The sequence below is a fragment of the Acipenser ruthenus genome, chromosome 22 (genome assembly GCF_902713425.1).
Source record: "Acipenser ruthenus chromosome 22, fAciRut3.2 maternal haplotype, whole genome shotgun sequence".
Lineage (NCBI taxonomy): Eukaryota > Metazoa > Chordata > Actinopteri > Acipenseriformes > Acipenseridae > Acipenser > Acipenser ruthenus.
The window spans coordinates 17,909,042-18,040,016 of NC_081210.1; the positions used below are offsets into that span (position 1 = coordinate 17,909,042).

The 130,975-nt window shown below is 39.0% G+C and overlaps 3 protein-coding genes and 1 long non-coding RNA gene across 7 annotated transcripts; 3 read left to right on the forward strand and 1 right to left on the reverse strand.

Annotated features, from left to right (window-relative positions):
• The first annotated feature begins 15,335 nt into the window (after positions 1 to 15,335).
• On the forward strand, positions 15,336 to 32,153 carry LOC117431248 (glutamine--fructose-6-phosphate aminotransferase [isomerizing] 2-like). Of its 2 annotated transcripts, XM_034052003.3 has the most exons (20): positions 15,336 to 15,480; positions 17,243 to 17,350; positions 17,735 to 17,833; positions 18,000 to 18,125; positions 18,677 to 18,735; positions 18,826 to 18,960; positions 19,660 to 19,721; positions 22,124 to 22,203; positions 22,385 to 22,465; positions 23,449 to 23,572; positions 25,566 to 25,729; positions 26,004 to 26,099; positions 26,427 to 26,524; positions 26,631 to 26,751; positions 26,980 to 27,137; positions 28,104 to 28,218; positions 28,979 to 29,106; positions 29,443 to 29,610; positions 30,601 to 30,762; positions 31,288 to 32,153. In XM_034052003.3, exons 1-20 carry the CDS (start codon positions 15,474 to 15,476, stop codon positions 31,330 to 31,332), a joined length of 2,136 nt encoding a protein of 711 aa, XP_033907894.1. In that variant the 5' UTR covers positions 15,336 to 15,473; the 3' UTR covers positions 31,333 to 32,153. The 2 variants fall into 2 exon arrangements, with proteins under 2 accessions (XP_033907894.1, XP_033907895.1); XM_034052004.3 differs by lacking the exon at positions 22,385 to 22,465.
• Positions 32,154 to 38,173: 6,020 nt separating this feature from the next.
• On the forward strand, positions 38,174 to 77,421 carry LOC117431535 (mitogen-activated protein kinase 9-like). 3 transcript variants are annotated; one of them, XM_058996046.1, is made up of 12 exons: positions 38,174 to 38,479; positions 48,635 to 48,794; positions 65,037 to 65,166; positions 65,267 to 65,325; positions 65,884 to 66,022; positions 68,113 to 68,278; positions 68,396 to 68,467; positions 72,368 to 72,550; positions 72,759 to 72,883; positions 73,560 to 73,623; positions 74,606 to 74,677; positions 75,697 to 77,421. In XM_058996046.1, the coding sequence occupies exons 2-12, from the start codon at positions 48,679 to 48,681 to the stop codon at positions 75,840 to 75,842; spliced, it is 1,272 nt and encodes a 423-aa protein (XP_058852029.1). In that variant the 5' UTR covers positions 38,174 to 38,479; positions 48,635 to 48,678; the 3' UTR covers positions 75,843 to 77,421. The 3 variants fall into 3 exon arrangements, with proteins under 3 accessions (XP_058852029.1, XP_033908425.1, XP_033908422.1); XM_034052534.3 differs by lacking the exon at positions 68,396 to 68,467 and adding an exon at positions 71,109 to 71,180 and having other exon boundaries at positions 38,175 to 38,479; positions 73,572 to 73,623; XM_034052531.3 differs by lacking the exon at positions 68,396 to 68,467 and adding an exon at positions 71,109 to 71,180 and having other exon boundaries at positions 38,176 to 38,479.
• A 4,136-nt stretch (positions 77,422 to 81,557) lies between these two features.
• Positions 81,558 to 102,605, reverse strand: LOC131696825 (rho GTPase-activating protein 24-like). Its single transcript, XM_058996044.1, has 7 exons — positions 101,489 to 102,605; positions 97,971 to 98,178; positions 95,801 to 95,933; positions 95,241 to 95,314; positions 93,000 to 93,121; positions 90,184 to 91,180; positions 81,558 to 87,782 (listed from the first exon to the last, which is right to left on the reverse strand). Exons 1-7 carry the CDS (start codon positions 101,583 to 101,585, stop codon positions 87,545 to 87,547), a joined length of 1,869 nt encoding a protein of 622 aa, XP_058852027.1. The 5' UTR covers positions 101,586 to 102,605; the 3' UTR covers positions 81,558 to 87,544.
• Positions 90,393 to 95,922, forward strand: LOC131699418 (uncharacterized). The gene is made up of 3 exons (XR_009308120.1): positions 90,393 to 90,503; positions 95,208 to 95,354; positions 95,794 to 95,922. It is a non-coding gene; the product is annotated as an uncharacterized LOC131699418 (long non-coding RNA).
• Positions 102,606 to 130,975: the final 28,370 nt, after the last annotated feature.

The window sequence follows — 130,975 nt, forward strand, 5'->3', positions numbered from 1 at the left end:
ATGAAGCTGGGAAATTTATTTCCAGTAAAGCTGTAAATATATACTTAATGCCTTCTAATGCTCTACACTCTCTACTAAATGGCTGCCCTGTCAGTCATGTATAATGGATTACGTGTATGTGGGTTCATTACTGTTACTGCAGTAACAGCAGCTACTATAGAGAACACATTTACTGGGAAATCAATCAAATGATCTATCCATGCTTCAGATTTATAGGACCCAAGCATTAAAAAAACAACTCAAGCACAAGAACTTTCTCATGTTTTACATTGTTTGATCTAGGTACCTCTACCATGTATGGATATGATATTCTTATGAAACAAAGTAGTTTTTTTAATATACAGATTCAAAAGTTTTCAAAAGTTTAAAAAGTAAATATTAGATGCTATTCTGTATCGGGGATTCATAAAACAGTAATGAAAAACTGCTCTCATTTTTATATTCCACCAGAACCCCCCCCCATGGAATTATAGCATTATAATACACCACCTGTCATATATATATATATATATATATATATATATATATATATATATATATATACTGTATATCAGGAGAATGGGACCTTAAACTTGTCCTCTGACCCAAAATGGCTGCCATATTTGCTGTTTCTTTTTATTGTGACTCCCAGGATTGATTCGGGAATTTACAAACCATATCTATGGTGCTATTCCCTTGTCACTCATTTAGCATAACAAACAGTTCCAGGAATGGATTCAACTTCCACAGGGTTCTACATGTGAAAGACGGGAACAGAGTTAGTTTGGTATTTGATACCAAGATAAATATGCAAAGCATTGTGCCTCTTTTTGTAGCACAACAATAGAAAATAGGAGAAATGAATTTGCATAAACCTGAGGAAAACTAAGGTTTTCCACTTCACCTCACACATGTTTTCTTTTAGACATCTGACTCTAACTAAAATGAGTCCAGCCTGGAAATGACCCAATAGGCCTCAGGCTATTCCCCAAGGATGATGCGCACAGCAATCTGTGAAACTCCAGCAGCTTCACTCACCACATGCGGGTACATGTTTGCTGTTAGCATGTGCTGTATGAGCTGTTTTAACAACATATTAACCCGTAACTACTATCCACCAAAAAATGCTAATTAAGTACTATTGACGTGTCTGGTGGATCCATTATTTATTTGGTCTAAGAAACATACAAATGAAATCCATTTAACAAAGATAACACTTTAGCAAAAGAAAACAACACTGTATTTCAGAGCAGTTGAATTGCTTAGATGCAAGTTGGACACATGGGATGGGCACATTGAAGACAGATGGGATTTTTGCACAAGGCACAGGAGACGTTTACCTTTTGGTCCTTTGATGATTGACAGATGGAGCACATTTTCCTTTTGGATTTGGGAATATCATCTGCAGGGATTGGGTCAGCAAATCAAGATGAAACATCCAAACAACATGAAACATCCAAACAACATGAAACATCCAAACAACATGAAACATCCAAACAACATGAAACATCCAAATCAACATGAAACATCCAAACAACATGAAACATCCAAACAACATGAAACTTCCAAATCAACATGAAACTTCCAAATCAACATGAAACATCCAAATCAACATGAAACATCCAAATCAACATGAAACTTCCAAATCAACATGAAACTTCCAAATCAACATGAAACATCCAAATCAACATGAAACTTCCAAATCAACATGAAACATCCAAACAACATGAAACATCCAAACAACATGAAACATCCAAATCAACATGAAACATCCAAACAACATGAAACATCCAAACAACATGAAACATCCAAATCAACATGAAACATCCAAACAACATGAAACATCCAAACAACATGAAACATCCAAATCAACATGAAACATCCAAACAACATGAAACTTCCAAATCAACATGAAACTTCCAAATCAACATGAAACATCCAAATCAACATGAAACATCCAAACAACATGAAACATCCAAATCAACATGAAACATCCAAACAACATGAAACATCCAAATCAACATGAAACATCCAAATCAACATGAAACTTCCAAATCAACATGAAACATCCAAACAACATGAAACATCCAAATCAACATGAAACTTCCAAATCAACATGAAACTTCCAAATCAACATGAAACATCCAAATCAACATGAAACTTCCAAATCAACATGAAACATCCAAACAACATGAAACATCCAAACAACATGAAACTTCCAAATCAACATGAAACATCCAAACAACATGAAACATCCAAATCAACATGAAACATCCAAACAACATGAAACATCCAAACAACATGAAACTTCCAAATCAACATGAAACATCCAAACAACATGAAACATCCAAACAACATGAAACATCCAAATCAACATGAAACATCCGAACAACAGCAAAAAAAGAAAAAAAAAGATAATTGGTTAACAAGTCTGACAAACTGATGTCCACAAAACAAAAGATAAATGGCGTAGCTGTGGGTATAGCACTTAATAACACTGAATAGAAAGGGCGCTATCAACAATTTAGAAATACTAAAACAAACTACTAGAAGACATTGATGGGAAAAAGGCAGCACTCAAAACAGAGCAGGGATTGAAAAAGACTTTTTTCAATCCCTGGTTGAAATATCTTTCACTGAACTTGAGTTTCTTTTGCTATTTCTTAATTCAGCACTATTGAGTGTTTAATAGTTATGTCTGCAGTATCAGGGCAAATATTCTTGAAATATTATGGACCAGTTGGATGAAATATAAATAATTGGTTTGTGAGTTAGTAAGTTGTGTGGCAGGTCAGAATGCAGGACTGGATGCAGGACTCCTTGTATCCTTCTCATGGTAAAGCACAGTTAAACAATGTTATTGTTTAAAAGCCCAAGGGATCATTTCAATGAGAGAAATGATTAAACAGGGAAGTTTGATTGAAAGTGTGGTTGCGCAGTGCCACTTTTAGAATAGTGATAATGTCAGTGAATCCTACATTGATAGCCTTGCACACAGTGCAGAAGATTTGTTTTGTTGTTTCCTGGAATTTCAGACCACAGAACAGCTAGGGGCAGGGCCTGCATCGTACCATTCATCAGTGCTGAACTGACATTTCTCCCAGTTTTAGTGCCAGAAAGTTTCAGATTTCCATGGGCCTCTGTGGACCACAGAGTTGGGAGGGAGAATCAGATGGGGTTGGTTTGTTTTACTGTGCTACATCAGTCTTCAGACTGATCCCTTTCCTCCAGGTTTCAGTGGAGCTGCTGGTTTTGTTCTTGCCATCAACACATGCTCAGCATGATTGCTTAGGGAAGCTGTCGTTTGAATAAGCAGCCACGAATTACACCCATCTCAAAACTTTGACCCAAGTTTATACAACTTATACAGGGGGATATATTTGGTTTGTTTAACAGTTAATTAATGAACCACAATACGTAGATAATAAATATCAATCCCAATTGTGCTGAAAAGATATTGTGGGAATAGGTGCAGGAGAAAGCAACGGTAGGAGTTTGTTATTCACACGATGCAGTGTTCAACTCTAAGAGCAGCACTTATGAGATGTTATTCACTGCAGAACATTATAGGAACACGCTGCCAAAGGAGTCATATTCTGCTTTAAATGCCAAGATTTTCTAGGAGGCCTAACCAGCCCCGGAACCCCCTGGCTTGCAATGATCTACTTCCTCCGAATATTGTAAAAGCCTCTCCCAAATACTTTAACAAAAGACACATGTGAATGTTAGATCACAAGTTACTGCAGTGATTGCAATGAAGGGTAAAAACATAGTGACTCCACACCACACAGTCTGTCTCTGTCTCTGTGTCTGTCACACCAACATACTGTACTCATGGGTTTAGGATTAGGTTTGCGGGCGGGTGGGGGGGAGGCTGAAGTACGAAACAGATTAAATAAAATCTGTTTGTAATTTTATTTAAATATAGATGCTCAGAAATAGACTAACAAATAGCAAGAAATACAGAGTGACATTATTTCATCTAATTAGTAATAAGGTGCCTTACTGTGAGTTCTTTAACAGTGTGTGTTCGTCTTGGCCGCTCCCGAGTCAGCGCAGGGGTGGTAGCGGTGAGCTGAGCCTACATCATCACCTGAATAGATGACTCCTCTGTACCACTGTGTACCATGAACTGAGAGAGTTAAGATAGGGCTAAGGAAAGGGTTTAAAATGTTCTCACAATTTATTATTTAAGATGTGTAAAGTAAATTACTAACAATTAATTAAGATTGGGTCATTTTATGTGCATTCTGAGTCCAAAAAAGGTCAAAGGTCAAATTACAGGCTAATGCATTTTAACAAGACCAGTATCTATTTACATATTTGTTCTTACCCAATTTTTTTGTCTGAAGAAGATGACTGTACATTGAATTTTGTTTTGTGACCTTTAGCAAAGACATACCTCATTGGTTTTTGCATAAAAATCTTTGAAAAAACTTTTTTTTTTGTTTAAATATATAAATTTGTCTGCTTTCTTTAGCCTTCTATGGCATACAGAAAAAAAGTAATATGATTACCTTTAAATTTTATAGCTTTAAAACCATTTTACATCTACTCTTTGAAACAAAACAAAAAAAATGTGTCTTCTTGCAAAATATTAAGATATAATGAATTATATGCAGTAAAAAGCACTAATGAGTAGGGGCTCTTGAGTGGCGCAGAACTGCTGTACAAACTTTTTAAAGGGATATGAGAAGAAAACTCAGATTCAGCTGATTCAGCTCATTCAGCTGAGTGTCTTGATTACGAGAGAGCAATGAAATAGCGTGCCATTTTTTATGAGTTGAGATTATGGTCTCATATCTTCACATGCATGGTATTAGCGGAGTTTCACATATAAATTTGATCAAAGTCCATGTTAATGCATTACTAACCCAGTGATAGCTGAGCCATCTCTCTTATCTATATACTTATAGAATTAATCTTTATAAATAGATACCCTTGGAATCATGGAATCAAATCTAGGGGTGCGTCGTGTCCTTCCTGCACGCACTCTCTAAAACGAAGCAGTCTGCCAAGTTCATCAATCAGCCTTACCAAGTTCAGCTGTAGTGTAGCAGTGCATTACATAATCTGGCCACCCACCCTACATTTTTTTGTGTGCATACCAGCACCTTTTTCAAACCACTTTAACACTGCAGAACACTCGCACACTCAAACAGAACACGCAGTCCAATGGGCACACCCCCGTGCTCACGCCACAGTTCTGACTGAGAGAGCTCTCAGCTGTCAGTGTCACGCACAGCAACACAACACACGCTCAACGTTAAAATATCTTGTCTTTAAGTAATCCAGGATTTGCACATCACAGGAGAATAGAAGTGAGTAAACTCTGTATCACTTATATGAGAAGTTGGTAAACGCTATATTGCCCAAATTCAAAGTGGGTTAATTCCGTTTACTTGCGTATACCCCCGACTACACCACTGTTCCAACCCATGCACTTATCTCAGTACAATTTTATGGGTTCGGATCACATTAGCCTCATCACTCATTTTATCATTTTAAATTCCACTTTAGAAGCATGTGTCAATAACACAGGTTGTCTCGGTGCAGTGCTGCAGATTTTTTGGCCTCAGGCTTTGAATAACAACAGCTTTTAAATCGGGGTGCCATTTGATCTGAGCATTCCTTGTTGAAACGTTTTTATTGTTCTCTGAACATTGTACCACAACAGACATTGAGCTTGTCATTTGGGGCAGGACTTGGTTTCTGTACTTCTAGAATCTTTTTTGAGCTGGAGGTGATTTCTGCTGAAAGTAGCATCATGAGCATGCCTTGATTGGCTCAGAGACAAGCAGGTTTCCAGGGGGAGAAGCTTGTGTGCCTCTCCCTACAGATACAACATCAGGATGAAGATGTTCATATTCAAACGCCTTGTACTTTACACATTTGAAATCATTGTCATTTCACAAGGAGAAAGTACAGAGATAGCCTGATGGTGTCAATTCTTTCCTTTCATTATTATAACAGCACAAACCAATGAATTCCATTGGAATGTCATTTCAGGTGATGTGGTCTGAGCTCAGCTGATGTTTCTGACTAGGTTTCTTCTGTTATACTGTGTTATTCCAATATTATTTTGTTCACTGTTTATAAGCACTTAAGATGTGTAATTTTCATTTCAGTCCAGAAAGTTCATACAGAACTTGATATTAGAGCTTGACATATTAAACTCCTGAGATTACAAAATAACTTTATGCCTGTACTTTTATTATTATTTATTTCTTAACAGACACCCTTATCCAGGGCGACTTACAATTGTTACAAGATATAACATTATTTTTACAATACAATTATGTTATTTTTTATACATTATTTTTACATACAATTACCCATTTATACAGTTGAGTTTTTTACTGGAGCAATCTATGTAAAGTACCTTGCACAAGGGTACAGCAGCAGTGTCCCCTACCTGGGATTGAACCTATGACCCTCCGGTCAAAAGTCCAGAGCCCTAACCACTACTCCACACTGCTGCCTCTGTTTTTTTAAAGATGTGAAACACAAGATTTGAAATCTATCTACCAACATTGTCAAAGGACACCTTTATTTGCTTGTTCATTTATTGTTTATACTTGAAATATTGAAAAATCTGATCTATAATGATGGCATATTTCTGCTGCTTCCTGGTGCCTTATCACTTCGTGAACTGTAGGTCAATTTAAATCAGACCATGTGACCAACAGTACAGGAAATAATTATGTACTAGAAAGTAACAAAAGTAGGCAAAAAAGCTCACTAAAAAGAAGTGTTAATTACTAAAGAAATACTTTTTTTTAATGAAACATAAAGTGAGAACATTGTTTGTACTCTGAGGGATTTTTGAAGAGATTACAGTTCATCATGGGAAATGAATTGTAAAGGGATTTAATGAGATGGGTGAATGTTTGAGCGTCAGCCATCCACCTGTAATTAAACATAATTGAGGAAAAACTAGACTGTGTCATGGAATGGGATAGAGCCTTGTGACTTGGCAGGACTTCATATAGCAAGCAATTCCTTTAAATCTCTAGAAGCTGGAGAGGATTCATTTGGACAGGACATGCCTTGACTCCATGTTAACTTGTTCCAGTGTTGGATCATAGAAGGGCTTATTAACGCTCATGAAATAGGTAGCTCTCCAGCTATTCTCAGTGGTGATGCAGTGTGGATATACTCAGTAGTCCATTCATATCTTGTTACAGAATGCCTACATTTTGGAATAAAAGGAAAAAATGTATTTTAGTTTTGTAACAGGGCGAGGTGACCTGTACATTGTTTTGTTTTATTTTATTTTAGATCGGGGTCTCCCCCTCTGCCCCTGTGCAGTGTATTTTGTATTTGTTTTGTATTATGATTTATTTATTGTAATTTGTGACGGCGTACCGCTGTGTTATTGTTTTGTTTATTTTTTTAAAAAACGTGTCCTGGCAGAGGCGAGATCGGTGCTCGTCCTCTGCCAGGAGTAATGAAAAAAAAACTTGTGCAGAAGGTGGCCATCTCCCGAATTAAGTGATTAATTTTGTTGCTAATCGGGAGATGGTCACCTGAATATAAAAAGCCTGCAGCTCTCCAGCTCGGGGTGGGTGTTTGGAGCAAGAGGAGAGAACAAGAGGAGAGAAACAAAAAGAAAGAAAAAAGAAAGAAAAAAGATAACAGATCAGTGAAGGCTGTTGCCCAGCCTGACCGTATTGATTTTGTGTTCGAGATTTGTTTCTGTTTAACCTTTTTATTTTGCTCTGCCAGCACAGTGTTTGTGTTTAAAATATTTATTTTATTTTTGGATTATTTAATTAAAACGGCGCCAGCCTTTTGAACTGCAGTACTTCCCCGGTGTCAGTTTTATTTTCCCTTCCTGCTTCTGCCGTGACGTCAGACCATCGTCCACCCTGTCACAAGTTTGTTAAAACAGTTGTGGTAGGGTTGGACCGAAGTGGTCTTGGCATCAAGTCTTCTAGGTCTAAGTAAACCAGAACAAAAGTCAAGTTGGCCCCTGTGAAACCAAATGGAACACTTTTTTATGGTCTTGTTTCAGATAAAAGGGAATTGAAAAAGAAACAGCTGTACGATATTGCATAGGTTTCGGATTGCTGTATAACTCAGCAGATAAGATGTACACTCTTCTTTAAATAAGTGATTAGGATTATTACTTTATTGCAGCTGTTTCCAATTAGTGTGCAGTTGCGTGTGACAAGTCATTCTAAAACCCTAAAACAAAGGGTTTCACTTTTATTATTATTATTATTATTATTATTATTATTTATTTCTTAGCAGACACCCTTATCCAGGGCGACTTACAATCGGCTTACTTTTAACAGAGTTTATCAGTAATAAATAACAGGGCCCTGTATATACAGGAATCTGGCGTTTCTTATTTCATGTTGTGGTGTACAGTGCTGTATATGTAAAGTATGGTACAGCGATGGAACTCATTATCAGTTTATTTGAAATATCACGAAGGATATAACAATGTCAATTTTGCTACACCTCCATTGATGGCAAATCATTTCCACAGAGTGGAAGCTGCTATAGACTGGAAAATGCTGGCAGATGTTGGTCAACGGCTTATTTTTCCACCTGAGATTGCCACCACTAACCTTCGACCAGACATTGTCTTGTGGTCTGGATCAGCATGCCTTGTTCACCTGGTAGAGTTAACAGTGCCATGGAAGGATGCTGTAGATGAGGCGTATGGGAGGAAGAAACTGTGGTATGCTCAACTAGCCACTGAAGCGGACAGCGAGAATGGAGAGTCCGGGTTTACCCAGTGGAGGTGGGTTGTCGAGGATTTGTGGCACACTCTACAATTCGGTTTCTCAGAGACGTCGGATTCAGTGGCCAAGAGTTGCGTCGCACAGTGAAGAACTTATCGGAAGCAGCAGAGAGGAGCAGCAACTGGCTGTGGTTGAGACGGAAAGATTCTGGCTGGGGATCTCAAGTACAATAGAAAGAAAGAAAGAAACGCTGATGTACAGGTAAGTAAGCTGGGCTGAGTTGAGTGGGGGACGGAGGGGGGTGATGCTGGGACACCAGAATCACCGTCGAGCCCTCTTGAGGTGTCGTGGGCTAGTCGACGAAACACCGAGGATGAAAGGTGCCCACTTGAAGACCCCAGAGATGTACCCTACTTAGCTCAATCCAGACAGTTGTCATGCTGATGCGCTGGGGAGACCACACTGTGGTTGATCCCCGGAGCCAGCATCGCAGTCGTTGTGTGTGCTGATGCGCTAGGGAGGCAATAAGCGGATCCCTGGAGCCTGCATTACACTTCAGCCATCAACACCAGACAGAAGGATATCTGCATCAGCATATGGAAAGAAGCGCAAATGGATGGAGACACAGATGGATCACATTAGTTTACTGTAAAGCTACGTCTTAGTTGGTGCTTATCTTGGCGAGAGCCGAGTTCAAATCAGCATGAAGTTTTAACATCTACTCTCGTGTAATGGAAATCAGTTTAAGAATATCTTTGTCAGAAGTAATTTTTAATTGAAAATGAGCAGCATTTCAAACTTGATTTGAGTATTTCAAGGGAGTGTTCTTACTCAGTGAAGTGAACAAATACATTCCAGCATCTGAACAGCTCTGACAGTCTGGACTTCAGTCAAAAATGTTCACATGCCACCACCTGGCATCATTAGAAACCATGGTTTCCAAACCAACCACAACAACAATGTTATCATCTGAGCAGCCAGTGGACTAATGATCAAATGTGAAGTCTAAACGGGGGTACCTGTCACCATTTACTGAAGAGCATGTAAAAGGACTACCTGGTGAATTACTATGACAGGGTAGCACCACGGCCAAGCTGTTACCTGCATGAAGAGAGACTCAGAGACAAGAACGCTGCAGTGAAGCGCTATCGCGCACGTTTAATTAACAAAGACAGTACACGAAACAAAACACATTAACAAATAAAAAGACACAAGGGCCAAAACCAAAGGTCTATACAAAAATCCACGGACATAAACAGAACAGCAACACACAGCAACACCGACATTCACCTCTCTAACACCCGTGATTCCCCTTCTATACACCTGTTGTCAGCTGTATTGACAGATTTTTTCCAGCTGTACGTTTGTGCAATTAACAGAGCACACGTTTAAATGTTATAGTTAGGATTAATTAACACTTGTCTGAGGAAATGCTAATTGACTTTAAATAAACATTGATCCAAACACAGTCCATTATAATTCAGATGAATCGGCCTAGACAGACCATACAAGGGGTTGCAAAAAGTGATCTCTCTGCCTTAGAGATTTAACACAGGAAGCATCTGAGCCAACACCTTCTTAAAAAGGTAGAACATTTCTTTTTTAATGGCATCCTTGTGGACAAAAGTGCATTTGCAAGCCATTAACATATAAGTGACATTTTAGATCATTTACAAATAGTTTAAAAAAATTCCAAGCAGTTTAAAAATACAGTGCACAAACAGTTACAAAATATTTACAAATAGATCACCAGACTAGACCTATTTAACTATTTATAACTGGACAATTTTATTTTACTCCCTCAGTACAGAAAGCCACTGACCATGTTATGTGGTGATTTTGTTATGTGGACTATATTTAACCTAGAAAAAAAGAAGAAATAGTGGGGACATGCATCAAGTCTTTAAAATCTTAAAGGAGTTGACAAAGTTACCTGAACCAATACTTTAAGCTCAGCACAGAAATCAGGACACAGTTGGAAATTAACTTAGATAGACTTAGGACAGGGTGGAAGGAGACCATTCTTCACACAGAGAGAGGTGAGGGTATGGTATGGATTACCTAGTCATTCTGTTGAGGCAGAATCACTGGGATCCTTTAAGACCCAACTTGACCACATTTTGAGATCAGTCAGTTATGAGGAATCGGACGAGCTTAGACGGGTCGAATGGCCTCCTCTCATTCGTAACCATTCTTATGTTCTTATGTAAATTCATTCAAAAATCACACAATTCTGTCATTTCAGAGTGTCAGTTGGGTGTAGTATACAGACGATGGCTGGAGTTCTTCAGTCGACCAGTTCACATGCTGTCTTTGTTTCAGATGCATTGTGTTGCCATTGCTGGTAATGCTGATCTTGCTAATAATTCTAATTAACTTAATTCAGAGTAACACATTGGTATTAAAAAGGTATCCCATAATCATTTTTTTTATATCAGAATATCAGAAATTGGATTGTTGATATCATTTATAGAAACATATGTTGCTTTAAAGAATATATAGCAAAATTATTCTTGTTGTCATCAGCTGTGGATTAAATTGTTCAAATCTGCAACTAAAGTAGTTTAATGTTTTGTTTTTTTCACCATGTGCTATTTACTAAGCTGTTTTTGTACAAACATGCTTTAGATGAATGTGTTCTTCATTTGAAACAATTGATTACTGGTTATTAATCTGGAGGGATCTTCTTTGAAACACACATCTGCAGCTCACATAAACACTGATACTCATTTCTTTGAAACATAAATCTGCAGCTCACATAAACACTGATACTCATTTCTTTGAAACATGCCTCTGCAGCTCACATAAACACTGATACTCATTTCTTTGAAACATGCCTCTGCAGCTCACATAAACACTGATACTCATTTCTTTGAAACATGCCTCTGCAGCTCACATAAACACTGATACTCATTTCTTTGAAACATGCCTCTGCAGCTCTGTGGCAGGATGGCTTGCAGTGGTGAGGTGTGGTGACGTCACGGACCAGGAAGTAACAGAACCAAAACAATGGATGGGCGGGTGAAACTGAAGGCAACGCCGTTCAGCTGAATTTATTAAATAAATAAACAAAGCAAAAGATTTAAATCATCAACAAACCAAAAAGGCACAAGGGCCAAACAAATAAACAAATACGATTTAGCAGTCGTTTTTAAATGTGTCTCCTCTCTTCTTGCTCTCTCCGCTCCCCGTACTCTCCTCTGTACACTCCACCTCGCAGCACGGACAGCTGCAGGTTCTTATACTCTGGCCGAGGGGTTAACTAGCTGTTAATTATCTTATTACCCCTCGGCCACAGTCTGCACGCATTTAGTAAGAATGCGTGGCTGTCAGCTAGTTAAATAATCAGTAGCTGATCAGCCACACATCCTCACGAGGTTTTAAATTATAAAAACAATAACAAATACGCAGCGCTTTTATCTGCGCCGCAAACAAAAATACAAATAATAATAAATAAATATATAGGGGCGGGACACTCCGCCACAAGCTTACATAAACACTTGATACTCAGTTCTTTGAAACTTACATCTGCAGCTCACATAAACACTTGATACTCAGTTCTTTGAAACTTACATCTGCAGCTCACATAAACACTGGTACTCAGTTCTTTGAAACTTACATCTGCAGCTCACATAAACACTGGTACTCAGTTCTTTGAAACTTACATCTGCAGCTCACATAAACACTGGTACTCAGTTCTTTGAAACATACATCTGCAGCTCATATAAACACTGATACTCAGTTCTTTGAAACATACCTCTGCAGCTCACATAAACACTGGTACTCAGTTCTTTGAAACATAAATCTGCAGCTCACATAAACACTGATACTCAGTTCTTTGAAACATAAATCTGCAGCTCACATAAACACTGATACTCAGTTCTTTGAAACATACCTCTGCAGCTCACATAAACACTGATCAGTGGTTTCTCCTGTTGCCGGTCTGTGTTTAAACGCACTCCAAGCGGCAACAGCTTGTAAATGAGCATGACTCGTGGCATGTTTGTGAAATAATGCGACAAGGAAAACAAAAGCAGGTATCTTTTGTTATGGAATACTCAAGACAGGGACGCGTTTTAAACCAGCTTGCGTTAAAGCTTCTCTCTCGCTGACCAAACATACCTCGGCATGGATAGGATTTTAAAACAGGCTGGCTAGGAGCATCTCTATTAAGGATTTTAAAACAGTCTGGCTAGGAGTATCTCTAGTAAGATTGTCAGCTGTTGCACTAGAAGAACAAGAAGCAATGGCAGACTATCTTACTTTCCTCCATTGAACTTTTATTATCAGTGCTACTAGTAGTAGTGTGAGGCACAGGTTCTTTATTTTGGTGAATAAGAAACTGATCCATTGTGATGCAGCAGGACTATGGTAAGGAGGCCCAGAAGTAAATAAAACTAACTTAATGTACTCAAATAATAACTAAATAAAAATGAATGGATGGCAAAAAAAAAAAAAATCAATTTCCTTGGCAGTCAAACTTTGATACTTTAAACTGAATCACTAATCTAAATTGACTAACCTTTTTATAATCTCTACATTAACTTTTCTTAACTATCTACAGTACTTTCCTCTCTCTCTCACACACACGCTCTCTTCATTTTAGTAGCTTCTTAAACCCGATGTGAGCTTAAACTGAGTGGGCGGAGATTGTTTTAAACCCCCCACTAGCGCTGACATTCTGCATTTAAAGAATGTATAGTGACCACAACCAGTAGAAACTCTGCCAGCAGTAGCCTTTTTGTGGTTTCTTATTACCAGGACAAATTCTAATGCCAGTAAGAAACACCAAAGGACTGCTGACAGTAGTTTAGTGCTGAAGAAGGAGAAATAGTTCACTTCTATCTGCCTTAACTTTAGAGAAAAGGAAACAGGCATATTAAGAATTTGTTTTGCCCTGCCAGCAGAAAAACAACATCTGCCTAATGACGTTTTTTTGGTGGTAGTTCTTTAAACTTTGGAATGTTCACACTGGCTTTGGTTCCTATGAAAATGTTTTGAAGCAAAGATACCACTTTGGATTCAATTATTAATGTGGGATAACCAAATACAAGGCACATTGGATAAGGGCGTCGGCTAATAAATAAATAATAATAATAATAATAATAATAATAATAATAATAATAATAATAATAATAATAATAATAATAATAATTGGCTTACACACATTTGTGATATTTTAAAAGGGCAACATGAAGGGATGTTAACCTGATATAATTTGTAACACAATTCTATATATTAATCTGACAACACAGCCACTTTAACAACATAATATAGGACCTTATTTTTTTCTTTTTTGCAGGACTGGACATGAAAAGTGAACTAAATGTGCTCACAATAGGTGTCTCCTTTGTCATCGCTGTGTATCAATAGGTTTAAACAAAATGTTTTAAAAACGCAATTACATCAGTGCTGTTTGGATGTACATTCTTAGTAGTAGTAGTAATTTTACCAATGTTACCATTACTATTATTGTAAAAAATAATGTAATTATATGTAAAAATAATCTGATATCATGTAACAATTGTAAGTCGCCCTGGATAAGGGCGTCTGCTAAGAAATTAATAATAATAATAACAATAATAATAATAATAATAATAATAATAATAATAATAATAATAATAATAATAATAATAATAATACAAAATACAATACAATTCAATAAATTAAAAAAAAAACAGGCAAAATGGAACAAAGCTAATTTGTAAGCACACACCCACAATAAAAGATGATGTCTAAATTAAGAGGTCTGATGTCACTCATTCCTGAGTAAACTGGGACAAGCTCCACACGCTCACAGGTACACATAAACAGTATTCGAATAGGAGGCAGGTGATGCAGCCTCCGGCAGAACCACAGCAGCAGGAGTGCCACACACAGTATGACACAACATTCTTTGCACTTTATACTTCAAGGTTTGTCACAAGTTTGTGCGCATTAGCGATTAGATTATGGAAATACTTATAGGGAAAAAATACTTTATTGCTGACAGTTATTTCAGCAATGAAATTATAATATTGCATGTGTGTCACCGATATGAAATCTGACTTGGTCAATATTACCATGTAATAGCATTCACAGTGCCATTGCTTTCCATAGAAGGCCAGTGCCATGCTTCCATTAGTCCTATGCTTAATACCTTGCTGTGCTTGGGTCAGGGGATGTCATGGTAAATATGTAAGCATCTGTGAGGCTTTCTAGTAGAGGGAGCCCTCTTCACAATTCTGTGGGGCTGATGTTTGCTATGCTGCTGAAAAGATTCAACAGTAAATAGAAGATCACGATTAAGCAAGATCACGATTAAGCAAGAATTTCAATAAAATGTAATTGCTGTAAAATCACTATATATTGTGGCATTGCAGTAAGAAATGTAATAGAATGCAGTGTTCTTTAATATTTTGGACAGTGAATAAAGCTTGAAAGCACAGCTGATAATTAAATTGTCTGTAGTGAGGTACACAAGTTCACCTAACTAGACTAACAAGCAATACCAGTTAGGGTGCTTCCAGAATAGTGTACTGTGCAGCCAAAGTTGATTTTCAAGTTTGTGCAACAGACTCCAGCGGTACACTCCCTAGAATATTCAAAACGTCTGGGCGGATCAATCGTTGTCCTGGAAACTTTATCTGTGGAACAGAGTGGGAGGGGAGAACAGCTGGCACAAGCGCTATATAACCACCTCCGCGCGAGTTACGATGTCAAAAGTGGTTGCAACTGGACTACAGCTGGAAGACTTTCTGACAAGAAAATATTTATTTTTCCAGGATCATTACTCAGTAAACAAGGACCGTCTGAACAATGTGCGGTAAGTCAAATAAACATCCTTGTTGCTGGCGTGATTAAGCACAGACAAATATATACAGAAATGCTTTACTATGAGAGGATCCAAAGCTCAGACCAGTGCTTTAAGTGTATGGCTAGCTGGAAATGGGCCGTTAAATTTCGTTTTGAATTTTAAGGAGATGATTGTAAATACACTATAGGCTATAGGGGCAATATATCCTTAAAATACATGTAATCCAAAACATTGGTGACGTGTCATTTTCTTGGGATTATGCTAAAATTCTGCTCTTTAATGTTATTAAATAAATAAATAAATAAATAAATAAAATAGGCTACTTATCAGCCGCAAATAATAATTAAGAGTTAATTGTAACAAGCCTGTCAGCATCTATTAGCATCCAAACGGCAAGTAATGTACGAGTATAATAAGATAGCCCTTTGTGATAAGTAAATGCAGTTTAATTATTTGAAAACACTAGGAAATAACGGTGTTGCAGTAAAGTTGGTGTATAGGCTGAACCCTCAAGTTACACTACGGGCGCACATCTGCAGTTCAGCGGGTTCTGGTCCCGAAACAGTGGCGAGGGGAGCAGCAACTGAGCCAAGAGGCTCATAATGAACAATTGGAATACTTGCGTTCATTATAGTGAATACAGTCCCAATAATAACTTTGTACATATGACGCACTTACTGCAAAGAGTGCCAGTATATGCTAAAATATCGACGGATTTCACAGAATTTTGCAATGGTGACTTTTTAATTTTCTTATATAGTCCCAGTTACCTTGCTTGTTGTGTGCATAGAGTAAGATCTATGTTTATTTCAGGTAAATCAATTTACTGCTTTCATGTCCACAACATTTAATCCCGCACAACCCGATTTATCTGAATGGTAGAATGTACCGGATTGTACCTCAAATCTCAGTCGACAATCTCTGTTTATTATTCAAGTCGTTCAAGTTTTAAAATAACCTTATTTAAATAACTAATTGCATCAAACACATATCATTGCCAATTCAATGGCATATACAACAGTCCAGAACTGCGAATCTCAAAACCTCTTCAAAATAATAGAATGGAGTGATTTTGACTTATCGTGTAAACAGTCTCAGTGAAAACTTCTAGTTGCCATAGGGCTTCAAACGATTTTAGTAGTTCTATGAGACTCACTTCGTATTGTAACAGCTGTGTTGTTCTGCAGTCGAGGTTATTTCCTAATTTTTACCTTGGCAGAACATTCCACCACTGGCAATGTCACTGGAACTGGCGTCAGAACACGCAGCTTAGTTTACCTGTGCGGAACACTGCAAGCACTGTATCCTATTCTCAATGGTCAGCTGTGCTAGCAGCAGCCCCATTTCACTGATACATTGAAAAGTTAGAGGACCTAGGAACTTTTATAAGTGGCGTTCAAACAATCCTAACATGTAATTAGTGGAAGATTGGTAGTTTTGTAATGTAAGCATTTAATTTTTTCAATGCTAAATGTTCAGGTACAATGCTGATTACAGACAGTATCATATGAGCCAACTGTAGACCCCCGTCGAACTAAACACTGCCTAGAATCACTGTAACTAGCTGTACTCACAAAGCTGAGACCAATTCGGTATTCAGCTTTTACACTTTTTATTAGTCAAACCTGATGGACTATGCTAACGCAGAAGTCTGTAGAAATGTTTGCAACAGGCAGTTGAAATGTAGTAATCTGTGTAAGCCTATATTGGCTGTTAAACGCATGTGAATATGGATATGTCTTTAATATTTCTTGTCTGTCTTTTTGTAAAGGAATTTTTGCATACCTGAACTACAGAGTTCCCCGTACCAGGAAGGAGATTTTTGAGACGCTGGTGAAAGGGCTCCAGAGACTAGAGTACAGAGGCTATGATTCGGCAGGTATGTATTGGTTTATAAATGAATATGCAGGACAGAAGCACCACAAGAGCATCCCCAACAGATTCCTTCATCCTGACTATTCACGTGGGCCTTGAGGTTTGTGTTGACTGCTAGCTCGTTTTACTTGTAAAGCTGGATTCAAACTCAGGCCTTCAGAGGTTAAAGGCAGGATATTGAATTACCACCCCCAGCAGGGACACTGTCAGCGTTTGTATCTACTGTCTTTCTAAAACATTACTGTGCTAACAGCATAGGGAAAGCATGGTCAATTCAGAGTATAAAAATAGGACACTGCAAGCTTTATTAAAAGGATACTTCACATCTGCCTGTATTAAGTGGTAAGCAAGTAGCTTAAACTCTTGTGTTTCTTGTTGGCATTATCAGGAGTTGCTGTTGATGGACCCAACAGTAATGAGAAGAATAGCAGTATCTGTCTGGTCAAGAAGAGAGGCAAGGTGAAGGCGCTGGATGAAGAGCTTTACAGTGAGTTCAACTCTATTACCTCTGCGTTTTTAGTCTGAAGTTACACATAGGAGCAGATGTTATCTTTTGACCTTTTGAAACAATAGTTAAAACCGGAAAGGTGCAAACACAGATTTGCTTCATGTCCTGAGTCCTAGTGTTGTAATGTACAGTGATCTGTTTTCAGAACAAGATAGCATGGACCTGGAGGCAGAACTGGACACACATTTTGGAATCGCACATACCCGCTGGGCAACACATGGAGTGCCAAGCGCAGTCAACAGCCATCCACACCGCTCCGACAAAAACAATGGTATCTATCTCATAATTAGCTTGTGCATAGTTATTCACCAGTAATCATTTACTTAGTTCAGCTCATTGGATGTATTTACCAGGGTAAGACCCATTGAGATAGTCGTCTTATTGTCAGAGATCCTAGCAAGATGGCAGAAGTTACAACACACAGTCATGCTGCAATTAGTGTCATAAAAATGGGATGACATCAATGGTAAACTTGCTGTTGATTTAAAAGCAAAGGCACATTTTCTGCAATAAATGATATAAAACTAGCAACAAACAACGTATTTGCGGAAAGGTGAAAACATTGATTTGAGTAGTGCATGAACAGGACCTGTGACTTTATTTTCCCATTGGTAATCTCTTAGGCCAACAAAATGTTGGTTTACACATGAGCCCAGACTGAATGTGATTATGCTTTTTGTCTTGCATTGCACCATGCACAGTATACGTTTATGTTTTGAAATCACCAAAATAGAACAATCACAGATTCAAAAGTCTTATACAGATCATGTATGCTAAGATAATCCACAGACTTTAATTCTTTGCTTTTTGTTCTTCTTCAAGAATTTGTTGTGATTCACAATGGCATCATCACCAACTACAAGGAGCTGAAAAAGTATCTGGTAAGTCTAATGGCACTGTAACCTGGTCCCCTGGAGGAACATCCTGCTGTAATAACCTGTGGCCTGAATCTGTGCTGTTCTCTATTGCAGCAGACAAAGGGATACGAGTTTGAATCTGAAACAGACACAGAGGTCATTCCCAAACTGATCAAGTATGTGTTTGACAACTGGGAGGGCGAGTACGTCAGCTTCTCTTCCCTTGTGGAGAGAGTTATTCAGCAGCTGGTGAGTACACCTTTGTCATGTGTGTAAACAAAGCTGTTTGACACACATTGCATGTTGTTTTGAAAGGAGTAGTATTGCTTTTAGGGTTGTCAGTACTCACTGTAACAGAAAACGTGACTTGTCAAATAAATAAGTCATATATAAAAATAACCAAACACTATTACCTTCTAATAAAGAATTGGTAAAATGGATTGTAGCTGATAAAAAAATACCAGATGGTACCATTAGTGTTTTAGGCTATAAACAAACACATTTATTATTTAGGCCTACATTTTGACCACCTTTTCATTTTCTGTAGTATAAATAATGCTTTCCTTATGTTTGAGTGTAAAACCTGGATTACAATTTGTGTTAATCCCAGGAATTGTTTGGGAACTGCAAATGCTTTGCTATGAGGGTTAAAACTAGCTGCAGTACTAAACCATTTCCACCTAACCTCCCTGAAATGCATTCTCAAACCTTGCCATGTAGATGTCTTACAATAGTCTGTCTATTCCTTGTCCTTTCAGTGGTAGTAGTGGTGGTATTTTTCCACTATTTCACTATGGATCAGCTAATAACCTCACCTTGGCTTGAGTCCAGGAGAATGCCTTTATGGCAACAGTAGATGAATGGGGGAGACACAGGTAGTGGGTTTCAAGAAAAAGGTCTGATTACTTAGTTTTTGAATCAGGCTTCTTTTCACTCTTTTTCTTGCAGGAGGGGGCCTTTGCACTGGTTTTCAAGAGCATCCACTATCCAGGCGAAGCTATTGCCACCAGGTTTGTGTTTTTGCAGTATTCTTCTTCTTGTTTGTAGTGTTTGTCTCTGCCTGAAGTCGTGGTGCACCCAGTCTCTGTGTCTTCACTTGCTGTCACTCTGCCCTGCCCTCTTATCAGTAGCAGACACTTTCCACATCCTTGGAAACATTCTTGCTTTAGTCAGGACGGTGCTTTTTACATTGTAATCATGAGCGAAGGCCACCCAGTTATCAAAGAGACCACCCACTTCTTACTGCCAAATCTGTGTCTGACTGACCCTTTTTAAGGAGTGCTACCCAGGTTTTATTTTCTTATTATAATTTTGTCACCACTACCACTGCTCCACCCTTTTCTACCGTTGGGGATTTTTTGATTCAAGAACCCAGTATACAAAGATAACACCATTGAGGAAATGTTTGTTCTGCACTGTAGTTCAGTCTCATGCCAGTTGTCCATGTGATATACAGGAAGGGAAGCAGGATATAGCAGTTAGTTATTAATCATGTTAGTAAAGAAAACAAGAGGTAAGAAAGCAGCCCCACAATCAGTTTTCTACTAAACATAATTTCTTATGTGCCTGTCAGCCACAGTCCTCTATCCTGTATTCCTTCTTGTGTGCTCTTGTGTCATAGGAGCCATTCAAGTTTGTGTGCATTCCTCAAAGGTAGTACAGCTATTGTGACTCTCTTTTTGGAGCCTACTTTACACCACCTGCTTTAATGACAGATTCAAGCTGAATTTAGCACAGAAAGTTACAAATTTAAATAGGATTGCCTTTTTCCAAATGTTTGTAATACTGATAAGATTTTACAGGCAACACCAATAGGTCTAATATTATCTATTCTGCATTTTCCCTAGTTAGTTACGTGAAATAAATACATAAATAAAAGCAAACGGGACATTTTAATTCACATTTGGCCAGAGCTATTTATCCTTTTTGTACACGAAAATAAACAACCAAGCAACTCAGAATGGTGTGTTACGTTTTGAAATATTAGCTGTCCTTTAATAAAAACTGTGAAAAACATCTTGACAAATCTCATGTGTGGTTTCAGATCCTGTAAATAACTCCTTTGCTGTTCTGACATTTCTAAATATCTCTCAGCGTTATAGCAGCTGCAGTGAAAGATGGCATAAATTAAAATAGCCTAAAGTACCTTTTATATCATCTATCGCCTTTTTATGACTCTTGACTACCGCATTTAGGGCTAATGAAAGAAATATGAAAATGTTTTTTAGTGATGAACGTGTGGGCTGGTTGAAGCCACTGTGTTTTGGATTGCTTTATTTCCTCCCTTTCTGCCAGTGCACTCTCATGAATGGGGTCTATTCATTAGAGCTGGCCCAGGGCCTTGCATGAATGCTGAGTGCTCTGGCTATGACTCAGGGGACAGCAGAAATGAAACCTATGCATATAGAGCCATCCTTGCATGGTTTAGACAAGGGAAATAATTGTGGAATTGTTTGGAAAGAGCTTTGGGAGTGGAAAAAAAACAGAAAGTAAGCCACACAATACATCATTAAGATAATACAGGTTACCTTGCAAGTAAGACAGCTTGATAATGGATTGGGCAAAGAGCCAAGTAAAGTGGTAGTAAAGTGGTAGTAAAGCAGTAGTAAAGTGGTTATGTTTGTGCCCCGTTGCACATGCAGCCAAGACCAAGTTCTGGGCACTTGTAAAATAAGAGGGAGTGGAGTGAGGGGGTGAATTGGAAGGGCAGGGAAGACCAGGGGCGACAAGTGAAGCGTCCAGGGGAAGATATTGTGTTTGCTGCGACTAATACAAGGTTTAATGTATCATGTGGTTTCTTTGTAGTTATTTTATTTCACTGTTTCTCTTAAAACAATAAGTGTACATGTAGAAATGTGGAAGAATTCAGTCAATGTAACTATGGCTTTCAAATGCTTAAATGGCATTGGTCTTTGAGGTTTTTCAGAGATCTGAATACATTTAAAACAAATTACATTGAACTTGATAAGTAAGTACTTACTTGCTAATAACAATTTGGAGTGAAAGTCATTGAGTATCAGCAGATAGCAGTACTGCCATCCTAAAATGCTGATACTGTAGCTGTTTGATCATTGACCTGATTCCATTGCATTTCTTATTTTTTGTGCTAATGATAAGAAGATTAAAATTACCCAGGCTGAGGGCGAAACACCAGCAGGATTAGTATATTATGGGGGGTTATTGAGCCCATAATCTCTTTACAAAAAAATGCAAGTTAGTTACGTAGATTACAGTGTGTACCTGGAACTGGAATGCACTCCTCAAGTGTCTGTGGCTTTTTTGAATCGGTGTGTTTCAGAGGTTTCAGAAGATGTGTTTTTTGTTGTTGTTTTTTCGAGCGTGTGTAATTATAACTAAGTACGTTTCCATAACAAATCTAACAAGGTATTTGTTTTGTTTTCGATGCCAACAGGAGAGGGAGCCCCCTGCTGATCGGTGTGAGAAGCAAGTTTGACCTGTCCACTGAGGAAATTCCAATCACCTACAATAACAGTAAGTCTTAACGCTGGTAGAATACCTGCCTGTGTCACACTGGCAAAGTTACAACATTTTATTACATTTATTAGATTTCAAACGAGCCACCCGAACCTGTGCAGCCCTCACCCACCCGTGTGTATGTGTGTCATTCTGGATCCGGTGAAGCTGTCTAAACTAATCCATTTGTTCTTTTTAGCATTACCGAAGTCAGTTTTTAGTGACATTCCCTTAAAGGTGTATGATGCAGCTGGGTCACAGGAGTCTGGTGCTAGCATAGGTGGAGTATGCCATTTTAAAGTGGTCACCTTCCTATCCTGTTCTGATCCTGGGTAAATCGGGTGCACCTCATTGATTATTCCCTGTGATTATCTCCCTCAAACAATATCACTTTGAACTTTGTTTGTTCTGATATAGGGTACAATCATCTCTTTAACAATCACACACTGAAGTAAATCATTAATTATACTTTATTGCAAAGTCATTAATTGCACTTTATTGCTAAGTTCCTTTCAGTGGTAACATGTATGTTGATATACTACATGTGTGTGTAAACATAGATTTGCCACACTGCCACATCCCACAGAAATGAAAGTGTATTTTTTTATCATGATTTATAAACTCACGGAGATGATAAAGTCAGCAGGCCACTTTGAGAAATAAAACTTTTGAAATGGAGACACCAATAAAAGTGGAACCACATTTCTAGTTTGACTAGTTGCCTATAAGTGTTATTGCATGACCTGATTAATGTGGCTTCTATTCCAACTGATAATCTAACTATATATTATATGTTATATGACACGTGCAATCTCTTTATTTACTTTCATTGGGTTTCCAAGTCCTGTTGTCATGAAAACTGCACAACTTGGATGAACAAACATCACAAAGAGCTCATTGACAACCAGGACCAAACAAGACAAGACCAAAGCACCTGTCATATAATAGCTGTAACTACAGGATGCATGTCCTTGTAAACACACTGTGCCCTTTAGTTATTGCTTATGTATATATACACAGTGCTCAAGTACCAGTATAATAATTCAGTATTTGAGTACTATGTATAAAGGAAGTAATATATAGATATGTGGCAGAAAATGCAACACAGTATGCCATAAAGATCTTGACAAACAATTTTAAGAAGGTTATCTTACACTTGGGATGACAAACAGAACTGTGTCATTCTCTTCTAATCAAATAAAACCTCATTAATAATATATTTCATGGGACAAAATTTATAGCATCTTGTTTTTCTGCCTTTAGGTACTTTTAAACATGAAAACAATGAAAATGATGCTAACAGGAAGCAGAGACTTAACAGTTTGACCTGTCTCTATTCTGTTGGAGACCTGAAAGCGGTGGAATATTACTTTGCTTCTGATGCCAGGTAAAGCATAACATAATACATCAACAATACATCAATAATACATCGATACCCGTATGCTTTAAGTCATAGTCTCCCCACCAATTTGACTCCAATATTACATTATTGTAAAATGGGTATTTTAAATACTGTATCCCGATTGGTCAAAACAGGTCACACGGAGAGTTGCTATTACAGCATATTACCATGGGTCGGCACTTCTTTTCAAAAAGGGGTAAATCACTGGTAGATATCCATATGCCACTAGAATTTTGAAAAAACAAAACAAAAAAAAAAACACCATAACCAGATTTATGTAAATATTGACCTTTTGGGAAACTGAAGTGTAGCTGAGATTTTGAATGAGTCTGAATCGGACATCATTGACTCAAATTCAAGTAGTGAAAAAAAGCAAAAGTAAGTATTCAAATCAAACTCAACATTCTGAGCGCTGTGCCCCTTCTCCCTGAACTCTGCCAGAACTACAGCGGTTCCCCATCCTATTCTGAAAATGCATAGTTTTTTTAAAAATATCTTAAAACTTTCAGCTTTTTAAAATAACATTTGGGTGGCTCTTAAAAGAGCATTTTGTGGTTAAATGGATGTTTTGTTGCTGCTGCCCCTGGTCTGCTGTATGTCTGTACTCCTCCTTCGGTCGGTTGCATCTGCTGCCCCGCCTGCACAGCTGTGTAATCTGTGATGCAGAGTATTTATAAAAGCAGCTCGACAATTCCTGCCCTACCTTTCTCTCCACATAAATTTGTCCCGGTACAATGGTATCACCTCTTCTGCTGTGCCTTGCATTTTTTAAAATTGTTTAACACTGGCCCAGTAGTTCTCCACGTTGTCCAGCCGTAAACCACAAAGTCAGTTTGATAAGTGACCGGGTATTCCATAATGCTAATCTGGTATGGAAACCTCCTGTCACTTCCGTGGAAAACATTTCAAAAATAAAAAGAGCAGCACTGCCATCTGATTCCGTCGCAGATCTTGTGAAGAAGGGTCTGCGTGACTAAAGGCAGACTCATTTGTGCTGTGTCACAATGAAAATGGGCAGTAATATTTTACTTTAAAATTTTATGAACAAACCAAGAATTACAAGAAGTGTAACAAATCAAATAAAGAAAAACTGCCCTTTCATGCTACTATATATGGAACTATTTTTCTTAGTTCAGTTTTAGACTTTTTTGTTAATTAAATAAAATGTTTTTTCTTTTGTTTTTCAATTTAGTTAGTTAACCCATTTTATAAGCGCAATAAGACACTACATCATGGCTTGCAACGGTCCCGGGGCGTGGTGGTATTAGAGTATATCACACACCCAGGGACATAGCCAGAGCTGACATCCTACCAAGGTTAAACTTAGGTTTCAAGCTACAGCTGGCAGTATTTATATGACTGCTTGGTATTTACTATTCAACCTCCAAATCTATGTTTACCAGAATTTTTACATGAGCATCAGCATTTATGATGCAAAAAAACAAGCAAGGACACGACCTTGGTGTCCTCATAGCTAGTTACGGTCATGCACACGCCCTGTCGTGGCTTATTGCTTACGTATTACCCTCACTGTGGTCAAAGCCCCTTCAAAAAAACTGATGTAAGTCCACAGGGGGTACCAAAAAGCAGCCTGTAAATAAAAGAGCCTACATTATATAGGACTGAAAGTGAATTCTAAAATAACATTTCACTGGGTTATACACAAAGAAAACCATATTATATATGGGTATAGTTTCTGATAGCCTGGGTTCACATGTGTCTCAGGTCACATAACCACACAATTAGGCATAATATGTGACAGTCTCTATAGCTGACTGGCTGAGGGTGTTGAGTTACCTTACAAAGCTGTGGGAATCTCTCATGAGGCCTTAACCTTAACCTAACCCTACCCTTTCACCAGTACTAAACTGACAAAAACGAATATGAGTAAAAACAGCATCCTTGTACGAAACAGCCACTTAGTGTAGAAAGCGCTTGTACCTCCTGAGTGATCTGACTTCCTTGTTGTTTTGCGCAGTGCCATCATTGAGCACACCAACAAGGTGATCTACCTGGAGGATGACGACATCGCTGCAGTGGCTGAGGGCAAGCTCTCCATCCATCGCATGAATCGCTTAGCCGGGGACGACCCCTCCAGAGCCATCCAGACCCTTCAGATGGAGATGCAGCAGATCATGAAAGGTCAGCATGCACTTGATCACAAGCAGGACCCGTTCCTGCATATTGCTAGACAGCTCCCCACGGCATCCCTGGGCCTCTCTTGGGGGTCGTTTCTTTATAGATATTTTTATCAGAATTATGTTGCATAGATTTTGTTTAAATGTATGAAAAATATGATCAATCTTGAGCAATGGAAAAGGTGTTGAAGTGTACAATACCTTTCCATTTTGAGAAACAAGGCAACTCCCCATTGAAATGTTTCTTCAATCACATTTTACATTCTTTTTCATTGAAGGTAACTTTAAAGCTTTTATGCAAAAGGAAATCTTTGAACAACCTGAATCAGTCGTCAACACCATGAGAGGACGAGTCTGCTTTGAAAACAACACAGGTAACAAGTTCATTACTGTGTGCTGTATCCCATCCCTCCCCAACATTCTCATACAATTGAGACAAGCACTTGACACTTGGATATGCTACTTGAAAACCAAAAAAGAAACTGTCAGATCACTGCTACCAGTTTGTATTCCTGTTCTGCTCTTAGTTAAGAGCAAAAACCTAAATGAAACCTATTTCTGCAGTCAAATTTAATTCAGAATCAAAAGGGATTATTTTGTAAAAAGCAAAAATACATATAATATGTTTTTAAATAATTATTTCTTTTGTATTTTTATTAGTTTTTGTATTAGTTGATAAATCCTTTTGTGTTTTATTTCAGTTATCCTTGGAGGCCTGAAAGACCACCTAAAGGAAATCAAAAGGTGTCGCCGTCTCATTGTCATTGGCTGTGGCACCAGTTTCCACGCTGCAGTAGCGGTAAGCTGCATTTCAATACAGATCAAACAGTACGCGCAACACTGCAGCGCTTCTCCTTGACATGTGATATTTGTCAGGATGTAACAGTGTGTTCTCCCCACTCCAGACACGGCAGATTCTCGAGGAGCTCACAGAGTTGCCTGTGATGGTGGAGCTAGCCAGCGACTTCCTGGACCGAAACACACCAGTCTTCAGAGATGATGTGTGCTTCTTCATCAGCCAGTCAGGTACCCTCTCACAGCCAGCCCATAGTCTCTGCTCTCCACTGGCCTCCCTTTCTATATATACATATTGACTTTGCATATTATTAATTATACTACAAGTCAGGACATTTATAAAAATAGCATTGAGAATGCCATTTGTTATTTATTTGATCCTCTGCAATACTGTATTATTGTATGTGATATTTATGGGTTTTATATGATATTAAAGGTCTTATCAACGTTCAATTGCAGGTGAGACCGCTGACACCCTGATGGCCCTGAGGTATTGCAAGGATCGCGGGGCGCTCACTGTCGGGGTGACCAACACTGTCGGCAGCTCTATCTGTAGAGAGACGAGCTGTGGAATTCACATCAATGCGGGACCTGAAATCGGGGTCGCCAGCACAAAGGTAAAGAGCAGCTTTCCTTAAACGCATACCCTTAGACCAGGGGCGGACAAACTTCCTGACCCTACAAGCCGCATACCAGCATTTTCATGGGGCCGAGGGCCGCAAGACACATACTGACAAGAAATGTTTGCGAGCAAGACATTTTAAATGCTATCATTGATTTAAACATTAGTTTTAATTCTCTCGAACATTATAAAGAATCTTACACGATTTATTTCTGTTTATAATGTATGTATTATGCACTTTAAATGAAATATATTCAGTTATTATGAAGCAAAATACAATAACTGCCCTGATTTCACCGAAGACGCCACATAAAAAGACACATTTATGTAAGCATTCTTTTAGACAAGCTCTTCCCTTGAAGATCTTAATGCTCAGTTTTCAAAAAAAGAAGCGTTTTTACATGACTGCTGCGTGTATGAAATACTTTTGAGAGCCGCAGTGTGTATTAAATACTTTCATTCGAGCTGCAAAGTGTGTGTCACCCAGAATTTCACCGGGAGCCACACTTAAACTGCCTGGGAACTGTGGCTTGGTCACTTCTGCCTCAGACCACCTTTCTCTTTAAGACAATGACTCTCAGTCTATTTTGTTGTAATAGACTACACTGTATTCTGACTAAATGAACAAATACAGTAGCCGTAGTGTTTCTTCTCCTAGATAGATAAACCTTCTGTAGCTAAATTGATGGTTGTTCTTTTTAAGTTTGAAGGTTACACAGTTTCTCTTAAATGAATGCTCTAAAAACTCTGGGCTGTATTTATACCATGCCTTTAAAGAACTTTATGTAATAAAGTTTTAGGAATCCACTGTGACATAGACAGGTGGAGTTCCAATCCTAAAAGGAAATTTTTTGTATTCAAACATTATTTTAAATGTGTAAGTCTTTGTGAATTGTCTGATTTACTGTAGCAGACATACACTGGGTGCCTATTAAAATATGTTTTCGTATGTCTTTTTCAGGCTTACACTAGCCAGTTTGTGGCATTCGTCATGTTTGGCTTGATGATGTCCGAAGACAGGATCTCCCTGCAGAAAAGGAGGCTGGAAATCATCAGCAGCCTGCAGGCTTTGCCAGGTGAGCGACCGCCTCACGTGACTGCTATCCCTCTCACTGCGTACAGGACTCGCTGTTTAACTGTGTACCCCGTGCACAGAGTTTGCAGTATAACAAAGCAAACATTATGACAGCCATCTGTGTAGGATTAAAGTGATACAGAGCACCCCTCAATGTTTTCAAGAAACGCATTGCATCACCTTTGCTGTGTCCTGTGTTGTCCGTATCGCATAGTTATATTTGTAAACATACTGTTGACTCTTGAAATGTCATCATTTCACACATCATGGTTCCTGAATCATACATTTATACATACAGGCTATACATTTATCAACATTTAGTCGGGAGCGGTCGACAGGAGAAAATCTCTTCTGAGGCTCACAGTGTATTCAGATCACTTTCTCCTTGCAATCAGCGCACCAGCGTTGTTGCAGGAGCGAGTATGAACTGGGTAAACTGCGATGTGCAGAAGAAAAATGATCTTTCTCCTGGTGAATGTGAAGTTGAAAATATTTAATTCCCAAGTTGGTTTACATATGATGTGTGAATGAAAATTATCAAAATGATCAGGAATATTTTGAAAAAAATAATGCTGCGATATGGATAACATGGGATACAGGTAAGGTAAAGTAATGTGTTTCTTGTAAAAACTGCAGAGGGGTTTGTTTACAACATGTTTGATTGAATCGCTAGTGTTGATCTGAAATCTGAGCTTCAGGTTTTTGCTTTCCAGTGATTACCAATAAAAGTGACACTAACCACTATTTTCTGTCCTTTGCAGGTCAAATCAAGGCAGTTTTAGCTCTGGATAGTAAGATTAAGGAGCTTGCAGATGAGCTGTACAAGCAGAGATCTCTTCTTGTCATGGGCCGTGGGTTTAACTACGCCACTTGCCTGGAGGGAGCTCTGGTAGGTGTCACATTGCCGAACTATCACATTCTTTGAAATAATGCACTTAGCTCTAATTCTAAAAATCTCATTTTAACACAAGTCAATGCATAGTAAGTCTATCTCATAGTGACTAATTTGGGTTGTGTAGTTTAAACTTATAAACAGTATACTTGACAGTGAGGGGTCTCTTAATAAATTAAACAATGTGTGTACCTCCATCTGGGTTATTGTCCTACTTGTGAACATCACTAGATTGTATAAAAACTTTATGGTGGAAAAAGATCTCCCTCTTTAGATCATTTAAGGAGAGCCCTGTGAAGGAGCTGTACTGATAAGTGTTGCATTGACTTGCAGAAAATCAAGGAGATCACTTACATGCATTCGGAAGGGATCTTGGCTGGAGAGCTGAAGCATGGCCCCCTGGCTCTCATTGACAAACACATGCCAGTTATCATGATCATCGTGAGAGACGCCTGCTACACCAAGTGTCAGAACGCCTTGCAGCAGGTCATTGCACGCCAGGTAAGAAACCCATTGCATTGAGGCTTCATTACAAATATGGGATCAATAATATAGAATGGGGAGGCTCTTCTCCATGAACTCTTATTCTTATATATATATATATATATATATATATACATACACACATATATACACATGCATATATATATATATATATCCATAAGGGAAGAGGATATGATGAGGCAGCTTGATACAATACACGAACATTGTTTAACCCACTCTCAAAATAAAATGTGGTAAAAAACTTATTTCTTGGGAATCAACAATACTACTCAATATTCCAATTCTTTATTTAGCAGAAGCAGTCATACAAGTACAGGGCAAATGAGGATGCTATATTTGGTATTAAGAGATACAAAACAAGCTAGTGAAACAAAAATGTGATACAAAATAAAAGTACACCATTGGGTACAAAAATAAAGATAGCCGTGCATCTCTAATAGCAGGACCCTCTTCGTATCACTGTTTTACAGTTCTTGCTGGAGGCTGAGGTTGCTGTTCCTCTGCTTGCCTGAGCACCTCCTTACGGTCCTGTAATAATTTGGGGAACAAGCCTGTGGTTCAGTTCAGTAGTACACACACACACACAAACACAGATGCAGTGTGGGCGACAACAATAAAACATAGTATTAAAAAAGCAGGCACTATCCATCAGCAAATCAGATCTTTAAAATCAGATCTATTTACATCACACGTGATGACACGTGGATTATTTCTCGTGAAACTGTTCTCTGCTCATTTAAACAGTATTTTGGGGACTTTCACGGTTAACAGCATTAGAATCTAAGTGGGCCGTCGGCATAGCTAATTTAAATATAACCCCCTCTCGCTTTCCTACATTTGCATAGAGTTCGGGGAAAAGTAGGCGTTCCAAAGGGAAATGAGAGGCTTTATATGTAAACACAAAAAGGTTTATTTCATGAGAAACAGATGTCTCTAGAAAAGCAAACACTCACTTAACGTGGCCTGTTGTCGCTTTCTCTTCTGTAGGGTTGCCCGATCATCATATGCTCCGAGGATGACCCTGAGAGTATGAAGAATGCTTACAAGACCATTGAGATCCCCCACACAGTGGACTGTCTCCAGGGAATCCTAAGTGTCATCCCCCTTCAGCTGATGTCCTTCCACCTGGCGGTACTCCGGGGATATGATGTAAGTTGAACTAAATCGGTAGGGCAAAATAGGTTGAGTCTCAACTCAAACTGTAACTTGTAACCACAATATACTGATACCTAGGCATAGACATCTTGAAAAGATCTTGAAAGGTGTACACTATCGTAGGTGGAGAAAGTTTTACATTAAGAGAAAACTGCAAAGGACCCCTTAGTGCACTTCTGGTATTCGGTACACCATGAAGGGTCCTTCTGTATTAGTGTTGCTAACCTTCAGGTGGCTAGTTAGAATGCCTGCATAGCGAGTATTGTGTTATGTAATGTATCCCATTTAAACTACACTGATATAGGTGATATGTTAGGGCAGATTTAAATTGAGTTACAGTGCAAAGTATTTCTAAAAGATAAAATGATACAGCCATTGACATTTAACATGATGTTTACATTGACACCCTAAATGACAGTGTTAAACATTTGTACTTAGAAATACTGTATGTCAGTTTAAATGCCAACACAATACTGATCTGAACACTGATCCACTGACGTCTTTGTGTTTTTTATTCAGGTTGACTGCCCAAGAAACCTGGCGAAGTCTGTTACTGTGGAGTAATCCTGTGAATAAACTGGAATAAACAGCTTTTTTGTATAAATATCAAAAGATATAGACAGAATGAAACGATTGTAAAAAGGCTTTGATAATGAAGCAGACCTGTTTGAAGAAACACTATGCAGTTTGAATTGCCGTTTTGTGCCTTATCCATTAGGCCCTTTGTTTCAGCTTTTAAAAATGTTTACTGAACAATTCCTAGGGTTATCAATAGGTATAGTTTAATTGGGCCCACTCAAACATACATTTATGCAAATACTATTTTTATGAAGGAAATCCATTACGCTTGAAAGAATGGGACTTAATAATAATAAACAATACGGTTCAGTCGATATAGTTTAAAATATTTGTCAAGATTTCCTCAAAAGGAAAATATTATACATTCATGGGAAATTGTACGTAAAAAATAACAATGAAGATGTAGAAGCTTTACGGTTAAAAAAAAAAGAAAAGTTTACTTGTTTTGCAAACGATAGAGGTTTTATATTGTGCAATATTTAAAGCTCTGTTAACTGCCAACCTTTTATGTTAACAGAGCTTTCACAGTTTGAAAAGTTTTACATTATTTATAACTTTTTGGAAAGGGAAAGGTTTAAGTTATTTTTCCTACCTTTTTTTAGAGATAGTGTTTTACTGTACATGTTATTATATATGTATTTTTGTGAGTCATACTGGAAGCTGTGACAATTGGTTTACCTATGTAAGTAAATAAAGAAGAGGCCATTTATTTTAAAAAAAGGAGGATAGTTTCTATATTTTTATTATATTAAGGGATCTGTGGTTCTGTGAATGTTCAAAAAGGCAAATTAAAAAATATGTTGATACATCTGTGTTAAGTTTCTTTCTTAATGTTGTTCCAGCTACATTGAGATATGTGTATTACTGTGAAGGGGCAGCAACACAAAGCTAGAAAAGCCACAGGTCTTCAGTGTTTGTATTGCAGAGACTGTCTTGTGAGCCATGGTAAAAACAGCTGGAAAGCCTCGCAGAAATGAATTGTTTAGATAATTGATTAATTTAAGCTGTATAAAAGCACCTGAGTAGGTTTGATAGGAAGTTGATATGAGACAAATGGACCTGTGTGAACTGTCTAAAGAAGTATTAAAAACTCACAAAGGAAAACTTTTAGTTTTTGTTATAAAGCCCTGAAAGGGATGAATTTTGTTACACCATATGTTTTTCTTTCCCCAGAACAGGCCTGCAAACAAAACAAAAAAAGAGTCCTAAAGCACAATTTTGACCTTTGACTATTACCCTGAAGAAACCCTTTATGATTCACATTATATACCAGTAAAGGTGGTGTTTTATTGTAAGGTCACAGCAGACAGCTCAATTAAAAGGGAGCCCCAACTAGAAAATAAAGAGTCCTTTTATCTTAACAGTGTTTCCATTCCCAAAGGCAAGGGGCTTCCTTCCTCACTGAAGCCATTTGCTGCTCTGTTACTCCAAACCTGAAGCAGCAGGAAGATAAAAACAGCTCGGTGAAGCAAAAAAAAAAAAAAAAAAAAAAGTGCTACACAGCTTTCAACATTGGGCTTGCCACAGCAAAACAAACAATCTGCATTGTGTCATAGTTGATTTATTATGTGGGTGTGGAGAGGAGTGCTTCTTAACTGCTATATTTTGAAGCAAGTTGTACAGGGGAGTTATATTTCCTTTGATCACAAGATTTGCAGTAGAACATCTTCTGTTTATCAGTTGTGTAAATGGTTGTAACGGGTCTACTTTTAATGTGTGGGTATCCGCTGAGAAACGAGACACACAAGAGGGTTTGCGATTGAAACGCCGCTCAGGCGTCCAGCTTTTATTAAACACACACAGTGAGTAGCAGTGGTTGATGGCTGCCACTAGGGTACCAGTTTTGCCCAAGGCACCATTTGTCTTGTAACCTGTATAGAAACCTGCTGGAAAGGTGCTTTAAATCATGCACATGTATGCCATTCTTTGTGTCTAGCTTTAAGGTAACTGTTTACATGCATTTGTTTCTTTTAAAGATAGCTACACAATGTGTGTATGTTGTAAGGGTCAGAGCCAATGGTAGAATGCTACTAGGTACTCCACCTACGATAGTGTACTGTATAGCAAGATTTTTTTTTATATATTTGACCCATAATATTAATGTTATAGTTTATTACATGTGATATAACTATTGCTTGGAACTTTCTATCTAAAAAGAAATCACCACAATGCACAAACAGCATCCCTAAATCACTGTCAGCCATGAAGCTAGAACATTAATTAAAAAAAAAAAAGTTTTGTGACTAATTTGAAGCTACGGTGCTCCCCCTTTATAAGGTGGCCCTTTATACTGCAGAACAGGTTATAAAGCGATACGGTCATGGCTCTCATTCGTCCCATAATGCCAATACACTAACACTAGTAGTCTCGTTATAAGGCAGAACACAAATAGCACGGCCTATTATCTATGGCTCCCAACTTCAGCGCTAGGGGGATCACTGTATTAATATGTTTCAATATTAACTAAATCGAGTTATTAATCAAATTGATTAATCTTGTTACATAATTGGGGGGGGGGGTTCATTATGCATACTTGGTTTTATCCGTCGTATAATAATATAATATAAAGTTAAGTCACTTGACTTAGTAAACACGGGTCCTTTCTGTCTCTCCAGATGAGCTACCTCATCTTTAGTGGGCTTTAGTGGGTTAAAACCTGTACATTTTATTTCAAACAGGTTAGCCCAGTTTGAAGTGTCATTTCTGCCTCTCCAAATGACCTACTTAGGAGGCTGTGTGGTCCAGTGGTTAAAGAAAAGGGCTTGTAACCAGGAGATCCCTGGTTCAAATGCCACCTCAGCCACTGACTCATTGTATGACCCTGAGCAAGTCACTTAACCTCCTTGTGCTCCGTCTTTCGGGTGAGACGTAATTGTAAGTGACTCTGCAGCTGATGCATAGTTCACACACCCTAGTCTCTGTAAGTCGCCTTGGATAAAGGCGTCTGCTAAATAAACAAATAATAATAATAATACCTATAATTCAATTGTGGTAGCCCATTTGGAGGGGAGGTGCTGTTTTTCAGATTAGTCTGTTAATCTGTGCTACCGGTAGCCCTGAGGGGGAGGTGCAGATTTTTAGAATACCAGCACTGAGCACAGTGATATTATCAGCAGCTCATCCACATTGATTCCCATTGTATTGTGACAGGGATATTTCAATAACAGACAGAGGGTGACTTTAGTAATATGTTAAATGAATTCTAGCTAACAGAATAATTCGTGAATCATACCTGTTGTGCACTTCTATTAGCTACATACAGTAGGTCTCAATGTAGTTTTGAAAGAAACATGTTCTAGCACACGTTTCGTGTTGTTTGTTTTAACGTTATATCTCGTACTACTTTGGCTTATTGTTGGGTCATCTGTTTGCACGGACTGTGTCATTTCAACCCTGCAGTGTCTTCTGGGTCAAAGCGTGTCACTGGCTGAAACTGTGAAAGCATGTCAAGTGGCTGAAAAATGTCACCCGCTCGGTGAATGATCAAAGAAGTGCAACTCTAAGTAAACCGAGTGCAGTACCATATGTCATGCTTTAAAATAATAATACAGTCAAAATGGACATGTGGGAGTTAGTTATACTGTATAACCAAGTGTGCAACGTGTTAGGAATTATGCAGATTTATTTTGTCAGCTGCAATCACTTAATGGAGAACTGTACTCAAAATAACAAGGCTCTCTAAATGCCAGTATTAAAGTTTTCTGTCAGCTGGAAATACAGGCCGCCACCATATTGGAACCTTTCTGGCGCTGCTGTTACGTCATATCGTTGACAGCCACCCACACCAGTGAACGTCGGCAGGGTTAATTATGTCGGAATGCAAAGTGTTCGGGTGCAAAAATAATAAAAGGAAAAACAGTAATAAAAGTATTTTGGTGTGCCTGAGCCTTTAAACCAACAAAACAATGGCTACATAACATAAGAACGGGGCATACGCTCAATAGAATACTGTGTGTGACTATAGAGCAAGTCAACGACAGGGCATCACACAAAGCAAGACGGAAGAGAGCTGCAATTCATTCAATGTTAATTTGTTTTAATGATTTTTATACGGTATACTGCTCAAGGAGAGGCTGAAAATGCATCAAAAGCTTTAGTTAACATGTTTTCTATTGAAATGGTTATATATTCATTTGCATTACAGTTCCTCTTTAAGACACTTTGGTTGCTGTGTAAAATACTCTAAACTGCTGTGTACAGGGCAGTTATTTTTCCTAGACTGCATTAGATTCCTGCAGTGTTGAAGGGGCATATTGTTAAAGAACATAAGATGCGCTCATCGACCTGTATGTAGTTTGGATTTGTGCCAACCTGCCGAGTCACGTGAGTGTCTTCCGGCCTTGAGACCCGCCGTGACCGGAATAATTAATGCACTTTTAATCACTTTTATCAGGATTTAATATTATTGTATCTTTAATCTTACTACCTGGTACTGTAACCAGTTTTTTTTTTTCTTTTTTTTATCTCACTCTGTTAATTGCCTGTAAATGCCCTTAGTGCCTCTCTGTTTTAGATACAGAGAACGTAATGAACTGATCATGAATCACTGTCGACGCTTTCTGTTTAAGTTTGGAATAGAATGAAAATAAGCTTCTACACAGCACAGGGCGCAAATAACCTTAACTGGATTAAAAGCGACCCCGCCCCGAACAGACCTCAGTTAAGAGATCCCTGGCATCAACGAGCCAGTCCAAATCCTGCCGCAGAAGAACAGAAAGGACGCAGTACAGTGGTCGTGTTCTTATAGCGCAGATTTCCGCAGATCTGCACAGATGCGCATTCTTCGAGGGCTGCTGCGTGACGTCACTAGGCTCCACCCGCTGAAATCTGTGCAGAACCTGCACAGCCCAGCGCAGCTCTCATACATTGCTGCAGTAAGGTTGTCTGGCAGCAGAAAGGAATATCCACTAGAAACTGTCCTCAGGACATCACATGATTCTAGCCATTTGTCAAGCACTCCCACCTTTCACTTCCCGAGCTCGGAAATCTGCGCTATAAGAACACGACCACTGTACTGCGTCCTTTCTGTTTTTCTCCGACATAAACTCACCCTGACCCTAACCCAAACTTAAACCTAACGCAATACCTATTATTATTATTATTATTATTATTATTATTATTATTATTATTATTTGTTTATTTAGCAGACGCCTTTATCCAAGGCGACTTACAGAGACTAGGGTGTGTGAACTATGCATCAGCTGCAGAGTCGCTTACAATTACGTCTCACCCGAAAGACGGAGCACAAGGAGGTTAAGTGACTTGCTCAGGGTCATACAATGAGTCAGTGGCTGAGGTGGCATTTGAACCGGGGATCTCCTAGTTACAAGCCCTTTTCTTTAACCCCTGGACCACACAGCCTCCTAAACCTAACCATTAAGAATCACCTGATGCCCTCAGGACAGCTTCTAGTGTATATTCCTTTATTCTGTGGCTGTGAACCAGAGACGATGCAGAGATCATGAGTGACCTGCCAATCGTAATTCAAATAGCTACTAAAACTACTGCTGCCCCCCTTGTTAATGGAGGGGAACGACGTGTTATCTTTATCAAGTTTATGCAAAGAAAGGTGAACAGCCTTGTCAACGCTATATTAAATAAGTGGTAACACTTTCAAATAAGCGTCTGTTCATATGTAATTCATGATGAATTGCAGACACGGAATTAAATGATTAGATTTAGATGTGTATTCATCATGAATTCCTGGTTATCATGCTGATAAATTAGTTCATACGTAATTCATCATGAATTACAGACACATTTAAAAGTGTTACATAAATAAATGAGTTGATCAAAATAAAATAGTAATTAATAGCACATTAAACTTACTGTACTTACCACGATGAGTAATGTATACTGCTACAATACAGTTAATATTCAACACGTACATCAAATTGACTCTGTATAGTCTGATAATCCAGAAACTGATAAACCCGCTCCTTCTCCACCCTTGCTCCGCAGTGGTGGAATGACCTTCCTACAGATGTCAGGACTGCCCAGTCCCTGACCACATTCCGGCGCCTCCTTAAGACTCACCTCTTCAAAGAGCACCTGTAGAACTCCTCTGTTTGTATCCTGGGACACTATCACCCTTCATGTAAATGTGCTTTATTTTGCTCTTATCAGCCCCTATTTTACTGCATTTAATCCTGTACTTCAGAATACTGTAATCTGCCAAGTTTTTAACCTGTAGTACTTTGTATTTAATCACATCCTGATGTAACTATCACTATTTAATCATATCCTGATGTAACTATCACTATTTAATCATATCCTGATGTAACTATCACTATTACCTGCTGTATTATTGAATTGTGGTTGGTCAAACTTGTACTTTACTTGAACAAAAGTTATTGTATTTCTTGCTCTTATTGTATTACTTGTATTGTAATGCTTGAAATGTTTTTGCTTACGATTGTAAGTCGCCCTGGATAAGGGCGTCTGCTAAGAAATAAATAATAATAATAATAATAATAATAATAATAATAATAATAATAATAATAATAATAATAATAATAATAAACAACTAACTATAAGACGTTTAAAAAATAAAATGAAGTTATAATGGACCGCAAATGAATGTCAGCCCCATGTGTGATACATTGTGATAAATTAAATAATTAATTATGCAACTACACTATAAATAGGTGATGCTGCTGGTAAGTTTCCCAAAGGTTTGGAGAAGGCGTTGCTGGTAGCAACGTGACGTCAAACAGAGAGCAGCCACGCGCAGCAAGCTCCGGGAAGGCGTTTCTCTAGTAGCTGCGTGTGACGTTAAACAGAGAGCAGCCAGGAGCAGCAAGCGCAGCCAGATCTGGGATACAAGAACAAGACCGGTGTGCGCTCGGCAAAGCGTGATGACGCAATGACGCTTCCTGCTCGCCCTCGAATTGCTGAGTATCCGGCGCCAATCATGCCAGTGATAGGAGTTAACAACTCGTAATCAAACTAAGCAACACATAAACAAAAAAAAAACAATCTTACGTGTTTATTTTGTTGCTGGCAGGGAAGTCGATGGTCTGTCATTCTCCTGTCATTGCATAAAGAGCTTGTTTGCGAATGTTGAAGCTGTGAGGCTCGCCGTGTATAACTCGAGTGAGCAGGGGAGAAGTGCAGGCAGAAGATCCAGAAGGTAGGGCGTTATAATTAAATTTAGCCCGCTGCAGTGCAGTCCACAACACAAGAAGTGTAAGTAGTAGCACTGGAGGCGGCCTTGGAAATGGAGCTGTCAAACATACAGCTATGCACGAAAAGTATGTTACAAAAATATTACTTTCTATAAACGAACAGTAGAATTTATCAGAAAGCACTAAGTGTAGTGTACGACGCCCATCAGAAACATATTCGATCTTGCCTCTGTATACGCACACAGTATGTGGATAAATGACCGGCTGTTGCAAAATGTACCGGGCGGTAGCCGAGCATCTGTGTTTGCACTGCAGTGACAATGGTATGAATGGAATGACATGAATTAACGTGTGAGCCGGTGTAGGTTGGTTTGGGGGTATTCGCCTCTGTCTTTTGACGTAACCTACACAATATCGTGTATTAGTACAACTGATTTATACTGTGATAATAAAACACTAAAATATAAGCAGTCGTGTGCTGCGCCCAGGGCTCGAATTGAGAGGGAACAGTGTTCCGCTTAACAGAAAAAATAATTTATTTCCCATGTTACATACAGTCGTCAAATTGTATGAAAATGAGGAGGACGATAACTGTCGAGATACATTAAAATATGTTCGCCTCTTAGACTGAAATACTTAACCAGCTTGTTTAGCACAGTCAAATCTCTTTTCTTCATAACAATGCAGTATGTACTGAAACTAGTTGCCTCAGGCGTTAGTGCGCCGGCTTGATTAAAATGTGTCTGTATTCACTGGACAAGCTTGAGAGGCGGTAAAAAAAACAAAACAGCAAAGACAATCTCGCATTACTCACGCGCTGTACTTCATCAAGATTTAATAAAATGTCAAGTAGGAAGAGAAAAACGAATACGATTAATACCGAGTGTAAAGACCCCAGTAGCTTTTTTGCTGTGTAAAATAAAAAATCCAAAGGGAGTGTAAATGAAAGCTGCAATGGACATCCAACTGGGGGAAAAAAAAAAAAAAAACAGGTGTGAAATTCAGTCTTGGATTCGTAGTTCTTCATTATCATTTGTAAACACAAATACTAATATAATCATTTTTTTGGACATTATTAGAACTGTAAAATGTTGTATTACATTAAACATGTTAATACCAACAGAGTATTAATGCAGCTGGTGTCTTTTTTTGTTGAAGACATTTGAAAGAAATCGTGCAGCTCTATGCAGTTCCTAAATGCAGAGTACTAGGTAGTGTGTCATTAAGGGAAACGTTAGCTGTATTTATATTTAGGTGATACAAAATATGTATATTTACACTATTCTTTCAGAAATGGAGAACTACATATTACACAACAATGGGTACATTAAAAAAAATATTGTTCTGTAATATTGCACATGCTAAAATCTTACAAATAGCATACTTTGTTGGTAAAATATTTCAATGACCACTGGGTACCAGTGTGCAGTGTTTATTATTGAAAATAATAGAAAAATGCCCGGTAGGCAACAAGGCGCGAGAAGGAAACGCAAATGGTAATGGTATTTATTTTTAAGATTCTCGAAGTCCGATACCCAAAAGTCCTACCAGAAGGTGCTTCCTGCGGGACAGAGCACTGGACGTTCTATCAAGAGTAGAAGGAGCGGGGCTCCCGAGTGGCGCATCCAGTAAAGGCGCTCTGTGCGTAGTGCAGGATGTGCCCTATAGCCTGGAGATCACAGGTTCAAATCCAGGCTATGTCACAGCCGACCGTGACCGGGAGTTCCTAGGGAGCGGCGCACAATTGGCTGAGCGCTGCCCGGGTAGGGAGGGCTTAGGTTGGCAGGGGAATCCACGGCTCATCGCGCATCAGCGACCCCTGTGGCCGATAGGGCGCCTGTGGTTCTGCAGTGGAGCCACCAGATCTGTGTTGTCCTCCGGCACTATAGGTCTGGTGGCATTGCTGTGGATCTGCAGTGTCGAAAAATGACGGCTTTGCAGGAGTAAGTTTCGGAGGACGCGTGTTCCAGCCGCCGTTTCCTGAGTCGGCGTGGGTGGTTGCGAGCGGTGAGCCGAGGATATAGATAATAATTGGGCATACTAAATTGGGGAGAAAAGAGTAGAAGGAGCAGCAAAACCAAAGTGGGTGATCTAATATTTGTGTATTACTTTTAGATGGAAGTGTCTTTGCAGTGGCAGAGAAAGGGGGGGGGGGGGGACGTAGCATGATCCTAGATTTCATTGAACTTGCTGCTACTAATGCAGAAACAATATATAAAGCATCACTTTTAACTCTTTCCCATCATGGTTTCTCAGAAAAAGTTCTCCAAGAGCATCTGATCTGCATTGCCTCAGATGGAGCATCTGTAAGCTGGGTAGTAAATCTGGTGTAGCTTCTAGACTTGTGAAAGATTATCCAGAAATATTACTTTGGCAGTGTATGAACCATCATACACTGGAATTAAGAATTAAGTGATGGAGACACTGTTGATGAAGTGACAGGAATTAATCACTTTCAGATGTTTTTTGACAAGTTATGTTCCCTCTATTAAACAAACATGAGTTAGCATTATGTGGTGAAGCTTTATCAATCCAGTGCCTGCATGTTGGCAGAGTCCTGAGTACCAGGTGGGTACTTCCAGTTTTAGGACAGTAAAGGCTGTTTGGATGCAGTACCCTGCATTGTACAAACATTTCACAAAAGCATCACAGATGCAAGTTGCAGTAGTTCTGAGACAAATGTATACCTAGGGCTAGCAAGCAGGATCTCCAGTAAAAGTTTTATTCAAAATTTAGGACTTCTGTATTATTATTATTATTATTATTTATTTCTTAGCAGACGCCCTTATCCAGGGCGACTTACAATTGTTACAAGATATCACATTATTTTTACATACAATTACCCATGTATACAGTTGGGTTTTTACTGGAGCAATCTAGGTAAAGTACCTTGCTCAAGGGTACAGCAGCAGTGTCCCCCACCTGGGATTGAACCCACGACCCTCCGGTCAAGAGTCCAGAGCCCGAACCACTACTCCACACTGCTGACCTTAGTCCTTAGTGTGAAGAAATGCCTAGAGCTCATTCTCTTCTCTGCTGTCAGATACAGGTCTTCGCATCCATGGTTATCACCCAAGTCTACACACAAAGGAAGCCAATAATGCTGCCCAGTCTTTGCCGTTCAAAGCATTCAGAAGGAGAAAGCATTTTTCTGCAGGCAAAATATAAACTAACAACGTCTGGTCTCTGGTAGAGTGTGCAGAAGGTCAAGTTATGGAAGAATGCAAACAGTCTGGGAGCGCACAGGGTCCTAATTGAATTGTTTTATTCCTGTTTGTGAGGCCAGAGTTTTGGTTACCTGATTCAGACCCAGAGATACACAGTTGTCTAGCCTGGTGCAAGCTTCTTTACTAAAGCAATGGTTACCAGCAATTTAAGAAATACAGATTTGTTTTGATCGGTGGTTACAAAGCATTCTTTTCAAAATATAAAATGATCCTGACCTGTTTCCTGTTGATTCAGTCTGAGTAACCATTTTGGAATGGCCTCTGCTGATGTGCACTCACATTAAAATAGCTGGTAAAGGTGAAATATATACAGTAGAGGTTACAATAGAATGACTGGTGGACTTTGCCAGTCACTGTCAGACTGACTGGCCCTTCAGCTGAACTGTTCTGTCTCTCTTTGCACTGTATGTGTGCTTTCTAATTCGGTTTGTGATAAAAAAAAAAAAAAAGAAAGGGCAATGATATATACAGTATACCATTAAAATTGTGTCTAACCTGATCCGCATTGTTTACAAACATTTTAGTGGTTGGGGTTCAAAAGAAACTGTACTGTACAGAAAAACCAATAACACCCTGCAACAGGGCGAGGTGCCCTGTACATTGTTTTGTTTATTTTATTTTAGAGAGGGGTCCCCCTCCGCCCCTGTGTTTATTTTGTATTATTATTAGTATTATTATTATGTATGTATATGACGGCGAGCGCCGTATGTTTTTGTTTTGTTAGTGACGGCGTAGCCGTTTTTGTTATTTAGTAGCGTGGATGGGAAGCCCCATCCACATTGTAATTAATAAACTCGTGCAGATTGTGGCCGAGGGGTAATAGAATAACTAATTCCATGCTAGTTAAACCCCTCGGCCACGATATAAAAAGCCTGCAGCACTCTCAGTTCAGGGTGGGAGTTCAGAGGAGGAACGAGAACGGAGAGTGGAGAAAATAAGAATTAAAACAGGAACAGTGAAGGCAATCTGCCCAGCCTGACCTATATGGTTTATTTATTATTTAGTGTGCGAGATTTGTTTGGTGTTAACCCTTTTATTTTGCTTTGTGAGCGCGTGTGATTTTTTGTTTAAATATTTTATTTTATTATTTGTTTTGCAAATAAAAACGACAGCCAGCCGATTCTTTTGAACTGCAGTACTTGCCTGGTGTCAGTTATCCTTCCTGCTTCTGCCTCCCATCTTCCTTCCTCACATTCCTTTCTCCACACACACTGAAAAAATGAAAAAAAAACGAAAAAAGTACCCCACTCTGCCTGCGTCTAGGAGGCGCTGGTAATCCCACGCTGGACACCACGTGTGACAGGGTGACTGGTGGTCTGACGTCACGGCAGAAGCAGGAAGGATAACTGACACCAGGCAAGTACTGCAGTTCAAAAGAATCGGCTGGCTGCCGTTTTTATTTGCAAAACAAATAATAAAATAAAATATTTAAACAAAAAAACACACGCGCTCACAAAACAAAATAAAAGGGTTAACACCAAACAAATCTCGCACACTAAATAATAAATAAACCATATAGGTCAGGCTGGGCAGATTGCTTTCACTGTTCCTGTTTTAATTCTTATTTTCTCCACTCTCCGTTCTCGTTTCTCCTCTGAACTCCCACCCCGAACTGAGAGTGCTGCAGGCTTTTTATATCGTGGCTGAGGGGTTTAACTAGCATGCAATTAATTATTCTATTACCCCTCGACCACAATCTGCACAAGTTTATTAATTACAATGTGGATGGGGCTTCCCATCCACGCTACTAAATAACAAAAACGGCTACGCCGTCACTAACAAAACAAAAACATACGGCGCTCGCCGTCATATACATACATAATAATAATACTAATAATAATACAAATAAACACGGGCGGAGGGGAACCCCGCTCTAAAATAAAATAAACAAAACAATGTACAGGGCACCTCGCCCTGTTACACACGCCAATAATTATTAGTTAAGATAACTGCAATGTTTAATTTTAGCTACTAAGAAAGTAATATACCCCAGTAACATTAAAAACATAGAAAAAAGGAGCTAGGCGTCTTGATCTCCTGCAGTGAGTGAATATCCTTGGCAATGTCATATTACAGTTGGTTATATCTTGAGATCCATTCCTCCAATTGTGATGAAACTTGGTCTGGGCATTGAGCATTCTTCAACTTACTTGCCTCTGGTGCCAGTATTACTTTGCATGTTGTAAGTGAAGCAATTCTGCATCTGCAGTAAATGTAAGCTTTGGATGATCTATTTTCATGGTACTGAAACAGGTTGACTGAGGATATATTGTATGATGAACTTGTTTTAGTGAACATGTATTATAGGGTTCTATTCTACATGCTGCAGTTTACAGCAGACAGCATGTTTTTTTTGTAGCCTTGATTTACCATCCATGAATTGAATATTCTGCAGTAAAGTAATATAAACTGTTTTCTCTAGACCTTATCTGTTCTGATGGATACAATGATTACTTGGACTGCTGGGAAAGTGTGTTTGAAAACAAACATTGGAGGTATAGGCTTTTTGATGCCATGGTAACCACACATTTATTTCTCTTTAAATCTAATGTCTTTGTGATGTCATTCATTATTTAGCTAATTATGTAAAGATCTACTGTTCCTTTCTATTTAAACCTTCAGGCATCATGGTATCTAGTCTATTTAGCCATTTATTTTCTTTTATCTTTCTATATTGTACATTATCTACTTTAATTTTTTCTAAAACCACAAACTTTAGGTCCTCCATGGTGTGTCTGTTCCTTGTAAAGTGCTGAACTGTTGGTTCATTTTCTTTTTTATTTCTTGTATTTGATAAGTGCTTCTGTATTATTTTATATAATGATGTGCCTGTCTCTCCTACAGATTTTATTTTATTACATTTCAGCAAAATATACCAGCGCATACAAGACGATTTCGCTCTTATTTTTACCAGTATATTTGCACACTTTTACATGTGTTTTTACAGGTTACAATGTCCCTTAATGTATCTATGACCCCTTTGTGTTTACTGTGGACTAAAATGTCAGCTAAATTTGCATCCCTTCTAAAAGCTACGATACGTGCTTTTGGAAATCATTTTTTAATTTTTTTCTGAATTATGAAGTATACATAAATGCTTCCAAACTATTCGTCATTTAAAAAATATCGGTCACATGACAAATGTCACCAAACGCATATTTAATATATTAATTTTAGTAATTTATCATCATATACAGTCAGTCCGTCGCGTATCCGACTGCTGTGGAGCCAGAATAAGGGTGGATATAATAAAAAGGAAGGGGTTTGGCAATTGCCTCCAAGTAGCTTTTCTAATTGGTGCAACAGAAAGATTGACACTGGGGCGGGTTTAATTGTCGGTCGATCTGGCGCTTCATTGGTGCGCTGTGTTTTTCGTGCTGTAGTGGGCGTGGTATGGTATCAACTCCATGGTGTAATAAAGTTAATGACAAGTGTGTTTTTTTTTTCTGAAGTTATATATATTTTTTATAAAATGGCATCTCTAAACAAAGGAACAAAGGGAAGCCACATTTGGAAGTATTTTGAGGAATCGGATGAAAAAACCGTGGTATGTAAATACTTATACCAAACTAAATTGCCATACCACAAAAACACATTCAGTGCTTAACCATTTGAAATGAAAACATTCAGAAATTACTATGGATGGAGTTACTGATGGCAGTAACAAGTAAACATCCATAATAAACAGAACACTCCAGATGGCGTGTATAGGCTTTAATTTACCAGTACACTTTTACGCAAATTGTTTGTTTAAAAAATAAATAAAAAAATAAGTGTTGACATAGTGGCCTTGGGCTAGTACTGAACACATTTATCTGTTTTAAAGGTTTTGATAACCATAATTAATAGTAGGCCTAAGAGTGTATGGGCTGCACTGTACATTATAGAAGCACCAATTAAAGTGCTCATGCCAGTGTCAACCAGTGTGGGTCGGAATTGGAAAGAAAGAGGGATTTTCTTCAGAGGTGTTTTACATTTGTGTTTGCCTTTAGGTATTGTAAAATGGATCACAGATTGACTGCAGCAGAAAACATGGGGAAATGCCTGTACAGTACTTTACTCCCTCTGTTGAAATAATGCTAATGATAAACACAAATACTGTTTTTTTAAAAAATGGTCTTCAAAAATCTGTAATTCATCCTCTTAAGGTAGGGCTAAGGAAAGGTCACGTGTGAGTCATTACCGTTTTGCTAATTTGCCTACGCTTTGCATCGTGTTTTATATCATTTACAGCACCTCTGACAGCGCATGTGAAGAAGATTTCAGCGCCCAGAGTGAAAGGAAAGTTTGCTTCCAAATGATTTTTAAACCTCATTCCATTTAGGAAAACGTCCTCGATCACACATGTTCCAGCAGAGGAAGTTGAAGTGATCAGAACGAGCGATCATATACCGTATATGCAAAAAAGACACACTGGAATAAAGCACCACTCTAAAGCAGGGAGTTCTCAGAAATCCTGCTACGATGTCAACACAAAATGTGCTGCCTGTAAGTGTGAACAGTGGTTAAAAATGAAAGAACGAATGGGCTAACACTGCTCCTAAAACACAGAGTAACTATGAGGCACAAAGTCATAGAGAACATTTTTGAATTCCTAGAAACTGATTTCTTGCAGGAAATTGGTGTGCTGTACTACTGCATATAATTTGTTATAGCTTCATGTTTTTCCATGTTCTTCAAAGAACAGATGCATAGAAATGTTTTAAAGCTATAAAATTGAAAGGTCACCACGTTTGTTTTTTGTCTGTATACCATAAGACTGTATGGCATACAAGATGTAACTGGCAGGGAGAGAGACTCAAACAAGGAGCTGCAGTTTAAGTGCTATCGCACATGTTTATTCACTAATACAGTAAACACTAAACAAAACACATTTACAAAATAAACAAACACAAGGGCCAAAAGGGCTACACAAAAGCTCACAGACATAAACAGGACCGCACACAGTAACAGTGACATTAACCTTTCTAATACCTGTGATTCCCCTTCTTATACACCTGTTGCTGGAGTCTCACTACCCATTAAGCATTCAGTTAGGGCCCCAGCCACATTCCCACGTGTTTTTTCCACACACACACATTATACCAACAGGGCTTCCGCCCTGCCACAGTAATGCTGTACACAAGTAGTCTCATCCACATTGATGCCGTTGTGTATAATAAAAAAAAGTAACAATACTCTAATGGAGGGCTTGTCTTGGTTTCAGAAAATCCCAATATGTTAAAAGTTGAAACATTGAGTATATTAAGCAGTAACTAACACCCGTAATTTATTTAAACTTTAAACAATGCAGGTATGATAATCTCTCCTGACGCTCGTATTGAAATGAATGGCTGTGGTGGGAACAGAATCTGGTAGCTCAGTTGCAGTCGGGGGCTCAAGCTAATTACAAGACGCAGCCTCTTTATTTTGTTGGACGTTGTTTTCAGTTTTATTCCCAAGAAAAAACATATCTGGTCTTTGCAGAATTTGATGGAGCCTACTGTAAATATTGTGTGCATTTTGGTAGAAAAACAGTAAAAAAAAAAATGTAGAGAAACTTTAGAGGTTTCTACACAAGTCCTTTAAAAATCTGGGGTTCAGCAGATCCAAAACTGAATGAACTTCAAGAAAAATCGGAATTCTATAAAGCAGCAGTAATAGTTGGCAATGATTTCATATCTGTGATGCAACAAACTAAAACACCTGGACATCAGCTTATAGAGAAGAGTGGAAAAAAACAAGCAGAAGCTATTTTTATATTTGAATAACTCCCAAGTATTGCTTATTATAGTTGTACTCTTAGTATGTTGCTTAAATTTTCTAGCAAATGTGTTCCAAACTGCACTGAAAGGAACATTTCCTTAAAGGTATATTATACATTTATTGAGGTGAGGTGGGGTCACAGGGAAGCTTTTGTATATCTTGAAGAATGTAGTGAACCAGTCAAGCTACAAGGCTAGATCCGACCCTGTTAATCACTAATTGATTGACTGAGTTCACTGTTAAATAAAACCAAAATCCTACAGCTTATATTCTACTTTTTTTGTGTGTGTGTTTTGTGCAATGGGGAGGGGGCAAATAAATTAATAAGGACAAGTAGATTTTTCTAGCATTTTGTCCCTTTTTCAAAAATTGCACACCTCTGTAAGTGAAGAAATCTACTTGTGTAATAATCATTAGTAACTACATTGGAAGCCTACTTGTGCAATGTCACATGAACTGTAGACATAAATCCAATAACTTGCGTTAACTTTAAGTTTTGCTTGATATATTTGGGCCTTATGTCTAAAACAACAAACTTTTCTCTGCTCTTAAATGATAACCTGTATTAGTTAAGCAATGTGACTGGTCATTACTTAATTCTGTTTAACATCAACTAAATAATGCACTTTTGTAAGTTTTTTTTTTTTTTTTTTTTTTTTTTTTTTTTTGTACAGTATGTTAGAATTTTTAATTAAGTTAATCTGATACCTGTTTAAAACAAAAAAAAATACCATTTGGATAAAAGGAAAGGCTTGCATCAAATATATTTCTGATAAAATTGTGATTATCTTAAAAAATTGCTATGTCTTATTTTGCCTTTCAAGTTTGAAGCATTCCCTGAAAGGAAGTGTGATTTCTAAAATTAAGTTTTGTGTTCTGTTTGGGAATTACAACAGTAATTAACAGTATTTCTCCATTTTCAGCAAGCCTTCATTTTATAACTTTCAGGATTTATACAGAGTTACTAGTTTCTGACGGTATCATACTGTGGAAATGTTATACTGGCCCACCCCTAGTGGATACTGGTGATAATTTGTCTTTACAGCTGTGTGTGGTCGGGTTTTTTAAACAGCAGTATACTGAAAAGTACCAAACTTCATTCGACTGGTGTTTTTCTCATTATTGGAATCATTGCTATCATATGTGAGACTCTTTTTTTCAGCATGCTTTTTCTGTTTTCTTTAACAGGTAACTTTTTTTAAACTGAGGTCTTCAGCTTCCATCAATACACCATGAGTGACAGCGACAGCCAGTTTCACAGCGTGCAGGTGGGAGATTCAACATTCACGGTGCTGAAACGCTACCAGCAGTTGCGGGCAATAGGGTCTGGAGCTCAGGGGATCGTCTGGTAAGTACCTGCTATAGACCATCCCTAATGCTTTAATGATCTGCCACCAGGATGGGTTTCTGTAGCAAATGTACCGTATTACTTCGAATTAGCGCTATAGCGTTTATTTTAAATTGTTAAAAACAGCTGCGGCATTTATTCGAGGGCGGCATTTATCAGAAATACTATGGTTTTTGAACGGTGCAGTATTTTATTACATGATTTAAAGCATTTTGGAAGCGGCGCCGTGAGAGCCTCCGATCTGCAGCAATATACTCTTGTGAGTTTTGGGGGCTTGAATACAGTACAGTGCTGTACTAGCTGCACTAGAGTTTGAGAATAGAGCTACCTTTAACACTAGAAGGACCGGAGATATACTCATACCTAGAAGCCCCGCAGCTGTCTTTCTGACGACTGTATTCAAAACACTGTAAATAGTATAACGAAAGGAGAACCAGTCAGAGGTAAATCGTTTTTTTTTTTTATTGAGTACGTCACAAACATCTCAACAACTGAAGCGCATATATATATATATATATATATATATATATATATATAATGAACATTTATTTTACGTTTGTTTTTACAAATCAAAACAAGAAAATGTAAATAAACATCTGAACAGACATCGGTTTACAACATACCTATTTATAAAACTGAAATGATAGCCAGGGTTCCCGCGGATCCTTAAAAAGTCTTAAATTAGTTTTTCAATTTTTAAGGCCTTGAAAGGTCTTAAATATGACCGATTTTCAGTTGAAGGTCTTAAAAAGGTCTTAAATTGTTTTTTCTATAAAAATAAAAAACACGATACCAGAGATCAAGTTCTGAAAACTGCCATGCGTATCCGAGTATTATTAAATAAGAAACCGCCCGTACCCTAAACAATGATCGCTAGCAAACGTGATTGTAAGTAAATGAAAACATACAACAAATAAACTCGAAAATATCAGCACGAACAAGGCACAGTAAATGTTCAAGATTTAGATTTTGACTATAAACAGACTACACTTTTCATCACTGACTTCTATTAATTTACCGAACCAAAGAAGTATTATAATACGCTCAATGCACACTCGTCACACAAAGGATTCGGTCAAATGAAGTGAAATGTAGTAAGCACATACACCAATGCAGATCATCAGAAAGTCTATGTACTACTAGAACTTGTCTAAAACTTTAGGCATTTGAATTTTTATTTTAAACAGTATTGTAAAGATGTTGCCGTCTCCTCGAGCTGATACTACTACTAGCGAGCTCAATTGTGTTGTGGGGATTTTGGTTTTATGTATTTGACATAAGTGACATTTCCTATCATGATCGCTCATTGAAGGTGCAAAGATGGAGGGAAATTCCTTTGGAACTTCAGGTACCTAAGTAAATAATTGTTATAAATTGTTAACGCCGAAGCAGATACTGTGTGTGGTAGTGTGTGCTCTCATTAGAAACAATTTCTACAGTCACTCCTATTCGATATCCCTTTCAAACCCCTACTGTATGCTTGTATTGCTAATTTAATCAAATACGAGGAGGAGGGGTGCGCCTCTGTGTGTGTGTGTGTGAAATAAAGAGAATGTAGATTACGTTGTTGCATATTTAAACGAGTTGGTTCAGAGCACAAATGTCAATGAAATAAATATTGACATTGCTATAGCCTAATGTTATAACTGTTATAAAATTTTTTTTATCGCAATATTGAACATTTGTGCAGTATATGTCCCTGAAGTATAAGTTCTCATGCTGGAATTTGCAGAGTATGAAATTAGCAATATCCACGGTCCATGTATGCTTTCAATTTTATATATATATATATACGAATAATGGCACTGTAATATGTATTTATAATTATTTTTGGTCAGTGGTAGAAGTCCAAACACAAGCAGAACGCTGCTGAAACCTCGTCACAGTGGGAGTGGGGCAAAAAACCTCACTTCCAGGCAGAAATTGATTTTAAAGAATCTTGAATTCTTAAAGCCATTTCTTGTGCACTGTCATAATGAAACCAGTTTGGAAGCAAGTAAAATATTTTTTAATGAGAATATTTTTCTAGTATCTATTGTTTTTCATATCAGAGAAAATATTAATAGCAAAATCTACATAAGCCAACTGCGCGTCCAAATGGATCCTCCGCGTTTTCTTATTTTATCTGTGCAAAACAATGCACAGACAACAGCGATCGCCTCCTCGCTTGAGTCCATGATTCTCCCGAATGATGTCTATGATTCTGCAATGAAAATAGGCGCAGTCCGCGACAAGATATCTCGTATAGTGTGTGTGTAGCTTGCAATCCCCCGATCTACAGTGAGAAATCGTAGCTTAATCGGTACGTGTGCGTGGCGCTGCGTCTCCCGATTGAAAACGTTGTATAGTGTAAACCTGGATGGGAATCGGATCAGAGTCCCCATTCGGTTCTTTTGATTCACCCTATGAACAAACTGCGTGGCGCACAGGAGTCGAGTTACCAGCCTATCGAGTGGCTGATTTGTTCATTGTAACAAGGAAACCGGGTTGTCTCGCAACTCGTTGAGTGTTATGAAACTGAAGATCGTATGTGCCATGTTGGATCCAAATTCCCACTTAGTGCATGATAAGAACTCTGTGTGAGCCAAAATGGCGTCAGTTACATCCTCCAGACCATAGCTATATATCTCTGATCCAGACGGTGTGTACTTTCTAGAGAGCTGCTTGATGCTGTCAGTTTTACAATTCTTCTTAGTTTACTATGTACGTAACCTTGTGTAAGTCTGCCAAACAAAAAAATAAATAAAATGAATCACTACTAGTTGTAGCCTATGTGTGTTGCTGAAAAAACTGATTAGTTCCACAAATACCACTCGTTCGAGCCTCTCTTTGTTGTTGTAAAAAACAATGAGTGATTCCAAATGTATAGAAAAAAATAAGTAAGAAATGCAATGGACTTTTTTTTTTTTTTTTAAAGATTAAATTTGATTGATACTGATGGCTAAACATAATAACATAAGAAGAACATAAGAAAGCTTACAAACGAGAGGATGCCATTCAGCCCATCTTGCTCGTTTGGTTGTTAGTAGCTTATTGATCCCAGAATCTCATCAAGCAGCTTCTTGAAGGATCCCAGGGTGTAAGCTTCAACAACATTACTGGGGAGTTGGTTCCAGACCCTCACAATTCTCTGTGTAAAAAAGTGCCTCCTATTTTCTGTTCTGAATGCCCCTTTATCTAATCTCCATTTGTGACCCCTGGTCCTTGTTTCTTTTTTCAGGTCAAGGAAGTCTCCTGGGTTGACATTGTCTATACCTTTTTAGGATTTTCAATGTTTGAATCAGATCGCCACGTAGTCTTCTTTGTTCAAGACTGAATAGATTCAATTCTTTTAGCCTGTCTGCATACGACATGCCTTTTAAACCCGGGATAATTCTGGTTGCTCTTCTTTGCACTCTTTCTAGAGCAGCAATATCCTTTTTGTAACGAGGTGACCAGAACTGAACACAATATTCTAGGTGAGGTCTTACTAATGCATTGTAGAGTTTTAACGTTACTTCCCTTGATTTAAATTCAACACTTCTCACGATATATCCGAGCATCTTGTTAGCCTTTTTTTATAGCTTCCCCACATTGTCTAGATGAAGACATTTCTGAGTCAACATAAACTCCTAGGTCTTTTTCATAGTTCCCTTCTTCAATTTCAGTATCTCCCATATGATATTTATAATGCACATTTTTATTGCCTGCATGTAGTACTTTACACTTTTCTCTATTAAATTTCATTTGCCATGTGTCTGCCCAATTCTGAATGCTGTCTAGATCATTTTTGCTTACTACAGCAGAATCTAAATCATTAATGTAGATTAGGAATAGCAGAGGACCTAATACTGATCCCTGTGGTACACCACTGGTTACCTCACTCCATTTTGAGGTTTCTCCTCTAATCAGTACTTTCTGTTTTCTACCTGTTAACCACTCCTTAATCCATGTGCATGCATTTTCTTGAATCCCTACTGCGTTCAGTTTGAGAATTAATCTTTTATGCGGGACTTTGTCAAAAGCTTTCTGGAAATCTAAATAAACCATGTTGTATGCTTTGCAGTTATCCATTTTCAATGTTGCATCCTCAAAAAAGTCAAGTAGGTTAGTTAGACACAATCTCCCTTTCCTAAAACCACGCTGGCTGTCTCCCAGGATATTGTTACCATATAGGTCATTTTCCATTTTGGATCTTATTATAGTTTACATATAATAGAAGTCAGGCTTATTGGTCTGTAGTTACCTGGTTCGGTTTTGTCTCCCTTTTTGTGGACGGTATTACGTTTGCTATTTTCCAGTCTGTCGGTACAACCCCTGTGTCAAGAGACTGTTGCATGATCTTGGTTAGCGGTTTGTAAATAACTTCTTTCATTTCTTTGAGTACTATTGGGAGGATCTCATCTGGCCCAGGGGATTTGTTTATTTTAAGAGCTCCTAGTCCCTTTAACACTTCTGCCTCTGTTATGCTAAAGTTATTTAAAATTGGATTGGAACATGTCGGGCATGTTGTCCGTGTCCTCCTTTGTAAAAACCTGTGAAAAGTAATCATTTAATATATTTGCTATTTTTTTTCTTCATCTGTGATTTTGCCATTTGTGTCTCTTAGACATTTAACCTCCTCTTTGAATGTTCTCTTGCTGTTATAATATTGGAAAAATATTTTGGAATTGGTTTTAGCCCCCTTAGCAATATTGATTTCTATCTTTCTCTTGGCCTTTCTAACTTCCTTTTTGACTTGTGTTTGCAGTTCCAAGTACTCTTTCTGTGTACTTTGTTTTTGGTCCCTTTTAAACGCTCTGTAAAGTGCCTTTTTTTGCTGAATTTTTTTAATTGATCTATTAAACCATTTTGGCCATTTTGTTTTAGATTTAGATTTGTCTACTTTTGGGATGTGATTGTTTTGTGCCTCTAGTACTACATTTTTAAAAAAACAGCCATCCTTTTTCTGTGGATGTTTTCTCTATTTTACTCCAATCTACTTCTGTTAGTCTCTGTTTCATACCTTCATAGTTTGCTTTTCTAAAATTGTAAACCTTAGCTTTAGTCATTACTTTTGGGGTTTTAAAAAATATTTCAAATGAGACCATGTTGTGGTCTGAGTTTGCCAATGGCTCTCTGACCTCTGTTTTAGTTATTCTGTCTTCATTATTTGAAAAGACTAAATCAAGGCATGCCTCCCCTCTAGTCGGTGCCTTGACAAATTGCGTTAGGAAGCAGTCATTTGTCATTTCCACCATTTCAATTTCGTCCGTCGTGCCCCCCATCGGGTTTTCTCATTTTATACGGGGGAAGTTGAAATCCCCCATTAGTATAGCTTCTCCTTTTCTACACGCATTTCGAATGTCATTGTACAACAGATTATTTTGCTCAGTGTCTGAATTTGGCAGTCTATAGCATGCTCCTTTATGCCCTTTGAATTTGTGTCCATTATTCTGACCCATATTGATTCTGCATTGTTTTCTTTGTCCTGATTTTAACACCTGGGCTTGAAGACTATTTCTTATGTATAGCGCTACCCCTCCGCCTCTTCTGTCCTGCCTGTCTTTCCTATACAGTGTGTACCCACGAATATTATATTCGTCTCCATCCCTCACAGACAACCAAGTTTCTGTAACACCTATCACATCGTAGTTTCTTGTTAGTGCAGTAGCTTCAAGTTCTAACATTTTGTTTCTGAGACTTCTAGCATTGAGATAAATACATTTAGGCCTAATAGTGGTCTTACCTGAGTTGTTGCCCTTGTTTTGATGTGGAAACAATGCTAATGGTTCAAACTGTTATGTTATCTCCAGGATTCTAATATATATATATATATATATATATATATATATATATATATATATATATATATATATATATATATATACACACTACCGGTCAAAAGTTTTAGAACACCCCCATTTTTCCAGTTTTTATTGAAATTTAAGCAGTTCAAGTCCAGTGAATAACCTGAAATGGTACAAAAGTAAGCGGTAAACTGCCAGAGGTTAAAAAAAAAAGTTTAGGTTACCAAAAACTGAAAAATAATGTACATTTCAGAGTTATACAAAAAGGCCTTTTTCAGGGAACAGGTAATGGGTTAACAACTTACAGCTGTTCTGCAGAAATGGAAGTAAATTTAAGCATTGAAAGTTGAAGCTAACAATTCCTACAGGTGTCCCAACTTTTGTTGATTACTTACAAACCCTCTGTCTGTATAAAAGCAGTGTTGGAACAGACTGTGTTACTACACCCTCTTAAGCATTATTTGGACAGTATTGTACTGCAGGAAGTAGTATATTGCTCTGTGGCAATGTGCCCCGTCCCTGTGTGCATTTGTATGTTGCGTGCGTGTGTTAATGTTGGTGTATAGATTGGTACACGGGATATAAACGGGTCTGTGTTTCACGTGTGATTTAAAAAAGTGTAGATTTATATTTAGGCACGGGGAGGGCACAAATCAATTCACGTGCTGGTTTGTCTCCGTGCACCGTTTGTTAAGTGTTAGTTCGTTTTGTCTGTCTATTTATTTTGGCTTAAAGTGCCGTGTCCTGTTTTGTTTCAAACCTTTTATTTTCTGTTCTGTTATTAAATGCTGAGCGCGATCACGCGCCCAGCTTCACCAAACCCCAAATCTCTGTCTGTTTATTTCCTGCTTCTGGTCTGACGCCACCCACTCCGGTCGTCTTTGTGACACGTGGTGTCAGAGTGGGATAAACAGCGCCTCCAAGCGTCAGACCAGGAGAGGGGGTTTTGGATTACAAAAAAATAAATAAAATAAAAATAAAATAAAATATATAGTAAAGCGAGGATGGGAAGAAAGAGCTGCAGGAAGCAGCGGAAGCAGCAGCAGCAACAACAGCTGCAGCCCTCATCCTGCATGCCGGGCTGGGAGGAGGACAGCCACAACGGGGCAGTAGCCACCCCACTGCCACCGGGTTCCCCACCGTCCCGGGAAATATGGGACTGGCTGGTGCACCCCGAGGGGAACTTCGCCAGTGACCTCCCCTGGGTTATTCACGCACTGCAGATGCGAGATGGGAAACGATGGGAGGACTGGGAGCAACAGCACAACCCGGCATCCGTTCGTGACCTCACCATGGTGGTGCTGGGGTACCTAGCTGCAGACATGGGAGGGATGCCTTCCAGTGAGCAAGAGGGAGAGGAGCAGTCGCTGCCCTCTCCAGTACCTGAGCGGGAGGAGCCTGAGCGTCCACAGCCCGAGCGGGAGGAGCCTGAGCGTCCACAGCCCGAGCGGGAGGAGCCTGAGCGTCCACAGCCCGAGCGGGAGGAGCCTGAGCGTCCACAGCCCGAGCGGGAGGAGCCTGAGCGTCCACAGCCCGAGCGGGAGGAGCCTGAGCGTCCACAGCCCGAGCGGGAGGAGCCTGAGCGTCCACAGCCCGAGCGGGAGGAGCCTGAGCGTCCACAGCCCGAGCGGGAGGAGCCTGAGCGTCCACAGCCCGAGCGGGAGGAGCCTGAGCGTCCACAGCCCGAGCGGGAGGAGCCTGAGCGTCCACAGCCCGAGCGGGAGGAGCCCGAACTTCCTACGCCTGAGTGGGAGGATCCCGAACGTCCTACGCCTGAGTGGGAGGAGCCCGAACGTCCTACGCCTGAGTGGGAGGAGCCCGAACGTCCTACGCCTGAGTGGGAGGAGCCCGAACGTCCTACGCCTGAGTGGGAGGAGCCCGAACGTCCACAGCCCAAGAGGGGGGAGTCGGTGCGTCCACAGCCCAAAAGGGAGGAGTCGGTGCGTCCACAGCCCAAAAGGGAGGAGTCGGTGCGTCCACAGCCCGAAGAGAGGGAAGTCGGGGCTTCCACAGCCCCAGGACCCAAGCCACCAGCAGAAGAACAATACCTGCTGGTTCCACCTCCACCAGCAGAAGAACAATGCCTGCTGTCCCCATCTACACCAGCAGAGGAAGCATGCCTGTTGGTGCACCTGCTGCTGCCATCCCGAGAGCTAAAGGGGGAGGAGCCATCGCTGCCGTCCCAAGAGCCAGAAGGGGAGGAATTGCAGGCTCAGCCCCCTGAATTTTTCTGGGGGGGAGAAGGGCAGGATGCTGGTGTCCCCCAGCAGCCTCTAGTTATGCTACTGAAGGGAGCACGGCGCACGCCAGCCCAGCCGCCACAGCAGAGGGAGCCAGTACCGCCACAGCCTCCCTCTGAGTGGCCAGCATCAGCCCCATGGCCTCTGCCTCCGCCACCTCCACCGCTTCCTCCACTAGGAGCAGAGGAGCAGGAGCTGCCTCTGCCTCCACCACCGCCAGGAGCAGAGCAGCTGGAGCTGCCTCTGCCTCCGCCACCACCACCGCCAGGAGCAGAGGAGCAGGAGCTGCCTCTGCCACTTCCAGGAGCAGAGGAGCAGGAGCTGCCTCTGCCACTTCCAGGAGCAGAGGAGCAGGAGCTGCCTCTGCCACTTCCAGGAGCAGAGGAGCAGGAGCTGCCTCTGCCTCCACCACCACCAGGAGCAGAGGAGCAGGAGCTGCCTCTGCCTCCGCCACTGCCAGAAGCAGAACAGCAGGAGCTGTCTCTGCTTCCCGTACTTCCACCACAGGGAGTACGGTGGCCGGAGCCCCAAAAAGGGGAGCTGTCGGCCACGAAGAAGGGGGAGGAGGTCTGGAGACCACCAACCCCAGCAGCAGTTTCGCTGCCGGAGATCGTGGGGGAGGTCCGGAGACCTGCTCCCACTGCAGCAGTTTCGCTGCAGGAGTGGACCAGCAGGCTGTCAGCCGTGCCACTACCGGCAGGGGTGCTGACAGCATGGCCAGCCATGGGCCCACTGAAGCCTCCCTTCCCAGCCCGAGACTTTGTCCTGGACTGCTGGATTTTTAAGGGGGGAGGTGGCCATTGAGGCCATGTGTGCTGCGCACAAGGGGGGGTATATGTGTCAATGTGCCCCGTCCCTGTGTGCATTTGTATGTTACGTGCGTGTGTTAATGTTGGTGTATAGATTGGTACATGGGATATAAACGGGTCTGTGTTTCACGTGTGATTTAAAAAAGTGTAGATTTATATTTAGGCACGGGGAGGGCACAAATCAATTCACGTGCTGGGATTAAAGTGAATAATTAATTAGTAAATGAATCCCAGCACAACAGTATATATAGAGACATGTAGCACTCAGTCGGGGTTGTTGGGTGTTCGAGAGTGGAGAACGGGTGTGGAGAAGGAGAAACTAGAAAGTGAAAGAAAGTGAAAGAAAGCGTAAATATAAGTGTTTGTTCTCACCGTGTTTGTTTGTCTCCGTGCACCGTTTGTTAAGTGTTAGTTCGTTTTGTCTGTCTATTTATTTTGGCTTAAAGTGCCGTGTCCTGTTTTGTTTCAAACCTTTTATTTTCTGTTCTGTTATTAAATGCTGAGCGCGATCACACGCCCAGCTTCACCAAACCCCAAATCTCTGTCTGTTTATTTCCTGCTTCTGGTCTGACGCCACCCACTCCGGCCGTCTTTGTGACATGCTCTCATAATGGCGAGAAAAGGGCAATTAACAAAGGAATGCAGACAGCCCATTATAACCCTTAAAAGTGTAGGTCTTTCCTTTAGAGAAATTGCAAAGAAAGCCAAGGTGTCAGTGAGTACAGTTTCCTACACCATCAAAAGGCACTTGGAAACTGGAGGAAACTCTGAAGGAAGAGGTCTGGCAGACCCAAAGCCACAACAGAATCAGAAGACAAGTTTCTGAGAGTCAACAGCTTGCGTGATAGGCGGCTCACAGGACAACAGCTTCAAGCACAGCTTAACACTGGTCGAAGTAAGCAAGTCTCAGTTTCAACTGTGAAGAGAAGACTTCGAGCTGCAGGTTTGACAGGTCGAGTGGCAGTAAGAAAGCCATTGCTAAGATGGCAAAATAAGAAAAAGAGGCTTGCCTGGGCCATGAAGCACCGCCAGTGGACTACTGAAGACTGGAAGAAGGTCTTATGGACCGATGAATCAAAATTTGAAATCTTCGGTTCATCACGTAGGGTTTTTGTACGCCGTCAAGTAGGCGAAAGGATGGTTCCTCGATGTGTGACACCAACTGTCAAACATGGAGGAGGAAGCGTGATGGTCTGGGGCTCTTTTGCTGGATCCAGAGTCGGCGACTTGCACAGAGTGAGTGGCACCCTGAACCAAAACTGCTACCACAGCATTTTGCAGCGCCATGCAATACCCTCTGGTATACGCCTAGTTGGTCAGGGGTTCATCCTACAGCAAGATAATGACCCAAAACATACCTCCAGGCTATGTCAGAACTACCTTAGAAGAAAAGAACAAGACGGTAGGCTTCAAATCATGGAATGGCCAGCACAGTCTCCAGACTTAAACCCCATTGAGCTGGTTTGGGATGAACTGGACAGAAGGGTGAAAGCAAAGCAACCTACAAGTCAACACATTTGTGGGAACTTCTGCAACAGTGTTGGGAAGAACTTTCAGAACAATATTTGTTTTCCATTGTAGAAAGAATGCCACGAGTGTGTTTGGCTGTTATATCTGATTCCATGATTTCTTTTTTATCTCCAATTGTTTATTTGTTCTAAGCTTTAATTTCAGAGTACATTGAGACATTAAACTGCGTAAATTTCAATAAAAACTGGAAAAATGGAGGTGTTCTAAAACTTTTGACCGGTAGTGTGTGTATATATATATACAGACTTGCTCAAATTTGTTGGTACCCTTACAGCTCATTGAAGTAATGCTTCATTCCTCCTGAAAAGTGATGAAATTAAAAGCTATTTTATCATGTATACTTGCATGCCTTTGGTATGTCATAGAATAAAGCAAAGAAGCTGTGAAAAGAGATGAATTATTGCTTATTCTACAAAGATATTATAAAATGGCCTGGACACATTTGTTGGTACCCCTTAGAAAAGATAATAAATAATTGGATTATAGTGATATTTCAAACTAATTAGTTTCTTTAATTAGTATCACACATGTCTCCAATCTTGTAATCAGTCATTCAGCCTATTTAAATGGAGAAAATTAGTCACTGTGCTGTTTGGTATCATTGTGTGCACCACACTGAACATGGACCAGAGAAAGCAAAGGACAGAATTGTCTGTGGAGATCAGAAAGAAAATAATAGACAAGCATGGTAAAGGTAAAGTCTACAAGACCATCTCCAAGCAGCTTGATGTTCCTGTGACAACAGTTGCAAATATTAAGAAGTTTAAGGTCCATGGAACTGTAGCCAACCTCCCTGGGCGCGGCCGCAAGAGGAAAATCGACCCCAGATTGAACAGAAGGATAGTGCGAATGGTAGAAAAAGAACCAAGGATAACTGCCAAAGAGATACAAGCTGAACTCCAAGGTGAAGGTACGTCAGTTTCTGATCGCACCATCCGTCGCTTTTTGAGCGAAAGTGGGCTCCATAGAAGAAGACCCAGGAGGACTCCACTTTTGACAGAAAAAAATAAAAAAGCCAGACTGGAATTTGCTAAAATGCATATTGACAAGCCACAATCCTTCTGGGAGAATGTCCTTTGGACAGATGAGTCAAAACTGGAGCTTTTTGGCAAGTCACATCAGCTCTATGTTCACAGACGAAAAAATGAAGCTTTCAAAGAAAAGAACACCATACCTACAGTGAAATATGGAGGAGGCTCGGTTATGTTTTGGGGCTGCTTTGCTGCGCCTGGCACAGGGTGCCTTGAATCTGTGCAGGGCACAATGAAATCTCAAGACTATCAATGCATTCTGGAGCGAAACGTACTGCCCAGTGTCAGAAAGCTCTGTCTCAGTCGCAGGTCATGGGTCCTCCAACAGGATAATGACCCAAAACACACAGCTAAAAGCACCCAAGAATGGATAAGAACAAAACATTGGACTATTCTGAAGTGGCCTTCTATGGGTCCTGATCTGAATCCTATCGAACATCTATGGAAAGAGCTGAAACTTGCAGTCTGGAGAAGGCACCCATCAAACCTGAGACAGCTGGAGCAGTTTGCAGTTTCAGGAAGAGTGGGCCAAACTACCTGTTAACAGGTGCAGAAGTCTCATTGAGAGCTACAGAAAACGTTTGATTGCAGTGATTGCCTCTAAAGGTTGTGCAACAAAATATTAGGTTAGCGGTCCCATCATTTTTGTCCATGCCATTTTCATTAGTTTTATTATTCACAATATTATGTTGAATAAAAAATCAAAAGCAAAGTCTGATTTCTATTAAATATGGAATAAACAATGGTGGATGCCAATTACTTTTGTCAGTTTCAAGTTATTTCAGAGAAAATTGTGCATTCTTCGTTTTTTGTGGAGGCGTACCAACAAATTTGAGCACGTCTGTATATATATATAATATTGTCAAACTAAATTTAATGTTTATAACATGTCAGAACGTAGGTCAAGTGAGTGCTGTTTTTGTCAGCTGTGACAGCTCTTAATGTCATTTAAGATTTCATAAATATATAATTCAGTTGTTTGTTGATCAGCTGGAATGAACTGCTGCTCTATTGATTAAAGAAAGATTGAACAATAACCCTTGTCATCAACTGTTATTGCATTGGTACTGTATGTATTGTACTAGCATCAAAATGTTTGATTCTTTTACAATTCATACAGCTTGAATAAATCATTGTTAGATGGTATTTGAACTCGTCACAATTTTAGTATTTACGTTTGGTATACTTGATGTGAAAATGGGTCTTACATTTTCTAAAGATTGGCCTTAAGTCTTAAAAAGGTCTTAAATTTGCTCAGCTGAGAGCTGCAGGAACCATGATAGCAATACATTTTTAACTTTTCAACAGCAATCGGTTTATTATCAGATGAGCAGAAGCAACCGAACAACGGAGGTACATAAACTTAGAAAAAAAACATTTTACAGAAGCACACAGCACACAAAGCTTTATATATATATATATATATATATATATATATATATATATATATATATATATATATATATATATATATAAAAAAAAAATAAGTCTAATTTATTTCTTTTTTTCGACAAAAGGGTATTCATTTACTTTGAGTCTAAGGCTGTTCACAGTCAGTACAGATAATGTGCTTCTCCACATCGCCTTTCTGCACAAGGAACAGTTGTCCAAAGTTTTATTTTTATTGAACTTGCCAACCTGGCATTGGTGTCTCTTGCGGCTCTCAGCAGGGTTGCCAGCTTCAGCTGTGTGTACACGCTTGGCAGTCTCCCTCTGTTCCAAATGCTTCTTGCGAAGTTCCTGTGCTAACTGTAAAATATATTCTCTCCTTGGTAAATTCTTCTCCGTGCATTCGTTGTAAAGTACGCAGGAGTTAGTCCAATACATTGTAAACACCTGAACGGGCCACCGTCGGAGCAGCTTTCACGGAATACTTCCATATCATCTGATCCAAAACATCAACTCCATATTTTGTTGCGTTGTAAAACTCCAGTCTGGTATTTATTTTAACTAGTCCCGATGCTAACTGACTGACCAAAGCAGCGCAGCTGGCAAGCAGGCACCAGCCTTCAAAAGGCTGATTGAAAAACAATAGACCGTCAGTCATTCACTCAGGCAGAGATTAGAGACTAATCTGATTACAGCTTGTGACGGTGACTGGGCGGTGACGTCAGGCAGAAGCAGGAAGGAAAGTACTGACACCAGGGACTGCAGTTAAAGTAAGAAAAACGGGGCTGGCCGCCGTTTTTATTAACAAATAACAAAAATAAATAAAATATTTTCACAAAAAGAAACTTGCTCACAGAGCGAAAACAAATATGCAAACAAAACCAGTCTCGAACACAAAAGTAAATAATAATACAGGTCAGGCTGTAGCCTTCACTGTTCCTGTATCTGTTTTTAATTTTAGTTTTCACTCTCTCTCGTTCCTCTTGCTCTCTCCGCTCCTAAAACACCCACCCCGAGTGCCGAGAGCTGCAGGCTTTTATATTAGTGACCGAGGGATTACCTATCTATTATTTAATAATCCCCCGGTCACATTCTGCACGGGTTTTCTATTTATTCCTGGCAGAGGACGAGCACCAATCTCGCCTCTGCCAGAATACGTTTACATAAAACAAAACAATAACAGAACCCACGGCGCTCGCCGTCCTAAATAATAAACACATAAACAAAGACAAAATAACACAGGGGCAGAGGGGGAACCCCCGTTCTGAAAATAAATAAACAAATGAATGTACAGGGCACCTCGCCCTGTTACATAGCTAAACACATTGTGGACTGGTAAATAAAAATAATAAAGTAGAATATCGTTCTGTATAATCAAAATCATTGTTTTCTGTGTGGCCGTCAATGTGACTGTTCCCGGGGCTTTTAGGTATAATGTAATATATCTCCTTTATTTCTGCACTCCCGCGTTTCATGATTTGTGAGAATATTTAATATATATGGACAGAAAGGTACATGAACACGCAGCCCCATATGTGTTACACGACAGGAGAAAATTACATTTTAAAACCAAAAACCGCCAAAATGACCGTCACGGTCTTTCTAGTGTTAAACAAATGTTAGTTTTGGTTTCTGTAGTTCGTTGAGGAAGTAAACAGCGTTTGTAAAAACTAGCTATACACACGTTGTAATAGAAATACCAGAAAAAAGAGTGCTGGATTGTGATACGAGCATAGAACAAGCAATAGAATAATCCAGGTACCAATCCAGTTGTGTGCTGCTGAAATTCAGGACAGAGCTGCGTCTCGGTAGTTCAGACAATACTGCCACCTGTAGGTGCTTTATAACAACTTTAAAATGTCTGAAATAATTTCAAATTTCTATTGTTTTGATATGGACTCTCGATTTTCCTTGAACAAGTTTAGTCAAGAAATGCCAGTTACGTATCTGCCTACGTGTGACTTATCCAAACAGAGCCTGTATGTAGCCCTTTCATTGGTAACGGTAGGAAACAACAGAGTTTAGTCAAGACATGCCAGTTACAGATTTAACTGTGCCTGACTTACCGCCTGACTTACCTGAGCAGCCTGTAGCCCCTTCATTAAAACTGGTGAAGATAGGAAACAACAGAGAGGATGTAAATTGACTGAGCTCAATATTCTATCTAAAGATGGTTGCAAAGAGGCTATAAACAGGGTTCAAATTAATGAGTCGAAGCATAGTCTGTTGACAATTATTATTATTTATTTCTTAGCAGACGCCCTTATCCAGGGCGACTTACAATTGTTACAAGATATCACATTATTTTTACATACAATTACATTATTTTGTACACATTATTTTTACATACAATTACCCATTTGTACAGTTGGGTTTTTACTGGAGCAATCTAGGTAAAGTACCTTGCTCAAGGGTACAGCAGCAGTGTCTTCCACCTGGGATTGAACCCACAACCCTCTGGTCAAGAGTCCAGAGCCCTAACCACTACTCCACACTGCTGCTGACAATGAAAGTAAAGATCTGCCAGGTAAAATAATCCCTGAATTAACTGATTTAATTATTATTGTTATTATTATTATTATTATTTATTTCTTAGCAGACACCCTTATCCAGGGCGACTTACAACTGTTACAAGATATCACATTATACATTATATCACATTATTTTACATACAATTACCCATTTATACAGTTGGGTTTTTACTGGAGCAATCTAGGTAAAGTACCTTGCTCAAGGGTACAACAGCAGTGACCCCCACTGGGACATATTTAACTAGAGTCCAGAGCCCTAACCACTACTCCAGATATATAAAAAAAATGTACACATTGTATTGCCATTTATTTTAAATATATACTTGTGGTATAAACAGAATACTGAATGATCACTTGTGGTATATGGTTTTTATTCCCCTTAGACCTGTCGGGGCTTGTGATTTACTGAAACATCCTCCTGCGTTGAAATAAAACTGTATACCATGAACAGTCATTCAGTATCCTCTATTAAAACACATGGGACTGAATAAATGTCCTGATATAATTGTAAGTCAAATACATCAGAGTTACTGTGTTTTTCCATTTCTTTCTTATCTCTAAACAAGTTCCTGTGATGTTTTGTTTCTGTGTGCTGCTGTAAAATCTCAGTCTCCAACCCTTAAAAATAAAGTGCCCGTCTCAGTGATGTCACACGAAAAAAAAAAACAATCAGGCAGTGAAATTCAATCCCTCCCTTATCCAATGATATGCGTTTACAAGCTGTTCTGCAAAGTGGCCCAGTAAGTCAAAGAAATGAAGTGTGTTTTTTTTTTATTTTTTTATTGTGTTTACCCGATCACGGTCCCAGAATGACTCTTCAGTATGATCTGCTTACACCATCATGGTCATTAAAGGGTTAACTACCATAACATTATGCAAAGCCATACCATTCACTTGTGTATTTGTATTAATTGTCTTTATTTGTTTTTTTCTTTCTTTTGCAGTTCTGCACTTGATACAGTACTTGGTTTACCTGTTGCTGTCAAAAAGTTGAGTCGTCCTTTTCAGAATCAAACCCATGCAAAGAGGGCTTATAGAGAACTTGTTCTTCTAAAATGTGTCAACCATAAAAATGTAAGTAGTCCTCTTTGAGTTCAACACAACCTGAACTCATTCCACAGTAATACAAAGTTATTTGTATTTGACGGAATGTTTTGCCCCATTTGTTTTACAGATTATTAGATTGCTAAATGTTTTCACACCACAGAAGTCGCTTGAAGAATTCCAGGATTTGTAAGTATATCATGACGTTTTATTTTCAGCTGGTTTCAGAGACCAAGATTAGCACTAGTCTTGGACTGTGTAATGTTAATTTAGGTACTCGCGGTCTGTTAAAAAAAAAAAAAAAAAAAAAAAAAGGGTCCAGAGACCAGTGAAGAAAAACAAAAACAGTGTGTATTTCAACTCAATATAGCCAAATTGGACAGTGGGAATAATTATTACATTTTTTTTTTTAAACAAGTAGATTAGTTATATTGGTGCAGTATCCAGATAAATCAGGTACAAGTCTTTATTATTATTAATTAAGAATTAAGAATCTTTAGTTGCAAGAATTGAACTGATATGCAACCAAGAACCTTTCAGGAACCCAAATGATCTGGCTTCATATTAGCACCTGCACAATAATAATAATAATAATAATAATAATACTAATAATAATAATAATAATAATAATAATAATAATAATAATAATAATAAATACAACATAAATAAAAAAAAGATGTAACGATTCTTTTAAAATGGATACATTTCAAGGATAAATGAAAACTCTGTTTTTCTTTCAATGTCTAGGTATTTAGTTATGGAACTGATGGATGCCAGCTTGTGTCAGGTTATCCATATGGATTTAGATCATGAGAGAATGTCCTATCTTCTTTATCAGATCTTGTGTGGTATCAGACACCTCCATTCAGCTGGCATCATACACAGAGTGAGTACATGCACTGTAATTGGTCATGTGACTGTTAACATCGGTACATCTTGTCAAAAGAATGTATGTTTTGTTCTACTTTTAAACAATGTTACTGTGAAAATAACTTATACATTTTAAATGTTTTCAATGTTGTCCTGTACAGTCTTATTGTACAATGTACTACTTTTTTGTACCCATAAGTAGGGCCCTATGAAATCTGTGTTTACGAGAACACGGACAATCACAAGAATAATGGGGAGTCCAGTGCTGTTTCCAGGTTTGAAACACATTTTGTACAGTACAGGGCAGGCAGTCGTAGCTACTGTGCTACAGGGCAGGCATTAACTACGTTGCTGGTCGTTGCTAAGAAACACAGCTTAGTGTGCTTTTCACTGCACTGCAGGCAAAGTTACCTCACTAGTAACAGCCTTTCAGAATGTCAGAAAACCCTGTGACAACTGGAAAATCCTCAGCTAAAAAGCTTAGAAATGAAAACCTAACACCAATGTTGCGAGTAAGTCAGTTCCCTAATGACTGCTATGCATCAGGTGGTATGATATTCTGCAAATGCTGTCAACATTCAATTGACTGGACCCAAAAAAATACCTGCAAAGATAATTTAATGTCAAAAATCCATCTAAAGAACCGCATCAAGTATGAAGAGACTCAGCGAGGCTCCCAAGCACTATAAACCATGATTGTAGTTATTGAAAGCTTAAAAAGCTGATGCTGAAAAGTAATGTGAGTTAAAATAAAGTAGATGGTAAAATAAAGAAACTTGAAGTCCTTTGATACGGTCATGGTTTTTATTACATTATGCAGGAGACGCTCCTCACAAGCACACGAGTCAGTGTTCTGAGATTAGATGAATTGTCCAAAACGTATATAGTTTGCACACAGCAATCAGACATCCCCCTTCATCCCCACCTAGCTGCTCCAATAGAACAAGGACAGTTCCCTGTTAATCCCCTCTCTTCTAGAATATAACTTTACTGAACTCACTCAACCCAATCTTAACACTAAACACTGGTTCCAACCAGTGTGCCATCCCAGCTCCGAACCACTCCATGGGGCCTGCTGATTATCGTATAACAGGAACTCATGTATCCTTTGAAGATTATATTACTTCCAGGGGCTTTGTATAGTTATTCTGAGTTAAGGGATTGTGTCTATTTTCCTTTGAAGTTTTGTGGGAAAGGAATGTTTAGCCAAAGGTGCCATTTCCCTAAAAACACAGAGTAGAGTGCAATCACCTTTCAAGTTGTCATGAAATGTGTGGTGCGCTAAAGCTTTCCTTCCATCTGGTTGCTTCAAACAAGCTGTTTATGAAACCTGGCTAATCTATTTATGCAACATTTAGACCGTATGAAATCTGCAGATAGCAAACGTAAACATTTGAATTACATTTTTTAAAAACGGAAAAACGAAATCAGAAAAAATTAAATCGGAAAATAAATTTTCATAGAGCCCTACATAAGGGCACAAAGTAAAAAAAAAAAAAAAAAAGGTTTTTACAGTACCTCTTTTGAAGATTAGATTAGATATACCACGTCTTTAGTTAATAACAGTAATACACATGTCTCCTTTTTAAAATGTGCATGCATCTGAAGGAGGTCCCCGGTTCAAATCCCGGCTCACTTACCGTTACCCTGAGCAAGTCACTTAACCTCCTTGTGCTCTGTCTTTCGGGTGAGATGTTGTTGTAAGTGACTCTGCAGCTGATGCATAGTTCACACACCCTAGAGTCTCTGTAAGTTGCATTGGATAAAGGCATCTGCTAAATAAACAAGTAATAATAATAAGAAGACAGGTTTAAACCTCATATTATATCTCATAAAAAACACATCATCCCACGTGAAGTAAGCCTGCATGCCAACAGGTTTGTATGTGCTATGTATTCCTGTAACTAACATGGTCTGAAGTAAATAAAATCCATTCTACTGTGTTTCTCTCTTTGACCAGTGTTGAATTTGACTCCTGAGCGATGTATCTGCTGTCTTACACCTAAAGTCCATGTTCATCCCAACACCAATTGTTTAACTGGTTTTAATTTGATGTCCTCTATGCGTGTTAAAACATTTGTGTTTGTCTTATTGTTTCATTCATAGGATTTGAAGCCGAGTAACATTGTAGTAAAATCAGATTGCACTTTGAAAATCCTCGATTTTGGCCTTGCAAGAACAGCATGCACAAATTTTATGATGACCCCCTATGTAGTAACAAGATATTACAGAGCGCCAGAAGTCATCCTTGGTATGAAGTACAAGGAAAACGGTAAGCAGAAACTCTCAAATAACCGGGGGCAACTTTGCAATATTGAATGATCTAATTGTATACAGTGTGATAAGTGGATTTGTGTTTCTTGTCAAACTGCACACTTACACCTGGTAGTGGATTTATGGTCTGTTGGGTGCATAATGGCAGAAATGATTCTCCACAAAATCATCTTTCCAGGAAGGGATTGTATCCTTACAGTGGCTTTGCAGTTCAAAACATATAATCAATATAATCAGATTATAAAGTCAGATGGACAATTTACACTGCTGCTTTGAATATATATATATATATATATATATATATATATATATATATATATATATATATATATATATATATATATATATATTGTTTCTTGTGGTTCTAGAAACCAAGACAAAACAATAACAAAATGACTCAATTCATCTTAACATTGCATAGCCCCACCTTGTGCCCATGACCCTGTGGTTTACTTTGACAGGCTGTGTAGGGCATGACTGCATCAGAGGGGCTGGTCTATGAATTGTGGGGGTTGGTTTGTTTTGATATACTGTGTCAGTTAGAAAAGACTTTTCACGCAAGTATCATTGAATGACTAATCAGACCACAACCTTAAAGCAATACCGAACAATTGATTACGTATTTTACTTTAATATGACATTGTTTGTGCAAGAAAAGCTAAATTGGGAATATTACAAAACTAGCGCCATTGAAATCCACAGCACTGAGACACTCTGAACCCACCTTTGTTCTTGCCAGTTTCGTAACTCTGCTAGGGTTCTGGTGCAGATCATTGTGTCTTTCTTATATGTAGCTCATTACTTACTGGCTATATTCTCAAAGCTTCGTTCTCAACACTTGTTACTTCAAATTGTAATGAGCAATTTTTTTTTTCTAAAATGATAAAATACAGATTACAAATGTAATAATGAGTTTAGGAATCTTTCTGAAACAGTTGATAATTTGCATGAAAACGCTTTAAGAATCCAGCACAATGGGCCAAATTAACATGGCTAGGTAACCTATTCCATACCTTTCATTTCTAACTGTGTCTCTGGTCCTGGTTACTGTATTGTGTGTAAAGTAACTCCTTTTAAAGACTGCAGTCAAGTCCCCTCTAATTCTTCTTTATTCTAGGCTGACTAAATACTTGTAACTGTGCAGTAGGTCACACACTTTGATTGCAGTTAGATTATTTGAACGAGTGTGAATACGGCACGTGAAGTGATTTGGTACAAGTAAGCACACTTTGAAATATCTACATATTCCGGTATAAGTAAAGGACCAGTGGACTGTTTTTGTTTTTGTAAGAACATGGATTTTAAAACATAGGTTAGCACTCTTTAAAGGAATCGGACACATGCCTATTTTGTTTACTAGATTTGTAACCTTGACAGTTTGATTTTCCTTTCACAAAAAAATGGAGTGCCTGATACTTTGATAAATCCAGCCCAATATTCGTAAATTCTTTTAGCAGGACTTCGAGTAGAATTTTGGAAAGTGGACACATTAAGATTTATTATTTAAAAAAAAAAAATGTTTTCAGAATTATATCTTATTGACTTTTCAATAGCATTAACAAGACATTCATCTCCCACAACAATACATCAATCAAAAAAACAAATCATATTAAGTAGAACTACGTAATTCCATAACTATATGACCTAAATAAATAAATAAGTACCATAACATGTTCGTGATCTCTAGTCGAAAGATTGTAACTCTTTACAGTGTGCCAGAGACGAGAAAATTCTGAACATTTATCAGTAACACTTTAGTTTATAAGTGGTTATAAACAGCAAAAAACAAAACAATGGCAAAAGTGTATAATAACTGTATTGCAAAAACAAAGCAACCCCATACAGTCGGTGAGACAGACATATACAGAGAGACAGACAGGGCTAGAAAGACAAACAGACCTGAAAAGACAGACCGACTATATCCGTTATACGCGATTATAAACAATAGCACAAAAAATCAAAGACAAAAGTGTATAATAATACTCTTATTTCAAATCATATTCTAGAATGAATAGCATACTTAATAATATGTTTATAGATTGTTTATAATCACTTATATCAGATCCCTAAACTAAAGTGTTACCCATCTATCCAAATAAAAGAGGTGTATTTTTTCAAGTGTTCGTGCTTCTAAAGCCAGATTTGTCCATCGAAGTAAGGATGTAGGTTCAGTATCCTTCCAGGTATAAAGAATAGCTTTTTTATTAGCAAGAATTAAGAGTAAGAAGTAGTCTACATTCTGGATAAGAAAGATCTAGATAAGAAGTATCTCCCAGTATAGCCAGATTGGGAGAGATATTTATGAGTATTAAATATCTGATTTATATGAAGAAAACATTTGACCAGATTTTTTTAACTTTAGTGCAATACCAAATTAAACGTGGTAAGTCAGAATTGTATTTGCTACATCTCCAGCATAAATAATTATTTAATAATTTACAATTATAGAATTTATAAGGGGTAAAGTAAACATTATGTAGTATTTTATATTGGATCAAACACAGTTTTACATTTTGTGAGGATAGCAGGCGCTTTTATTGATCAATTTCCAGCTATCATTTTCTAATTTAATTTTAAATGCATTTTCCCAATATGATTTCAAAGGGCCATCAAAGGCCGTTTGACTATCACAAAATAATCTGTATAACTGACATGAAACTATGCAAGTTTTTAGAGCTTTTTATAAGATTTTATTGCTACCAAAATATAACTGCAGTATGGTGGTTTTTTTTTTTTTTTTTTTTCCATAAATTGTTGTGTTCATTATTTTTGCATTTTTTTTTTTAAAGCATGTCTTTTTTCATCATTTTATTCAAATCTATTTTCAGTTGATATCTGGTCAGTGGGTTGCATCATGGGTGAAATGGTTAAAGGCTGTGTGATATTTCAAGGCACTGATCGTATCCTTCCACAGTCATCCTGCAGCCAGGCCAGCACATCTGAAGCACAGCTGTTTCTATATGTCTTGTGTCTTATTCTTTACATTTGCTTATCCAGATAGCTCTCATTCAAAAGTGCTACTAAAATTGACTTGCATTTGGCATCCAAGTTAAGGAGGTATGCTAAATATCTTAATGTGGATGTGTTAAATGGTGGATTTCATATATTTTGTGCTGGATTTTACAGTCATAAAAGTATTCAGATTGGTGGGTGAGATCATTTGCTTAGAAAAAAAAGTGCAAACTGGATCAAAAGCAAAGTAAATGTGAACAAAACCCACTAGATGGCAATCCTGTAAAGCCTCATTCTGCAGCAGGTACATTTGGAGGCAAAACACAGTTCTATTGTTTTACAGCGAGTTAAACTATTATCTTAGAAATTTTAACTCCTTTATTTTTTATTTCATGTTTATGCTTTGACAGCCAGAGCCTGACAAACTTAATATACAAATATATACATTTTTATTTCAAAGGACTAAATGGCAGAGGCTGTTCAAGTCAGATTGAAGGGGGCTCCCAGAGCTGTGAGGGGAAGCCTTCTTGGAACCTGACTGTCACCAATGCCATTGTCACTCACTTTTTATGATCAGTAAATTCACAACAAGTGATGGATCGCTGGTGTTTACCTGTCGGGCAGTAGTCAGAGAACTTCACATTCATAACAGATCTCTATAAAGTAAACCTGCCACCATGCAACATTATTACTAACTCCCCTTTGTTTATTCAGTACATCCTAGGCTAGAATCATTGTAACAGTTACTATAATTTTCATTGTTTTGCTTATTAAGTCATTAATTTATTATTTGTATTCTAGACTCATTCCACAGTATTTCTATGTACTGTTTGCTGCTGCACCATATATTATAAAAGAGTGAACTAGAGGCTTCAATAGTCCCTTATACATTTAGTATATTTTAAGTCATATTAAAGTTATGTTAAAAGAGCCATCATATGACTCCTGCATCCAGTCCTGTGTTTCAGACCCCTTCCCAAAGGTCTTACCTAAAATTTGGCCGGAATAGCTCCCAAGGCTATTTAAAAACCTTCATTGCAGATCGTTTTCAAGCACAAACAGATGATATTGACTGCAGCCTCCTGTTGTGTAATGTGTTATACTGCAGTGTGTTTTCCTGAACTAGTTTTCTCAGATATTGATCAGTGGAATAAAGTAATCGAGGTGCTAGGCACGCCTTCGTTAGAGTTCATGAACAGACTGATGGAAACGGTCCGGAATTACGTGATGAACAAACCGCAGTATCCAGGAGTTCACTTTGAAGAACTCTTCCCTGACTGGGCCTTCCCATCCGATTCAGAGCATGATAAATTGAAAAGTAAGTCTCTTTCATTAATATGTCGTCTTCATGTCTCGTTCATAATTAGAACGTTCCATGTGTAACAATTAGCATTTATTTATGTGTGCGCTGATGCCCTGCTTTAAACTCCTGACTTCTTTAACACCAGACCGAGGGTATTGTTATTCTCAACTAGTCATTACAATGCATCATTGCTGCATTTTTAAAATGTGTTTGTTTCCTATAGCAAGCCAAGCAAGAGATCTATTATCCAAAATGCTAGTAATAGACCCGGAAAAGAGAGTTTCTGTGCAAGAAGCATTAAGCCATCCGTACATACACGTCTGGTATGATCCTGCAGAAGCTGATGCTGTAAGTATGCTTTGCATTTAGTCTTGATAGTATTGTATTTGACCACTTCCTTCCTTTTGCTGCCACTTTATTATTCTAGTTTCACTGCTATAACTGTAAGTGACAGCGTGGGACTATAAATGAATAATTCCAGCAGCTTTTCATTTTTATTAGGACTTCACAGTACCCATGGTAGGGAAATGTGTCTATATGAAAGACAGTGTTACATACCAGTTCTATGGTAACATTTGAACACTCTTTACAAAAAGAGGTCTGTGGTTTTTAAATGAAGGGTTTATTTAATGGTAAATCAAGTTTTGCCGTTTTTGTTAAAGCAGTGCTATGTTTTTGGTGTTTTCTTCTGTGTTTGGAAGGTTGTTTAAATTAGACGCATGAAACAGACATTGGCACTGTATTTCTTCATTGAAGTCCCTGCTCCTTTAGATTTAGACTATTTTTGAAACTTTGGACTTTTGAAAAGTTATACTGTGTGTCCTTATAATGCCTTATTGGTATTTTAATAAAAGACAGAAGCAGTGGGGTATCTAGAGACTACTAGAGGCTGCCAGAATGTGAGCTTGGGTTTCAGTCTTTCCCTAGCTCCTTGATGAAGCGCATTTTGTGTATTCTAAACACATTCTTCAGAAAGTGCTGAATGAATGCTTATGCCAATTATTTTGATATTTCATATTTTTAGCCTCCTCCACAGATTTCTGATAAGCAGTTGGAAGAGAGAGAACACAGCATAGAGCAATGGAAAGGTATGTTCAGTCATCGGCACAAAACTCACCAGATTATTTAAAGATTCAAGTGACGTTTTCATTTATTTCATTTTTTTCCCCTTAACTTTTTATGATATTTGCCATTGTTCGCAGTATTTCTGAATGCCATTGCCAAAGTTTATCATATGACCTGGAAGGTGCTCAGGACAGTTTTGAAAAGCACAGCTCCTTCTAAAAGTTGCACTAACAGGTACATTAGCATCATATTGTCCCGCCGGATCTGAGAGTGGCAAGCTTCAATTTGAGATGTGTGTCAGCACTTCCACTGTAACTACATTTACTGTGGTAAACTTTTATAAGCGATCATTGAATATTTAAAAACAATTATATCCTTTTAGTTCCCTTTTCAAGTACATTCAGTAATGGCTACATTTCTATTTCAGGGAAACAGGGTTATGATAATAACCTAACGTTTTAGTAATTTTACAAAGCTGCCCCAGTAACACTGCCAAGACAAGGATATATTGACAGGAGTTATTGTTTTTTCAGTGGTACACAACTATTTTGTATGATTTTTCAAGTCTAGTTCTATAACTGCTGATGCCCAGTTAAAATGTACTTTTTTACTGCTACATTGTTTTAACCACTGGTCATATCAATGATGCAGATCCTTTTCACATATCCATTGCTGCCCCCCTTGTTTATTTTGTTTTTGTGGGGTTTTTTTTTTTTTAATTGTACTGATTTATACATAAATATGTAATAATTAATATACTGTACTAAAGCCACACAATGAATTGGCAATACAAATAAATAAGTCTTTCCCAGACTGTCCTCATGGTATGTGGGTTTCAAAGGGGAGACAATTTGAACATTAAGCAGTTCAAATATACAGTATGGCTTTAACATTTTCCTCCCACCGTATTCTCACCATGATTGAAGTTTTGTATGGTTAAAGCACATGACTTGGGGAACGCTCGTTCAGAAAGAAAGTGCAATGTGTTTTTCTGCTGTTTTTCAGAACTTATCTACAAAGAAGTTATGGACTGGGAGGAAAGAAACAAGAACGGGATTGCAAAGGAAGAGACATCCGGTTCGTTGTGGTAGTTTCCTTACTGATTTATTTATTTCTATTAGACATTGAAATGGAGACATTTAAAGCAGCATGCATTTAAACATTCACTGTAGTGTTTAAAGGCTGATGGTTATTTATTTTATCACATGCAGAATATTTAAAGATACAGTAGGGATACAATTTTCATTTTGTCAATACACTGTTCAAATTGTGGATTTGGTGTGAATAGACCAGTCAGTTAATAGCACAGAGCGGTGTTTTTTTTTTGTTTTTTTTTTTCAATCTGGTCCACCTTTACCACACACACACACCTGTATTTGTACTGCAGTCTGTTGATGAACATAAATTCCAGTGTTATCAGTGTAGCTAGTGTTTTAAAGTCTCGGGCTGTCTGTAAATGTGCACCGCATGTTTAAAACAAATATTTCGTGGTCCGTATCGCAGCTTTTTTATTTTGAAACATTGCAGACTCCTTTGAAACTTTTAAATCACACATCATGGGTCATAAATTAACTGGTCAATACATTTGTCAACATTTACTGGGGAGTGTTCGCCAAGAGAAGTATTAAGGATCACAGTTTTAAGGATCGTACTCCCTCTTGCAAATATGCTGGTTTTCAGTGTCCGTGAATGGCTCACCTGGAAAAAGCACAGCTGTGTGTTGTGCAGGGTGAGTCATACAGTCAGGAGAGCGCAGTTCACATTCTGGCTGTGCAAAGTCGCTGGTCTTCGCTGGGGATTCTGGAGGAAGCATCACAGTGGCTGTGGCGCTGTCGCAGGTTAGGGAGACAAAACCATCAGACTGTTGATAAAAGTCAGGGTTATGTTCCCGTGATATGGTCAATACAGGATACAACAAAGGCAAAGTAATGTGCGTCTTATAGGGGGCTTTGTAACACTTTAAATATGAAATGTGATTTCTGCTTTGTGAATCACTGGAGCATCTTTAAGTTTTGATCGAGTTTTGACACATGCTAGGTTGCAGGGCTGTCCTACTTCCTCAGCCTTTATTACAGTGTGTGGTTCCCCTGGTGCAGATGCAGCAGTGAACAGCAGTGCCACCGCTTCCCAGTCCTCTTCCATCAATGACATCTCGTCCATGTCGACAGAGCAGACACTGGCCTCAGACACCGACAGCAGCAGCATCGACGCCCTGACTGGGAACCTGGAGGAATGCCAGTGACCCCCCACCCCCAAAGAGACACTGCTTGACACAGGGGTACAAAACAAAACTAAAGCTCTTGCTTCAGTGTTGGACCTAAATGTTCACTTGTGGAAACTAAGCTGAACCATATTGTGTATGTACTATGTTTGCTGTGTATGAAAATGTAGTAGAACAGTTATGCTTGTCAGTTTGGGGCTTGGCAAAATTGGCAAACTGCTTTTGCAGTTAAAGCTTTTTTTTATTTACTTCATTTATAGATATGAAATGTGCTACCAAGCCGTCAATTGAGAAGTATATGTTCTATTTTAAGTGAGATATGTCTCTGTGCATGTTGTACAAAAGAGATGCCTATGCTTTACTTAATTACATTAAAATTGCCTTCAGTTTCATTTAGATTGTAACAATAGTACATTACACACTCAGCACTTCACTTCATGTTAAAACTGTGGGGGGGGTTATCTTTTACTGTTTCGGGCTGTATTCTTTGTGACGTTTGTATGTGTTAAATACACACATATACAAATATAGACATGACATTTACAAATCAAATTTATTTTAAAAACATTTTTTTTTAAATGGAATATTGCAGGGTTTTGATTATCACAAGTAAGTTGTCAATCATGCAAGTAAACACATTTTTTGTTTTTTTGTTGCTGTAGATGGATAGCATCTTTGTATAATACACGTGTTTCTTTAAATCATTCCACGAGGAAATGAATGGGGGGGTGTACATTTTACATACATCGGAATGTATTAAATTGTGCCGGAGGTGTGCACTTTACAGTTTTAAAAAGTAAAACTATATTGTTGTATAAATGCATGTTTTTAAACAAATAACTGGGCTTCAAAGACAGAACACACATATTTTACTTTTGAACTGATCTGGGAATCGAGATTCAAGTTGTATTCAGACTACAAGCAATCTCAGAATAGAGATTCAAGCTGTGTTCAGACTAGAAACAATGTCAGAGCAGTCCCCCAGACAACTTCTACGAGACCGGTCTCAGATCCGTTCTGTGCACACACACTTTATTTAATCAATCTGAGGGGGCTGTTTCTTGTCAGAATCATCTGAAATGAGACACTGCATTATGGTGACATTTTTTAGATGTTGGTAGATCTTCCCCAGGTAAAAAATATTCTGAATTCTCGAATCGTGAAAAAACAAGCGCGCATGGTATACAAATCCAAAGATATCTTTGAACAGTACCAGGAGGGAACTTCAGTAAAGTTAACACGCACATGCATTGTGATCATGCAAAATGTGTACTTAGCTATTTAAAGAGGCATTTCTTCTCTAAGAGAGAGGAGGAAAGATGAGAAACAATTGGACTTATTTCATGATCTAAAGAGCATATCTTGTTTAGATTTAAATAATTAAAGAAGAATGCAGTAAGAATGCAAAAGCAGCTTTCCTATTTTCTGCTGGATGTGAGTGCAGCTGTGCTGGACAGACACTTACTGAGGATATGCAGACCTTTGGACCTGTCTGCTACTGTGCCAAACCTTGACATTTCACATACTCCAAATAACCCTTCTCTTACCACCACGTTTCTGTAACTCTGTTGAAGATCTGTCATTAAAATATTGAATATTTTCTAATCTCTTACCTTTACCACATTCAGTCGTTATACATATCCACTCATGAATGGGGGCATTTGTGTGTTTTGATTACTTTCAACCTATGCAAAAAGCACAAAATGAAGCTTTACCGTTCCAGAGCTTTAGTTTGTCCCTTGTGTTGCCACAGGTAACGGCAGTTCTCCAGCCCAGACCATGAGGTCCTTGAAGGGACTTGAGAGAAAACCAGGAAGTTCATGTTCCTGCTTTAGGTGATTGGGGGTAAAATTAGAGGGTGCAGCGTAAATCTCCAGAACCTTTGCCAGTGCTTCACAGTTTATAAATTCAGTTTCGTCATTCACATGTCAAGATGTAAGACAGGAACTACGGCATTGATAAGAGATTATGAAATATATTAACTGAGATGAAATGCTTACAATTGTAGATAAATGAAGCAAAGAACTTGCTATTTTTTTTTTCTTCTATCACATTTGCAAATTTGGAAATCCTTTCCTATCTGATGTGAGGTTTTATTTTCTGCAGGAAAACTTATTTAATTTTACTTTTTATATATGGGTTATCTTAACAGTAGCTTTCTTACTACATTTTATTTTAATGGATTATAATCTTTCTGTGGCCTTATCTGGTCAAAAAGTGCTTTTTATCACTTAACAAAAATAACTTTTGCTATTTGCTATTCAGCTCATTTCACTGTCTATCAATGAAAAACCAAACCCTGTTGAGGACGGAAGTCCTTGATTTTAAAATGAAATATGTGTGTGTGTGTGTGTGTGTGTGATAGTCAATCAATGTAGGGATTTTATAGAACTTGCTGGATCATTATTGAGAACATTAAACCTTACATTATGAATCTTGCCTTAATAAGTAACATACAATCCTGTAAATCTGCACTTGAACTTAAACGCCTCATATCATTTAGTGGAACTCAGTCCTGCAAGTCTGTAATACAGTCATTGTCAATTGAAAACAATTAAGAACAGTTGAATTAAGAATGTTTTCTTTACCACCAGTCCTCTTAAGTTTCCTCAGGTTCCCAATGTAACATTTTGCACATCAAGTACCAGCACTTCATTGATGCAAACATAAACAGGGAAATCAGTAATCTAAGCATGCAAGGAACATTTCCAAAGGAGACTGACCATGTCTTATCAGTTTTAACAACAACAGATATCTGTTTTTTAATCTCCAAAGGGCTTATTGTATGTATTGTGATAAGGAATGCAATGCGAGGGAATCAAAGGCACGTCTACCATTGGATCACTTCCAAAGTCTGTTGCAACGTATTCCTGCTCCCTCTCTGTTGGTTTAGAGTTAGTAACTGAGAATACATGAATAGGCTTTTGGAATAGTTTAAAAAAAAAAAAAAGAAAATGGTATGATTATTATTCGACCTGGCATTTTATGCAGTTCTGTATAAATCATATATGATATTTAATACAAGCAAGAGGTTTTGTTTGTGGAATGAAGTAAAGCTGATGCAAAATGGATTTGTTCGGGCTGTTTACATTTCAAGTTTAATCACCTCCAATCATGGAGTGTATACACTACCGGTCAAAAGTTTTAGAACACCTCCATTTTTCCAGTTTTTATTGAAATTTATGCAGTTTAATGTCTCAATGTACTCTGAAATTAAAGCATAGAACAAATAAACAATTGGAGATAAAAAAGAAATCATGGAATCGTTTTGTTTAACAAAATTTAATCTAAATTTTTGACTCAAAGTAGCCACCTTTTGCAGATATAACAGCCAAACACACTCGTGGCATTCTTTCTACAATGGAAAACAAATATTGTTCTGAAAGTTCTTCCCAAAACTGTTGCAGAAGTTCCCACAAATGTGTTGCACTTGTAGGTTGCTTTGCTTTCACCCTTCTGTCCAGTTCATCCCAAACCAGCTCGATGGGGTTTTAGTTTGGAGACTGTGCTGGCCATTCCATGATTTGAAGCCTACCGTCTTGTTCTTTTCTTCTAAGGTAGTTCTGACATAGCCTGGAGGTATGTTTTGGGTCATTATCTTGCTGTAGGATGAACCCCTGACCAACTAGGCGTATACCAGAGGGTATTGCATGGCGCTGCAAAATGCTGTGGTAGCAGTTTTGGTTCAGGGTGCCACTACTCTGTGCAAGTAGCCGACTCTGGATCCAGCAAAAGAGCCCCAGACCATCACGCTTCCTCCTCCATGTTTGACAGTTGGTGTCACACATCGAGGAACCATCCTTTTGCCTACTCGACGGCGTACAAAAACCCTGCGTGATGAACCGAAGATTTCAAATTTTGATTCATCGGTCCATAAGACCTTCTTCCAGTCTTCAGTAGTCCACTGGCGGTGCTTCATGGCCCAGGCAAGCCTCTTTTTCTTATTTTGCCATCTTAGCAATGGCTTTCTTACTGCCACTCGACCTGTCAAACCTGCAGCTCGAAGTCTTCTCTTCACAGTTGAAACTGAGACTTGCTTACTTCGACCAGTGTTAAGCTGTGCTTGAAGCTGTTGTCCTGTGAGCCGCCTATCACGCAAGCTGTTGACTCTCAGAAACTTGTCTTCTGATTCTGTTGTGGCTTTGGGTCTGCCAAACCTCTTCCTTCAGAGTTTCCTCCAGTTTCCAAGTGCCTTTTGATGGTGTAGGAAACTGTACTCACTGACACCTTGGCTTTCTTTGCAATTTCTCTAAAGGAAAGACCTACACTTTTAAGGGTTATAATGGTCTGTCTGTCTTCCTTTGTTAATTGCCTTTTTCTTGCCATTATGAGAGCAATATACTACTTCCTGCAGTACAATACTGTCCAAATATTGCTTAAGAGGGTGTAGTAACACAGTCTGTTCCAACACTGCTTTTATACAGACAGAGGGTTTGTAAGTAATCCACAAAAGTTGGGACACCTGTAGGAATTGTTAGCTTCAACTTTCATTGCTGCAGAACAGCTGTAAGTTGTTAACCCATTACTTGTTCCCTGAAAAAGGCCTTTTTGTATAACTCTGAAATGTCCATTATTTTTCAGTTTTTGGTAACCTAAACTTTTTTTTTTAACCTCTGGCAGTTTACCGCTTACCTTTGTACCATTTCAGGTTATTCACTGGACTTGAACTGCTTAAATTTCAATAAAAACTGGAAAAATGGGGGTGTTCTAAAACTTTTGACCGGTAGTGAATATATTTTTAATTATTTTATTTATTTTTTATTTAGTAGTCGCCAATTGTTTTTTATCATTCTCTCCCAATTTAGAATAGCCAATTATTTTTAGGCTCAGCTCACCGACAACGCAGCTCTGGGCAGCTTACATGCAAGCCCACAGGTGCCCGGCCAGACTACAGGGGTCGCTGGTGTGCAATATGCCAAGGGCACCCTGGCCAACCTAAGCCCGCACCCCCTGGCGCTCAGCCAATTGTGCGCCACCCCCTGAGAGCTTCCGTCCACGGTTGGCAGTGGAAACTTGAAACTTTGCCCAGACATCCTTAAACATTCATGTCTGTGCTGCTGCATTTCACAGGAAATGCATGATAATCTCACACCCTTGAACAAACAAGTCTGTGCAAGACTATGTGGGGCCATTTCACAAACTCCCAGGGATCAAGCACATGTCCAGATCACAGAACTGCTTTGAAAAGCTGGTGAACTCTGGGAATCGTCAGCTGCGTTTCCACTGATCAAACCTAGCTCCGAAATGACTTGCTTAATTAAGTAAAGTAAAAACAAAAATGCATTATATTCATACTTTCTGTAATCACCCTTGTTTTATATTCTTCTTTTACTCTTAAATAATATTTGTTGTTATATTGGATGTCGCTTAAGCAGAATGTTTTACTAGTCATCAAGAGACCTGTTAATAAAAAACGCAAACTGCAGGTTGAGTGAGCTGAAACCATGAAAAGGCATCATAGGGCAATTTCACATTTAGAGGAAGATTAACCAAGGATTTGATACATTTCTCCCATTAGCATATCAGACTTTATTACAACTTTTACTGTGATGATACCTGATTACTCCAGCCACCAAATTTACTTATTATTAAGACCACACATCAGCACCTCACGCTTTCTGTGGTGCACATGGCATAATACAGTGTACCTGCTAACCAGAATATCTATAGTGTGCTGGCAGTCAAAATCATACAGAAAAATAACAGGGAACTGGTACACAGATGAGAGGCAAGAGACAGTTTTAAAGGCATGTTTATTATCCATCTTTTTTGGATGGCTTTACAATTTGAAACAGATTGTAATTCCAATTGTAGTGGAAATGATTCCTGAAGAAGAGCGTATCTGAGCATGGTGTTGAACACTGGAAACAAAGCTTTAATGTGTTTGTTGGCGGTTTTGAGCAAGAATTAGACTAAGTAGCTGTTATTCAAGTTTTGCTTATATATACAGTATGTATGCGATTGCCAAAAGTTGATTGCAAATACACAGCTACCAACCTTATTTATCCAAGTCATTGACTCCAGGGTGAAAGTAGCATATTTTTGTGGAAGCAAAATACACTAGTATTGTAACAAAATAACTTGGAAACAACTTAGGTGGATTTCGCTTTCCAAGCAGTTTTGTCTAGTTTTGAAACTAGACAAAATTCCACACTGGAATTAGCTTTGATACATTGAGACTTATTTATCTTGTGAATTATGAATGTGATTTAAGGTCATTCTTGGCTTGTTTATCTTTATATGGTAAACTTTAAATGTAGCCAGACTAAACATTTTCTACACTTTAAAACTAATGCCTGAAATTGCAGCAAATGTTACGAAATGTTGCTAGCCTGTATTTGATAACTGTATAGCTTCCTGTTTCTGACATGCTGTCTCTCCTAGCTGCAACACTCCCCCTTGTGGTGTATTTGGGGAGCTTTGGTCTGCTTTACTGTGTATGCTAACCATTTGTGTCCTGCTACTTTCGTAGGAAATTGTCCTCACATTTCCATGGCTGATTATATTGTAATTGTCCATAGTTTCTGTAGTGTAATCACTTTGATGCCTAGTTATAATATGCAGTTGGAAAAATGTGCTTAATACTGGTGTATTATTAAAATGATCAAGCCAGCACTCTGAGCGATCACTGCCAGATCTGCTCTAAACTGGATAAGGTGAACCTTTTCCAGAATTTAATTGCTTAAAGATGCACAGACTCATGTGGTACGTATTACTGTCTATAGCAGATTTAGCAAGAATTAGATTTCTCAGACTGATAACACTGCAAACACAGCAGTAAAAAACAAAAAAAAGCAAAAACAACTGGGGGCAGCAGGAGTGGATTGTCCCTCCCGGGCCAATCCCCAATCCCGCCTTCTTGACATCCACCTGAAGTGCTCTTGAAGCACATGATTGATAATTCACTCTTCACACTTTTTGTGATTGTGAACCCCTTGATAAACCAGTGGAAAGTAGGTCATGTTTTTAGAACTGTTGCTGAACTGCCTGCCAGGAGATCCAGCTACAGTATGAACCCCCTGTGAGCCCTAACGAATCACAGCTTCACTTATGGGATTGAGGGAGCTAACTGTTGGGAATCTCACCTTCCTCAAATTGGTTTATGATGGATTTCCCTTTACAGTGTTATTGATCATTAAAACGGGATAGACCTTTTATTCAATATACACCTTTGTTAGGGACTATACTGATACTGCATGTTCTGATGGAGCATTTTGAATTAAAAACATCCTGTCTTTACCTACGAAAAATACTATGAACACTATTTAAACCACTCTATTTTGTCTAATTTAAATATTTGTGGATATGCAAATAATATACTTAAATATCAGCCTGCACAAAACATGCTGCCAACGTATTTGGCTAATTGTTATTTATCTTTATATGCCCAGTCCCCATTGGTTACCTGTCATGTAAACGGACCAATCGTGTCAACTGTATGAACTATTTATTGTGTGTGAATCCTTGTCTGAACTGTATCACCTGTACTAATGTAATGGTATGTTGGAATTTCGTTTCAGACCTTGAAGGTACATTGCCTCCTCTTGAAGCTGCAGTATTCCACATTCATGTTCAGCTGTACACTACACTATGATTCCTGGGGGACTGTATTACATATTATAGTTTTTTTGTGCACTGCTTCATTAGAACCCAGAACCTGTTGGCTTTCCAGTTTGTTTTACAGTCTGTAAAGCCACTTTCTGAAGCGTCTTTCTTGGTAACAGTATGGGGCACTTGACGTTTATATGATTAAGAGTATCGCCAGTTCGTTGAATTGCACTGTAAATGTTTAAAGAATATCTGAAAAAGTTTGAACTCATTAACATTGCGACCCCTTAAATTAGGATGACAAAAAATGCAGAATCTATTTGTGATTACCTCATTAAAGGAAATGGCAACTAAAAACAGCACATAAAATATCATAAGAACAACTCAAACCATTTGAAAAAAACTAAATAAGGGATTCAGCTGAAGTTGGTTGTTTCCCAGCTGGGAGCAGGTCCTGTTTTTGGCCACATACTTACCCAGATAGAGTGCATGTGGGGTCAGTGTCACATGATCCTGCTGAGATTTAGGAGCGGTCACATGGTCATAAACATGGCCTGCTACAAGCAAAAAACTGGAGCCTCAGAACGGCATGCATCTTAGATGGATTTATATGTTAAGATTAAATCCCATTGAACAGTAACAAATAATGATTGTGAAATATTGGTATGTGTATTTGATTCAAATTGAATACCCTGACTGTGTTGTCTGTGAATGCATTTACCATAAGAAATCCATAATCAATCTTTATCCAATAATCCAGGTGCCTAGGACTGTATTTTCTGTATCATTAGGTCAGAACACCAGGGTGAACTCGGTTTTCAATGAGGAAGGAAATATCTTTAATCATATGTTGTGGTGACCAAACTAATCATCAATTCAATAAATTAAGCACCTAAACAATCATAGCAACATATTTATATCACACACCAGATAACTGCCTGCAACCACAATAGGTACTGATACATTTCATAAAACTGACCCATATACACCCAAGCTCAAACATTACACAATTCTACAAAGTCATCTGACATTATTAACTGCATGCATGTATTTATTCTTTTATGTTGCAAGAAGGGTAGTACCTTATGAGCTCTTGGGAACTGCAGCATTTTTAAATTTCTGTTTCATGTATAAACTAAAGTTGAATTATCTTATGAGACTTATGAGTGCTGTAGTGGCAAGCAGATTTTAAGGTGTTGGAATCTTGTCCCCCCCAACAAATAAAACGATTGGGGTATGTAAACAAACTGGACATGCAAAGGTCTACGTTCTTAGAGTGCACAGAAGGAATGTATGAGGTGTTTTCTAAATCTGAACACGGATGTGGGCTGCAGCTGTAAAGGGTTTCCTCTAATACAGTATTTTCATTTTCACACCTTTAGGCCCTGATGCTTTGTGTAGCCTGCCTCTCCTCCTGTGTGATGCTGTTTGTAAAGCAGGTGCAGTAGAGCCTATACTGTGTTTTATGTTACTGCTTTCAGTGATGTGAATAAACTTTAGCAACCACAAAACCTTTAACAGTCTTTGTTTGGTCTTTGCCAAAAAAGGCTGATATTCAAAAGGTCAAACTCTGCCTACATGTATCATTTATATACATTCTTTCACCTGCCACTAGTATTTCCTGATAGTAGTATTATTGGTGACCAGTTCCTGCCTACCTGTCTGTCCCAGACCGGCTCAGCTGCCTATGGAAAGCAACAGGGCTGATTTCAAAATGCTTTCAACTGCCAGGTGGGAACAGGGAATAATAGTCTACTGACCTGAAGTACTCAAAAGTCTTACAGATTTGAAAAAAACATTCCAGAATCTTAAAATCAGATACAACCATTTGTAACATTTTACTTTCAAAGTAAAAATCTGAGATTGGTGGAAAATAAAATAGCTTTAAATATATTAGAGAAGAGGTTTTTTGGGTTTGGAAATTGTTCATAAGAAAAATTAGAAAGATAGAAGAAAGAGGAGGCCATTTGGCACATCAATGATTGTCTGGTTTCTATCACAGTAGCTGATGGATTTCACAACTTAGTCTAGTAGTTAGTTCCTAAAGGATCCCAATAGGTGCGTTTACACTAGCATTCCGGAATCTTTCCGATAAGATTCTGGGACAGTATGTACCGGAACGGTGCGTTTACACCAGCATTCCGGAATCTTTCCAATAAGATTCTGGGACAGTCTATCGGAATGGTGCGTTAACACTAGCATTCTGGAATCTTTCTGATAAGATTCTGGGACAGTCTGTACCGGAACGGTGCGTTTACACTTGCTTGAAACAGCATGGGGTATTTCTCACAGGAGCAGACTCTGAGCATGCGTACTTTGAGGGGGAAAGAAAAAAAAAGGTGGTGACGCCCTGCTGTAGTGACGACATAAATGAGCGCCATCATTTGAAAATATCTCCAGTGCAAGCAGTGGACCTTGAAGACTGTTGAAAGAAATTTGGAAAGGTGAGCGATAATTAATCTTATTTTACTGGTTATGGGATGTGTGTCAGAGAATATTTAATAGCATTACTTACTGATTAACTATCGTAAAAACGTCAGAAATTGTCATGTCAGAAATTGCTTTATGATGACGTTGCTGGTTAGCGTGCAGTGCCCGCTGGGTATTTTCTGCAATCTTTCCAGAATACGTCCTTAGCACGTTTATACTGAAAAAAGTGACCGGAATCCGTCCTCTTGTCCTCTCAGTCCAGAATATGAACTCAGCATTTGAGAAGAGGACTGATTCCGGAATGTGCTCAGTAGCATTTACACTGGCAAAAAGTTACCGGGATCCGTCCTCTTATCCTCTCGATCCGGAATATTTGTGCCAGTGTAAACGCACCTAATGACACAGTAGCAACAATGCAGCTTGGTAACACATTCCATAACCGCACAACAGTGCTTCTTACCCACTGTCCTGAGTCTGTCTCCACTCACTGTTTCCGCCGGTCCTGGTCTCTGCTACGCTAACTTTGTTGACTTAGATTTTAAAAGCTTAAATCAAATCACTCTAGGTCAGAGGTGTCAAACTCTGTTCCTGGAGGGCCGCAGTGTCTTCTAGCTTTCGTTCCACCCGAGCTCTCAATTACGTAACAAATATAACACTTTTCTCCAGGTCTCAAAATGTTTCATAGGTAGTGTGCCTTGAGCCAAATGCGTTTTTATAAATCATCAACTGTAAAAAAATAATTAGATCAATTATGTTAAACCTATAATTTGCTCATTTGATTTTGATAATGTTCATTAGCGTGTCTAGTTATAAGTGAGAGGGGGAGTGGGAGATTGCTGTTGGAAATCTAAGGAAAGTTGTTGGAAAAGTCACCCGCAAAGCTTGGATATCCAGTTTTGTTAGTCAATAAGCACTGCTTCACTGACAGATAAATGCCACTAGAAGTTAGCTGTGTGAGCTCCTCTTTATATTTCTAGTGGCAGTAACTACAATATAAATTCAATATTAAGAGCAGTAAAGGGACCAACACAATGTACCCTTACTACTGAAGGGACAGAGTATTCTTAAACCAAAACCAGGGACTAGGTTCATTATAGCGAGGGCGTACTGTATAGCCTGTATTCACAGCACATTCCTATCAGCCCTGGGATGTGTCTGGTTGCTCTTCGTGAGACTCTCCAGGGCCACAATGTCCCTTTGGCACTGTGGTGAACAGAACTGCAGTCTCGTCAGTGCATGAGTATACAACCTCGTCATAACCTCCTTGGATTTGTACTCTACACTTTTGGTTATATACACAAGCATTTTTGAATTATATGTAAAGTATCCAACGCTATGGGAATACCAGAGATTACACACAGTTTTTGGAAGTAATGAGCCAGAGCAAACCAGATTCTAATTCTATATATTTTTGTTATTAATATGTAAAATATTTAACCAGAACCCTTTCCATTGCAGTCACCTTAGGTTTTAGTGATTACATGTCATCAAGCACTCAGCTGTGAGGTAAATTGCCATGTGCATTTTATTTCTGCTTATATAGGCATTCTAGGTGTTGTGCCTTTCTGCATGGAGAAAGCAGTCCCATAAAGCAGTTCTGTATTTCATTAGCTCTTCTTTTGTAGCCTGGGTGTTATGGTGATGAGGTCTCGGGCTACAGGTTAGCAAAGATTATGGGCTGAGATCAAGTATAAAATCATTTAAAAAAAACTCTTTGGGGACTGTGAAGGGCTGTCTGTTTGTTTTCAAAAGCTTTGAACAATTCTCTCAGTCTTCTTCACTTCACTGGTGAGATCCCCAAAAGTGTCGAAGAATTCCTCCATCTCTCGCTGCAGCATGGCATTGCGTTTCTCAGCGTCTGCTTTCGCCCGCTCCGCGTTCCTCATTTTAATCTCCACAATGTTGTACCACTTCCTCTGCTGCTCCAGGTTCAAATGCAGGTTCTTCACCTCCAGCTCCAGCTCCTCGTTGCGCTGTTCCACACTGTCAATTACATTACAAATGTACAACTCACTCTGGGAGCCATTGCATTGGTCTCAAAGTGCTACAGAACCCCCTGCAGTGTTTACAAGACATGTATTACTTTCCTTTGCTGTATTGGCTGTTGTCCATATTGCAGCAATTCTTTTTCAACATATTCACAACAGTTTTTAGATTTTTTTGGTTTATTCATACATCATAGGTATATAGGGAACTATTTTTTAAAATCAATTTCATATCCCTTTGCTGTATCCTGCGTTGACCATATCACAGCAACATAACCCTTATCGTTCTATTCACACATCAAAGGTAAATCAACTGGGAATTTCTTATTTTCAACTTTACTCGGAAACGTTTGACAGGAGAAAGCTTTTTCTTCTAAACATTGCAGTGTATCCAGCTCATGCCATGGTGCTGGTGCTTCAATTGAAATGAGTGGTGTATTGTGGGAACAGAAAACCAGCACTGTGGCAGAAGGGAGTGTGATCTGGATACACTGCTTTCCTGAGACGTGTTTTTTTCTCCTGGTGATCGCTCCTGAGTAAACGTTGAGAAATGTATCACCCCGGCTGATTTATGATGTATGATTAAAAATGACAAGAGTCGGCAATATGTTTAAAAATATAACAGTACGCACAACACATGACATAGGTAGTGCGTTTCTTGTAAACTTTGCATGGTGTTTTAGTAACAGGTAATACTGCTGACACATGGCTCTTTGTGTAGCCAACATCTTTGGCAGTGCCTCTAGTAGAATCTTTTCAGTACACACTAATGTACCTGACATTGTTAATTTATAATGCCCCAATGTTAATAAAGCAACTACCTGACTTGAGCCGATTATGTGAGGTGTATAATCCAAAATATAGTAAGTAATCTTAAACTTTAGATCTAGTACTGCATACTCACCAATGAGGTCATTTTTGATCCAGTCAGTTTGCTTGGTGCTTTTTGTATTGCAGGGTAAGCCTGTTTCTAAGTGTCACATTTAACTGATAGAGTTCATTCCCACACAACAGCTGCTGCTATAAATACCAGCATTGCTGAAAGCAGAAGCATGCATACAGCTACTCCTGTTATGTGTTCACTGGACGTCTCTACAGCACTCCCTTCCATCTCAAATAGAGACATTAGAGGGGAAGCTATAAACAATACTCCATATCAGAAACTCTTCAAGCGAGACACACTGTATTTTGCCCATTTAATAAACATTAGGATAAGGACCTGCATGCTTGATCATTTAAATAAATACTGTCTTCTAATTCCCTTGCTAGCTTTAATTAGGAACTCTTATTTCCGCCTCCTCAAACTAGCATGTTTTGATTGGGCAAAAGACAAATAGACAATACAGGGATTGGACAAATAATTAGAAATGTCTTGCATTGGACTCTTTTTTGTATATAGACTGTTGACATGCAAGACTGGTTATTGCAGGATGTATTTTCTGTAATGTATACAAACTGCATCGTCCTATTGAGTCGGTTTCAGTCACGATGGACAAGACAGTCTGATGGACTGTGGAATGATAGTAGATGTCCTTAAGGGATTAGCTGTGAAAGTCCATCCAGATTCATTTTACCATTCTTGTCCTGTCTTTACAATGCTTACCTATGCTTTACCATACCTGCAATGCTTACCTATGCTTTACCATACCTGTCCTGGCTTTACAATGCTTACCTATGCTTTACCATACCTGTCCTGGCTTTACAATGCTTACCTGTGTTTTACCATGCTTTCACTGTGATTTGTTACACTTTGCTAATCTTTTACTATGAGAAGGGAAGTGCCCCACACCTGATTGACTGCATTATGGCTGGTGCTTCATCTTACAGAGGCTTCTGGTACAGCTACATGTCCTTCTGTGAGCAGCATTAGAAGATGCATTTCACTCCAAAGACAGTGAACTGTTTATAAAGTATGACACACTGGTTTAGAAATCCTGCCATCAGGCTAACCTGCAGCCCAGCCATGTGGCAGCAGTGTGGAGTAGTGGTTAGGGCTCTGGACTCTGTTAATTTCACTGTACATATGAACTGGTGGAGAGATACAAATGCTTTTGGGAATTTAAAAGCGCTGTTGAAAATGTTTGTGGAGGGGTGTGCAGAGGTGCCGGATAGTTTTGCTCAGATTAATGACAACGTTCAGCATGGTTTTAAAGGGATCAGTATAGTACCATTTTGGAAATCAGATTAATAGTCTCGTCAAGCTTTTGTAAACGTCTTTGTTTTGTAGGTAAACAAAGACTGTGGAATAACCCAAGAAGACAGGTTAGATGTACTGCAAATAACTTCAAACATGCAATCATGAACTGTCAGCAGTGCGTGATGAGGAAAGCATTACCTCCAATGTTTTTCAGTTTAACTTCCCTCGGACTAGCTAAAGGTATTGTTCAAGAAACCCTTACCTTTTGATTTTAGCTTCATACTCAGCCTTCTGTCTGGCCATTTGCTGCTTGAGGCCAGCTAGCAGGCAGCGCGTGGCCGGCGAGTTGCCAGGGTTGTTGTCCTGTGTGGCCAAAAATACTTCACTGCTCACAACTCCTGCCCCCAGATTGTCAGTGAGTGCTGAGGAGGGTCGGAGTGATAGGGAGGAGGAGAGATTGAGCTCCATGGAACCCCCTCCCGCAGTCCTGGAAGAAGAACAGCGGGAAGCCTCTGAAGTCTCCTCCAGGAGGATCTCGCAGGAGGAGCTGGACCAGGAGCCCACACTGGTCACATCCTCCAGGTTAGATATTGGTGGTGGTGGGGAGAGAGGAGTTGGTAACAGTGCACTGTCAATATTGTCGTATACAGAAAACGTGCTTTCGTAGGGATCGCTCAGCCTCCGCTCTGCTGAACTGTCAGTGTCTTCATGGCAGTCCTCAACCCAGCTGCTTTGTGTGATCGTTGGAATAGGCCCATCCTTGGCAGCTGTGGTACAGCTTGTTGTAGCAGGAATGGAAGAAGCTCCTGTTTCAATCCCTGTTTCAGTTTCCAAGAACTGGCCAACCGTACATGCCAACCCTGGGCAGTAACTGTCATACAAATGATCACTGACACCACCAGGGGAGGGGTCTTCACTTGACCTATTTTCCATCTTTGATTGGCATCTGTGGCGTGTAGAAGGTATGTGGGATTGTGATCTGGCTGGCCGGTTCTCCTGTTTTAAATTCCTGGACGATCCCTTCCTGGCTGTGAAAGGCAATGAAAGTTGCTGGGCCCAGATTCTGTCAATCTCACAGCCTTGGGAGCCGTCGAGGACGCGGGGTGGTGCTGTCGGGTCTTCCTTTTGGATCCTGGCAGCGCACCCCTGTCCCGCTGGGCTGCTGTCAGCATTAGGGGCAGCTCTGCTGCTCTCTCTGATAAACAGCGTTCTGTGTTCACTGATGAGCACTGACATCAGCTGTTGCACCAGAGCCGTCCCTGTGGGAGATCAACACACACACACAGACACAGTTAAAAGGCAATGTGCAAGCTCAGTGGCTAATTTGGAGGTTGTGAAGGCCTCAGTGTCCCCTAAGGTTAGTCAGAGGGAGTCCTGCCTGCAGCACACTCAGCAACAGGCTTTTTAAAGAGGGACTGGACGTGGAATTTCAGCTGTAAATTCAGTGGGCCCCACTGCCTGGATTAGGGTCTGGATCCTGTTTTATGTAATTTTATAATACTGTGCCAAGTTGAAACGATAGAAGTTATACTGTATTTAAAATTTCTGTTTTATATTTATACAATGCTATCATTTTGAATAGGAAAAGAGTTAACCAGAGTAAACTAGGCATTAGGGGGAAAAAAACTGCTTATGCTCACAGTCATGTCTTAAATAAGGTCAGACCTTTTTTCTTTTTGTAACTGTCTGGAATTTTGTTCTGTAAGTCTTGCAACAAGCTAATGTTAAGCACTGTATTTGTCTTTTTGAACAAATTCATGGAAGCAACTTTATTCTTTTCTTTTTCATGTTTTCCCTCATCTAAAATGAATCTTGCTCAATGAATTAGGTTTAAGAGATTTTACCTCAACTTTATAGGTGGTCGTTCAAGCCTGGTAGAGTGGAGACCACTGGCATGAATTCCCAGCTATGCTAATTTAATTCATTTTGGGGTACAAACGTGTCTTTTGTTGTCCATGGTAGGTACCTGTGATAGATGCAAATTAAGGCTAGTGTAACATGAATTGTAACATCTTATTGCAAAAGGACAGAAAAGTCAAGTTTTAAAGCAAATTCAATGACCAAACACGAAGACAACAAAAAAATCTTTCTGTGCTTTGCAAAGGGCTTTGTTATGTACTGGATGTATTTATTTATTGATGGATTTATTTATTTATTTATTTATTTATTTATTTATTTATTTATTGATGGATTTATTAATTGCAAAGGGCTATATTTTTAAATATGTAGAGGCTTCAGTATTTTAGATCGCAATACTTTGAAATGTTGAAAAAATGGTGTCACATAAAAAAAAATCCTGAATGAAGCGGTCTCTAAACCCCTCGTACTGTATGCTTATTTTTTCCGATGTGGTCAAGGAAGCTTGCCAGGGCTACTTCCAGCAGATAACAGCTGATAACAAAGAATTGCTTGATATGGCCTTTAGTTATTATAGTAGATCACAGTTGTGCAAGATTACGTCACAAATGGGATCTTCGCTGCTGAAGTCTCGTGGACATAAGGTATGGCTTTCAGACACTCTTCCATGCAAAAAAACAAACAAACAGTTTTCTGTTATTTTGCGCAGCTTCTTAGCACAAGAAGGCAATTTACCCATCCCTTTTCAGCACGAGAAGGCGATTTACTCTCCCTTTTTACCCATATGTTTTGGCCATGCACTTCCCATAGCATTAGGAATGTGCGTGGTATGTGCTACTATGTCACATTTTCACAACAATGGAGAGAGGATTTGGAGTTTCTAAACTGCATGGAAACCCTGCCATTGTCAACTCCTTTAAGATTTTTACAGACTTCAGTCATGTCCCCCCTGATTCTTTTTTGTTCCAGCCTAAATAGATTCAGTTCTGCAGCCTTTCTTCACAGCTCAGTCCTTTACGCCCTGGGATTAGTCTGGTTGCTCTTCGTTGGACTCTCTCCAGGGCCACAATGTCCCTGTAGTGACCAGAGTACTGTGAAGTGATCAATAGTACTGTGGTGACCAGAATTGGATACAGTACACTAATTGCGGTCTCAACTTGATAAATATTCAAAATACAACACAACATGTGAGATTCAGAGATGAATTCTCTCGTTCTGTACCTCCAATCATTGTTTTAGGGTCCTCTGCCTTGGGGCGCAGAATGTTTGGTCCGAAAACTGTAGCCAGGTTTGTGGCACTCATTTTGTTTATGTGGGAGTAGAACTGAACTTCATCTAACAACCTAAAACAAGAGAAAAGCAAGAGATTCAAATGTGGTGTGCTTTATATAGGAAGACCATGTGACCATTGATCCCTTATTTTTGTTATGGTTTGAAAATTCACAAATTCAGTTAATTCACTGTCAGATCATATTGACAGTAAATTGTACACGTATTATCATCTGTTCTTTGTTAAGTGAGGAGTTGCTGAATGCTGCCAAGTTAAGATAGGCTGAGACATATTGAGGGTCTGTGTTGGAGAAAAGGGAGATAAGGAGAGAGGACTTGTCAAGGAAAGTGTGGGCTGGGGTGGGGTGAGGTGTGGGTTACATGTGTGCCTTACAGGACAGGGCTGACATCGCCAATTGTCCAAAGCTAATAGCTAAGTATTTGATAGTGAATTTCTCTGTATAATTTTACCTGTATGTTAATAAAAAGCCTAATTACTGGGATTTGGAATTGTTTGTCGTGTCTGAGAATTTTACTCTGAGTCTCAATAAATGTTAAGAAAACAATAGGCCTTGTTTTCTTACACTGCTGTAAAAAGGATGACTTCTTAAAAGTAACTTGTAAACAAAATGCATTGACTCCAGTTGTGACGTCCAAAATGGAGTTTGTTTCATAGTCTCCTCTGCACTATAATACTCATTCATACTCCCTGTGGTTTCAGTGTGGTTCTCGTGCATGATTGAGGTAGTGTGGATTGTGAATGAAGCGAATGACAATCCTGTGGTTTCAGCGTGGTTCTTGTGCATGATTGAGGTAGTGTGGATTGCGAATGAAGTGAGTGACAATCCTGTGTTTTCAGTGTGGTTCTTGTGCATGATTTGAGGTAGTGTGGATTGTCAATGAAGTGAATGACAATCCTGTGGTTTCAGCGTGTGTTCATCGTGCATGATTGAGGTAGTGTGGATTGTGAATGAAGCAAATGACAATCCTGTGGTTTCAGTGTGTGTTCATCGTGCATGATTGAGGTAGTGTGGATTGTGAATGACAATCCTGTGGTTTCAGCGTGTGTTCATCGTGCATGATTGAGGTAGTGTGGATTGTGAATGAAGTGAGTGACAATCCTGTGGTTTCAGTGTGTGTTCATCGTGCATGATTTGAGGTAGTGTGGATTGTGAATGAAGCGAGTGACAATCCTGTGGTTTCAGTGTGTGTTCATCGTGCATGATTGAGGTAGTGTGGATTGTGAATGAAGTGAGTGACAATCCTGTGGTTTCAGTGTGTGTTCATCGTGCATGATTGAGGTAGTGTGGATTGTGAATGAAGTGAGTGACAATCCTGTGGTTTCAGCGTGTGTGCATCGTGCATGATTGAGGTAGTGTGGATTGTGAATGAAGCGAATGACAATCCTGTGGTTTCAGTGTGTGTTCATCGTGCATGATTGAGGTAGTGTGGATTGTGAATGACAATCCTGTGGTTTCAGCGTGTGTTCATCTGCATGATTGAGGTAGTGTGGATTGTGAATGAAGTGAGTGACAATCCTGTGTTTTCAGTGTGGTTCTTGTGCATGATTTGAGGTAGTGTGGATTGTGAATGAAGCGAGTGACAATCCTGTGGTTTCAGTGTGTGTTCATTGTGCATGATTGAGGTAGTGTGGATTGTGAATGAAGTGAGTGACAATCCTGTGGTTTCAGTGTGTGTTCATCGTGCATGATTGAGGTAGTGTGGATTGTGAATGAAGTGAATGACAATCCTGTGGTTTCAGCGTGTGTTCATCGTGCATGATTGAGGTAGTGTGGATTGTGAATGAAGTGAGTGACAATCCTGTGGTTTCAGTGTGTATTCATCGTGCATGATTTGAGGTAGTGTGGATTGTGAATGAAGTGAATGACAATCCTGTGGTTTCAGTGTGTGTTCATCGTGCATGATTGAAGTAGTGTGGATTGTGAATGAAGTGAATGACAATCCTGTGGTTTCAGTGTGTGTTCATCGTGCATGATTTGAGGTAGTGTGGATTGTGAATGAAGCGAGTGACAATCCTGTGGTTTCAGCGTGTGTTCATCGTGCATGATTGAGGTAGTGTGGATTTGGTGTATAGAGTGCTCCCTCACTGTAAGGCTCTCGATTTGGTATATATGTTATTTCTCTGTGTTGCTGGTCTAGGTGTTGGGAATCCAGCCAATAGAGCCCACTGACCTGCAGATATAATGTAGGAGGCAGAAGTTTGCATTCGGAAGCTGCTGCAGGAGTGTCTTGAGTTCCACCAGCCCCTTTAAAGAAAGTAAATGAATCAGACACTGAGGATTATGGGTAGGGAATCATTTTGTTTGGTATGGGTATTGAGACTTAACTTAAAAGCACCATTGACTGAACTACAGCATCATTACAGGGTGTCCCAATACTTACGGCTGTGCATATTTCAAATACTGTATGCTGTAGTACATTTTAATATACAGGGGTTATTATTGTTGGGGTCTGCACCTTTGCTAAATGTCAGGCCCTTTTAGAGCTCTCCTAACTAAACTTTATTCATAGTATAGAATTACAGTATTTCTATTTCTAACAAAATACAGCAAAATCACTAGAAACTATTTCCAACAAAAACAAATAAGTAATTTACAAGGAGATAAGTAAATTTCAATTACAGACTGCATCATTAGGCAACCATGAAGTCTCCACTGGGAGCTACACACTATGACTTCATCATTATTCTTCTTTTCATTGTTACTATTGCCGCTGTTTCTACCAGGTGGTACCTGCTCCTTTCCCCCAGCCAGCAGCTTGGCACACAGCAGGAAGTCCTCGTATTTGGAGAAGGGAACGAGTGGCTCCGGCAGCTCTCGCAGGTAGAGCTTCAGAAGAGAAGCCACAGTGTGCACATCGGTGCTGCTGAAAACACAGAGGAACGCGGGTTCCACTTTATTAAATAGGCTCTAATAAGAAACAAAGTAACCACTTCATCAGTCAATGTTATTATGCTCGGGAGATGTGATATCAACTGAGGGATACAAACAGAATTATCCCAAGCATGCACAAATGAACCATGCTTGGTTTGCAAACTATGTGTTTGTTGGTTTTCCTCAACACTGTAGCATCAATCTGCTATTGCTTTTTTCATTTGAATTTGTGGTGAATTTAGCATGCAGTTGTGGTTCTTGTCTATCTGGGCTGCTGCATTCACTTTTAAAAACTCAGCTAATCAGATGTCAGTACCTTAAAACAGTTGGACCTTAAGTCACCTTAACCTACGTTCATTTTAGGAATGTAGAAAAAAAATTGTCTTTGCAAAGTTTCATCAAATTTGAGTCTTAGTCTACCCATGATTAAGACTCATTGTCGAAAAACATGTTCAGATTTTGTTTGTGCTTTTTTGTTTTCTAAAAAATATGTGAAGAGAAAAGCTAAAATAAAAATAAGAATAATGGAAATAATTTCTTAAAATAAATTATTTTTGTGAAGAATTTGTTGTCTTTTTCACTCGAATCAATATACTGTGTGTTTACCACAGTTTACCCTGATTTGTATGTGTTTTATGCTACCATACCTCCCAGGGCTTTACAATGCTTGCCTATGCTTCATCATGCTTTCACTATGGTTTAGTATACTTTGCTATGATTTTACCATGGTAAGCTTTTATAAGAGAAAAACTTCAATGATATTATTTAAAATGATATTACTGTACATACATTATATAGAATAGTTAAGTCATGCTGCCCTTATTAATGTGTCAGTTGAATAATCTGTGAATCAGTGTAAGTAATGGGCATGAAAAAAAAAACAAGAAGGCAGAAGTTGCAAAGTTATGCAGGTTTTTTATACAGCTGAACCTAACTACAGTATACCATGATATCGATGGATATTGAAATTTAGGGGCATTTCAGTGCCACTGTGAATTCAAGTCAGACTTTTTTTTTTTTAATGGAACACACGTTGTTTAACTTCTGTCCTACTAACATATTAACAAATGGTTTCATTGTTTGTTACTGTTTGCTAAACTACAAAATGGTTTTGTCTAAAGTTATCTATCTAGAAACTGGTGCTTAAGATAACTTGTTAAAGATCGACCTATTAACGCCACCAGCTGAGCATAGTTGATCTAAGTAGAGCAGTACTGTTGTAAAAGGGGAGGATGCTACATCACACTGTACGTGGAGACCTAGTGTGGATGGGTTCTATTGTAGGAGCAATAAGAAATGGTTTCCCCGGAGCACTTTGGCTTGTTTCACTGCTCTCTAGCCTCATACAGTACAATGCCAAACCATGTGGAGAGTGTGTAGGTACGGCTTTGTGCTTAAACATGTTCGTATTATTTGTATTTCTCTCTTACATTAGTTCCTTACTCCTAATTGTACTCATTACTTATCTTTATATTGTATTTTTTGTTATATTCATTATTTTTAGTAATTTATTGAGGATGCATAACCCCAGTGAGCAGGACATAGCAGAGATGCTGTCTAGAGAATATATCCAGATATATCTTGAGAATTGAAATCCAATTGTATGAAAGGATTTTTAATGCCTGTCAGTCCATTAGTACATACATATATACTGTGAATGAGGGCATGTAAGTTACTGGCTAACTTGTTTTATTATGTAATCGTATTGTGAAGCAGTGTCAACAAGTGTTTTGCGGCTAACGCACACAGTTTCTAATTCTTACTGATTATGAAAAAAACAGTTAATAAAACTACACATCAGTAACCTCGCCTTGTCTTGCCATGTTGCCTGATGCTGCCATCTATTGAAAACTGATATTAGGCACATGCCACTTCAGTCCTTTGTCTACCAGTTTATCCACAAACATACAAGACTTTGGTAACACATTGTTCTTGCGCAGCTGGTGGCTATAATAGTTTCACATCAGAGGGTCTGTTGGAACAAAATAACAATACAAAATGTACACAATGGTGTAGCGCAGATAGGTACCTGTCAAAGGAGGGTTTCTCCCCCGCGTCGAAGGCTTCACGCAGCTCCTTGACGAGGGTGGCCTGCCCTGGCAGCCGGAAGAGCCCCACCTCCAGCAGCCCTCGGCTCCGGATGAATTTAGCACACTGCTCCACGATCAGGGGCGCCAGCTGCTCTCCATACCGTCGCTCATACTGAACTGTATCCTCCAGCTTCTGCCCAAACACACCTGGGAGACGTGGGTTTATACAGGGTAGCAGCCAGCATGTTGATGTGTATGTGATTATAGTGTTAGTGTGTGGGTTTACACAAGAACATACAAACATTCTTTTTTGTTTTTTCAGCTCATTCCTTTAAGCCCTAGGATTAGTCTGGTTGCTGTTTGTTGGTCTCTCTCCAGGGCCACAATGTCTCTGTGGTACTGTGGTGACCAGAATTGGACACAGTGCTCTAAGTGCGGTCTATACAGGGTTATGGCGTCAGTATGCCACTTTTAACTGTGGGGGAGAGCATTCATGCAATCATGTGAACCCCTCTCTGGAGACAGGCTGTGCCTTCATGAAGGTGTCCACTGCAGGGCTTATATGTCATGGCCAGGATGGTAGTCTCTTTTGGTGCTTCCATCGGGGTAATGATTAATCTGACCTCAAAATTACATTTTTAAACAATACAAGAAAATAACAACATTGGTTCATTTAAAATGGTATCATTTGCAACTTGAATTAAGAACCCATTAATGAATGGCGTGTATTTACACTCATATGCTGATAATGACAAACTTCAGTTTTTTTTTTACATCACCCAGTGGTCTTACATTTTGCAGGTTGTGCAATGACTGGCGGATCTGCAGGCTTTAATGTCAATTTGTGTGTCATTTGGGGGTTCTGTTTCACCTGAGTTTAGGAGACGCTCTTCATTTACAGTTACCTGCCATAGATGTAACGTGAGCTAGACCAGATAAGGTGCTGTTATGTCAGGAAGCACCATCTAGTGCACAGCAGTGTTTTGTCAGAATTACAACAGGGTACTTACATCCAAATGAAATGCTCACAAGATGGCACTGACTGTTACTTCTTTAATGACACTGTGGCAGATCAACCTATATATATATATATATATATATATATATATATATATATATATATATATATATATATATATATATATATATATATATATACTACCGGTCAAAAGTTTTAGAACACCCCAATTTTTCCAGTTTTTACTGAAATTTAAGCAGTTCAAGTCCAGTGAATAACCTGAAATGGTACAAAGGTAAGCGGTAAACTGCCAGAGGTTAAAAAAAAAGTTTAGGTTACCAAAAACTGAAAAATAATGTACATTTCAGAGTTATACAAAAAGGCCTTTTTCAGGGAACAAGTAATGGGTTAACAACTTACAGCTGTTCTGCAACAATGGAAGTAAATTAAGCCTTGAAAGTTGATGCTAACAATTCCTACAGGTGTCCCAACTTTTGTTGATTACTTACAAACCCTCTGTCTGTATAAAAGCAGTGTTGGAACAGACTGTGTTACTACACCCTCTTAAGCATTATTTGGACAGTATTGTACTGCAGAAAGTAGTATATTGCTCTAATAATGGCGAGAAAAAGGCAATTAACAAAGGAAGACAGACAGACCATTATAACCCTTAAAAGTGTAGGTCTTTCCTTTAGAGAAATTGCAAAGAAAGCCAAGGTGTCAGTGAGTACAGTTTCCTACACCATCAAAAGGCACTTGGAAACTGGAGGAAACTCTGACAGGAAGAGGTCTGGCAGACCCAAAGCCACAACAGAATCAGAAGACAAGTTTCTGAGAGTCAACAGCTTGCGTGATAGGCGGCTCACAGGACAACAGCTTCAAGCACAGCTTAACACTGGTCGAAGTAAGCAAGTCTCAGTTTCAACTGTGAAGAGAAGACTTCGAGCTGCAGGTTTGACAGGTCGAGTGGCAGTAAGAAAGCCATTGCTAAGATGGCAAAATAAGAAAAAGAGGCTTGCCTGGGCCATGAAGCACCGCCAGTGGACTACTGAAGACTGGAAGAAGGTCTTATGGACCGATGAATCAAAATTTGAAATCTTCGGTTCATCACGCAGGGTTTTTGTACGCCGTCGAGTAGGCAAAAGGATGGTTCCTCGATGTGTGACACCAACTGTCAAACATGGAGGAGGAAGCGTGATGGTCTGGGGCTCTTTTGCTGGATCCAGAGTCGGCTACTTGCACAGAGTAGTGGCACCCTGAACCAAAACTGCTACCACAGCATTTTGCAGCGCCATGCAATACCCTCTGGTATACGCCTAGTTGGTCAGGGGTTCATCCTACAGCAAGATAATGACCCAAAACATACCTCCAGGCTATGTCAGAACTACCTTAGAAGAAAAGAACAAGACGGTAGGCTTCAAATCATGGAATGGCCAGCACAGTCTCCAAACTAAAACCCCATCGAGCTGGTTTGGGATGAACTGGACAGAAGGGTGAAAGCAAAGCAACCTACAAGTGCAACACATTTGTGGGAACTTCTGCAACAGTGTTGGGAAGAACTTTCCGAACAATATTTGATTTCCGTTGTAGAAAGAATGCCACGAGTGTGTTCGGCTGTTATATTTGCAAAAGGTGGCTACTTTGATGAGTCAAAAATTTAGATTAAATTTTGTTAAACAAAACGATTCCATGATTTCTTTTTTATCTCCAATTGTTTATTTGTTCTATGCTTTAATTTCAGAGTACATTGAGACATTAAACTGCGTAAATTTCAATAAAAACTGGAAAAATGGAGTGTTCTAAAACTTTTGACCGGTACTGTGTGTGTGTATATATATATATGTGTGTGTGTGTGTGTGTGTGTGTGTGTGTGTGTGTGTGTGTGTGTGTGTGTGTGTGTGTGTGTGTGTGTGTGTGTGTGTGTGTGTGTGTGTGTGTGTGTGTGACAGGCAATGAGCACAACAGTCCTTTTTGCTGACTTGATTACAGCGTCTAGAGCAGGGATGGGCAGTTCCAGCCCTGGAGGACCATTCCACTCCAGGAATAATCAGTTCCAGTGAAGCCATTACAAGCTCAGGACCAGGATGGAGGTGTATCTGGGTTCATCAAGGCCTGCACAGGAATGGCCAGCTTTGCCACAACTTGATATCGCATCGATAAGCTTTTTATACAAAACTAGGTCCCCTTAAGTGAACATTGATGTCTCCATCACAGATTCATAATATTTATTCAAAAGAAATATTTACTTTTGATTGCTACACAACAAAGTGGAATTGCCTTGATTGCACACGCTATCCCCTTTTTTTATTTTTTACAACCGATCAATTAAAAAGACCAATGTATTTCAACATGTACGTAATAGAATGATTTCAAAACAAAAGTTTTACTTTCTTTCAGAACTTATGTTGCGAACCTGGTGTTAAAAAATGACACATTGTATTGATTCTAAACTAATAGTCTTAGTTGTTTATTAATTATTTCATTATGGAGTAAAAGCTATATATCAGACCCAGTGATTTGGTATCCTGTGCTATACAGGGATGTGTTCATGTTACTCACGTCTCTTAAAGCTCAGGCACCTCTTAATCCTCCGGTAGGCTGTGTTGGAGAGAGAGCCGCTGTTTCTGACGACAGAAGAGTGTTTATTTTCTGGCATGTCTTCAGAATGAAGCAAAGCCAGACATGGGCTTTCAGTGCAGCTCCACGCTCAACAAAGAGACGAGACTCCTTAGACGTGCTTCTACTTTAATTTTCACTTGTGAGTCAGGACTGTCGGTTTCTCTGTCAGATGCACAGTTCAGAAACTTCCAGTTAATGTTCCAGTTTCCAGTTAATTCCAATTTGGTACTTGAAGTACTTGGAAAAAGATTGGCCCTTAACTTGGCTTTGTTGTCCTCATAGTTAACCACTTAACTACTGATAAGATGCAAGCAGTTTACAATTTCCTAACTTAAACTCAATTAGAATATTGAATTTGCGGGGCTTAATCTCTGAGGTCTGAATTCCAGGAGAAGACAAAGCTGTTACTTTTCATTCCAGTCAATGGAATTAGTCTCCTGATTAGTGGCTGCCAATGTATGAACAAATCACGTTCAGTGAAAGGTTGCCTGCACGCACTCTGGAGCACACACAAACAAAGTTAATGAAGGCAGGAAGGTCAAGTAGGTCTTGAACAGGGACATTGAAGCAAAAACAGGTCCAAATTGAAGATCCAGCTGCTGTTTTGATAACATGTAATAAAACACAGTAAATTGTCTGCGTCATGGTTTCAGGATTAACATAAAAACATTGCTTTAGTTTCTGTTACGATCTGGTCTTCTCCTCCTAAACTTTCTTTAAAACACTTGCATAAGCCCAGATGTAATGAAGAGTGTGTCCCAAACTGTGAACAGCAGCATTCCTCTTTCTGCTGATAATCCTTACTTATTGTTGCTGTTGAGACAGAGCTCTGATGAAGGTAAGCACAGTTTCAGTTTTCAGAATATCTTCATACTGAACAATCTTCCCAGTCTTTTTGAGGTGACATTCCAAAATTACTCACTTGCACCAACCGTCCGTTATTACTTAACAACAAACCCCCTTCTCCTTTCATCAGCTCAGAGTATCTGAGCTCCTCTCCCCTCAGGAATGTGCATCTATTGCTCCATTCTCGACGGTTGTGGTATGTTTAATCTGTTCTCTCATCATGACCTAATCAGTACAAGAAGTCACAGTGGACCCCTCCTCCTCCTCCTCCCCCTCCTCCCCCCCTCTTCCCCCTTGAAAACGCTGCATGCTGCTACCTGGACTTTGGCCAGGCTAGAGTAGGCCTGCTCAATCTGTAAACAGGTCTTTATGACTAATCATTAACAATCATTTATTTAACCCCAAATATCTCAGACTGTACTGTAAATTGCCTCACACATATACTTGACTTTTGATCCCAAAAGTTAATGGTACTAAATTTGGTTTGAAGTTGAATTATATGTAAGGGTCTGATTGCTTTTATACTTCAATATTATAGTACAATTAATACACATTTTTCAATGTAGTGAACAAGGGAATGAGCTGAATCAGGGAATAATCTGAATCAGGGAATTAACTGAACTAGAAAAAGAGTTGAACTAGAGAATAAGATGAACCAGGGAATTAACAGAACACTTTATTTTAAGGGTGTTTTGTTGAATTAAAATGAGGGTTGTCACTCATGATAGAAGTACTAATGCATGTATATGATTGCTCCCCTATGAAACAGGACTCAAATCATTATGAGACTGTGCTTTACAGTGATTGCATGTGAAGTGATATTGTAGGAATGTTGGCCCTTCCATAATATAAAGGGTTGCATTACCGGTATAATAACAAAAATGCTAATCTTCTTAAATTCAAAGAAATGTCAAATCTAAGACTAAAGCTTTCAAGACTAAACAGATCTCCTGTTCAAGGTTCATTGCCAAACAAAAATGAAACTTTGAATGTTTAAATGCATGGACTGTTAAGAAGGTTTGTTAGGGGTAAAAAGTTCAGTGTTGCTTATGGCTTTTTTTTATCAAATAACTTTTGTTTTAGTTTTTAAAGAGAAATACCTGAAATCTTTTATAAAATACATTTCTGTCCTGGCTATAGTAATTGTTTTATTCATTAATGTATTTCTTTTACCCTTCCTAATTGCTTCCTGTGTTATCTGTGGCTTTCTTTTCTTATAAATGATTCAATTAGGCCACATAATATGGAGTCGTTCCAGCTCTTAATGCATTAGGATGTGTGGGGTCACAATGGTCAGGGGGGCCCTTGCTAAATCATTCCCAGTGGTTTGCTTTGTTTTAGAGGCGTGTTTGGTTTCACTCTCATGCCAGCACATGTGTGGGGAGTGTTTAGGACTGAATGCGGTTGGGGGCTGGGTCAAGATTGCAGAAGACAAACAGTGGGGCCAGCGTGTGTTACAGATAACTGGATTGGCGCTGTGAAGAGGATCACCACTGGCGGTGCACTGTTGTAGCTCTGGTCTGGAGACCTGTATTGCAGCCCGCTCGTAATGCAGTGTTGGGATCAAGACCTAAGATCCGGTGCATGGAACCTTCTTCCTGCCGCTGTGTTGAGCTTGACCTGGGCAGCTTGTTCTTATGAGCAGCCTTAATGAAGCCCCGCAGGTACCTAAAACAGAACAGGACTAACACCTGCTAGTGTGTACTTTCACGAGCATTATGGTGCAGTATAAAGGAACAAAAATCTATTATTATAAGATTAATTCAAGATGTAGAAATCTTTTCCCCAAGAGAGTTCACTTTAACCTGGAAAACCCGCCCACAACCTGTCCTTTTGTTTATTTTGTTGTCAGTTAAACTGCTAAAAACAACAGAAAAGAATCTGATATCAGTGACTGATAATATTTAACAGCCTCATTTTAAAGTGTATGCAAAGTTCTGATCTGAAGACGTACAGTTACAAAAGCAACCCTGGTACAGGGTAATAAAAAGAAGGATGTGCGGTTTTAAAAATCTTGAATTCCGAACATTCCCAGGATGTTTTGCAGGTTAAAGGATGATAACCTGTGAGGGGCCATTGGTGCTGAGGACTAGAGCTGCATTCACACACAGGGAGGCCCAGGGAAATACAATGCAGGAACTGCTTCAAGAACACAGAGAAGTTAAGAAGAGCCACAGCTTGTAGAAAATGTAGGGCTAGTTTCTATCAAACACACTCTTCACTAACCTGAAAAGCAGTCAGGAATGTTTGTAATTAATCAATAATGTTTTTAGCGTTATGATTGTTGGCAGCCTAATAAAGTACAAATATGAATCGGATCACTTGACTATTTGTCTTATGTTCTCAATTTAAAATATTTCAAGGCTTTGTGAAAACGTTGGACTTACACACACACAAAAAAGAAAAATCCACTTTTATATTATTACAGCTCTGGGGAAAAAAAAAAACTAAAACAAATCAAAGGGTCATGCAAAGGGCCACAGCTTTGAAACAATATGCCCCAAAATAGCTGACAAGTCTCTGAGCTTGTAAAGCATTTACATTAGAAAGGCATGTACTGTGCCAGGGCTTTCTTTACCAAAGAAGAGCAAAAGAAAGTTTGTAAAAACATTTTTATTGGCCGACATCCAAAACATCCCCCGTTTACTGTAAACTGTAAAAGCTTTATACAGCAAAGTGATCACACTTCAATTCCTAGATGCTCCTTTACTTTCAAGATACATATGTAACAGGGTAGAGGCTGGTTGCAAACCAGCGAACACACACGCTGCAAGTGAGCATCTTAATTACTATGCAAAAGAGGGCTTGTCTGCATTCATGGTTATAGAGCTTTTAAACTCACCAATCTCACCAACAGGGGGCAGAGTCTGTAAGAGCAATGCATGCAGAACACACACTGCACACTCTCCCTTCATTTAACCTTGGCGATCGACTGCAGTCAATCTATGAGATCGAGGTCATGGCGCCCATGTAACAGGAAGGAGGCTGGGCATGAATTGGCATTCATGGTTTTAGGGGAAAGGATACGCTACGGCACAGCAGAGGTGGGGAGTTCATGTTTCCAGCTAGCATCAGTTGCACGTACTTGACCACTGTGCTCAGATCTGAAAACACAAATCACTTTTCCAAGAAACTAACGCTGTGACTTGCAGAAAATAAAATAATTATAATAAAGACATTTTAGTTCCCCTGGATTATTTCCTGCAAGATCATTGTATATGATTGACATTATGTTTTTTTTTTAAATGGTTGGAAAAAGAGAATGCTGTTGCTTGTGAAGTTATTGGAATGCACACCCCTGTACGACGAGTGTACAAAATACAGATAGGTTTGACAGACCAGAGAGTGTACAGAATACAGATAGGTTTGACAGACCAGAGAGTGTACAGAATACAGATAGGTTTGACAGTCCAGAGAGTGTACAGAATACAGTGTACAAAAAATACACCAGTAGCATTAGTTTGTCTGTTCTCCTCCAGACAGCCTTCTGTACTCTCCAACTCTCCACTCAGAAAAAGGATTTAATAACAAAATAATATATACATTAATAAAGGGGCAGGCACCCCATCACAGTCCCCCTTAAAAAGCTTTGTTCAGGAATATTTACAATTTTTCAACCACTCTAAAACTGATTAGGAAAGCAATAAAATAAATGTCTCACAACATATCCAGTTAAGGGATTCGAATAGTATTTTGTTTGTGGACATGCATAACAGCATTATCTGTAGTGTGTTCTTTTTGTAATGAAAGCTTGTCTCTTATGGTATAAGACTGTTGTCTCTTTTAACCCTTTACAGTCCTCTTGCTCACCCAAAATGTTTACGAGAAGACACTTATATACCATAAGATACAGGGTCAGCTGTGCATAGTAACTTCTTTAAGTCAAGCCATCTTGTATGAATGCAATTAGACCCAGTGCTGCAATTTGAAGTCATATTAAGGGCAGCCTGAGTGTCCAGGGTGGTCCTGGTAGGGTAAACAAGAGAAAACCGCTGGGCTCATCCAGTTAATCTCAGAGGAACTCATTCAAAACATCTGATTCAGAAGGGAAGTAAAACCATGGGATCAATGAATGCTTGGATTTCAGTTCCAGCACATCAAGGTAACAAGTACGACAGTCTTCCGAGTGGATATAATACAGGACAATCTACATAAAAGGCACCCTTTAGGTCTAGCAATTGCGATATTTCTTCTTATGTGTTGATTCCGCTCTTAGTCTGACTTCATCAGTGATCCAGCTCTTTATGGCATGTGTTTAACTGTACTGTGCCGTGTGATCCAAGGATACCAATGACAATGAATAGAAGGGAGATTTCAGATACAATACACATTGAAACTGATGCTTCCTTGGGACTCACCCCTGTGTTCTAGGTCACATATTTTGACTACATTTAGGCTATGGAGTGAATTTGACCAACAGTACCAGAAGGCAACAAGATATTTTAATGTATCTCCATAAAAAATTCCATCTATGGCTATCACATGGTCATAAACCATCTATAATGATTTATTAACACTCTTTAACATAGTTATTACACATCTATTATCCATTTATAAATCATTAATAAACAGCACCTTAATATAAAGTGTTACCCAGTTTTATTTAGCATTACAGTACAGCAGCCACTACAAACTCTCCTGTCAATATACACTGGTGTTAGAGCAACACAAAAGAGTGACTGTTTCAGTAATTTACACACGTAGATTGTTTCAAGGTTACCTTTCCAACATTAGATAAATTCTCACTTTATCTGGCAAAGCAAATGCTCCATGTACTGTATAAATCTTAGCACGTGTTCACAATGCAGTCTACATATATTTGAGCATAAACACCGCAAGTTTCCGAGTAAATAAACCTCTGCCACTCAACAAAGGATTTGTTCTTTCAAGGACAAGGTTTTCTGTAATGTGATATTCTAAAATGTGATACTTTACAATGTGATACTTTGTACTGTGATATTTTGTAACAATTGTAAGTCGCCCTGGATAAGGGAGTCTGCTAAAAAATAAAAAAGATGGGAATTTTACCTACAAGTAATGGACAAAATTGTAATATTTACTCTGGAAGTTGTTTCACTTTCATGGAACTACTGAACCATGGTTGGAGCGCTCTGTTTTTCAAAAGAATCGTAGTCTTATTAAAGTTACAGGAGAAAAAATAAAAGTGATCTTGCTTCACAAGCAATGCTTTTATTCAGTCAGCTCAATGTAACTTTAAAGGGACATCACGTGACCAAAAATAAAAACCAAAAACAAAGAGCCCTCACCATAGGGTATATTTGCAGAAATAAAAGTGTCTTGTGGAAGGATGACAGAGGTTTGAGGCTCAGAGACAGTGGAAGGGGCAAAATAATGATCTTTATTAAACAAAAAAATAATCAAATAAATAGGCACAAGGGCCCAAACAAAAGGTTTAAACAAAATACAGAAATGTAGGCTGGGCATTAGCCTTCACTACAGTTTCTTTCTCAAAAAAACTAAACAGCACAGCACACCAACAAACAAACTCACCCAAAAACCCTCCACACAAAGGGTTTCACCTGCCCTTTTATAGTCTGTGGCTGGAGCCCAATTAACTAATAATTAACAATTATACACTTAAGGCTCCAGCCACATTCTCACATGTATTTTACAGGGAGGAATTTAACCCCCTCCCTGCCAATCCAAAACAAACAAGAATTCTAAGAAAAACAACAGTAAAAATAACAATAATAAACACAAATTATAGGAGCGAGCTGGCACCCCATCACATGTCTATTGCCACATTCCTGTTTTATTTCCATGTATATCGAATACTCATATTCAAATACTCATTTTTTGAACTTTGCATCTGTTTTTTTTTTAAATTTGAGAGCCTCCCTTAAACAATATTATCTTTTAATACTTATCACATCTCATAATGCTAAACAACAGGAAGTTTTTAAAGTTGGCTGTCAAAACTCCTTGTCCTTTATGTGATGCTTGATGTAGAACTTGACGCAACGGCTTTATCTTTCTTATTTTCTACTTTGAAGTAAGAGTATTAAGTGAGAAACTTCTTTGTCTCAAGACATACTCTTTGACATTGAAACTGAGATTCCTTTAGTTGTAGAAAAAAATGTGTGTTTAAGTTTTGTTCGGTTCTAAATTTTTACTAATTTACTTTGATTTAGTTTTACAGTATCAACACGGTATCACGCTGTCATTTAGAAATTCCACCCAGTTTTCCTTACTTTTGTTTAGCATTATATACATACAGTAGATACACTCATGGGCAGGTTAAATCAAATTTATGTGCCCCAAATAAACACAATTGCTGCCACACACCAGACGCGATGCAATTTTTTATTGGGCGACACAATACTTTCGCAACGACATGGCCACACACACCAAAAGCGACACAGAGGTGTTGCAACAGATTGGAAAACTGACAGATCAATAAAACTATAAAAAATTGCTATTGACAAATGATCTATTGACTATGATCAACATTCATCAACAATTATGAGGGTGACAGTATTTCAATATATACCTTGTATAGCAATAAATCATACATGCCAGGCTTATCCAGTGCCTTTGAAATTGACTCCCATATATTACCTTTCAAATCTGTAGCTATAATTGCGATAATCTTTGTCATTTTTCCACTGCATTATTTTTTCCTCCATCATTTTGGATACTGCTTCACTCTGCTGCACCACGTACATTGACGCTGTTCTCTGATTGGTCAATTCCCTAGTTGTCATACAACAAGTCACAGAAAAATAGGATTCAATTCTATTTATTTTGTGTCACTCCAGTGTTGCCATGGTGTTGCCTGAGGTGTGAAAGTTACTTATCAAAAGTAGAGGTTCTATTCATTTTGTCACATTGCTGCACAGTTTCGCTTGTCGCATCGCGTCTGGTGGGTAGCAACCTTTAATGATGCTTTTGCATATTTATCTCAACACCAAATCTAATGATGGAGATCTCTGGAGATTTTTTCATCATGGTTTCTTAACAGAGGCATATTAAGTTTAAATATTTTGAATTTTTTCTAAACATTTAACCATTACACCACGTTGCTTCAGTCTGACGTTTGTCTGAGTCTCCAGGAATCCTAGCATTAGAAACTTCAGGAGATTAGGTTTTTTTCATAAAGTCAGACAGTCATTCAGTTTCAGTCTAGTTACACATCATTACACACAGAGCTTACAAACAGGCCCTGACAAACACCTTCATCAGACAGCTTGAACTCTGCTACTCTTCAAAGGATACCACAGAACATTCTTACGTGCCAACATCTAGAACATTGCAAAATCAGTATCTGCCTTGGCCTTGGCTCAACATACACTTGTGTTTCTTACTTTACAACAAACCATCTATAAAACACACTGCTTCAAAAAGGATCAGTAAGTACCAAGTTATTAGAACATAAAACAAAATGTCTGTTTAATTGAGCCTTGATTACACTAATCTACCTTGCCTTACCTAATCAGGGGTCTATGAAACTAGCTATGTCTAATAAAGTGGTCTTAGCAAGGGATGTTTGCCCAGGAATGTATGTGTTTCTGTCCCTCAAACTGTCCCGATCAAACAGCTATATCAGTAACACACATCCCTGTCTGTAAATTCAAAATCAGAGCTACCTGTATGATGAAAAAGTTGATAATTATTGGTATTAAATACCCAGGTTTTATTAGATAAGCAAATGAAGTTTTAGTATCAAGTATATGAAAATGATTTTACAGTATGTGAAATAACTTCTTGTGTTTTCAAGGGGTAAGACTAGAAGTGTGACGTAGAGACAGAGACACCTCTATATATCCCCAGAATTGGATACTCACAATAACTTCCTCTAAATAATGCTAACACCAGGTATCATCACAATTGCATAATCCGTTCCCCAGATACATAGCTATGACTGCCGCCACTAAATCCCAGTCACCAGGGATTTCATTTCCTGTGGGGGATCATAATCTTGTTATTTTCACTGCCAGTGCAAATGTGTTTTTATTACATAAATACTGGCTATTATGGGTACCCAGTCACGTATCAAACTGACTTTGCAGGTTATGGCTGGACAATGTGGAGAATTACTAGGCCCGTGTTAAGAAACAATTTAAAACAATGCAGGGCACAGCAGAAGAGGTGATATCATCGTACCAGGACGAATTTATGTGGAGAGAAAGGTACTGCAGGAACTGTCAAGATGCTTTTATAAATACTCTGCATCACAGATCACACAGCTGTGCAGGCGGGGCAGGAGATGCAACCAACCCAAGGAGGAGTACAGACATACAGCAGACCAGGGGCAGCAGCAACAAAACATCCATTTAACCACAGAATGCTCTTTAAGAGCCACCCAAATCTTTTTAAAAAAGTACATTTTCAGAATGGGATAGGGAAACGCTGTAGTTCAGGGAGAAGGGGCACAACACTTTTGCTTTTTTTCACTTTTTGAGTCAATGGTGTTCTATTCAGACTAATTCAAAATTTCACCTACACTTCGGTTTCACAAAAGATCAACATTTACATAAATCTGGGTTTTTTTTGTATTTTTTGTAGGCTAGAGGCATATGGATATCACTAGTGATTGGCCCCTTTTTGAAAACAAGCGCTGACCCATGGTGATATACTGTAATATCAACACCCCCATGTGACCTGTTTTGACCAATCAGTATTTCAAAGACCCATTTAATAAATATCTATAAAAAAATACCTGTTCTGTTCTGTAAGAATGATGAAAAACATATTAATATATGTCTCCCTAATCTAGTTTTAAAAATGGTCCATGAAAGGACGGAAATGGATGCGAGCACCTTGTTTACTCACACCAGCTCAAGGTCCTTACCAGTGAATGGAAGCCACACCACCTTGTTGAGGGTCTTCATCCATTCCTCCCCTTCACCATTAATGTTGGACATGAAGAAATAGGATCCAGAACTGACAAGGACATCCCGATTCCCATCTGAAAACCAACCAAGCCAGGCTGTTATCAGGACAAGTGAACAAGTGAAACACAGTCCTTCACACGCTGCTTACTGCATTATGCCAACGTTAATAGAAAGTGAAATGGGAAGGCTTTAGTAATACTACGGATTCGTATTTTATGATAGGGTTGTACATTGGCAGTCATTTAGCTTGTCTAAATGACATACTGTAGATAAGGTGAAAGGACATAGCGCTAATGTAATATTAAATAACACGTAGGCCTCACATTTTCCTTTATGAAAGACACATTATGGTAAACAGGTGCTTGTTTTTGTATGATATTTCTTTTGCAGCTTTTCATTTCTCTTCTACATTAATTTTGAACATCACCTTGCCAAGTGGTCACACGAAGGAACACATAAAGAAGACAATGGGTGTGTGTTATATAAATCAATAGAAAATACGCACTACATGGATAGAGATTGGTGAGCTGCCATCTTGAAACTCCACTGAATGAATGGCAGCCTATCGGAACATACTAGTCACATTTTGCCAGGAATAAGACCTTTTTTTTCTCAGTACAGCTGGGCTATTTGAATGCAGTACAAAAGAACATTTCTGATGAAATGTAAAATACTGTAAGCATCCCTTTTTGTGGTTCAATTTCAGCACCTTAACCTACCCCCATAGTGTTTTACAAGGAAACTATTTGTTTATATTCTGTGAGGTCCACTCTGTGCATGAACTTGTTCATAAGAACAAAGGAACTGAACACATCACCCCAGGCAAGATGTTATCTTGAAAAGGGTGATGACTGACACAAAGCTGGAAGACACTATCATGCACTCATAGTAATGGTGTAACCATCCTGTGCACATCATGGGAAAGAGAGAGCAAGGGGAGTGCAGTCAGATAACAAACCACACGGGGTATAGGATATTACTCAACTGGAGTAGCTGAGCAGTGTGGTTTAACACTGGCTCTGAAGAGAGGAACAGCACGCTGCTGTATCTACAAGTCCATTTTTTGACAGGTGAGAATTATACAGTTTGCAAATTATGAGCCAAATATAAAAAAAAATGTATTTTATTTTATTTTTTGCAAAAAAAGCCCTCTATATACATAACATGTACCATAAAAAAATTAACTGAATGACAAAAGTGTAACAACAACAGTGCTGTAGATCGTGTTCATCAGTGGACTCAGCCTGCCACTGCTATCATTCAGAACTGAAGTTAAAACATGGCTAGGAAAGGATCGGCATGCAGCATCGACATCTATCTGTGTTAACATCTAGGACCGTGACATCTATCTGTGATAACATCTAGGACCGTGACATCTATCTGTGATAACATCTAGGACCGTGACGTCTATCTGTGATAACATCTACAATGGGGATATCTATCTGTGATAACATCTAGGATGGCTACAACATGTGACAGACAGTAACTTCAATTACAAGATTCAGCCAGCAGGTGGCATATAGAAATCCTATATTTAAAAACCAAAGCTCCATTTAGACAAGCATTCGATACACTTTGAGCTTTGTCTGCTGTTTCATACATGCTGATTCCTCAACAGCATGTACTGGAATTGTGGCGACTTGGCAATCTGCTTTAATATTTTACTACCTGTTTTGAAAATATAGGAATGTTTGCAAACAAGCTTTCTACTTTTTGATTCAAACAAAGAAAACACGAACACCAGTACTTCAGTGAAAGTCCCTAAAGTTGACCTAGTATAAACTAGAGGGTGGGGGGGGAGGGGTTAGAGCAGAGGCTACCAATGGGGGTGCACCAGTGTGTGGGTGAGCACGTGTTTGTGTGTGTGTGTGTCTGTGAGTCAGAGTTTGGTGGCCTGCAGCCATCTTGGTGAAAGGGAAGCCTGAAAGACCAAGACCAGAGGACACAGGTGGAAATTAAGTGGAGATAGCCTTAATGAGAGAAGGAGACTCTTCACACAGAGTGGTGAGGGAATGGAATGGGCTACATAGCCATGTTGTTGGGGCAGAATCACTGGGATCGTTTAAGACCCAACTTGACAAACATCTGAGATCTATTAGGAACTGAACAAGCTCAGATGGGCCGAATGGCCTCCTCACATTTGTACATTTTCAAATGCTCTTAATATATTGCCGAACACTTATCTGATTTCATTGCCTTTTGTGTTTACTCCCTTACAATCACTGATTGGATAAACCACAATAAAGCTTCCTGATTGGCCCAGGGGCCACCTGCCTTTAGAAGGTTGTTGTTTTTTACAATAAAATGAAAAGCAGAGATCCACCACAATACTGTATTGGCCTTCCAACAAAAAGGCATTCATACAATACACTTGAAGATAAACATTACTTGATACATTTTTTTGATGTCAGAAATATATTTGAGGTTGGTCAGTCAGAAACAAAATATTTTTCACAACAGTATAAGCAGACTAGAAAAAAAAACATTTACAGTGTGGCACGCGTGTTTCCTGGACTGGATGTCTTAAGACTTAAAGGCAACCATACCATGAACGCTTTCTGTCTCTCTCAGTCACATCACTACCCCTACTCGTAGCTCTGACACTCTTAAAGTCATATAAGTCGCTACATATTTTGTCCATACGATTCCTTTTTTTGGGAGAGGAGAGATGGATAGGCCCCTGTAATGGTGAGAAGGGGTGTGGCAGGGCGTTGTATTACCTGCATGATGTGGCACACGAGGAAACTACAGGGTACCAAGGGACTCATGTTCTGGCTGCCTTGCTGCTTGCTAATAAAAATGCCCAGGGTGAGATGCTGAGGGCTGGACTGTGAATTGTGTGAAGCAGGAGCCCTATTTGAAATAACATCAGGCTGTATTATAAATATAGATAAATATATATTTTCTGTCTTTTGACTAACGGCCCTGTCACTCCTAAAAGTACCCTATGTCTGCTTAGATGCCAGTTCCTCATGCTGCATGGAGAAAATGAAAGAATTTCAGTCCCTCTCTCTACTTTATCCAGCATTTGTCATGCTCACGTTCCAGTGACCTACAGTGAAGGAGAATACATTGATTTGTCACAAAGTATATTATTGGCTTACACACAATTCCCTAGCTATTGATTACCTACCTTCCTTCCGACCACCATATCGTGTTCCTCCTTTGTAGCAAGCAGTTGCTGTGCCAAAATGAATGATTGGAAACCCTCAGACAAAGAACTGAATTAGAGTGTGAGGTAACTAAAGCTATTTCTTGTGGATCTAATTAAGGAGAGGCAATTAACGACTATAGTGATTTTTTTTTTTCCTGCAAAAGCCCAATATACTTTATTTAATTAGACAAAACATTTGAAACTGCAAACTTAATTATTTCCCTTTAAGACCAAGTCGTTAAATAAATGGTTTCAATAAGAAGATCATTAACCAAAGGGGATCATTTCTGCAATGTATATTGAAAACAACTAAAGTCCTTTTATCATTTTGCTGAAGTTTTATTTTGCTCACTGTGTTGCAGGGTACTTGTATCTGCTGCACAGGAAGTTCATTTATTTAGCCTACAGCAAAGAGGAATTAGGGGTGGACTGAAGTTTTTTAAAATCTAAGCGAGCTGACAAACCTGAACAAATACTTTTAGTGCAGCGCACTAACCGGGACCAGAGGACACTGGTGGAAATGAAGTGCAGACAGACACAGGGTAGGAGACACTTCTTTACACAGGGTGCTGAGGGGATGGAATGGCTTCCCTATCCATATTGTTGATGCTGAATCACTAGGATCCTTTATAACGCAACTTTTGAAGATCAGTTAGCTGCTAGGAACCAGGCAAGCACTGGTACTATATTTGGTCTGTGTTTGCAAACCCTGCTTTCAGGTAGTGTTGCACTTTTTCGGTCACTTCACCTGGAGGGTGTAATTGTCCCCACCCCTTCAGTGGCTTCGTTTTTTTACACTAACCAGTCAGCTGGTAACATGCTTTTACCCAGAAGGTAAAATGAACCCAGGAAGTGTAACAGATATCCCGTGAGTAAGTCATAGAAGCTGGAAACTTTAAACTACAACAGCAGCAGATACGCATCATGCTTCAAATTGAAAGACATTGCTATATCATGTGTTTCTTTTAATCTGTGCATTTGAGACCTATGTAGCTAATTGAAGTGCACAACAGGTACGATTTATGGAAAAGTTACTTTAAGAGATATTTGTAACCCTGTCTGTAATCTTTGACACTCCAGATGGCATATTCCTTTGATTCCTCTTGTTTACTTTACCCTCTCCTCCTTATACATTAGCTTTTAAAAGTGTGCGTTCGTTGTCTGTGCTTCGATTTCACCTGGAGAAGAACAGATGGACTTCCTTGGCCCACAGCCAAGCTGATTAAAATAACAAAGTAAAATCTCTTGAGTGTTCTTGACCAGCAACTTGTGAACCATATATTTGCTTGGAACCATATGAAAAATGAGTAACCATAACCTGAACAGAAAGAAAGAATACCTGAATTATGATCACTGGCTACTGCAAGGAATAGAATATGGGAACAGAGGAACATAAGGCAAGTTATGAATTTTTAAACTGCTTATTAATGTTCTAAAATGTCATTAGTCGACAGTCACTTTTCTATTTGACTATCCCATGATGCCACTAGCTTATCGATCCCAGAACTTTGTCCAATTGCATCTTAGAGGATCTCAATGATTCAGCATCTATGCCTTTCAGTAAATAATTGTTGTATATGTTCCTCTGTCTTGCCTGCATCATCTTTTAAAAATTATAAACATTTACAGATAGTGTTTCCTGCCTCTATGGGCATTAATAACTTTGGAACTGTTTACTGTATTGGGAAACTGTCACCAAATATCAAAGGGACAAAAATAGTGATTATCCAACCCCTGATAATCCCAACACCTCTGTTAACCCTTTGTTAACCTGCCTTGTGGAGTGCTGTGCTCTTCTGCCCAGTTACCCTTAATCTTTAGTACAGTATATACAGAACAGGTATATATTTACAGCTGAATGGGTTGAATTCTATCTTTTTTGGTATGATTGACTCAATTACGGTTATCCAGGTTCATTCATTCATTCATTCATTCATTCATTATTTTTAATGTTATGATCAACTCGGAGTCCATAATCAGTAACTATTTTGAGGCAGGAGTTCACTGATGTTGAATTCGTTTTTATTTTTTAAATATGTGCTTTAGCGCCCATTGAGCTCCCAGTGCAAGCGACACCAAGGAAACGGCCAATGAGAAGCTGAGGTGCTAGGATTGTCCAATAGAATCAAGGTACAGTAGCTTAGCTAAGTTCTTGCTTTGAAATTGTGTCTGAATCCTAGCTCATCTCATTGGTCAATGCATCTTTATCATCAATGATTTGACACACAGAACATGAGAGAAATTAAACATTCTATGAGCTTCTATTCACGTACTCCACCTTCTGTCCCTCTAGATTATTAATATAACCGAATTATATCATAGAATATTTTCAGGTTAGATCTCAGCTGTGTCTGTGGTAACTTACCCTGATCACAACACTAAGACATGAACAACTTTGCCAGAAGCTGACTCTACGATATTTGCAGTGCCATGTTAGTGTGCTGAAGATAATACAGCGAGTGAAACATAAATCAAAGCCAGAGACACATTAAAAGCAGGTTCAGCGGTGCTGTGAAATTCTGTAAATGCCTTTTCTAATTTGTTCCTGGCTAATTGAGATTTTTTTCCTGAGCTATGCAGGTGGATTCTGCTTTGACAGCATTCTCTATAATGGCCATATGTTGTTTTATATCAGCAGCAGATGGTTGAGTAGAATATATATATATATGAAATATTAATGTTTTTAAATTTCTTTTTATAAAGGAAATAACCCACCATAACACTTTCAATAGGTTGTAGACCATCATAGGCACATATTTATTTTTATATCTGATTAAGTTAACCTACTGAAACCATGTAGTGGTGAAAAAAAAAGTGACAGTCCATCTCAGAAACTGGTTGTAGACTAATCCCATGTCACGTGATTGTGAAGTAACTGGTTGTAGACTAATCCCATGTCACGTGATTGTGAAGTAACTGGTTGTAGACTAATCCCATGTCACGTGATTGTGAAGTAACTGGTTGTAGACTAATCCCGTGTCACGTGATTGTGAAGTAACTGGTTGTAGACTAGTCTCATGCCATGTGATTGTGAAGTAACTGGTAGTAGACTAGTCTCATGTCATGTGATTGTGAAGTAACTGGTAGTAGACTAGTCCCATGTCATGTGATTGTGAAGTAATTGTGGCTTCAGATGACAGAAGTGCAGTTGTGATTGCAACCATTAACATATAAATTACATCATAGAACATTAATAAATAGTTAATACGATTTCAAGCAGTTTTAAACTATAGTGCACAAACAGCAAACATGTTACAAAACAGTACGTTCTCATATAGAGCACCAGGCAGGATATATTAATATATTTATAAAGTGGTCACTAGAAAACCTTTGACTATTTTTGCCTCAACCATTCGACTGTGTCAAATTAGTAGACATCTACCCCAACACCAAGTACAGTAAAAGCTTGATTATCTGAACCATGATTCACATACAGCGCCTTATTAACCTTGTTGTGTGCTGTGCTCTTCTGTTACTGAGAATGCACTATTCAGCCCTTCATGTATAGTATTTACCCCCCGCCCCGTTCCAATCAGTTTGGATGGTAGAGGTGTTTCTGGACTGCTGCAGTATCAGTCTGGGTTTGTATGGAGTTTGTATGGATCACTGACACTGTTATCTGCTCCGTTATTGAATCGTATTTTGTCATTTACTTCTACTTGCTAGAACTGAAGTCAATGTATTTTATCTTGCTCTTAATTTTATTAATACTTGTACTATGATTCTTGAAATGTATTTTTGTTTACGACTGTAAGTCGCCCTGGATAAGGGCGTCTGCTAAGAAATAAATAATAATAATAATGGAGACATGTTCATCCAGCTGTCAAGGTCAAAGTCAGAGCGGTTATTTGCTTTCACCACATGGGTTATTCTACTGTGTTGAAAGTTTCCACCTGTGTCCTTCCTCATTGACCAGATCCATATTCATAAATAATTCTAGAGTCAAGTTCTATTGGCAACACCTCATTAACAGAAGTGGAACTTGCTGCAGTCTCACTATTATAAATCAGTGGCCAATTCTTTTCAGGGTGATGACGAGGTCATCCTCCACGTGCCTGCGTACTAGAGATGCCATGGCTTCACAGAAACGCATGCACTACCACGGTTTCACAGAATATTACATTAAGTGTCTCTAATTACTGTGTATTTACATAGTAGTTAGTAAATACATGTGTACTTACACATCATTACAATTGTATTATGCATAGTTACAATATACTTAATGTGTAAATCATTTTGCATGATATACTTAAGTACACAATTTTATCAGAAAAGGGCAAGGTTTAGCGCTAGAGTTAGAGTTAGAGTTAGGGTTAGGGTTAGGGTTAGGGTTAGGGTTAGGGTTAGAGTTAGAGTTAGAGTTAGGGTTAGAGTTAGAGTTAGGGTTAGGGTTAGAGTTAGAGTTAGGGTTAGGGTTAGGGTTAGAGTTAGAGTTAGGGTTAGGGTTAGGGTTAGGGTTAGGGTTAGGGTTAGGGTTAGAGTTAGAGTTAGAGTTAGAGTTAGAGTTAGAGTTAGGGTTAGAGTTAGAGTTAGAGTTAGAGTTAGAGTTAGAGTTATTTAGGGTTAGGGTGGTCATGCGATGGGGTACCAGGTTTATCTGAATTGTACTGTGTAACAGGGCGAGCAGCCCTGTACATTGTTGTGTTTATTTTTAGAACGGAGTCCCCTCCACCCCTGTGCAGATTATTGTTTTATGTTTATTATGATTTAATTGTATTATATTTATGTCGGCGAGCGCCGTATGTTTTATTGTTCTGTTTAGTGACGGCGTAGCCGTTTGTTTATTTTATACTGTTTAGTAATGTGGATGGGGCTATTTAAAAAAAAAAAACTCGTGCAGAAGGTGGCCATCTCCCGAATTAATTAGGTGATTTAATTTGTTGCTAATCGGGAGATGGTCACCTGTTATAAAAAGCCTGCAGCTCTCCAACTCGGGGTGGGTGTTAGGAGCGAGAGTGGAGAGAGCCAGGAGAGAAACGAAACTTAAAAAGAAAACGTAAAGAAAGATTCCAGGAACAGTGACAGCAACTGCCCAGCCTGACCTGGGATCGTATTATTTATTGTCTATTTTGTGTTCGAGATTTGTTTTTGTTTAACCTTTTTATTTTGCTCTGTGAGCACAGTGTTTGTGTTTAAAATATTTATTTTATTTTTGGTTCTCTTTAAATTTAGTTTTTATTTTTTTTTATTTTTATTTTTTTAAACGTAAGGGGTATAAACTGGTTATAAACATGCAGTGAAATGGATTCGTGTAAAAACTGGTTGCTTGGAAAATTAAAGAATATGTATAACATATAGGAGGCTGTGTGGTCCAGTGGTTAAAGAGAAGGGCTTGTAACCAGGAGGTCCCCGGTTCAAATCCCACCTCAGCCACTGACTCATTGTGTGACGTGCTCCGTCTTTTGGGTGAGACACACTTGTAAGTGACTCTGCAGCTGATGCATAGTTCACACACCCTAGTCTCTGTAAGTCGCCTTGGATAAAGGTGTCTGCTAAATAAACAAATAATAATAACATCGCTGATTACAGGCTTTTATATACAATATGTATCTAATAATTGTTAGTGCAAATATGAAATGGAGTAGGGGTATGCAGCATTAAAAACAGTGACATTGAAATGGTTAATTATTACCAGACAATGTAATCTGATAGATGGATTCATAGAACACAACAGTGTACCAAATATGTGGACAATATCTCAAAGTGTGAGGCCTCTGTGGGAGTGCTCATGTATTAGGTCATCATAGGCTTTGATGTCATCATGGAAATAATGGAAATGTGGATATATGAATGGCCTACATGTTGACTGTCTGAAGCAGGTATCAAGGTTCCGTTTGTGATTCAGGTTTGCATGTAGGAATCTAAACATTTGGCTTTGGACTTGTATTTATTACACTGTTGATAGCATTAGTCATAGCATTTGTCTACTTTAACTTCAATTAAATAGGTTGGTCAATCAGCTCCAATGCTGCTCACATGAGTGGCCAACCGTGCATTTCATTTCTTATTATGAGCCTTCAGCAAAGAATTCATAATAATGACTAATTCTGTAAACTGATACTGAAAAGCACAGCTAAAATAGAGACTGAACAGCAGGTGCTTTGAAAAGATTTTAGTTTTCTTGCTGAACAGAAGTTGCTGTGTTAGGTATTTATTAGAGAGAGGACTGGGAAGCATGAAATGAAATGGCACATTGAATCACAAACAGCAGCAACAGCACAAAATTCTCTAGCAGGTACAATATATTCACCCAGAGTATTGGAAGACAGGGACAAAGACTTTTTGTCATCAAATTTAAGTTTATTTCTAAGCAGCATTATTGAGTGTTTAATAGTTATGCCTGTTATTCTATTCATTGCTGAAACCAATAGAACAAACATATGATTCACTGTTATCTGTTCACAATACTCTACAATCAGCCTGAATTACATGCACTCAAGCTCTCCAGAAAGCTGATCTGTCATTGTTCACAATTCTGTGCTGTATTTGTTAACTATGCACACATAACTTTCTTGGACACTGAAGACCACTGATAACCCAATGCACACATTTCTGACACATTAATTTCTTCTTTAAGATTCAATCAGGAAATTCTCTTTGTACACCCTGATATACCCACAGCAAAAATGGGTTTGAACAATTTCATACATAAAACATTTAGTTCCTTACTGAGAGAAATGCACCTTGTAATGCAGACACAGTGACCCCCACAATCCTCTTCTATTTTATTAAAGATTGAGATCTATGTGTGACTGTTTTACTAAATTATAATTTACCATTCTGTACAATTTCAACAGAAACCTGTGTTGGCGTACCACTTTGATTCCCTAAGAGGTAGTTTCAAGTCTAAATAAAGCTTCCTCACTCCTTGAAGCCTGATTACCACACTGTTGCTCCCATATATACCCTCCTGCTGCTGTATGCACAAGCACTCATGTGACCTGCAAGCTTCACTGTTACTCAAAGAAGCAAAAAAGGAAACAAAGTGTCTTTGTTATATTGATAACATTTTACAGGCCGTTCAACTCTATGGGGTACTGCCTCTTTACACATGTGACCCCCTACTATCCAATTACAAAACCCACGCAACTATACACACAACCACTGCACTATAATCCAGCACACATATACACAATTTAACCCTTTAGAACTAAACTCAGAATCTGAATAGGCAATAGTTCCCTCCTGCCTGTCAAAAAAGAGACACTTACCTTGCTGGAGGGTGCTCTCACATTTCCAAGGTTTTATACAGTTCAGTCCCATGATATTGTGTGCTGCAGATGCACTTCGGAGGTTCTACAGCTGCTGACTCATAGCTACACCTCAGAGGCCATTGTAACAAGCACAGTCTCCTCACTACAGACAGCAGGAAGGCAGTATTTCCGATCTCCCAGAGAACTTCTCAGTGATATGATGTCCTATTGAGCAAAGCCATTCCTTGGCCTGCTGCCCAGCTCCCAATAGCTGCCTCTGCTCCTGTCTGCGTTGTCCATCAATAACTGGACATTATCATTGACTGCAGGGCACGTAGTATATAAGACACACGTACAGGGATGAACTATCTCTGTGTCCTCTGTTTGAATTGGTGGGTTTGTGGAAATGCAATTTGCCTAATGTACACTTTTTGATTAGGCCGTCATTGACAGTATATCCTTCTTCAATAAAGAGGTTGTGGGAGAATATACCGAGCACTCAATATGTTAAACTTTTGAACTACATTACAGTAAGAAGTCTCCTTTCCTCCCTGTATCAGTCTTATTCAATTTATGACCTAGTTTTGGCTGATGTACAATGATATATTGATTCTGTGTGTGGTCCATTTCATTAGCTGCATGTGATGGTGCTTTATTACAGCGGTCAAATCCAAATGCTTCGTTATTTCTATTGCTCATGGAAACCATTAGAGGCCACTTTGTTTTAACTTTGAAGGTGGGCTTGTGATAGGGTGCTATGGTTTTTGCTGATGTGGGTGTTTTTATGTACCTGACGTGCAGACTGCAGAGTTTAATGTATCCCAAATTTCAGGGAAGTTTACAATGTTTTCTTTTGGATCCTGATACCCCATGCTTAAATATTGCTGAACCAAAAACTGTCATGCTGGTGTCTTTGTATAGCCTAGACTACTCCACTGCATCTCTGTCGCCTATTTGATAACGTATAGAGTTGTTTTTTTTGAATTGCAAAGTCTAAAAGGTTCCCAAATAAGTGTACTACTGTTCCTTCTACAACTACTACTACTAATATTAGCTCTGGGACAAATATGTGAATATTCAAACAAACACTACTTGAAATGTATGCGGTGGTAAAAGGGACCGTGTTCATTGTCGTCACTATAACGACATTTATAACTGACTTGGATATCATGCAAAGGAAACCGATGCACACATTACATCTGCAAATACAGGGGCAGCTCCAATGAGATGGGCCTGCGATAGAAGGGTACCACAGTGGTGTTACAAGGGTATGGACAAGTGCACATATCAGTATTTCGCCATGCTTCATAATGTCAATGAAAACTCTCAGCAACATGGAATTATGATCCGTCAATCTGGCATCAACCTTTCCAACGGCTTGTTAACTCCAGGGTTTAATCATTGTGTGCTCTACAGTGTAGAGACACATTATTATTTTTCCGATGAGTATGGCAGGTGGCAGGAAGGAACCTAAAGGGCACGAGTCCAATTTGCTGCAATCTGTCTTCACACTGCTCGTCTTGATTCAGCTGCATGCTAACCTCCTGTGGATTTTCTGGTAATTTAGCTCCAGAATTTGATGTAGCAACCTTCAGAACATGTGTGACCAACACGTCTTGTAATACTGCTTTGCACCAGCAGGTGGCTAACAAGCTGGTGTTGCGAGTTACTGAAGGCTTGAAAGTAGCACGGGAAAGGTTTAAAACATATATTATTAATATTTTATAACATTATAACCAGAATTGGAAAACGAATAACATGAAATCCCCCGGTACCTCGGTAGGAACGGTAACTGATACTGCGGTGCACCGTGGATTACCGTGGAAACCAGCTATCTGTGGTTTCCCTGGGACTGGGGTTAGGGTTACAATAAGCGTTTGATGCAAATGCAGCTGTGGCTTATCCCGGCCAGGGTGTAGGGTGATCAAATCAACCCACATGTGTTTTTAATGTTAATGCTTCTATACACACTTTCTCTGTTGTACAGAGCAATAACTGTGTTGCTTAAGCCTCAGTTCTAGTACTTCATTTTACACAAAGTTAATTAAAACAATGAAAATCCTTGAATGTACGACAATGTTTTAAGTGTGTTTTCATGCCGTTCTGAGAACCAGCAGGTACCTGTCCAATCACTGGATGTTGCTGTTAGTCAGGCTTTCTGTTACTCTCCTACCCAGTGAACTACTTTTGCCCTCTAGTGACAAAAATAAATCACAGCAGCAAAATTAAAAATACTGCAAAAAATGTTTATAAAAACTGTATCCTTGAGTAATACTGTAATATTATTTGCTATAACAAATAGGTGATTTTAAAATTATGAAATGGGTAGTTATAGTAATGTTACACATTGTGTATATAGAGAGAGAGAGAACCACTCATGCAATTGTCAGAGATGCATGTAGTTGGGAATCAGACTCTTACTCATGCATGACTACTGCCTTGTTAATCAAGGCTGCATCTTGGAAACTGCTCCCATACATTTACTTACTATCCTCTTTGATGCTTTTATTATAGTAGAGACACCTGAGATACTGAAGACTGTATCTTGAGAACCACTTGACTAGATTAAAGGAAACTATATGAATGAATCGTCATTTCTTATGATATTCAGTGCTATACCTGCTGCAGATGTAGGTCAGGAAGATCTACCTGTTCAAGATGCTGATATCTTTATTTAATATTTATAACCATGGTGGGGGATATATTTGTTACTGACATACAGCGCTTTTCAATTTTACAAAATTCAATAATCAGTAATTTGGATAATTCATGATTAGGCTACTGTATGTTCACTAATTCAGTAGCCTCAGTATTTCACAGTATGTTTATGTACATGTCTGATGGTAAGCATTGTGAAATCTGAAAGAAATAAAGAACAACAATTTTACAAAAGTAGTAAGAGACAGCCTAGGATGTGTTACAGGACCCCCTGACTAGCTTCTCTCTGGTGTTTTGTAGCAGTGTCAGCTTTATTCCTCTTGTAATCATGGTGTGAGGATTGCATACTGACTTACAATTAGGCTTTGATCCAAAGAGCAGAAGAAATGTACAAACATGAGGAGGCCATTCGGCTCTCCCAAGCCTGTTCGGTCCCTAGTCGCTGATTGATCTCAGAACTTTGTGAAGTTGGGATTCAGCATCAACATGACTAGGTAGCCCAATCCATACCTTCACAAGTGTCTCCTTCCATCTGTCCTTCTCTCCTTTTAATTTCCAACTGTGTCCTCTGGTCCTGATTTCTGTGCTGTGATAATAATAACACTATATAACACAATTTTTGTTCCTGGGTAGTAAGTGTTATTTCCTAATTGCCTATGCCTCAAAAGTATAGAAAATGTCTATTATTCCCCACAAACTTTGCTTTTGTGACCAGATAGTGATATTTTGAAATTTACTTATTTCCAATGAGAAAACGGGCGAATTTGTGTCTTTTCGTTCACATAAAGTCAGAAAAAAACAACATATGAATCCAAATTAACATGTATTTATACTAAAGTAATACAAAAATGACTACAAAAGATTTAGAAGTGAGTAGTTTTTCGAGATTTACGATTATACTGTAAATCACTTTCACGAATCAGCCCCCAAATGTAGTCTCCCATCATGTTGTCATTATACTGTCCTTGGTAGCGGCGTTCAAAGTCCAGTATATCCTGGTGGAAGCCCTCACCTTGCTCCTCCGAGTACGCTCCCATGTTCTCCTTGAATTTATCAAGATGAGCATCAAGGATATGGACTTTGAGGGACATCCTACAGCCCATTGTGCCGTAGTTCTTCACCAGAGTCTCAACCAGCTCCACATAGTTTTCGGCCTTGTGATTGCCCAGGAAGCCCCGAACCACTGCGACAAAGCTGTTCCAAGCCGCTTTCTCCTTACTAGTGAGCTTCTTGGGGAATTCATTGCATTCCAGGATCTTCTTTGTCTGTGGTCCGACGAAGACACCAGCTTTGACCTTTGCCTCAGAAGGCTTAGGGAAGAAGTCTTGAAGGTACTTGAAGGCTGCCGACTCCTTATCTAGAGCTCCGACAAATTGTTTCATAAGGCCCAATTTGATGTGCAGTGGTGGCATCAGCACCTTCCGGGGGTCCACCAGTGGCTCCCACTTGATGTTGTTCCTCCCCACAGAGAACTCGGTCCGCTGTGGCCAGTCCCGCCTGTGGTAGTGCGCCTTGGTGTCCCTGCTGTCCCAAAGGCAAAGATAGTAGGGAAACTTGGTAAAATCGCCTTGGAGACCCATCAGGAATGCCACCATTGCAGCCTCTTGATGCTATCTCAGAAAAATGCAGATATGTATCCACTTAGGCAGCTGGAACTAAACTGAACTGGTGGGCTTAAGGCCCCTGTATTTATACTACTATTTATATTACTGGAAAGTTCTAGAAAGTTATAGAAGTTACTCCAAGTTTACTCAGCACTGAAACTATCTGGAATGTTCTGGAAAATAGGTAAATTTCAAAATACCACTGTCCTGGTCACAAAAGCAAAGTTTGTGGGGAATAATAGCCATTTTCTATACTTTTGAGGCATAAGCAATTAGGAAATGACACTTACTACCCAGGAACAAAAAAAAAAAAAAAAAAATTGTTACACGGTGTAATAATAATAATAATAATAGTAATACAGAATAGGAACAATAAACTAGAAACAGACCTCCCAGATTTGGGAGTCCTGCATAAAGAGCATTACAATAGCCTTTGTCGGGCAAGGTATTACCTTGACAATATTTCTGAGATGATAAAATGACACTTTTGTAATGTTTTTGACGTGACCCTCTAACCTTAATTCTGAATCAAAAAGTGTCTTGCTTCTGATTTGGGTCCGATATCATGCTTCTCAAGAAGTAGATTAACAGGATTTAAAATCCAATACACAAGATGATAACACAGACACAGTAGAATCTGTGTCCGGGCTGATTGATAAATACATTTGAGAATAATCTGCATAGAAATGGAAGTCAACCCCATGTTGGTGAATAACAGGACCCAAGGGAAGCAGATAGGTGTTAAATAATAAAGGACCCAGGATAGACCCCTGGGGAACCCCTCATATAAAATCTGCATAAGTAGATGTGGAATCACCCACTTTTTGTCAGATAGGATCTAACCTAGTGCAGTCCCTGAAACTCCTGCTTAGGCTTAACTATGCCAGCTCCTTTTTTATAAGACTTCATAGCTCTTTCCTTTAGGCCTGGGATTAGCCTGCTTGCTCTTCTTTGGACTCTACCCAGGGCCACAGTGTCCCTTTGGGGCTGTAGTGATCACAGCTGAACATTTTATTCTAAGTCTGGTGTCACAAGTACATCATCACACAACCTCATCTTCACCTTTCTTTTATTTTGTTTGTTCAGAGACAGTTTGGTAGAACATGGTTATTTATCCACCAGATGTCACTGTAAACTTTCCGACAGTGTACACTGTCAGGCTGTGATTTATTGAATTACATTTTCAAAGGTCTTGAGATATATAAAAAAATGCACAGGTCCTCTGAAAATAAATTATGCATTCCATTTTTTAAATGTAAACTGCATTGTGTATTAGAGAGACCAAATTAAAACCGGGGGGTCAGATTAATAATGTATTCTTCAACTGTGTAAAAAATAGGCGTATGTAGCAGGGCAGAGCCCTGCCTGTAAATAATATTGTTATGTGGTGATTTGGTGGTGGCTGGCAGGGATGGGGTTAATTTCCTATCCCTGCCAAAATACATGTGAGAATGTGGCTGGAGCTAATTGAATCATTGATAATTAGGCTCCAGCCACATGCTATAAAAAGGGGAAAAATCCTTTGTTTGGGAGAGGTGTTGGGTGAGTGTTTGTTTGTGCTCTCTGTAGATTTTTGAAAAAGGTGTAGTGAAGGCTAATGCCCAGCCTACATTTTTGTGTTTTGTTTAAACCTTTTGTTTTGGCCCTTGCGCTGGTTATTTTGTTCTTGTTTATTGTGTGCGAGATTTGTTTTTGTTTGACCTTTTATTTTGGCTCGGTGAGCAGTGTTTTGTGCAACCTTTTGATTTATTTTTGTTTATTAAACGGCGCAGAAGCGCGTTAACTGCAAATCCTTGTCTCTGAGTCTCTCTGCCTGCCCAATACCATCTGGGCCCACGACGCTACCCTGTCACAGCGTATAATAATGAAAGTGGTGGCAAGTAACAAACTACTTTCATAAATCTTACTGTCATGCAATTCAATTGACTATATAGGTCTCAAATGTGCAGTTTTGAAAGAAATATGATATTGAAAACATGTATTTTCTTTCTTTTTTTAAATTTAGAATCTCCAATTATTTTTACCCCAGATTTTCTCCCAGTTTGGAATGCCCAATTATTATTTTTATTTGACTCCTTCACCGCGGTGATTCCCCACACAGCTCAGGGACCTGAGGCTCCGTGGGCGTCCTCCGATCCCATGAGCCAATCAGCGTCTTTTTATACCCAGGACCTCGAGAGCGGATGTCTGCATGCTACCGGCCTCTGGAGGACAAAGACCAGCCCAGCAAATCTCCGCCCCCAAGCTCACTGTGCGCCTGGCCTGTAGGGGTCGCTGCAGAGCGGTGAGGAGAAACAGTCTAAGCCAGATCCCACCTCCCCAACCCCAGGAGCGCCAAAGCCAAGCCGATGGCTCCAATAGTGCAATAGCGACTGTTAAGACTGGTATCACTATACATAGCAGCAACATATTTAGTCCACAAGGTGTTTGATTTGGCAAGAAAATTGATACATTTTGGTATGCCACAGTATTTGAGACATCTTGTTCATTCAAATCATGTGCATATATTTTGTAAATCTGAGTGAAATATGGAATATGCATTTTATACTTCCTTGATTTTTGATGTTTTGCATTGTTCTACTTAGGAAGAAAAGTAGTTCCTTATCTTGTTTTAAAGGGCTTGGTGAGGTGTGGGGATATTTCTTTCTGCTTCTGGTGAACATGTCCTGTGCCGGTTTCCGGAGATTATTATGAGTTTTCAGTCCAATGAAATAAAAATGAAGCATTACAGTTTGAACTAAGTGGTCACCAGAAATGTATGTTCAATGGGAAATTGAGTCAATTTGGTTTTCTCCCCTTTCCAGATCCTGGAATGCAAAAGGCCATGTTATTCAAAGGAATAAGCAGTATATAAGTCCTAGAGCAGTTCACAGTAAGTTAGTTAAATCGGTAAAAGCAAAGACTATCAGTGTTTGAATGGGGTGTTACAGAGGACATGATTAACTGCTTTATTCATAAACAACCACACATAATTAGTTCTAGCTCTTAACAGCGTGGTAAACATATACAGTACATCAACTGTATAGAATACGATTTAGCAATTCATAGTTTAATTGGATAAGTGTTATTTAGGACGTGACTGGGTTAGTAAATGAGGCGTTTGTATCATGGAAAAACTTGTAAGGATGTAAAAATGTTGACAGACAGGTGGATGCATAGACAGCGAGGCATCTCAATATATCCCTAGAACACACTCTCAATAACTTATGCTAAATAATGGAAATACCAAGTTTAATCAAATTTCAAAATACCGTTTTCCAGATATATTAAAAAATGTTTGCCCTATGTACGTACGTCCGCCACCACTATATCCCTTTGGACGGGGATTTCATGCTGTCTTGGAAATGGAAGCACCTGCCAGACAAGTTTCACGGCACTATCAGCACTGGCTCATAATGAGTGCAATCTATTTCCAACAGGGAGATGTAGCTTCAAGATATAAAACACATGCTGTATGTGACATTCTTCACACACATCGTGTTGGGACTAACCCGTGTGTGCTATAACATATAGGGCAGGTGTTTTTAATGTAAGGTCGGTCATGAGAAATCCCAGCGTTCAGATTGTTAGAAAAATGTTTTCTTCTTTAATATTCTTTTTTCAAGCTACTGTACCTAAAAATAACCTGTTTTGAGTGCTTTATTATTGCAATGCATGGCGGTCATGTTGCCATGGAGCTTGTCTCCTTGGTTACAAACATTTCAGTTCAGTTTGTGATGATCACTGTCATCACCAAAGTTTGCAGATTCAAGTGTAGTCTGATTTTTGCAGGCGTACTGTACGCAAAACATCCAATTTCACACCAAAACAACTGAATCAAAAGAGCATTTGTTTGATTCCTGTTCTTTTTTTCATTGTGAAACCACATAGCCTGAGTCTGTATAGTGTTCACTAAAAATAATATCAGATATGACATGTTGTATAATTGAATGTCACTCACCTGTCCTGCTTTCAGTCATGCATGCTACCAAAGGGCTATTCCCTTTGCCACAGTGAAAGCATGGTTTGCATAGTAAACCCCCAAAAGGTATCATAAACCATAAACTACAAATCTACTGTGACAAACTTTAGATGAAGTCTATAAAAACAATATGTTTGCTATGCATGAAAGTCATCGATATCTGATTAAAAGCTAGCTTTGATTTTGTGGTGATGAGCCCATTACACTTATCATTTAAAGACTTGGTCATCCCAGCTTTGTGACGACTTATCCAATGTAGAACATTTTCATGGAATGGCTCCACAGGCAGTGCTGTGTCATACACTGCTGTTACGGATTCTGTCTTCAGTCGCTGAGATGACATGAGATTAAAAGCTGTAAAACCATGAATGCAAGATGCTCGCTTGTGATGCACAGGGTCGCTGGTTTGAGCCCAGCCTCTGCCCTGTAACACTGGTGCCGTGACCTGGATCTCATAGATTTCATGGCTGCAGCCGATCACCGAGGTTAAAGGGGAAGAGAGTAGTGGCCAGCGTTGTGTGATACACTGTTGTTACGGATTCTGTCTTCTGCAGGTGAGATGAGATTAAAAGCTCTAGAACCATGAACAAGCTCAGCTCTTTTGCATAGTGGTTAAGATGCTTGCTTGCGGGGTGCAAGGTTATCCAGCCTCTGCCCTGTTACATGTCTAAAGGGATGTTGAATTAGAAAGGAACTCTCTTAATTGTACACTTGCCCCATGCTTTTCCTGTGGTTATATTACTTTGTGTATTTACCATATTTTCCCTGGTTAACCATGTTTTTAAACTTTTACAATGCTTACCTATGCTTTACCATGATGTATTAGACATAGCTATGCTTTTACTGGGGTAAACATTATAAGAGTATAGTGTAGGTGTACATCAGTACCACATTCTTTAGACTTTACATACAGTATATCTGCAGAATCACTTATCTGGTTGTGATGAAACTTTCTGAGGACTATCTTTAGAACAAGTCAGAATCTGCAGCATTATGCGTCAGTGTGTTGAACTTATGGATCTACAGGACTTTTTTGTATTCCATGTTTTTTGTAAATCAGTGACATCCTTGCACGTTACCGACAGACTTGCTTCGTAAGGTACAGTCCTGAAAGTTCTGCATTCTTGAGAACAGCCTTTACTGCAGATTTCAACCC

Coding starts and splice junctions, on each gene's coding strand:
- LOC117431248 (XM_034052003.3), top strand. Junction 25,730..26,003: donor GATGCAGCAGATCATGAAAG/GTCAGCATGCAC, acceptor TTTTCATTGAAG/GTAACTTTAAAGCTTTTATG. Junction 29,611..30,600: donor AGCAGGTCATTGCACGCCAG/GTAAGAAACCCA, acceptor TCTCTTCTGTAG/GGTTGCCCGATCATCATATG.
- LOC117431535 (XM_058996046.1), top strand. CDS start 48,679: ATGAGTGACAGCGACAGCCAGTTTCACAGCGTGCAGGTGGGAGATTCA. Junction 66,023..68,112: donor CAGCTGGCATCATACACAGA/GTGAGTACATGC, acceptor TTTCATTCATAG/GATTTGAAGCCGAGTAACAT. Junction 72,884..73,559: donor ATCCTGCAGAAGCTGATGCT/GTAAGTATGCTT, acceptor TCATATTTTTAG/CCTCCTCCACAGATTTCTGA.
- LOC131696825 (XM_058996044.1), bottom strand. CDS start 101,585: ATGCCAGAAAATAAACACTCTTCTGTCGTCAGAAACAGCGGCTCTCTC. Junction 93,122..95,240: donor CTCCTACATTATATCTGCAG/GTCAGTGGGCTC, acceptor CTCTTGTTTTAG/GTTGTTAGATGAAGTTCAGT. Junction 91,181..92,999: donor CCCTAAAACAATGATTGGAG/GTACAGAACGAG, acceptor GATCTCCCACAG/GGACGGCTCTGGTGCAACAG.